At 45.5% G+C, this 144,179-nt stretch overlaps 2 protein-coding genes across 5 annotated transcripts in view; both read left to right on the forward strand.

Annotated features, from left to right (window-relative positions):
- Nucleotides 1–16,352: 16,352 nt before the first annotated feature.
- tent4b (terminal nucleotidyltransferase 4B) lies at nt 16,353–97,419 on the forward strand. 2 transcript variants are annotated; one of them, XR_005461801.1, is made up of 13 exons: nt 16,353–16,981; nt 37,508–37,631; nt 38,067–38,113; nt 50,320–50,440; nt 56,563–56,670; nt 65,627–65,755; nt 70,119–70,332; nt 80,852–80,978; nt 81,075–81,178; nt 84,536–84,726; nt 84,828–84,847; nt 90,000–90,167; nt 93,665–97,419. XR_005461801.1 is itself a non-coding variant. In XM_038806686.1 (12 exons), exons 1-12 carry the CDS (start codon nt 16,518–16,520, stop codon nt 93,842–93,844), a joined length of 1,977 nt encoding a protein of 658 aa, XP_038662614.1. In that variant the 5' UTR covers nt 16,357–16,517; the 3' UTR covers nt 93,845–97,419. The 2 variants fall into 2 exon arrangements, 1 of the variants encoding a protein (XP_038662614.1); XM_038806686.1 differs by lacking the exon at nt 84,828–84,847 and having other exon boundaries at nt 16,357–16,981.
- Nucleotides 97,420–111,211: 13,792 nt separating this feature from the next.
- adcy7 (adenylate cyclase 7) overlaps nt 111,212–144,179 on the forward strand; it is a 211,139-nt gene continuing 178,171 nt past the window's right edge. For 2 of the 3 annotated variants that reach the window (XM_038806687.1, XM_038806690.1), the window contains exon 1: nt 111,212–111,382. The gene's annotated coding sequence lies outside the window, so the exon portion shown is untranslated. Of the gene's footprint in view, nt 111,383–131,517; nt 131,536–144,179 lie in introns of those variants that run through there. The other variant, XM_038806689.1, reaches the window with a different exon arrangement.

Here is a 144,179-nt window from a genome sequence, read left to right on the forward strand (position 1 = left end):
AAAATCCTGAAGTAGAGGATATTTATGATCTCAAAATGATATAGATGGGTTGGTGAATGGGCGATAAAGTGGCAGATGGAATTTAACACTGAGAAGTGTGAGGTCATGCATTCAGGGAGGACAAACAGTTGTAGGGAGTATACAATAAATGGGAATATACTAAGAGGGGTAGATGAAGGAAGAGATCTTGATGTACAAGTAAGCAGGTGCCTAAAGGCAGCTGATCAAGTAGGCAAGGTTGTAGAGAAAGCATATGGAATGCTCTCCTTCATTGGCAGAGGTATAGAATATAAAAGTAAGGATATAATGTTGGAATTGTATAAAACACCGGTAAGGCCACAACTGGAGTATTGTGTTCAGTTCTGGTCATGACATAACAGGAAGGACATAATTGCTCTGGAGAAGAGCAGCATGGTGGCGCAGTGGTTAGCACTGCTGCCTCACAGCACCGAGGACCCACGTTCGAATCCCGGCCCTGGGTCACTGTCCATGTGGAGTTTGCACATTCTCCCCCTATCTGCGTGGATCTCACCTCCACAAATCCAAAGATGTGCAGGGTAGGTAGATTGGCCACACTAAAAATTGCCCCTGAATTGGAAAAAAATTGGGGACTGTAAATGTATTTTTAAAAAAGTAATTGCTCTGGAGAGAGTGTAGAAGAGGTTTACGAGAATATTGCCAGGACTAAAAAAATGTAGCCACAAGGAGATAAATTGGGATTATTTTCCTGGAACAAAGAAGGCTGAGAGGTGACTTAAGTAAGGTGCACAAAATTATGAGGGGAAGAGATAGAGTGGACAGTGTCGTGTTATACACTCTGGGATAACACAGGCTGCAAAGATACTCCAGACCTTGAAGTTAGTTCAAGCTCATTTATTGAACCAGTAGCACAGTTAGCACAGTTCTCTATGAGTTCGACTCTCTGCTAACCTAAGTATGGTTACTCTGTCTGACTGAACCAGACTAGCTCTTAGCCATGTGCTGGAGGTGTGATACTGTATATACATCCTGATTCACTTTGTAGATGTTCATCAGTGGAAAGAGGCGGAGTGTGAGTGCCTGGTGCCTTTTATAGTGAGATACTACTCCTGAGTGTCCTGCCTGCTCATTGGTCATGTCCTGTTCTCTGTGTTCATTAGCTGCCTGTCTGTGCCTGTCTGTATGTCATTACCTGCATGTCTGCATATCATGACATCTCCCCTTTTTTCTTTATGTTTTGTTGGTATATGGGAACGTACTTACATGTGGTGGCATATATTAACATATTTACAAGTGGTGGCATATGTGAACGTATTTACATGCAAAGACAGCTGTCTAATGTGAAAAAACAGAACATAGCAAACAAAACAAATATTCATAAGTCCAGTCCCTGGGGCTTGCGTCCGATCCTTGTACACCGCCGGAGGGGTGGTGGTGGGGACGGTGGCGCCTTGACAGGCGGGATGGAAGCCTGACTGGTGACCTCGTAGTTCGAGCTGTCAGGAGGTGGAAAAACAACGGACAGAAACGGAGAAGAAAGCAGTTGCGGGCAGGCAACTTTGTGCAGTGCCCGTCTGTTTGGTCGCACAACAGAACCATCAGCCATACGTACAACATACGAGCGGGGCGCAGCCTGTCGAACAACGACAGCTGGAGCGGACCAGCCACCATCCGGTATCTGGATCCTGACAATGTCTGCGCGAGGTAGATACCAGAAGCAGAATCCGCTGAGCTGTTTCACAATGTGCACCCCTTTTTCAACCTTCCCATTTGACTGCGGATAGTGTGAGCATGTTTGACATGTTTGAAATGGTATGACTTGGCAAACATAGAGCACTCATGGTGAAGTTAGTTCAATCTGATTTATTGAACCAGTAGCACAGTTAGCACAGTTCTCTATGAGTTCGACTTTCTGCTAATCTAAGTGGTTACTCTGTCTGACTGAATCAATCCAGCTCTTAGCCACGTGCTGGAGGTGTGATACTGTAAATACACCCTGACTCACTCTGTAGATGTTCATCAGTGGAAAGAGGTGGGGTGTGAGTGCCTCGTGCCTTTTATAGTAAGATACCACCCCTGAGTGTCCTGCCTGCTCATTGGTCATGTCGTGTTCTCTGTGTTCATTAGCTGCCTGTCTTTGCCTGTCTGTATATCATTATCTGCATGTCTGCATATCATGACAGACAGGATAAAATTGTTTCCACTGGTGTTGAATTCTAGAACCAGGGGACATAGATTAAAGATAAGTGGCAGAAGGTGTAGAAGAGACATGAGTAAGAATTTTTTTTCGCAGAGGGTAGTGGGAGTCTGGAATTCACTGTTCGAGTTGGTGGTAAGGGCAGAGACCCTAAACTCTTTTAAAAGTACCTGGATTTGCACTTTAAGTGCTGCAAGCTACAGGGCTACGGACTGGGTGCAGGAAGGTGGGATTAGAAAGGACACCTGAGTGTCCTCAGGCTGGCATGGACAAGATGGGCCGAACAGCCTCCTTCTGTGCTGTAACACGTCTATGGTTCTAATACTCTGAAGCTGGAAGATGGACCTCATGGAAGACTCTGAGCTGGAAATTCCATTTGGTGGATGCTCCTCCCATCGACTGCTGCACTTTCCAAGGTCCACGGTAGCTCAAGATCTACATCCTGATCTCTGCAGGCTGTCCCACACCTTCTTCCGGTAAGTGTCAACATGTAAATGCCACGTTGGTCCAGGTGTATTCTGGACTGGTGAGAATTCCCGCTGGTGGCATGGATGATCATGTGTGGTAGGGGTTGGGGAAATGTGTGGGGTCGGGGGTATTCCAGTTAGGTCTTCATCTGCATCCAATTAGCTGGAGTGTCCAGTGTCCCGGGTTCGATTCCCGACTTGGGTCACTGACTGTGCGGAGTCTACACGTTCTCCCCGTGTCTGCGTGCGTTTCCTCCGGGTGTTCCGGTTTCCTTCCACGACCCCGGAAAGATGTGCTTGTTAGCTGAATTGGACATTCTGAATTCTCCCTCATTGTACCTGAACAGGTGGCGTAGTGTGGCGACTAGGGGATTTTCACAGTAACTTCATTGCAGTGTTAATGTAAGCCTGCTTGTGACACTAATAAAGATTATTATTATTAATGATTAATCTATAGGTGCTATGGGCTAATGTCTTTCTGAGGATTGGGGGTGTTTTGCTACTTAGGGTGAAAAGAGGGGACAAGACTTCTCTAGCAGGCACTGGCCTGGGATGGCATTTTGGTGCCGGGGGCGCCTTCGAATTGAAAATGCTGGCCAGCCCCTAACAGCTGTTCGGCCATTCAGAGCTACAGCTCAGCAGATTCAGCAGCACGATGGCTGGTAGTGGCCAGTGCTGAGGCTGCATTACATGGGAAAGGGTGCCGCAATGCCAAGCGCAACGAACAAGCGTAAGCATGTTTGGGAAAGCTCGGGCCAAACTGCCAGGCTCCAGAGATATTTGGGGGAGAGGGATGGATTATCATAGAATTTACAGTGCAGAAGGATGCCATTCGGCCCATCGAGTCTGCACCGGCTCTTGAAAAGAGCACCCTACCCAAGGTCAACAGCTCCACCCTATCCCCAAAACCCAGTAACCCCACCCAACACTAAGGGCAATTTTGGACACTGAGGGCAATTTATCATGGCCAATCCACCTAACCTGCACATCTTTGGACTGTGGGAGGAAACCGGAGTACCCGGAGGAAACCCACGCACACACGGGGAGGATGTGCTGACTGCGCACAGACAGTGACCGAAACCGGAATCGAACCGGGGACCCTGGAGCTGTGAAGCAATTGTGCTATCCACAATGCTACCGTGCTGCCCTGATCACGTCGGCGAGGAGCAGAATGCTTTTTATGATCTTGTGACATGGACATGCAGTCAGCCATAACCACTGCAGGGGGGGGGGGGGGGGGGGGCTCTGTGGGTCACGGAGCATTGTGCTCTCCTCTGCTATTTTGCCAACCCTGCTTGGGAATGGGAATGGGAAATGGGAACATTTTTAAAAAAAAATTATTTTTATTCAGATTTTCACAAAACATCAACAACAGAAAATATCAACAAAAAAAAATATTAACAACTAAGGAAAACAAAAAAGAACAAACCCCCCCTGTTAAACACAAAAAGAAGAAAGAGATTAACACCCGTCATAACCAAAGAACACACGCACACGCCCCCCTCAACCCAACCCACTGGAACGACGCCCCCCCCTCCCCCCTCGGGCTGCTGCTGCTGCCGGCCTTTTTTCCCTACCGTTCTGCCAGGAAATCTAGGAAAGGCTGCCACCGCCTGAAAAACCCCTGTACTGATCCCCTCAGGGCAAATTTCACCCTCTCCAATTTGATGAACCCCGCCAGATCGTTGACCCAGGCCTCCACGCTTGGGGGCCTCGCATCCTTCCACTGAAGAAGAATCCTCCGCCGGGCTACTAGGAACGCAAAGGCCAGAACACCGGCCTCTTTCGCCTCCTGCACTCCCGGCTCCACCGCAACCCCAAATATTGCGAGTCCCCAGCCTGGCTTGACCCTGGATCCTACCACCCTCAACACCGTGCTTGCTACCCCCTTCCAAAATTCCCCCAGCACTGGGCATGCCCAGAACATATGGGCATGGTTCGCTGGGCTCCCCGAGCACCTAGTACACCGGTCTTCACCCCCAAAGAACCTACTCATCCTCGTCCCGGTCATATGAGCCCTATGTAGCGCCTTGAACTGTATGAGGCTAAGCCTCGCACATGAAGAGGAGTTCACTCTTTCCCGAGCATCCGCCCCCGTTCCCTCCTCAATCTCCTCACCCAGCTCCTCCACCGAGGCCTCGTCTACCTCCTGCATCACTTGGTACATGTCCGAAATTCTCCCCCCTCCAACCCACACCCCCGAGAGCACCCTGTCCTGGACCCCACGTGGGGGGCAACAGAGGGAACCCTGCCACCTGCTGACTGGCAAATGCCCTTACCTGCATATACCTAAAAATGTTCCCCGGGGGGGAGCCCGAATTCTCCTCTAACTCACCTAGGCTCGCAAACTTCCCATCTACAAACAGGTCCCTCAATCTCCTAACACCTGCCCTGTGCCAGCTCAGGAACCCGCCATCGATTCTCCCTGGAACAAACCAGTGGTTCCCCCGTATCGGGGACCCCATCGAGACCCCCACCTCCCCCCTGTGCTGTCTCCACTGCCCCCACATTTTGAGGGTAGCCGCCACCACTGGGCTTGTGGTATACCTCGTTGGAGGGAGCGGCAATGACGCCGTTACAAGGGCCTCCAGCCCAATAGTACCCACAGAGGTTGGGCAGCGCCAGCCCCCCCCCCCATCCCTGCCCCACTCCAAAAACACCCTTCTCACCCTCGGGGTCCCGTAATACTCCTGTTGACCCTCCTAAAAAAGGCCTTCGGGATAAGGATGAGGAGGCACTGGAACAGGAACGAAAACCTCTGGAGCACCGTCATCTTGACTGACTGCACCCTGCCCGCCAGCAACAGCGGCAACATGTCCCACCTTTTAAACTCCTCCTCCATTTGCTCCACCAGCCTTGTAAGGTTAGGTTTGTGTAGGGCCCCGCAGCTCCTGACCACCTGGACTCCCAGGTACCTACAGCTCCTCTCCGCCCTTTTTAGTGGGAGCCGACCAATCCCCTCCTCCTGGTCCCCTGGGTGCACGACGAACAGCTCGCTCTTACCCAGGTTGAGCTTATACCCTGAAAAGTCCCCAAATTCCCTGAGAATCTTCATCACCTCCGGCATTCCCCCCACTGGGTGCGCCACATATAGCAATAAGTCATCCGCATAAAGCGACACTCGGTGCTCCTCCCCACCCCGCACCAGTCCCCTCCAGTTCCTCGACTCCCTCAACGCCATGGCCAGGGATTCAATCGCCAACGCAAAGAGCAAGGGGGACAAGGGACACCCCTGTCTCGTCCCTCCGTATAACCGAAAGTACTCCGATCTCCTCCTATTCATGGCCACGCTCGCCATCGGGGCCTCATATAACAACCTCACCCATCTGGCAAACCCCTCCCCAAACCCAAACCTTTCCAGCACCTCCCACAAGTACCCCCACTCAACCCTATCAAAGGCCTTCTCTGTGTCTAGCGACACCACTATCTCCGCTTCCCCCGCTACCGCCAGCATCATTATAACATTCAAGAGCCTACGAATGTTGGTGTTCAGCAGCCTTCCCTTCACGAACCCCGTCTGGTCCTCGTGGATGACCCACGGCACACAGTCCTCTATCCTTGTGGCCAAGATCTTCGCCGACAGCTTGGCGTCTCCATTTAACAGCGAGATCGGCCTGTATGATCCACACTGCAGGGGGTCCTTGTCCCGCTTGAGGATCAAGGAAATCAACGCCCGGGACATAGTCGGGGGCAAAGCCCCCCCCCCCCCCCCCCTCCCTTTGCCTCGTTAAAGGTCCTAACCAACAGGGGCCCAGCAGTTCTGCATACATTTTATAGAATTCGACCGGGAACCCATCCGGCCCCGGCGCCTTCCCTGACTGCATGCTCCCTATCCCTTTGACCAGCTCCTCCAGCTCAATCGGCACCCCCAGTCCCTCCACCTGCCCCTCCTCCACCATCAGGAATCTCAGCCGGTCCAAGAAGCGCCCCATTCCCCCCCCTCCGCTGGGGGTTCAGACCGATACAATTCCCCGTAAAAGTCCCTGAAGACCCCATTGATGTTTGCCCCCCTTCGCACCACATTCCCTCCCCTATCCTTAACTTCACCAATCTCCCTGGCCGCATCCCACTTACGGAGCTGATGCGCCAGTATCCTACTCGCCTTCTCCCCATATTCATAAACCGCTCCCTGTGCCTTCCTCCACTGAGCTTCCGCCTTTCTGGTGGTCAGTAAGTCAAACTTGGCCTGAAGACTACGCCGCTCCCCCAGCAATCCCTCCTCCGGAGCCTCCGCGTATCTCCTATCCATCCTCACCAACTCCCCCACCAGCCTCTCCCTCTCTCTCTGCTCTCTCCTCTCCCTATGGGCTCGGATGGAGATCAACTCCCCTCTAATCACCGCCTTCAATGCCTCCCAGACCGTCCCCACTTGAACCTCCCCATTATCATTGGCCTCCAGGTACCTCTTTTTTTTTTAATAAACAATTTTATTGAGGTAGTTTTTGGCTTTGTAAACAGTTACAGACATCAACAGAAAGAAAGCAAAAAAGGCAAAAATGTGCAAACATCCACGTACTTTCAATACTTCAATCGTAACATACTGCACAAGCCCCCTCTCCAGGTACCTCTTGATACATCCTCGAACCCGCCCGCCCACCTCCTCATCTGAGCAGCCCCACCTCCAAGCGTCAGAGTGGGCGCTGGTCTCTCTCCTCCCCTAGGGTCCAACTGGTCCAACCAGTGCGGGGCATGATCCGAAATGACTATCGGCAAATATTCGGCATCCTCCACCCTCGAAACCAGCCTGCCCATAATTTAAAAATCGATCTGGGAATAGGCCTTATGCACATGGGAGAAGAATGAAAACTCCCTGGCCCTCGGCCTCACAAACCTCCAATGATCCACCCCTCCCATCTGGTCCATAAACCCCCTCAACACCTTAGCCGCCGCTGGTCTCCTACCCGTCCTGGACCTGGATCGATCCAATGGGGGATCCAGCACTGTATTGAAGTCCCCACCCATTATCAGGCCCCCCGTCTCCAGATCTGGAATGCGGCCCAACATGCGCCGCATAAAACCCGCATTGTCCCAGTTCGGGGCGTATACGTTCACCAGCACCACCCGCTCCCCCTGCAGCTTGCCGCTCACCATCACATACCTCCCACCGCTGTCCGCCACCACACTGGATGCCTCAAACGACACCCTCTTTCCCACCAGGATCGCTACCCCCCGATTTGTTGCATCCAGCCCCAAATGAAACACTTGGCCTATCCATCCCTTCCTCAGTCTAACCTGGTCTGCCACCGCTATCTTGCTTGCCCCACTCCTGGTCCAGGCCAAATACCGATGGGAAACTGCTGCTGACTCCTTCCCACGTCGGGAATCATCGAATAAGTACCGGTGGGGGCCCTAAAAAGAGCCCAAAAGTACGTTCCTGGTGGGAGCTGCCGAACGTGCGGCTTAGCTCCGCATAGCCGCAACCGGAAGTCTGGATTGGGAACATTGAGCCCTATGATCCACTTTTGCTTGAGTCCATCGGAAGTCTATGTCATCTATCCAAGCCGTCATGCACCTCAATGTGGTGGGTTTTCGATTAGCAAAACCTATTCACACCTTCCACTGGAAGTGCCTTGCACTGGGAACTGTAGGTGCAGAAGGATGGAATCAGGTAAGCAGTTGTAATTCTGTTCTGGACGGTCAGCTCAGGGCTGACTGCTGTTGTAGAAAAGCAGTCAAGTGGCTTGAAGATTTGATAAGTTTCTGAAGAGGAACGTTTGCACCTATTCACCACTTACCTTGTCTCCAACAGACTCTCTGATCTGAAGCTCTAACAGGCCCAAGGTAAAATATCAGCTTCAGGTGATACCGGTGGAAGTGAACATCCTTTGTTCATCCTGAGAGAAATTGAGCTTATTTGATTCAGAATACCGAGCCTGTAACATTTTGAAAATCCAAACCATGCTGTTCTCATTTGGGAACAGTAAGAAGTCTTACAACACCAGGTTAAAGTCCAACAGGTTTGTTTCAAACACGAGCTTTCGGAGCACGGCTCCTTCTTCAGGTCTGAAGAAGGAGCCGTGCTCCGAAAGCTCGTGTTTGAAACAAACCTGTTGGACTTTAACCTGGTGTTGTAAGACTTCTTACTGTGCTCACCCCAGTCCAACGCCGGCATCTCCACATCATGGCTCATTTGGGAAATCATCAGCGGTCCCAGGGCAACATAAAGCAGGCAGAGATCTGGCATAATGCTTCCCTTGTGTCCGGGAGCATTCACAAACTGACTGATGTTACTACAAGCTGAATTTAAAGGATTTGGGTGCCAGGGTGAATCATACACAGAGCTGGTAGCACAGTGGGTAGCACTGTTGCTTCACAGCACCAGGGTCCCGAGTTCGGGTCACTGTCTGTGCACGTTCTCCCTGTGTCTGCCTGGGTTTCCTCTGGGTGCTTCGGTTTCCTCTCAAGTCCCGAAAGACGTGCTGTTAGGTAATTTGGACATTCTGAATTCTCCCTCCGTGTACCCGAACAGGCGCCGGAATGTGGCGACTAGGGCCTTTTCGACCAAGGATCATGTTTTGCCACTTACTATTAAAGTCACCACCGCCTTCAACCTTTCTGCCAGATGCTCCTTCTCACCTGCTATTATATTCAAGCTAGTTGAGCAATTAATCACTTAGTCTGCAGTGCCAAGCTGCACAAGACCTTGATAAGTAAAACTAATTTATTAACTTTGCAACGGATGCCAAGATCCAGAAGGCGAAAGCTCTAGGATTTTCAGCCGTGGCCAGTTTCTCTTGAGTATGTTGTAGGAATCCGCTCACGTAGCTATCAGGATACCGGAAAAAACACCCCACATTATGTAAACTGGTCAGCTTCAGCTCCATGAATTTTGACCTGGTGTGTGATTCCCCTCAGAAAGATAAGCAAGCTTGAGCCAATTTCAATGGCAGCTGCCATAACACCTTCATTCCGTGATATATGCATGGCCTCACTTTTCCACCCATCCAGGAATACGCAAAGATGTCTGTTCGGGTACAAAGAATAACCCCTTCACACATGGCTGATGCCACCCGTCCAGAATCCTCACACATCTGAATAATGGAGGTAGCATGAGAGCAATAGGACCACCAAGGACATAAAGCTTAGCATTTAAGCAGACCTCATCAACTCAGGTGATAGGGCAGCACGGTGGCCTAGTGGTTAGCACAACTGCCTCACGGCGCAGAGGTCCCAGGTTCGATCCCGGCTCTGGGTCACTGTCCGTGTGAAGTTTGCACATTCTCCCTGTGTCTGCGTGGGTTTTGCCCCCACAGCCCAAAAATGTGCAGAGTAGGTGGATTGGCCACACTAAATTGCCCCTTAATTGGAAAAAATAATTGGATAATCTAATCAACTCAGGTGATCTCTTCAATCCCTTCAGCTGAAACCTTAGAGAAAGCCCTTTAGCCATCTAAAGTTGTTTCATTAAGAATCACTTGATTCTGTATTAAAGCACATTGAAACATTCAGTAAACCTGACAATGACAAAGAACAAAGAAAAGTACAGCACAGGAACAGGCCCTTCGGCCCGCCAAGCCTGTGCCAACCATACTGCCCGAGAAACCTAAAATCTTCTACACTTCCGGGGTCTGTATCACTCTATTCCCATCCTATTTATGTATTTGTCAAGATGGCCCGTAAACGTCACAATCGTACCTGCTTCCACCACCACCTCCGGCAGCGGGTTCCAGGCACCCACTACCCTCGGCGTAAAAATCTTGCCTCGCATATCTCCTCTAACCTTTGCCCCTCACACCTTAAACCTATGCCCCCTAGTTATTGACTCTTGCACCCTGGGAAAAGGCTTCTTACTATCCACTCTGTCCATGCCACTCATATTTTGTAGACTTCTATCAACCTCCGTCGTTCCAGTGAGAACAAACCAAGTTTATCCAACCTCTCCTCATAGCTAATGCCCTCCATGCCAGGCAACATCCTGGTAAACCTCTGCTGTACACTTTTCAAAGCCTCCACATCCTTCTGGTGTTGTGGAGACCAGAATTGGACGCTATAATTCAAGTGTGGCCTAACTAAGGTTCTATACAGCTGCAGTAAGACATGCCAATTTCTATACTCTTCTGAAGTGTAGAATAAAAAGCTGGATTGAGGTCTGAAATGTAATAAAGCTGATGATTTTAATTGCAGACACAACTGATGTGACCATCAATTTACTCGAGACACGATAGGAAGTAAACAGTGGTTTTAATAGACTTACAACTGAGCCTACCTGCGACCAGAAGAACTGAGGGCAGACTCACAAGGCTGCAGCACTTTATACTTCCAGTAGTGGGAGGGGCCATGGGTGGAGCCATGGGCGGAGCCGAGGGTGGAGCCCTGTACAAGCTCCTCATCTCCCCCTGTGGGCAGAGCCGCGCAACGGCTCACAGACAGAGCCCACAAGGACACAATGCTATACAGTGTGAACGGAATACTATACAGTGTGAATTACATGATGTACATTCACCACAACAACATTGCAGCAAATTATTTTGTTGTCCAAGTGTGCAACCCATAGTATTTTTCCAAAAGGTTTACGAACACCACTACTTCTACAAAATGCTCACACAATGGCTTCAACAAACCTACTGGATAGCTGCTGTTGCTCATTTGGAGAACCAGGAGATGCTTGTGGTAGGTGATTTCTGAGATCCTGCCTTTCTGAGAAACCAAGTGTAGTACATTGGCTGGTCAGCCAGTGTTTAAAGCTGTAGTGCACTAGAAAAGTGAGGTATCAAGTGGGCGCATTTGTGATTTGTTGGTTAGATGCCCACCCATCAGATTCCAATGAATCCTAGGGTATTGTGCAGGGTAGGTGGATTGGCCACTCTAAATTGCACCTTAATTGGGAAAAAAATGAATTGAGTACTCTAAATTTTTTTTTTTTTTAAAGAATCCGAGGGTGTTAAAAATGTCTCAAACCTGTTTTCTGGGGTGGTGGTTAAGTTTAAAACTATCACTGCCGTTTACCTGCCCAGTTAAATAGGAGACTGCTATGGAGGAGGGGTTCTGGTGTGAGATGCCCCGGAGAGTGAATGCCTCCACCTTGTGCGCGAGGTTAGGGCTGATACAGCTGAAGGTGGTATACAGAGCACACCTCACGAGGGCGAGGATGAGCCGGCTCTTTGAGGGGGTAGAAGGTGTGTGTGTGAACGTTGTGGGGTTGGGGGAGGAAGAGTGCGCAAACCACGTTCATATGTTTTGGTCCTGTCCAAAGCTGGAGGATTACTGGAAGGAGGTTTTTAGGGTAATCTCTAAAATGGTGCACGTGAAACTGGACCCGGGCCCTCAGGAGGCCATATTCGGGGTGTAGGACCAGCCGGGATTAGAAACTGGCGCGGAGGCAGATGTTGTAGCCTTCACCTCGTTGATTGCCTGAAGGCGGATCCTGATGGGATGGAGAGCAACCTCTCCATCCTGTGGCCTGGCGTGGCGGGGAGACCTGTTGGAATTCTTGACTCTTGAAAAGGTCAAATTTGAACTGAGGGGAACGATGGAGGGGCTCTACAATTCATGGCTGTTAGTCATTATGCACTTTCGAGAATTGGATTACATTGAATATTAGGGGGGGGGGGGGTGGGAGGGTTGGGGTGAGTTGGGACTGTATGTGTTAATGGTGACTATGGGTGATTCCTGATTCCTTTTTGTCATTTGTTTATGTTAACATGCGGGCTGCTGTCTGGGGGTTTGGTGGGAGGATGGGATTGTTGTTGATATGGGGATTGACATTACATTCAGTACTAATTATTGTTCATTGTTGGTGGGTGTAAATTTGGGAGAAAATGTGAAAAAGGAGGAGAATGAAAATATTTATATATAAAAAAATAGGAGACCGCACTGTACCTCCATGTTCCACTCTGGCCGGAGAACTCCGCAGCATGCATCCATGTGTCAAGAACCAGTTACACAACTGGTGTTCGAACACAATGGTGACTATATTTCAAAACTATTTCAGTGGCTGTGAAGCGCTTTGGGATGTTCTGAGATGGTGAAAGACGCTCTGTAAATGCAAGTCATTCATTTAAAAGTCACACGAGAAACAATCCACTATTCAAACAGTGAGCCAGAGCTGGATAACTATCAAAGCTCGCTTTTTACAAATTTCAGTTACAGATACAGCCTAACTTCTCAATTTACTGAATTCAATTTGGGTAACTTTATACCAACTATTTGGCACAGTTTACACTGATGTGGTATTGCGGGCAGCAGCTGAGGTTTATGGTGTTTGATTGACCAGCGGAAAACACATCCTGCTGTAATATTTAGGGTCTCAGCTTCAGTCCTGTGTTGGGGATGGGGAAGGAGGGGCTGGGGGGAGAAGGTGGTATGGGGACTAGAGGTGGGAGAAGTAGAGTGGGGGTGGGTAGGGGAGGATGCGGGGAGGATGGTGGGATAGGGGCTAGTGGGTAAGGGAGGGGGCGAAGGTGAGAGGGTGAGGAAAAGGTAGGGAGGGAAAGAGCAGGGAGGTGGTTGGGATAGAGTGGAGCAGCGGCGGGTGAAAGGGTAAGGGAAGGGTTTAAGGGAGGGAGGGTAAGTGTCGGAGAGGGTGATGGAAGGGGAGATGAGTGGCCGAGTTGAGGATGGTGAGAGGGTGGTTGACAAAGGGGATGGTCTGGGGGAAGGGAGTGGAGGATTGTGGTGCAGGTGAGGGAGGTTTGGGAAAGGGAGTGGTTTGGGGAGGCACTGCAGGGTTGTAAAGGGGGTGGTGTGGGGGAAGGGATGGAAAATACAGTGTGGGGTGCAGGAGTGTGTTGGGATGGGGAATGTGAGGGTGAGAGGCTGTGGTTGGGGAGGTGAGGGGGTCGGGGGAGACTGCAGGTTGGAGGAAGGTGAGGAAGCGGTGATGTGAGAGGTATGGTTGGAGTGAGGGGTATGGGGAAGGGTATTGGGAAGAGATGGGGGGAGGTGTATGAGGGAGGGGTGTGAGGAAGGAAGGGGATGGGGTGGGGGTGAGATGTATGGGGAAGGGGTGGGCGAAATTGATATAGGGTATATGAGGAAGGGATGGGCATGAGTGGTATGGGGTGGGGAGGAAGGGGATGGTGGTGAGGGTGAAGAGAATGGGGGCAAAGGTATGGGGAAAGGGGGTGAGGTTATGGGGAGGAGGGTGTGTCTGGGGAAGGAGTGGAGGGGATGACGTGGGGTGAAGGGGATTGAGGTGAGTTGAAGAGGCAATAAGATAGGGAAAGGGGCTGAGGAGGAAAAGATGAAGAATGGGATTGGGCATGAAGGAGAAAGTGGGTGGTGAGGGGAAATGAGGCCAGGGAGATGGTATGAAAGTTAGTGGGAAAGGGTGAGAGGAAATGGGTGGGGTGATAGTTGGGTAAAGAGTGGGGGTGAGGGGGCATAGGGTGACAGGGAATGGGGTGAGGGAGTGGTGGTTCAGGGAAAAGGTGGGGAAAAGGACGTGTGGGCGAGGGGTATGGTGGATGGAATGAGGGGGATTGGGAAAGTGTGAGGGGAATGGGTTGGTGATGGGTGGGTGAGAAGTGTGTGAAGGGGGATAGGGTGGGATGAGGGGTGAAGGGGCCAGGGCATGTGGAGAAATGGGGTGGGTGGAGAAATGGGATGGGTAGGGGCTTGGGTGAATAAGGTAGAGAGGGAGAATGGGGTAGGGATGAAGCGGATAGAGAGGGGATGGGGGGTTGAGGGTGAAGCAAGTAGGGGATGGGGTGATGTGGAGTTGCTAATTGGGTGATGTGGGGTTGAAATGATGTGGGATGGAGGAGGGGGAAGGGGTGGGGTGAGGAAGGAGGTGATTTGGTGTTGGGATGATGTGAGGGTGAGGGGGGATGGGGTGAGTTTGAGGAGGGGGATGGTGTGAGGATGGAGGTGATGTGAGGTTGAGAAGGGGAGGATCGGGTGGGTGAGGGTGGAGGTGATTTGGTGTTGGGGATGTGGGGTTGAGGAGGCGGGTGGGTGAGGAGGGAGGTGATTTGGTGGGTGAAGATGGAGTTGATGACAGGTTGGGGTGAGGATAGAGGTGCTGTGGGGGCAAGAAGGGGGCTGGGGTGTGGATGGAGGTTGGGGATGGGGCCAGGATAGAGGTGCTGTGGGGGCAAGGAGGGGGGTGGGTGAGGATGAGGTGATGCGAGGTTGGGGTGATGTGGGTTGAGGAGGGTGATGGGGTGATGTTGGGGTGGGTGAGGAGGGAGGTGATTTGGTGGGTGAAGATGGAGTTGATGACAAGTTGGAGTGATGTGGGGTTGAGGAAGGGATGGGGTGAGGATAGAGGTGCTGTGGGGGCAAGGAGGGGGATGGGTGAGGATGAGGTGATGCGAGGTTGGGGTGATGTGGGTTGAGGAGGGTGATGGGGTGATGTTGGGGTGGGTAAGGAGAGAGGTGATTTTGTGTTGGGGTGATGTGGGGTTGAGGGGGGATTGGGTGGGTGAGGAGGGGGTGAGGATGGAGTTTATGCGAGGTTGGGGTGATGTGGGGTTGAGGAGTGGGGAATGTGTGGCTGAGGGGGGATAGGGTGGGTGAGGATGGAGGTGATGTGAGGTTGAAGAAGGTGATGAGGTGAGGAGGGAGGTGTTTTGGTGTTGGGGTGATGTGGGGTTGAGGGGGGATTGGGTGGGTGAGGTGGATGGTGTGAGAATGGAGGTGATGAGGTTGGGGTGATGGGGGTTGAGGAGGGGATGGGGTGAGGATGGAGTTGATGTGGGGTTGGAGTGATGTGGAGTTGAGGGTGGATGGGTTGGGTGAAGAGGGGGTGGGGATGGAGTTAATGTGAGGTTGGGGTGATGCGGGGTTGAGGGGGATGGGCTGGGTGAGGAGGGGGTGAGGATGGAGTTGAAAAATGAAAATCGCTTATTGTCACGAGTAGGCTTCAATGAAGGTACTGTGAAAATCCCCTAGTCGCCACATTCCGGCGCCTGTCCGGGGAGGCTGGTACGGGAATCGAACCGTGCTGCTGGCCTGCTTTAAAGCCAGTGATTTAGCTGAGTGAGCTAAACCAGTTGATGTGAGGTTGGGGTGATGTGGGGTTGAGGAGGGGGATGGGGTGAGGATGGAGTTGATGTGAGGTTGGAGTGATGTGGAGTTGAGGGTGGATGGGCTGGGTGAGGAGGGGGTGAGGATGGAGTTAATGTGAGGTTGGGGTGATGCGGGGTTGAGGGGGATGGGCTGGGTGAGGGGGTGAGGATGGAGTTGATGTGAGGTTGGGGTGATGTGGGTTTGAGGGGGGAGGTGATTTAGTGTTGGGGTGATGTGGGGTTGAGGGGGGAGGTGATTTGGTGTTGGGGTGATGTGGGGTTGAGGGGGGAGGTGATTTGGTGTTGGGGTGATGTGGGGTTGAGGGGAGAGGTGATATGGTGCTGGGGTGATGTGGGGTTGAGGGGGGGAAGTGATTTGGTGCTGGGGTGATGTGGGGTTGAGGTGGGGAAGTGATTTGGTGCTGGGGTGATGTGGGGTTGAGGGGGGAGGTGATTTGGTGCTGGGGTGATGTGGGGTTGAGGGGGGGGGGAAGTGATTTGGTGCTGGGGTGATGTGGGGTTGAGGGGGAGGTGATTTGGTGTTGGGGCGATGTGGGGGGTGGGGCCGAGCGTAACTGGGACGTTCGAATATCAACCGAAAAAGGAAGGAACGCGCGAGCCACTCTCATTATCGCGTCAGATTCCCATCGCTCTGACGTCACAATGGAGGCCAATTGTTGCACGCCGTGCCGTTCGCAGATTCCAGCCCGCGAGCCGGACGCCAGCCGGGGCACGCAGCGCGCCTGCGCAGACCAGCGCCTGGCGCCATTGCTGTTGGGTCTGTCCTCGTTCCGGCCCAGTGACAGGCTGCCGGGGTATCCGACACGCAGAGGGCGGGGGAGGGCAGAGAGTGAGCGGTGGGCCGGCAGGGGGAAAACGAGCAGACGCTCCGTTTTCAGGTGGTGGAAACGCCGTCTCCGTTTGATGGATCCGAGAGTAGCCTGGTTTCAGCCAGAGCAGCTCGGACCCGCCAACATTTTGTGGATGCAAATTTGGGAAACGACGCAAGGGCTGAGGAATCTGTTCTTTAATAATAACTGTGCGGCGGCAGCGACAACGACGACAACGGCGGCGGCAGCAACGAATGTGGGCAGCGAGAGAATGTCGAGGGAGAGAAGCAGCCAGGGAGGTGGGGATTTCGGAAGACAGAAGGACTTTCTCCCACTCGAGCCCAGCGCCAACGACAGTAACTTCCCAGCCGGCCCAGGTGAAGGCGGCTGCAGGAAGAGCAGCCCGGACGACAGCAACACCAACAGCGGCTCGGGCAACAAAAGGAAAAGGGACAACAAGGCGAGCACTTTCGGGCTAAACTACAGCCTGATGTCTGGAAGCGGCCGTTACAACGGAACTCCCTGGAAAAGCCGGAACTACAGAGAGGGAGTCCTGGGGTAAGGTTTCTTACACGCGCTGCTTTTTTGTGTGGCAGAGGTGGCCTAAGGTTTCAGGAGCGCCTCTTTGCCCTTTGGATGGCCGGACAGAACTAATTTGGGTGTTCGGCACATCTTGGAGGAGATCACAAATCCTGTTTTAAAGACGGCCCTATCAATGCCCTCATTTATAATGCAGCCAATTCCGTGGATGTCAGAGATTGCCCACGTGTTAAAGTGGCACTATCTAATAAAAATGTGACTGGCAAACTTTATTTTTGTGGTGGCTAGGGAGGGGAAGGAGTCGTGCATCTTTCTTGTCACGTCCTGCCTGACATAAATGATGTATTTGGTGCATTTTGTTATTCAGCAAGAAGTTTTCCAATTTGGAAGACTGTCCCCGTTTAAGATTATTAACTCTGTCCATCGGCTGTTGTTATGTAATGCACGAAGAGTCCATTTTGTTTAACTACAAAAACTGTGGTACGTGAAATGTCTATATCAAACTCCTTATCCGTTCTTAACTAGCAATTGGCATGGATGATATTGTAAAATGTATAACTTGCTCTTGCAGTAAGTTCACGTTACACTGGTGTGTTATGTAAGGTTTTGGGGTCCCAATAACACCCATGAAATTGTATAACATTTGCATCGAATTTTCGTGTTTCATTTAATATATACAAGATTATTTATTTTATTTTAGTTTCATGTGGCACCATTAAATCTTTTAAATGGTTCAGAACTTTAAAAAAACCCTGCTGCTTTTGCTTCTGTATTTCAGGGTGTCTACTTTTGTATTGTTGAAACATTGCTGTAAGTGGCATAAATTTTTGAAATGTGGGAGATGGATACGACGTGGTGCTTATTTAAAAAGAAAACCTCATAAATATTGAAAATAGACAGTTCTAGTGAATTTCCATCTCCCTACGTTGCAGCACCTCTTGAAGGTCAAAAATCCCCCTCAAAAATTGGAAGTAGACACGCATAGTGAATTTCAGTCTCTCCACGTGGTTGCAGCACCTCTTCTTGAAGGTCAGAATGAGTAAATCTGATATCTTTGAAGTGACACATAATTGAATGTGCAGATTTTTGGAGTAAGTTGGGGTAATGAGGGGCTTCGAAAGACCTTCCACAAGTGGAGTTAGCATTTCAAAGCAGCTGCTGTAACAGAACACTAATGTCCATTAGGCCTTCTGTCTGCCATGTTAAAGGCACTGATTTCTGTCATTACCTGTCTCATGATTAAGAGTAATTTGCTTTAAAACTGCAAATTTCTGTATCTTGAACTTGTCATGTGCACAACAATCACTGTACTCTGCAAGACCATCCATAGTTGATGGTGTGACTCTGAAAATAATGAGGATATGTCACACGGGTTTCTTGTTTCAGTGGGTAAATATGCCACTGACTATATCATAAAGCTTGGAATATTTCTGATCTTTGTGATGAGAGCACTGAACTGAACCAGAGCAGCAGTAAGGATACTGTAGTTGGGCGTGTGTGTCATGGAATGCTAGAATGGTTATAGTACAGGAGGTCTGTTGTGTGTGCGCTGGTGCTCTGCAAGAGCAACCCGCCTAGACCCACTTCCCTATCTTTTCCCTGTAGTGCTGCACTTTCCCCTTCTCAGATAATTACCAAATACACTTTTGAATGCCATGATTAAATCTGCCTCCACCACATTCTCCGGTAGTGCATTTCAAACCTTAATGTCTTGCTAAGTAAAAACGCTTTTCCTTGTGTTGTCTTTGATTCCTTTGCCACTCACCTTAAATTGGTGTTCTTTGGTTCTTGAGTCTTGCAAACGGGACCAGTTTCTCTTTATCAACCATGTCCGCACTCATTTTGAACACTTTTATCAAATCTCCTGTAAACCTTCTCTTTGGATAAATTGGGGCTGTTCCCTTTAATTTATCCACATACCTGAAGTCCCTCATCCCAGCAACCAGTGAATCCTTTCTGCATCTTTTCCACACATACGCAGAATTAGACACAATGTACATTGTTTATGGCAAGTTCACCATAACTTCTTTTGTACCCTATGCCTATAGTTAGTAAACCTAGAGTCCTATAAACCCTGCCAACTGCTTTCACAACCTATCCTACCCCCTCCAGTGGTGTGAGAATGGAAGAAGAAGCATACTGCCCTGAAGAGGTGCATGATCAAATGCACATGAGCACAGGGACCAGCCACTGGACTGATTTTGAGAAGCATGTTTGGAAATGGGTTCTCAATCGTCAGAATAGCTGCATTGTCACCGGAAATGCAATGTGTATATGTGCTCTAAAGTGGGCCAAATCAAACCTGGAGTCCAAAGAATTTTGAGTAACAGTTATTGGTGGAACCTACTTATGGAGCAAAAATGCCTAGCGTTGGGGCAGAAGACCAAGTTTGCTCAGAGCCGACCAAAAAATCTTGATTCAAAAATTACCAGTTTCCAATGGCTCTTCAGACAGCATGGGTGCCCATTATATCATATCAGCAACATGGACAAACCACCCATGACTTTCAATATGCACAGCAACTGAATTGTGGAGCGGAAAGGTCTTAAAAGGGTTCTAGTGAAAACCACAAGACATGGCAAGACTAGATTCACCATGGTACTAGCCTGCATGGCTGATGGAATAAAATTAAAAGTCTGATAATTTTCATAAATAAAATCAAGCTTGCAGAAGTTTTTGTGCATGTCCATGACAATGTTTGGATGGATAAATCTGAAATTAAGTTATAGATTGATACTATGTGGAATAAGTGCCCCAGTGGCCTACATATAGATTGCAGCTTATTTGTGTGGAACATGTTCAGATCCCATATGACTGATGCAGTCAAGAGATGCCTGTGAAGAAATAATGCCAAACACCAACATTGCAGTTATACCAGGCAGGTCTCGTATCCACAGTTCAACCTTTTGACGTGTGCCTCAACAAGCAATTCGTGTTTGTGCCAAATTGAATAGGTGGATGTTTGATTGGGGGGGTGGGGGGAAACGTTCACAAATGAGTGGAAATACGCTTGTTGCCCACCAGAGATTATTATTTTTGTCATCCAGTTGTGGGGTGCCATCAGCGCACAAAATGTTAAAACAATCATTCGAAAAATGCTGAATATCCAATTTTTAATGAATGGAGTGGAGGGTGATTCTAAAGTTGAAGTGCTACGTCTTGGGTACTCTAAATTAAAAAAAAAATCAATAAACTTTGCCACATAAATATTAGTTATTTTTTCCCGCATTTTAAAATTGCGACATCTACACCTACATTTTATACCTTGCATATAAACAGACCCCTGTCTTTAATGATTTCAACGGTCAATTGAAAAGACAACATCTGTGGTAAATTTAATATGCTGCGTGTCCACCCATTCTGTCAGCCTATGTCCTCTTGAATATCGTCACTACCCCAATATTCCTAAGATTCTTTTGTCATTTGCCAATTTTGAAATTGTTCCCAGTGCACCCAATTCTAGATCATTAATATAGATTTTAAAAAGCATTGGTCTTAATACTGATCCCTAGGGAACTCTGCTCTTTTTCCAGTCTGAATAACGTTATTCATCACAAATCAGCCAACTTTGTATCCATTCTGCCACTGACCCTTTTATTCCATGGGGCTTTAACTTTGTAACCAACTGAGCCAAGTTGACACACAAGAATCTTTGATCAAAAGGTTATGAGCTCCAGCCTTGTACCAATAATCTGATGTTGCTGTAACCTTATGACTATGGGACTATTCAATTACACTACTGTTGCGCCTATAACATTGAGGCCAGAGTTACAAAAGGCAAAAGCTTTGACTGACCGTCCTCAACCTCTCCAATGCCTTCATCATACTTGACCAGTCCATTCTGCTTAAATTGTTCTCCTTTTACAATTCACCTGTATGGTATTCTCTCATGTTTCCAGTCTGATCCTGCAATATGAATGTGACCGATTCAGCACCACCCTTGCCCCTGTGGGCTCAGACTCTGTTTTTCTATCTTAGCGTGTTATCAGCTTCCACATGTACACTGACGAACCTCTCTGCTTCCATAATCGTTGGCATTATTTTCATTAGCCTGTCCAACATTTAAGACCTGAATGAGCCTCCTTCCTGCAGCTAAATATTGAAACGAGTTTTATTTGGCTGCAGAAAATATCAACATACCCGGTCTTGACTCCATCACATTTCCTATTTACATCTCCAGCTAAGTGCAGAAATGCAGAACCTTGGCATACTGTTTAATCATGAGCTCTGATTACTTTTCCATGTTCAGTCCATTACTAAGAATGCTGCCTTCTGCATGGTGGTGCAGTGGTTAGCACTGTTGTTTCACGGCACCGAGGTCCCAGGTTCGATCCCAGCTCTGGGTCACTGTCCATGGGGAGTTTGCACATTCTCCCCATGTTTGCATGGGTTTCATCCCCACAACCCAAAAGATATACAGACTAAGTAGGTTGGCCATGCTAAATTGTCCCTTAATAGGAAAAATGAATTGGGCACTCTAAATTTGTTACAAAAAAGAATGCTGCCTTCCACTCCCAGACATCAGCAGCCTCGGAGACCTACTTTTCCCCCCACCCCAGGTTTGTTTGTTTTATACCACTTAATTGAAAAATACTTTGGCCTTCCTTTTAATTTACTATATTGTGTTGATTCTTCATAGCTATTGATCTCATCCAGCTGTAACGCCTTTCCCCACGTTAATATTGCGCTATCTTTTTAGTCCAGGAAAATTACGACAACAGGTTAACCCCCAACCCTCATCAGGTAGTGTTATGGGTTTATTTTCACTTTGCACCACTCGAAAAGACCAGTTTGGTGCTTTCTTTAACATTGTATTCAAAAGATAGCATCTTGAGTAGTGCAACACTACTTCAGTACTTTGCTGGAGTGACAGCTCAAGTCCTGCTATAGGATTTGAAACTATAATCTGATTAACAAGTGAACATGCTATCGACTGAGCAGTGCCCAGACTTCAGTTGTTAGGTGTAGCTCAACAAGTGGGAATTGAGTTTTGAGGTCATGCTCCTTTAATCTGTATGCTAGCTGTGCATTCTTTTTTGTTTTCTGTCTTATTCTTTTGGACTGGCAGAAAAAAAATTAAACTAGAGCATGTTTTACAGGCTTTGCTGATGCTGTCTACTTTGTGTGACTTTCAAAACTTTCCAAGGTTAAGAAAGTGAGTCTGTGATGCATGAGCTGTTGTATTGGTCAACTGGCAGCTGATTTTCTGTTCCAAGTATACCCAATAAAAGCCCAGAAAGTCAGTTAGTTACCTGTAAAAGCATTGGTCTACAGAAGAGTGGAAACATTTGAAATGTGTGTCTCACAAATACTCATAGCCAGTGAATAGGTTGTTGGTCAGCCTGGAACAAAAATGAAGCTGCAAGGGTCAGCAACTTAGAAAATGTTGAGCATCACAGTTCTTGCTAATATTTACATTATTGGTTGGAAAGATTGAAGAGGAACACAAGTGCGCATTGTATGGAGTCAAAGTCCCCAATCAGTTTAAGGTTCATGGAGTGTTCTCTGTTAAGGCTGTTAGCCTGCAGATTAGAGACAACACCTGAAAATAATTCTACACCATCCTTTATGAAGTATGCTCTGCCAGATGATCTGTTGTGATTGCTATTTGGCATCTAGGGGTAGTTTGAGAATCATAAGTATTTTAACTGAATTGAGTGGTTAGATGGCTAATTACGGCACTCACCATGTGACCATAATCACTTGTTGCTTGTATCATGAATTTAGCCGATTACTAACAAAATACAGCTTATCTTGCTGCTGGTCAATTTTTAACTTTTGAGCATTTGCGGGGGCCCAGTACTGAAGATACAAGTGCCTGACTGGAGCATGTTGACAGGTTCCACTGAAGTGTCAGTGTTCACTGTACTCTAAACCTGCTATCACATTTTAAAAACTTTTAAAGTTGATTTTTGATCTGCGACTCTGTTCTCTTCCTGAATGGAATCCATACTGTATCGTGATTTTTTTTTTTTAGAACAGTACAGCACAGAACAGGCCCTTCGGCCCTCGATGTTGTGCCGAGCAATGATCACCCTACTTAAACCCACGTAACCCGTATACCCGTAACCCAACAATCCCCCCATTAACCTTACACTACGGGCAATTTAGCATGGCCAATCCACCTAACCCGCACATCTTTGGACTGTGGGAGGAAACCGGAGCACCCGGAGGAAACCCACGCACACACGGGGAGGACGTGCAGACTCCACACAGACAGTGACCCAGCCGGGAATCGAACCTGGGACCCTGGAGCTGTGAAGCATTGATGCTAACCACCATGCTACCGTGAGGCCCAGATCTTTCATCAGGAGTAGGTTAAACTATTTTGTGGCAGTGTGACTGAGCAGTCTTAAGGCATTGGAATAAGGCTGCAGTCTTGGGGGTGGCGGTGGTTTCAAATCCCACCATGGCCAGCGATAGTTTTAGCTTGGGGATGGCACAGCAGTTAGCACTGCTTCACAGCGTCAGGGACAAGGGTCTATTCTGGCTTTGGGTGACAGTGTGGAGTTTGCACTTTCTCCCAGTGTCTGCGTGGGTTTCCTCTGGTTTCCTCCCACCGTCCAAAGATGTACAGGTTAGATGGATTAGCCATGTTAAATTGCCCCTTGGTGTCCACACAGTTAGGTGGGATGGTGGGGAGTGGGCCTGGGTAGGTTGCTCTTTCAGAGCGTTGGTGTAGACTCGATGGGCCGAATACCTCTGAACTATTCTATGTATTTCTTGCTCCTATGAACAAATAATATTTTGCATAATCTGAGAGCAGCAACAGTGGTTGTGGAAATGGCACGATGTAGCTATCTCAGCTTTTTGACTCCGAATATGTTTCAGGATGAAAACTCTCACTGGGAAACAGAAATTAAAAATAAATCTTTGTTTATTAAGTAATAATTGAAGGAAAACTTTGCCCTCTCCAGTCATCAGTGTACTGATAAGTTTATATAAACAACAACTGTACTCTGGTTTGTCTCTATGCGAGTTGTAGTCCTCTCCCTTCTTTGACTAATGTTAAAGTAATGATTAGAATTTGGTATAACATCTCATCACTTGTATGTTAATTTGCTATATGCTTTGTATTATGGTTTGTACAGTCCACTGTTAATTAAATGTAACCTTACTGAAAAAAAGTTAAATGATGTAATTTTAATCAATTAGCGCAGATAAATACCACAGGAACACAAGTCATCACAAAATTCCAAAGCAATTATTGAAGTATATGCGATAAAAATGTGGGTTCTTTAAAGGCAGTTCAAAACAAAATTGTCAACAACAGTTTTATTTATGGCACTTTTCATATAGTAGAATGTCTCGAGGGGCTTCACGGGAGCATTATCAAACAAATTTGACACTGTACCATAAGGCAATGTTAGGGCAGAGACCAAAAGTTTGGTCAAAGCGGTAGAGTAAGGAGTGCCTTTCAAGAGGGAAAGAGCGGTTTGGGGAGAGAACTCCAGGGCTTTGGGCTGTGGCAGCTGAAGGTCTTGGCAATGTTTGGCAAATTGAAAGGATTAAAATTAAGAGACCACAATTGTAAAAAAAGTGCAGATATTTTGAGGGTTGAAGGAGATTAGAGATGGGGATGAGGTCATGAAGAAATTTGGAAGGTATTGTGGGTTATTTGAATTCTCAGTAACTTTCCAAAATGCTCAGGGATTTGCTTCCTATTGACAGCAAGTTCGTCCACAAAATAGTCGAGAAATTCCTTGGGGAAATCTGTTTTCGTTTTCGGATACTTCCTCAGTCATTCACACAATAGCTCAAGGTTCTGGTGGGGACAGTTTGAACTGTCTGTTTGGGCCTCTTCCTTACATTTACTCCCTTGTGCTTGTAAGCAATTTCCATGTCAGTTAGCATTCCAGATATCCAGCCTCCTTTATAAGCACTGAAAAACTAGTTTTTGGTTCTGCAAATAGAGCGCAGCTCCCTCCAATGGTAAGGAGAACTTAAGACAATAATATTGTTCCATGACTCTCGCAGAATCAGTAAGGCTGATCCGAACAGGGGTCTAAAATATCAAGCAAAATTTAGAATATGGCTGGAGTATGAACACCAAAAGATTCAAGTAATTGTGGTTAGAAGGAATACTTTGGAAGAAACTGGAACGCAGGTTTGAAGTGGATGGGTCACAATGCAACAAATAGATAAGTCTATTTTGGACGAATGATAACAAAAGGTGGCAAATGTGAGTGGAGACATCAGAAGAAGGACAGTCAAATACAGAAGTTAGAATGATAGAGACAGCCAGAAGTAATTTTGTTTAATTATAATTTTAGCAAGGAACAATCTCGTAAGATGCTACATTCTGTCCACTTTCCCGTGCCTCAGAAACCTGGAGAGCAAATAAAGATCTGTGGAAGAAAATAGAAGCCGTTGAAATATGAATGCTAATATACAGACCATAATACAAATGAAGAGATACTCAAAATTGCAAGAGTAAAGTTTAGAGATCTTATAGAGGGCAGAATGGAGGCCAGCAGAATGAGGAATCGCCCTAGACATATCACAGTGTGGTTGCAGATGAACTGCAGTGGATGTGTGAGGACGGGAAAAGACAGACGAGTATAGTATGCCATGACAGCTGATCTCCTGGTGGTAATAGTGGCTACATGCAGCAGCAATGATGAATAGATGACCTGTAGAGCCCCTGGTATGAATGTCATGGTAGTATTTTGCATAATCACTTGTTGCCAACACTTACTTTCATAGCATTAAATGGCTAATCACGTTTGGTAAAAATATTAGTTCTGTTGCACTTGCACTCAGGCATTGCTCAGGTCTGATAGCTGTCAACTGACAAGATGACCGCCTTACCATACAAGTAAAAGTAGCCCAGCCATTGTTCAATAAGGGTCACCAGTGATACTTGTCTATTTTCTATTCCTGTAGGGTACAGAAATAATAACAACATGAGGGAGCATTGGGGATTGTTGCAAATCTCTCACCTATTTTTCTTCAGTCATGCTAATAAAATCCATGATAATTTGCTTGAGCGCATTTATTTAAATAAATAAAGGCCAGTTCCATCAGTTTGAATGATGGCTTTGTAATGAAAGAAATTTCAAAAATATTTGCATATAATACCCAATTGTTGATGCATTGCATGGCAATTCAGCTTGCCTTCTCGCGTGGACCTGGACTCAATCACAGGATGGTTTTTGAAGCCATTTATCTGTGATACAGAAAGCTTCCTGAATCCATTCGCTTTTCTTATAAGATGAGAGCAGCTGGTCCGGGTTTATAAACTGCTCCAGTACATTTCAACCAGCCCAGTAGAGCTGATTTCAACACTGGGAAAAGGTCAGGAAAATTCTACTCTTAGTAAGCAGTGGTTCTCCTTTTGCTTTTTTAGTAGGTGCTGAAGGTTGTGAGAGGAGTATCAAATTTCTCCACTTATTTGACCATAAGACATAGGTTCTTGTTTTTCCTACTAGCGGAAATATCCTCTCTACGTCCACTCTATCTAGGCCTCTCAGTATCCTGTAAGTTTCATTAAGATTCCCTCCTCATCTTTCTGAACTCAATGAGTACAAACCCAGAGTCCTCAACCGCTCCTCATTTGACAAGGTCTTAATTCCAGGGATCATTCTTGTGAAACTCCCCTGGACCCTTTTCAAGGTCAGCACATCCTTCCAACAAGCCCAAAACTGCTCACAATGCTCCAAATGGGGTCTGACCAGAGCTTTGTATAGCCTCAGAAGTATATCCCTGCTATTGTATTCTAGCCCTCTCGACATGAATGCTCTAACCCTCTCAACATGAATTGCATTTGCCTTCCTAACTGCCGACTGAACCTGCACGTTAACCTTAAGAGAATCGTGAACAAGGACTCCCAAGTCCCTTTTTGCTTCTGATTTTCTAAGCATTTCCCCATTTAGAAAATAGCCTTTGCCTCCATTCTTCCTATCAAAGTGCATAACCTTTCACTTTTGCACATTGTATTCCATCTGTCACTTTTTTGCCCACTGTCCTAGTCTGTCCAGGTCCTTCTGCAGCCTCCCTTCTTCCTGAACACTACCTGTCCCGCAACAGATCTTTGTATCATCTGCAATATCTTTGTGTCATCTGCGGGGTTCAGAGTTCACATAATTTGAAACCAGAGATTGTGTTTCATAATAGAATGTCTCAAGGGACTTCAGGGTAGCATTAACAAACAGATTTGACATTGAACCATATAAGGAAATATTAGGGCAGAGACCAAAAGCTTGGTCAGAGAGGTAGGGCCAAGCAATGTCTTAAAGAAGGAAGGCAAGGCTGGCTAGAACCTTTTCCTCCAGTTATGCCTTCTGTACTGCATGGACCGATTCTTTCTGGAGCAAATTTCCAAATCTAATGACAGCCCTTATTTTCTTCCATTTCCAGTCTGGCAGCCAACCAGATTGATGGTGTAGGGTTGAGGGGCAAGATGCTGACTTATTTCCCTTCACCCCACCAAGACTGCTGTTTTTCTGCTCCCAATCACAACTTAATGCTGAATTCTAGACTTTTCTTGTCTACGTGAGTTATTGCTGTCAGGCAAGCTTAATTTAGAAGTGTTGTTCAATCAAAACTGCTGTCATGGTGACATCGCTTAAGTGGTGTCACATGACTGACTATTAGTAGGAAACACCTTTACCTATATTGTGCAGGTTAATGTATATCAGGTGTATACTTAATAAACACGTGCCACCTTTAGTAACCCAGTATGGGGCGTATTTTCTATGATCAAAATACAATCGCATTCTGCTTTCCATCTTGCCATTTTACCAACAATTGGACAGAAGGGTCAAAGTACACCAACATGAACAATATGAAATGAGTATTGAGAGTACATGCCTAAAGGCAATGCTTATTAATTTTTTATTCTACAAATCAAATGTGATTAGTTATATAGCTAATGTATTGGACAACACCGGTATTCGAGCACAAAACTGGCTAATAATCCTCGAAAGTGGAACATTAGTTGCCTAAGTAACTGTCAATAATTATAATGACCTTTTATAACAAGCATCTATAATGAGATAGCCGTGTGCCTGTTTGCATTACATACTCTGTAATACCAGAGCCGTGTTAATTAGGCAAAGGTGTCTGAAATTATGGAATGAATTGGTTTACGATTATTTGAACCTCAAAGTTTTTTCTTTCAATATGATACATGCATAATGTGTACTTCCCTCCCAATCCTCAAACTAGGCTTGTGAATGATTGTGTAATAATTGGAACATGGGATGTTTTCTACCTGTGCTCATTATTGCATGTTTAAGTTTCAAATTCCATGGGTTTCCATACTGCCCCCTACAGGCTGTTAGAGGAACAGTGTGTTTTTACCAGGACTCCTTGCTCCTCTAGTTGTTGGGAAACTGGCAAGATGCCAGCAATGGTGGTTGGGCTGATGGGATACTGTTTCCTGCACGGTGGTGCAGTCCCAGTAAATGATGCTGGTTCCACATGGAGTAGGCTGCAATCATTCTTATCTTTGGCCTATATTGGATGGTCTTTCAACTCCTCCTTCTGCATGTGACTTGGCCATCTTCAAAATACAATGATGAATTCAATTGAGTTGGTACATCCATTCCCAAGAGAGCTTCTCCCACTGAGCCCACCCAGATAGATATGGTCAGTTTATGTGGGGCAAGTCCAATGAGCATGGGTTGAGCTCTTCTGATGACTTAAAACTACCATATCCCGGTCTAACTGGTTACACTGATCGACCAATGCTGCAACGGTTATTTCTCTGGTCTCCCATCTAGGCAGAGTAATCTTCAGCATTTTTGCAATTTTGGTCTTAAACCAGTAAGGAAAGTAACTTTCATAGGACCGAAAGTGCTATCATCCATTTTAGCGGGCATTCGTGCATTCCCGCATGTTCCGACCAGACAAATCGGAATCGCTCGTCGTACTCACACTTCCTCCGTCCCATTTTGCTGGCAAGCTGCAATCTTTCCCCAGTCCGTTTTTCCTGGTGCCGACAGCAGCAACCAGTGCTGGATCACAGTCCAGCCTGCCTGTAATTGCTGATCATCGTCCCCAAGTGCGATTCAAACCTCTTTACACAATCTCTTCCCGGCTTGAAGGGCCTTGTCCTGTGCTGTATTGTTCTTCGTTCTTCAGGGTTTTGGTCAAGGATCGTATCATGACCGGTACAGGCTTGGAGAGCCAAAGGGCCTGTTCCTGTGCTGTATTGTTCTTTTGTTCTATTACTGTTTGGATCTGTACTCCATCCAATGGGTGGAGATTGTGAATGCTTTTTAAATGTTTTAACTGTTCCCAAATTATCCTTCCCACTTTCTTGGGATTTGTCAGCTCTTTAGACCATTTATCAATTTTTCGGGGTGCGCAGGGACATGCTGAAAATACTGGCCGTGTTTAACTCTAGTTGTTTTCGTGCCCATAGGGTTGATGGTTTCTTCTGTCTTGGTCTTTTTATCCAATAAATTTAAGAGTACACAATTCATTTTTTCCAATTAAGGGGCAATTTAATGTGGCTAATCCACCGACCCTGCACATCTTTGCGTTGTGGGGGCGAAACCCACGCAAACACGGGGAGAATGTGCAAACTCCACACGGACAATGACCCAGAGCCGAACCTGGTACCTCAGCCCGGTGAGGCAGCAGTGCTACCACTGTACCACCGTGCTGCCCACTCTTCTGCCTTGATCTTAACCCATTTTTTCCCCAGAGGATTAAGACACACCGAGGAGGATGCCTCCTTCGGATGACTTTCTCCACTGGAGTTGCTAGAGGTCTCCAATTCGATTTCTATACCAGCTTCACGTAACTGCACTTTTCTTTGTTGCACTTCTAATCTTCTAGGCAAGACTACAAATTGGATTTGAGGGGTGTATTTGGCTTTTCCGGTGGTGGGACTTCTAGTTCGTCGCAAAACTGTCTTGCTGTTTGATATAAGTTTTTTAACTTCTGACTTAACATCTTTTACTTCGGCTTCTAACTTTTCCGATTAAGTTTTTCCCTTTTTAACTGTTTGCTTACTGCCTTCAAATGTTCTTTCGCAGCGGTCAGTGCACGATCATGTTGGGATTAACTTGTTATTTTGTTTCGCTGCCGAACCTGACCCATAATGACTAGGGACCATTTGGTTCGGTCTTTTTTTTTCCATCCGGGTAGTTTCCCCCCCAGATTCTTTTAATATCTTCCAAGGACCATAGTCCTTTGGAGGTACTGTACCGTTCCTCAATCTCTGTACAGGTTTTGGATAAGTTAAACAGGTGCTCTATATACCCCTTTAATTGGTGAAGGATCTCATCTATGGAAACGTCCGGGATTGTCTGCCCTTGACGATGGTCGGTAACTGTTTGTTCTATTCCTCTGCGATAGTATCTCTGAATAGACTCCAGCCGTGTGGCTTCTTTTGGCCAGACAGCACGGTAGCACAGTTGCTTCACAGCTCCAGGGCCCAGATTCGATTCGTGGCTTGGGTCACGGTCTGCACATGCGGAGTCTGCACGTTCTCTCCGTGTCTGCGTGGGTTTCCTCCGGGTGCTCCGGTTTCCTCCCACAGTCCAAAGATGTGCAGGTTAGGTGGATTGGCCATGATAAATAGCCCTCCGTGTCCAAAAAAGTGAGTTGGGGTTACTGGGTTACGAGGATAGGGTGGAGGCGTGAGCTTAAGTAGGGTGCTCTTATGGGCAGCACGGTGGCGCAGTGGGTTAGCCCTGTTGCCTCACGATGCTGAGGTCCCAGGTTCGATCCCGGCTCTGGGTCACTGTCCGTGTGGAGTTTGCACATTCTCCCCGTGTTTCCATGGGTTTCTCCCCCCACAACCCAAAAGATGTGCAGAGTAGGTGAATTGGCCACGCTAAATTGCCCCTTAATTGGAAAAAATTAATTGGGTACTCTAAATTTAAACAAAAAAGTAGGGTGCTCTTTCTAAGAGCTGATGCAGACTCGATGGGCCGAATGGCCTCCTGCACTGTAAATTCTATGAAAATCCAGACGTCTGCTTAGGGGCTTGAGCCGACTACCATATTGGAGAAGCTCGGCGTCACGTAAGAGGATTACTGAGTCTCACAATGGCCAGGAACTCTTTTTATTTTAGTAGAGAGGTTTCCTTGCCTCCAGGAATAGACCTGTCCAGATCTTCGGTTCCTTGTCTCTCTTAGCGACCCTGCTCGCAGCGCCAAATTGTAGGATCTGTTATTTTTCAAATAAGAGATGAGGGTTCGGGGCTAGTGCGAGATTGAGTTTTATTGCAAACATCAAGCTGGTACACTTCAAAAACTATAAAACAAAAGCTCAGCGGGGCATAAGGAAGAAAACAATGGAAGGAAACCAAGGCGAGAAGGCAAAACGTGCGTCAGTGACTTTATATCTGTTTGGTTTGATAATTGTCACATCCACAGAATGTATTCTGTAAATCTGATGTATTCCCACAGACACAATATTTTGAAAATTTAGAGTTGAACTATTTCCCTATACTTGGAAAGAAATAAAAGTTAGTATCTCAAAATACGTAGTTCCAGAATTACTCCATGTCGTACATGGTATTGAATACAGAAATATAGGAATAGTGCAGACGAAGGTATAACTGGAGAGATAGTGCAGGAGTGAGGGTTTTGGGATTCCTGCTGCATTGGACTAAATCTGGGAGAGATGGTACCTGTCCAAGTTGGAAGGTGTGTGTTTCACAGAGCCACAACCAATATCCTGATGGGAGGTTTGGTATTGCTGTTGAAGAGGGTTTTTAAACTAGCTTGGCAGGAGGTGGAAACCCCGGTGATAATGAAGAGAAGCAAATCTGGAAATTTGCTTTCTGGCAGAATATTAATAAGTGAGCTTGGAAGACTGGGAAAACACAGGCTGGAAAATAGACAACTTCTTCACTGATTAGTCATACGTAGTTCATTACAAAGAGTCTTTCTGAGTAAGGCAGATGAGCTGGGAACGCAGCTAGCTACTTGGAAATATCAATCGTAGCTGTTACTGAGACATAGCTTAAAGAATGGTAGGAATGGCAGTTCATCATTCCTGGTTAGACAGTGGGTAGGAGGAAAAATGGGGTGGCAATATTTGTTAAATAAATGATCATAGCAGTAAGGAAGAATAAATATACCAGCAGCATCAAATGAGGCCATGTGTTGAACAACAAAGAAAATCGGTAATCACACTGCTTAGAATATAATGTGATAAAGATCCCAGTCAGAGGGAGTTAGAGCAAATATTTAGGCAAATTGCTGAGAAACAATAGGGCAGTAATAAGAGGGAATTTTAACCACCTTAATATTAAGGCATAAAACCAGTGTGAAAAGTTCAGAGGGTGCAGAATTTTTAAAATGTATTTAGGAGAACTACTTTTTTAGCTAGTATATAGCTAGAACTTGATGTTTTTGTTCATTCATCTCCCATACTCCGTTTTCATTTTGATAATTATTTGACACAAGGTTATTTATTGCGATTGATTCTCATGTCTGCAGTCCCTTTAAAAATTAATTGCAAACAGTTGGTTCACTCCAACATTGTTTTGTTTTGTTCCACCAATTTCAGTTTCGTTTACTGAGCTGAAAGTATTTTGGCAAAAGTGGACCAGAAACCGATACTTGAAAGTAAATCAGTGCCAGAGTAATAGGAGGGATTCAAGGAGTAGATAGCGTGGGTTCAGAACAATATTTACCCATAAAGAACAAGGGCTGGAACTCTCAAAACTAAACACTCCTGGATGTCAACAAGCATATGCAGTGGGTCAAGGTAGAAAAGGAAAGCTCAGTTGAGGTGCTGAGAGCTCAATACTGAAAAAAACACAAGTTTGCAAAGTGCAGGGTGAAATTAAAAAGAAAGCGGACATGATTCTTAATGAATACTGTGTTCAAAAAAGAGAGGGTTGGTACAGACATCGTAGTGGAGGAAGAGAGTTCTCGGAGTTTGGCTCAGTGATAGTTCCAAGTCGGAATGGTGGGTCACTTGTAGGGGAACTTGCAGGTGATAGTATATCTATTACTGTGCTTCATGGTGGTAGAAGTCGTAGGTTTGGAAGGTGCTGTCAACGGAAACTTGGCTGATTATTGAGTCTTGTGGATGGTACACATTTGCTGTCACAGTGCTCCAGTAGTAAAGGAAGTGAATGTTTAAGGTGATGAATGGGTGCTGATCAACTAGGCTGCTTGACTTCGATGATGTTGAGATTCTCGAATGTTATTGAACAGGTTGTTGCTGAGTAAGTACCACTTGATAGCACTGTCACCAATATTAGATACTTTATTAGCTGAGGCGCAGAATATAGGAGCAGGAAGGCTGGAATACTAGTTATTATATCAGGAATTGCGGACACTTCTGATGAGCACGCTAGGGCGGTATAAAATAAATCTATTGGGATGTTGCCAGAATTAGGAGCAGGGGTTGGTGTTGAGATATCTTTTGAAAAATAATCTTTATTGTCACAAGTAGGTTTACATTAACGCTGCAATGACGTTATTGTGAAAATCCCCTAGTCGCCAAACTCGGTACACGGAGGGAGAATTCAGAATGCCGATTCACCTGACAGCACGTCTTTCGGGACTTGTGGGAGGAAACCGGAGCACCCGGAGGAAACCCACGCAAACTGGGTGAACGTGCAGACTCCACACAGACCCAAGCCAGGAATCTAACCTGGGACCCTGGCGCTGTGCTAACCACTGTTACTGTGCTGCCCATCTCAAAATTTATTTAGAATTGTTATTTCACTGAGTGGTTAAGCAGCCTCTCGTCAATGGGAACTTGCTGGTGTGTCAGCAGGTGGGACGACTGAATGAATCCTTTCCCACATTGGGGGCAGATGAATGGCCTCAGTGTGACTGTGTCGATGCTTTTCAAGCAAGGATGGATAATTGAATCCCTTCCCACAGTCCTCACACTTCCACGGTTTATCCATGGTGCTGGAATTGTTGTGTCTCTCCAGGTTGGATGATAAGTTGAAGTCTGATCCAGTAGCTCATATTGGTGACTCTTCATGGAGACCCTAGAAGCCCTTCTTTGGTAAAGTCAATGCATTGTGTGGCAGGTTTCTGGGAGAGACTAAAAGGGAATCATTAATGTTCCGTAATGAGTCTGTCTGCCACTCTTCCCAGCACACACCTGTCCAAACATTTGGCTGAATATGTTAACACAGGAAAACTGGCCTCGTTCATATTCCTATTTTCACATTTCATCTGGATCCTTTGATTTTACCAACTTTAATCAATCCTTATAGATCTGACAGGAATTAGTGATAAAGCAAAAAATTGTTCTGAATTCATTCAGTATATACTTTTTTTTGCATTGTCATTGAGTTAAAAGTAACTTAAGTGATTGTATTTTTTTAATACACTGTAATGATAAATTAAGTGCAGGATTCCATACATTCATTTGAGACATACAGAACGTAGTACTTTTATAAGACATAAATTATAATTTACAACAGTAAGGAAACTAATAAATTAAGAAAAATAAATTAAAAAGAGTTTAGAATGACGATAAACATTGGGAACATTTTTTTCTCCCTCTGTAAATGCATTTTAAAAATCTGCATTCACATAGTTGGGCATGCTTCTTGGCAAAGGTGAAAATGTGCTATAGTGGATCAGGCCACCAAACGAATTTTAACCGCTATTCTCCCGGGAACTGGGAAATTAAAATGTAAGCTTTGTTGAAGTTCTGTTTTCAATTTTAATAGGGCAAATACTATTTAACTGTATGATTGTGGTGAATGGTTTGTTGTCTTGTATTTTAATTGAGAATAAAATAAAATTAATACCGTAAAAGTGCAGATGCTGATGTGACTTGGCCAACATTATACATCATAAAATAGTTGGTGTTGGTTTACTTGCTGAGTTCCCAGTTCTGATTTGGCTGTTCTTAGAACTTGCAATATCTTTGCCAGCTTTGCCTGTCTTTCAATACTTAATTTTAAATTGTTACTTAAGGTTTTGCCTTTCATTTTCCATTTCCTTGTTAAAAAGACGTATAGTTCACCCAGTGTCAGATGTCTACAAACAAGTTAGTTGGGTATTTGAAGGTGTCCTGAAGCTAGCTGTGTGATTGGATTTGTAAACTATCTGTGATGTAGCCCCTAATGTGCTGTGTAAAATAGATTCTTCCTATTTATGTAATGGAACCTTTACAAAAATAAATAGTTTAGATTACAAATAGCATGTTTTGATGCTTTACCAAGCTTATCGCGTTAGTGGTATTCAGATATTCAAAATTTATCGTTCTTCATGCACGTGTTTGTTGTTATCTATGTGAAAAGAAGTGATTTCACTTAAAAACAGATCTTACAAGAGTACCACCAATATGCCATATGACCAGAGTAAAATGCTTTGCTGGGGATGGTGTTTTGCTGGAAATTTGTGTTAAGTACTTAAGTCCTTTTTAAGTATGCATTTACCGGAGCTGTTTTAGCACAGGGCTAAAGAGCTGACTTTTGAAGCAGAGCAAGGCAGGCCGGCAGCATGGTTCAATTCCTGTACCAGCCTCCCCAAACAGGTGCCGGAATGTGGTGACTAGGGGCTTTTCACAGTAACTTCATTTGAAGCCTACTTGTGACAATAAGTGATTTTCATTTCATTTTCCTTTCAAATTTTATTTCATTTCAGGATGTGGGTGTTGCTACCTAGGCCAGCACTTATTGCCCATCCCAAATTGCCTTTGAAGGTGCCAGAGTACTGCTTCCTTGATTGAACTGCTGTAGTCCCTGTGGTGCAGAAACACCCAAGTGCTGTTGGGGAAGGAGATCCAGGATTTTGACCCAGTGACAGTGAAGGATGATGAATGACCTGCAGGGGAACTCCCAGATGGTGGTGTTCCCATGTGTCTGTTGTTGTTCTGGTGGTAGCAGCGGTGGCTTTGGAAGATGCTGTCTAGGGAGTCTTGATGAGTTCCTGCACTATCTTGTAGATGGTGTACACAGGTGCCCCTGATCATTGGTGGTGGAGGAAGTGAATATTTGTGGAATGGATGCCAATCAAGTGGGCTGGTTTGTCCTGGATAGTGTTGAGCTTCTTGTGTTGTTGGAGCTGCACTCATTCAGGCAAGTGAAGAGTATCACATTCCTGACTTTTGCCTTCGAGATGGAGGACCAGCTTTGGCGAGTCAGGAGATGGGTTACTGGCCACAGGATTCCTGGCCTCTGACATGTTCTTGTAGCCACTGTATTTATATGGCTAGTCTAATTTGGTTTCTGTTCAATGGTAACCCCCAGGGTGTTGATAGTGGTGGATTCAGCAATGGTAATTCCATTGAATATCAAGGGGCGATGGTTAGGTTCTCTGGTTGGAGATGATCATTGCCTTGCACTTGTGTGGCACAGATGTTACTTGAAATGTAATATTAGTATAGTAAGGTTTGATAGTAATAAGTTGGTATTCAGATAACATCATGTGCAAGCTCTGCCCTTCCCATAGTCCAGGGGTTCTCATTGTTTTTGCTGCTGAGGCTCTTGTACTGTTAATATTAATTGGATATTTAATTGTATACAGCAGATTACACTTTGGTTGAGTTTGGAACTGCATGTTTGTAGAAGTCTGTTGTTGAAAATAGAAAGCTAAGTTTGTAAAGACTGGGCTCTAGTTCTATCCTTCAGTCTTTTTATTTTGAATGTTGCAGCTACGTGTCACCATTTTATAAACATTCCATGGACCTCTGTGATGTAAATATTTTTACTGTACAATTAAAGTTTTTTATTTGCTTGGAGTAAATTGTTGGTATGGAATAGTAGTTCTGTCACAAGTGGAAGTATCTTCGATAAGCACGCATGCTTGTTATAGCCAGTGTTCATTCCAGTTTGATACTTGTTTATGGCATTGATGAAAGTCCAACTCCACTGAAGCAGATTATGCTAGATGTTTCCAACACTTGGGACGGGATTCTCCGACCACGCGCCGGGTCGGAGAATCCCCGGGGGGTGGCGTGAGTCCCTGTCCGATGCCGGCTGCCATATTCTCCGACGTCGGTTTTTGGGCGGGGCTAACGCCACACCGGTTGGGAGCAATTCTCCGTGGCCCGATGGGTCGAGTGCCCGCCGGTTTCAGGCCAGTCCCGCCGGCGTGGATTGGACATGGTCCCACATGGCGGGACCTGGCAGGTAAATTTGCTGGTGCGGGGGGGGGGGGGGGGAGCATGGAAGAAGTGCCCCCACGGAACAGGTCCGGCCGTAGATTGGCCCCTGTAGGGCTCTGCCATGGCCGGCGCAGAGAAGACCCCCCCCCCCCCCCCGCACCAGCAAACTTTCCCAAGTAAGGGGCAATTTAGAGTGGCCAAACCACCTACCCTGCACATCTTTGGGTTGTGACGGTGAGACCCACGCAAGACACAGGGAGAATGTGCAAACTCCACACAGTGACCCAGGGTCAGGATCAAACCCAGGTCGTTCCGTCAATAGATTCCATGAATGATTGAAGGGATGACGAGATGACAACAGGAACAAGGCAAGGATAAGTACTAAATCTGCCTTGAAGAAGTTAGGCGCTCTCTTTTGTGCCAAACACACACAGTTCTTGGCTTCTAAAAATATTTATGAATGTTTTCTAAAAATATTTATGAATGTCATTAGATTGTATTGTTGGAGCAACTCTATATTAAAAAATGTTTTAAACATTTCAGACTTCATCAAGAAATTATTGACTTCTACAACTACATTTCACCTCGACATGAAGAGGAAACCATGAGAATGGAGGTAGTTGAAAGGATAGAAAAAGTCATCAAAGAACTCTGGCCCAGTGCTGATGTAAGTACTGAAGGGTGGCATTATTTATCAAAGACATCAGAAATCTGGTACAAATAGAGGAGTGAATACTGATATTTCTGTCTCCTTGGTTCATTTAATTGTGTTAGAAATATAACAATGTTACTCGTGGAAAGTCTCAACAGGCATATATATATGTTTTGTTCTTTTCTGTCAGTGAGTCGATGGTGTATTTTGTACTTTCGTAGTTGCAGAAATCAGCACTAGAAAATGTCTCCATGATCTTAAGACATATTTTTTCTCTGTCAAATTTGTTTTGCAATCCTATAAAATAGTTCAAAATTCCATTGTATCCACTAGTGGGCAGTAAATGTTAACAAATCATGTAGTTAGCTGCAAATGGTGTTACTGTGATTCTAATTGAAATGTGTTCCTGATGTGTACCATTTAACTGATGCTAAATAAATTATATTTCAGGTGCAGATATTTGGAAGTTTTAGTACTGGTTTATACTTGCCAACAAGGTAATATTTGGAAATTACACATAGCAATATAATGTATTTGCATTAATTTGTGATAAGTTGTTCATAGACCTCTACCAGGCCGTTGTCTGAACTTTTTATGAAACATACCGTTTTGGTTCAGATTTGAGAAACTACTAGTTTCCACCATTTCTAACTTTATTTTGACTCATTAACATTTTATTGACTTACTTCAGATGTTATATCATTTGTCATTCCCTTTCAAATGGCCAATTAATAACATGTAAAACCTGTTTCAATATCAGATGTAACTTAAAATTTTTTAATAAATAAACTTGTGCAAGTTAGACACTTTTTTGGACTCTGAATCACTCGGTTGCAATAACATAACTTATCTCTATGGTATTCCTAATATTGATAGTCAAGTAAATGTATTGTGTGTATATCTTCGATTGCAGTGAGAATCCTTTTTTAAAGTTACTTTTTCATCTTTCCCTACTTCTTTGTTTCCCAATACCTTTTCCTTCCCAGTTCTCACCAGGATAGAATTCTACTGATTGGGGGCCGGTTTAGCTCAGTTGGCTGGACAACTGGTTCGTGGTGCAGTGTAAGGCCAACAGCGCGGGTTCAATTCACGTACCTGTTGAGGTTATTCAACCCTGCCCCTCGCCTGAGTTGTGGTGATCCTCCCGTTAATCCACCACCAGTCAGCTCTCCCCCTCCGCAGGGGAAAGCAGCCTATGGTCATCTGGTCTATGGTGACTTTACGTTGCTTACTTTATAATTCTACAAGTGATCACCACATTCAGTATCAAGTCCAAATGACCAATATTTTGAAATACTTCTGACAGGAGTAGTAGAGCGATACATTTCGAAAATCTTAATACAAACCGAATTGGCATGGTTTTGTGAAAGGGAAATTATGTTTGGGAGATTTACGAGGGTTCATTGCAAGTAAAGGGGAACAAGTAGATGTAGTTCATTTGGATTTTCCAATATGCATTCAGTAGGTGCCACACAAAATAAGAGCTCGTGGTATTGGGAATAGAGCATTGGCTAACAGAAAACAGAATCTGGAAAGAAGGGTCATTTTCATATTGGCAAACGTAATTTGTGGGGTGTAACAGGAATCAGTACTGGGGCCTCAACTATATACATTCTACATGATTGCCAAATCGCTGAAGATACAAAGAAAGTTAGGAAAGCATGTTGTACGGTGAACACTAAGTTTGCAAATGGATATAGATAGTTTTGAAAGTGTGTAAATTTTTTGCAGATGGAATAAAATGTGCGGATGTCCACTTAGAATGATAGGAAAGCAAAATATTATTTAAATGGAGAGACACTACAGAATACTGCAGTATGGAGGGACCTGGGTGTCCCCATACATGAAGCACTAAATGTTAGCATGCAGGTACAGCAAGTAATCAGGAAGGCAACTGGAATGTTGACCTTTGTTGCAAGGCAGATGGAGTATGGAAGTAAGGGGTAGGTCTTGTCTCAACTGTACAGGCTTTTGTGAGACCACACCTAAAGCACTCTACAAGTTTTGTTCATTATTTAAAGGGATATATTTGCATTGAAGACAGTTCAGATAAAGTTAATTAAGCAGGTTGGGCTGATTGGTGTTTTAGAAAAATGAGAGATGAACGCATGTAAATATAAATGTTTCTGAACGAGCTTGACAGCACTGATACCGAGAGGATGTTTCCCCTTGTGGGCGAATTGAGAACCAGGGGTCATAGCATCAGAATAAAAGTTTGTTAATTAATACTGGGATGATGTGGACTTCTCTCCAGCCTCGGAGAGGACTGGCAGCTGGGTCGTTGAATATATTCAAGGCAGATTTGAACAGATTTTTGATCACCAAGCATGTCTAAGGTTATGGGATGAAGAGATAGAAAAGTGGAATTGAGGCCATGACCAGACCGGCCATGTTCTTACTGAATGGCAGAGCAGGCCAAATGGTCTACTATTTCCTTTGTTGTCAGACTTGATGGTCTGTCACTTTACTCTAGAATGTGAAGGGATGTTGGCACATTATGGTTAATTTTAAGCTTGTCACTACTGTCAGCAGCGATAGCTGGGTAGGAATCACGAGTAGTATCCTGCCCATTGAAATTTATTAATGCCACTTCATAAACCGACTCCAGCAGTTACCCTGGCTGAGATCCGCTAAATCAGCACATGCACGCTATTTCAACCTGAGAATCTGTAAAATAATTATCTTGAATCCGCGGTAAGCAGGATGCAGTGAAAATGGGTAGAAATTAACGAACGACGTTTGTTAGGATACAAATCCAAACTCCTCCGTTCCCCTAAAGGTCTCCTTCCCCAAACTGCACCCAGGCTGGGGTTTTTGAGAGTTGGGGGTGAAGCTCCACCCCCTTAAAGTTCATTTTCCGGGGAGGTCAAACTGTCTGGACCTCCATTGGGGTTATAACAAATTACTTATTGGATAGACTCACTGATTGTTGGGGTGCTTATTGCTCATTTGAGTTTGTTTTATTCCAAACATAGGTAAAAAGAAACAGTAACATATACAACAACACACTCCACACGTCACAGTACACAATTTGTGCAATTTTTCCTCCTCCACAGTCACCACGATGGACATCGTCATATACACCGTGTCCCAAAGCCCTCCGCCGAACCCCTCCACTCAAATTTAATCTTTTCCAATTAGAGCACGTCATACAGGTCCAACAGCCTGGCCACCAGCCCCAGTGGCGCATCCTTCTTCCAATTCCGCAAGATCCTTCATCGGGCAATTGGAGAGGAGAAGGCCGCGACATTGGCCATCCTCTCGTCCAGCACTTCCGATACTCCAAAGAGCACCACCATTGGGTCCGGCCTAACCTCCATTCGTACAATTTTAGATAACATCCCAAACATCGCTTCCCAGTATCTCTCCAGCTTCTTGCAAACCCAAAACATGTGTGCATGATTCGCCAGCCCTCGTCCACACTTCTTGCACTCATCGGCCACCCCTTAAAATAATCCATTCGTCCTCGCCCGGGTCATATGTACTCTGTGTAAGGGGTGGCGGAGTGGTTTACACTGCCGGCTCACGGTGCTGAGGACTCTGATTCGATCCTGGGTCACTTTCCGTGTACCCAGTTTGCACATTCTCCCTGTGTTTGTGTGGGTCTCACCCCCAGAACCCAAATCTCCACATTTGCTGGCCAATAGTAGTGCAGCACGTTCAGGAGTGCCAACTTTCGTTCTCTCTTTTCCCCCCCCCCCCTTTTTTTTTTTTTGCCACTGCCTCCATAACAGGCCCCACCCTACAGGAACTTTGTCAAGAAACATTCATTTTCACACCTACACCCTCCCTGTCAGTGTCGGGTGCAATGTATCCCTACTCTTAAAATCCCCCCATGTCTCCTCAACCAACGTTGTCAGATTCCACCTGTGCATCGTATCTCATTCCCTTGTCACCTAAATCCCCAAATACCTGAACCTTTCCCGAGCTACCTTAAATGACAACATCCCCAAGCTGGCCTCCAACCCCGTCGCATTCATTGGAAACTTCTCGCTCTTCCCGACATTTAACTTATGCGCGAGAAGGCGCTAAACCTCCAATATTCCCATAATCCTATCCGTACACTTCACCGGGTCCGACACGAACAACACCAGGTCGTCTGCGTACAACGATGCCTGGTGCTCCCTTACCACAAACACAGACACACACACAAAATCCCCTGCCACTCCACAGACCCGCTAAGGGCCATTGCCAAGCGCGAAAAACAATGCTGACAGCGGACACCCCTGTCTCGTGCTTCTATGCAACCCAAAACTCCATGAACTCATCGCTTTTGTACATACATTTGCCAGCAGAGATACATATAGCAAACGCACCCACCTTGGGCCAAACCTACCCAAAATCACAAATAAATACCTCCAATCCATCCGATCAAACGCCTTCTTTGCATCCAGGGAGACAATGACCTCCGGCACCCACCCCACTGACCGAGCCATAACCACATTTATCAGCCTCTTGATGTCACTGGAGAGCGGCCTGGCTTTTACGAAACCCGTTTGATCCTCAGCGATGATCTCTGGCACACATCCCTCCATCCTCAACTTCGCCTGCACTTTTACATCAGTATTCAACAGCGAAATGGGCCTATCCGACGCATGCTCCAATGGATCCTTCCTCTTCTTTGGGATTAGCGTAATCAAAGCCTGTGACAGCGTCTCTGGCAGCTCCCCCTTCTCCAATGCCTCACTAAACATTCCCAATAAATGCGGTGCCAACTCCGTTGCGCACGCCTTATAAAATTCCCCCGGAATGGAGCCTTCCCTGACTTCATCCTCCTGAGACTGCCATTCACCTACCTCAGCCCCAACGCTCCTCCACTTGGCTCCGCCCCGTGCAGCTTCTTGTAGTACACCTTAAACATCTCATTTACCCTCCCCGGCTCTGACGCCACACACACACACACACACACACACACACACACACCCCAATCTCTGTTTGCACTATTAAGATTTTGCGGGATGCTGCCTTCCTCTGCAGCTGGTGGGCCAGCATGCGGCTTGCCTTCTCCCCGTATTCTTATTCTTGCCCTCCGTGGCTGCACCACTGCCCTTCCCGTCGTCAACTTTTCAATCTGCCTCTGCAACTTCTTTCTCTCTGCCAACAACTCTTTAGAAGGGGCCCCCATGTATCTTCTATCCACCTCGACTATCTTTGAGTTTGTCTTAAAGACGGCTTGTGTTATTGAAACACATAGAGCAGTGTTCCAAGATGCATCATGGAATCATTAGAAAATATATGCCATACCAAGGGAGGGTAGATTCTGGGAGGTGACTAAAATGTTGGTGATAGAAATGAATTTTGTGCTGGTTTTTGAAAAACAGATGAGCAGATGAATCATAGAAAACAAAGGTTCGTATTGTCATGCTGAAGTGACTGCCTGAAAATGGAAAGGATGATGACATGGGAGAAATTTAACTACAAGAATACGAATTTTTACTTTGAAACTTTTGGAGACCAATGTAGGGGAATAGGAGCAGAAGTGATCAGCAGAACTTGGTCCAATATACGATATGGAAATCAGAATTGTGGATGAGATAAAATTTACAGAAGTAGAGTGTGGAGGTGAGAAAGCAAGCGAGGTTTTCAGAGGCAGGTGGGTTGAGGTCAGCAGAGTCTGGTGACATTGGAGAGATGGGAATGGGGGATCTTTGTGATTGAATGCACACAAGGGAACCTTATTTGGGGTAGAATATTTATTGTTCTCTGATATACACTGCTCACAATCTGAGTGGAAAATAAAATATATTAGCCGGTGCCCTGTAAGGTTCCTCGCTTTGAATCGATGATGCATTGTTTTATTTTTATTGTTACCCAATCAATTTTTTTTTTTCCAATTAAGGGGCAATTTCGCATGGCCAATCCACCTACCCTGCATATTGGCGGCACGTTAGCACAGTGGTTAGCACTTGCTTTACAGTGCCAGGTTCGATTCCCGCTTGGGTCCTCTCTGTGCGGAGTCTGCACGTTCTCCCTGTGTCTTGGTGGGTTTCCTCCGGGTGCTCCGCTTTCCTCCCACAAGTCTTGAAAGACGTGCTTGTTAGGTGAATTGGACATTCTGAATTCTCCCTCTGTGTACCCGAACAGGTGCCGGAGTGTGGCGACAAGGGGATTTTCACAGTAACTTCATTGCAGTGTTAATGTAAGCCTACTTTTTTTTTATAAATTTAGATTACCCAATTATTTTTTCCAATTAAGGGGCAATTTAGCGTGGCCAATCCACCTACTCTGCACATTTTTGGGTTGTGGGGGCGAAACCCACGCAGACACGGGGAGAATGTGCAAACTCCACACAGACAGTGACCCAGAGCCGGGATCGAACCTGGGACCTCAGCGCCGTGAGGCGGTTAATGTAAGCCTACTTGTGACAGTAATAAAGATTACTATTACTATTTTTGGGTTATGGGGGTGAAACCCACGCAGACACTGGGAAAATGTGCGATGCACTGTTTTATAACTGGTGCAAAGCAATGTAGTGTATAATCAAAGCCATTAGTTTATGGTGCCCAGGTCAGATTCTGTTCTGCCAGGTCAACAAGAAAATTATTTGTGATACAGGAAGTAAGTGCATGCTCAATGCAGGACTTTTAATATATTTGCAAATTCCTTAACAATTGGCACAGCTGTACCAAATCTTTTTTTATACTTCAAGCCTCTTACAGTAAAGACCAACGTTCATTTGCATTCCTAATTACTTGCTGTACCTGCATATTTATAGCTAATTGGGGTGAATATTTTAATTTTGCATCAACAGTGTGGGTGACTATTTCAAAAGGAAACTTATGGAAAGCAGGTAGTAGAGAAATTGGTTTCAGTTACTTTTATCTGCCCAGCAAACTGAAAATGGGCCCCTCTGGAAGACCTAGGGGAAATTGTCATTGATATTTTGCACTACCACAAGTAAAATATATTGTGGCGAGCGAAACAGAGTTAATGTTTCAAGTCCAATATGATTCTTGCGTGCTCATCTGAATACTTCTTAAATGTCGTGAGGGGCCTGCCTCTACCACATTTTCAGGCAGAGTGTTCCAGATTTCTAACACTCCCTCAGTGAAACAGTTTTTCCTCTCGTATGCTATAAGCCTCCTGCTCATTACCTTAAATCTATGCCCCCTGGGTTTTGACTGCTGAGGGAAAAACTTTCTTCCTATCTACCCGATCGATGACCCTCATAATTTTATGCACCAATTTTTTTTGTCATCTGCAAATTTACTGATCCTACCTCCTACATTTGTCCAGATCATTAATGTACATTAAAAACAGCGAAGGATGCGGCACAGATCCCTGCAGAACATAACTGGACACAGGCTTCCAGTCACGAAAACAACCTTTGACCATCACCCTCTTGTCTCCTTCCACTAAGCCAATTTTGGATCCAATTTGCCTAACTACCCTGGATCCCATGGGCTCTTACCTCATTGTCCAGTCTCCCATGGGCTCTTTCCTCCGTGTCCAGTCTCCCATGCGAGACCTTGTCAAAAGCCTGACTGAAGTCCATGTAAACGACATCAAGTTCACTGCCCTCATCTACACACCTAGTCACCACCTCGAAACATTGAATCAAATTTGTACGACATGATCGCCCTTTGACAAAGCCATGCTGACTATTCTTGATTAATCCTTACCCCTCCGAAGTGGAGATTAATTCTGTCCTTCAGATTTTTTCCTGATGATTTCCCTACCACTGAAGTTAGACCCGCGGGCCTGTAATTTCCTGGTTTACTCCGGTACCACATTAGTTGTCCTCCAGTCCTGCCACCTTTCCTGTGGCCAGACAAGATTTGAAAATTATTGTCAGAGCCTGTACAATCTGCTTCTTTGCCTCTCATAGTAGTCCGGGATGTATCTCGTCTAGGCCTGGGGATTTATCTACTTTTAAGCCCGCTAAAACCGTTCATACCTCCCCCCATCAATGTTCATTATTGAATTTTCCCATCACTGTTTTTATTTCAGTTCTCCAGCATCCTCTGTACTTTGCTTTTATTAAAATATATTTATATGTTTGGCAGCATTGCTGAGATGCAAATTTAGAAGGGTAGTGGCACCATTTACTGTTCAGGAGATTTAAAGATAAGTATAATGTTATATTTTTAGCCTCTGGCTAAATGGTTCAGACAAGACCAACAGTGACACAGGAATCCCATACTGTTGTAAGTCTTGATGTTGTGGTCATGTGGTCCGAAGATTTGTGGTTGTATAACAACATAGACGTTTATGCTGAGACAAAATCTATTTTTATTAAATAGTATCCTGAGATATTTTACTGGTGCTGTGGGGATTTAATTCCACAACCCTGCCCATTATTGTGAAAACTAAGTCCGTGGGCTTGAATATTTTATTTATATATATTCCATTACTTATGCAGATCTTATCCTACAACATTTTAAATAAAAATACTTAGCCAGATGTTATGTAAGTGTTAGATATAGATGTCAGAGTGAGAATAGGGTTTATTCTTGGACTGTTGTGTTTTGGTAAAATCTGGAGATGGTCTTGGGGTTTTGTACAATTGGGTTGGAGATTGTGGCAATTACCAGAATGGAAAGGAGCAGCTGGGAGTGTCCTGTGATTCGGGGTCTCAGTGGTTTGGGGGGGGGGGGGGGGGAAGCTTAGGTTTGGCAGTATGACGGAAGATGAACTTGAGCACTGAATCTTGAATGAAGTCAGTGACTAAATATAATCATGTTATTGTGAAATATGTAATCTTTCTATCTTTAGTTTTGGTTAAACCTTTATTTTAAAATTGTAGTTATCAAGAAAAAGTGATTACTGAAAAAATGTTCAAAGCATTTTGAGAGATTTCTAAGAACAAAGTGACTAGGTTATGCATTTTGTCCAGGGGGTGGGGGTGTGGAGAGGAAGGATAGAAGGGAAATATACTCACAATAAAATTGCAGCTATTGTGTTACGCAGCATGATACTTTTAACATTAAAAATATTTATCACAGTGTCACCTGCAGAAATAACATATTGCTTATATTTCCAACGACTTGCAACGAGTTTCCAATCTGGCTCATGCCTCGGACTGAATTTGATATATAACTACCTTATTGCTATGCCATTGCACACATGAAGTGAAGACCAAGTAATGGATTTGGTGCTTCCTCACCAGTGGGTCTGAAGGCTGGGGGAACGTATTGAATCCAACAGGTTGCCTGTCTGCTGTCGACTTGCCCACCTCTGCACCCACCTCAGGTTAAACCCAGTAGGAAGGTGTGGGGTGGAAAAATGAAGGCAGTGGTGACAGTTAGATTGTTTAGAGAGGATTGTAGATTGTACAGAGAGAAAACCAAAGTTATGCTCTGATGTCCCTCCCCTGCTGCAGGAACAAGGAATACATTCAGCGGTGATGCATTCTTTCATGTGTCTATGTCTCTAAAGCATTGAGAGAAACCTTGCCAGAAGTGGTCCAAACGTTTTGTCCAAATTTCTGGCAGGTATAACAACGTATGACTATGCTGGAGACATAATTGGGAACATACAACTGCCCTTTCAAGACTTAAATGGTTCTCATGATGGTCACTTTAGTGGAGCTGTACAAGTTGTAGTGCTTAGCTGCTGTTTAGGCAACTCTGTGACCATGATCCATGGGAGCACCTTGTCTCCTACAAGCCATTGAGTTACTGATCATGTTCCTTGAGCTTGGGAAGCATCTCACTTTGAAGGATGAATGCATGATGACAACGCTTTGACTGTTTTAAATGAAATCTTACATTGCATGTTGTCATACAGCTGTACATTTAGGGAGTGGAAATCCTTTAGGACAAGAAAATAAAAACTTAGATTGATGTAACATCTTTCACAACCGTGGTATATTGCAAAGTGCTTCGCATCCAATGAGATACTTCTGAAGTGTCGTCACTGTTGTGATGTGAGAAAATTACAGCTAATATGTAGGCAAAATACTGTAAGCAGCAGTGACTGAAATGACCAATTTGTTTGGGGGGTTTTCATGTTAAATGTTGGTTAGTAAGCCCTTGCTGCTCTTCGAATGGTGTAATACGATCTTTTGCATCCTAAATGTCGAAGGTTATTTGACTTATTGGAAAGATAGGAAGCTAGGGAAAGGTGGAGGGGTAGCTCTGTTAATTAAGAATGGCATTAGCTTAGAATGGCATTAGCTTAGTCTAAGAGATAATCTTGTCTTGATAGATAAAGTTTATAAAAAAAAAAAAAATTTTAGAGCGCACAATTCTTTTTTTCCCAATTAAGTGGCAATTTAGTGTGGCCAATCCACCTAACCTGCACAACTTTTGGGTTGTGGGGGTGAGACTCAAGCTTGATAGATAAAGATGTAAAATCAGTTTGGATTGAGATAAGAAATAGTAATTGTAAGAGGTCACATTTGGGAGTAGTTTATAGACCCACTAACAGTAGTTACACTATAGGACAGTGCACAGGAAGCATTAATTGAGGCATGTAAAAAGGTGCCACAATAATCATGGGTGACTTTTGGCCTTCATGTAAATTGGGAGAATCAGTTTGACAAAGGTAGTCTGGAAAATGAATTCAGTGTTTTGGGGACAACTTATTCGAGCAATACAATCTAAAACCAACCAGGGAGCAGGCTATCCAAGACCTGGTAATGTGCATTGCGTCATAATTAAACTCATGGGAGGGGCAGCATGGTAGCACTGTGGCTTCACAGCTCCAGGGTCCCGGGTTCGATTCCCTGCTGGGTCACTGTCTGTGCAGAATCTGCACGTTCTCCCTGTCTCTGCGTGGGTTTCTTCCGGGTGCACCGGTTTCCTCCCACAGACGGGCAGGTTAGGTGGATTGGCCATGCTAAATTGCTTAGTGTCCAAAATTGCCCTTGGGGTTGGTTGAGTGGGGTAACTGGGTTATGGGGATAGGGTGGTGTGGGCCTCGGTAGGGTGCTCTTTCCAAGAGCCAGTGCAGACTTGATGGGCCGAATGGCATCCTTCTGCACTGTAAGTTCAATGATCTATGATTCTAGAAACAAAAGATATTGAGGGGACTGGATCGCGTGGATACAACGAAGATGGTTCTTCCTATGGGGCGAGACATGGTTTAAGAATACGAGGTCTCTCTTTTAAGACTGAGATCGGGAGTAATTTTCTCTGTGAGTCATGGATTGTGAAATTGTCTTCCCCAGAAGGTAGTAGAGACTGGGGGCGCGAATGTCCGCTCCCCACGCCGGGTGGGAGAATCGCGGGCGGGCCAGGCGACTCACGACACACCGCCCTGGCACCCCCCCCCCCGCTCGGAGAATCGACGCTCGCCGTTTTTCACGGCGACCGGCGATTCTCTGGCCCGGATGGGCTGAGCGGCCTGCCATTCCTGACCTGTTCACGCCAGTGGCAACCACACCTGGTCGCTGCCGTCGTGAACATGGTGCCAAAGGTTCGTTTGTGGCTTGTGGGGGGCGGAGAGGCGAGTGAGCACCACGGCCGTGCTCGGGAGAGGACTGGCCCGCGATCGGTGCCCACCGATCGTCGGGCCGCGTCTCCAAGAGGCGCACCCTTTCCCCTCCGCCGCCCCGCAAGATCAAGCCGCCACGTCTTGCAGGGCAGCGGAGGGGATGACTGCAACCGCGCATGTGCGGGTTGGAGCCGGCCAACCTGCGCATGCACGTCTGACGTCACTTAGGTGCCGCCGTCGCGGCATTCTTGGCGCGCCGCCTTGACGCAAGCGTCAAGGCCCGGCGGCCAAGATTTACAGAGCGCCGCTCCTAGCCCCCTGGGGGGGGGGGAGGGGTGAATAGGGTGCGAGGAGCGGCCTCCGAGGCCATCGTGAAACTCGGCCGAGTTCTCGACGGCCTTCCCGATGCCGTGCGGGAGCGGAGAATTCCGTCCTGGGTCTTTAAATTTATTCTAGGCTGAGTTGGATCATTTTTTGTTTGGCAAGGGTTGTGGAGTGCACACAGAAAAGTGGAGCTGAGACCACAACCAGATTAGCGATGATATTGAATGGTGGAGTAGGGTCCGAAGGGCCAAGAGGCCTACTTTTGCCCCCAAGTCCAATGATCCCATTTAAGAGGGCAGATGGAACCTCAGTATAAAGGCTCAACCAAAAGAAGACATTTTTGATGGTGCACCATTCCGAGCTTTGCAACTAAAAGTTTGTGCTGGCATCTCTAATGTAACCATGACGTACTGACTCGGGCATTGTTGCCATCACTAAACCAAGACTGAGAATGTTGAATGGGAAGACTGAGAGCTGTCAGAATAATGTGGGTGTGACCGTTGTACACTTGGATGTTGTGAAAACCAGCAATCCACGAACTTAGTTCAGTGGTAATGCTCTTGCCTCTTGAGTCAAAAGGTTGGGGATTCAAGTTCTACCAGGAGGGAGGCAATGGCACCAAGAGTCTGTCCTTGTATATCACATTGTTTGGCTTGGCTTTTGCTGCACCAAGAAAAGAAAGCTGACTGTGTAGAGTGCTGTTTTCCAGCACTGAGTCATCTAGTCAAAGACTAATGTTAAACATGCCACATTACTTTGGAGAATTGGTCATTACAACCAGCTTGATGTGTGTTTGCTTTTAAATGTTTTTGTAAGAACCCTTTTTCCTTAAGTTTAAATTTGTCAGCGATTTTAGCAATTACATGACCTGCCTTCACTTGTTTTTTCTTCTGTTTCTAAATCATATTGAAATTTGTGAAGTACAAATCTCCATTAGTGTTAAGTTTTTGATTTGAGCAATAAAATGATTTACTATTGCTTTACGTTTTCTGCTATTCAGTGATATTGACTTAGTGGTGTTTGGGAAATGGGAGACTCTACCGCTTTGGACTTTAGAGGAAGCACTTAGGAAACACAGTGTGGCTGATCAGAGCTCTGTAAAAGTCTTGGACAAAGCAACTGTAAGTACCGGGAAGATTATTTTTTGTATATTAATCCTTTTGTGTCTGTCTTGAAAAGTGTGGCAAGTACAAAAAAATGGGTTTGCAGTATTTGTTGTGAGCAAAGGGCTTGTCTAGTGCTACAGAAATATGGGTCGTGATTTTAGCAGAGATCGGGATTGGAGGCAGATTGTGCACCCCAGTTTTATCATTGGAGTGGTCTGGCTTACCGTGTTAACAGCAGGCCTCCTGGACACCTTCCTCACACAGTTGTTGTGTGGCAGTCTTGAGACGTGTGCTTAAAGGAAGAATGTACCTCGTAAAGGAAAGTTGCATTTGCTGAATTTGAACCCGGTTTTCATTTATGATTGTTTCTTCATATTGGAGGTGACTTGAATGAGAGGGGAAGGGTGCTTCTAAGTTTGCAGATGTCTCCTTGGAGGAGCTGTTGGCAAATATAAAGACGAAGAGCCTTTCCCACAATGGTGGAAGGTTTGGCCAAACAGTTCTCTTAAGAAAGCTTGAAAAGAGGTATCAGATGAAATGTTGCAGGAGCATCGCCGCAAGGATGTCAATGAGAAACAAGAAGAGATCCAACTACCTCATAAGATCCACAAAAGGTGAGTCTAATTCCTTGTTTCTCCTTCCGTTGTGTTGCAAGTGGTAACAGTCTCATCGCTTTCTCCACGCTATATCACATCTTTCACACCCTTTCTCGCATGCATCCTATACCATGTTTCAATCTCTGTTTCAATCGACATCCATATGCTGGTTGTTACATTCGTTGCTTCCACAAGCTGCATTCTTGTCTCACCTGGCGACACTTCCAGAATCCCTTCCTCTACCCATAACACTTTCCTCACTTTGCAATCAAACTACTTACTTTGGAATTAATACCTCTTCATTCTCCTCATGTCCTACTCCTTCTGAACAGTTTATTCGCTACATGCAGAAGACCCATACATGTGCATTTGTATTCTCACTAGTCGCTCGTGGCTGTCTCCTTTCTGTTCAAAATATATCAAAATAGATTATAAACATTTCTACAGTTATGTAAATAGGAAGAGATGAGTAAAAATCAGTATGGACCGATTAGAGGCCGAAACGGTTGGAAGTTATAATAGGGAATAAAGAAATGGCAGCAACATTAAATACATTCTTTATACAGAAAACGCAAAACAAATTCTGGAAATAAGGAACCAAGGGCCTAGTGAGAATGGAGGAACTTGGTGATCAGTATATAGAAAAAGTACTGGATAAATTAATGGTCAGATAGTTTTAAAAGAGGTAGCTGCAGAGATGATGGATGCATTAGTTTTAATCTTCCAAACTTCCTTAGATTCTAGAACAATTCCTAAGAATTCCACGGTAGTAAACATAACCCTGTTAGTTTAAAAAATGAAGGAACCGCTTAACCGAACATCAGTTTTCTTTCTTTCCTGGGATATGTGTGTTGCTGGCAAAGCGGCCATTTATTGCCTTCATTGATGAGATGGTAAGCCAGTAGTATGCAAAATGCTGTAATCTATTATTGAAGGTGTGGTGACAGGGCTTGTAGAAAATTACATGGTTAAGTTGAGGCTGATGGATTTATGAAAGGAAAATTGTGATGGGCAAATCTATTCGGGATTTTCTTTTGAGGGTGTAACTAGTAGAATGGATATGGCAAACCAGTGGATGTAGTTTATTTGGATATTCAAATAACATTTGATAAGGTGCTAAGGTTATTACACAAAACTATATCTTATGGGAAAGGGTTCAAGGTAATACATTAGCATGGATTGATGATTGTCTGTTGGGCAGAAAACAGAATAGGGATAAATGGGGCATTTTTGGGTTGGCAGGCTGTAACAAGCAGGGTACTTCAAGGATCAGTACTTTTAGTCCTCAGCTGTTAAATGACTTGGATGTGACTTAGTCTCATTTATCCAAATTTGCTGACAATACAAAGTTACAGGGAAATACAAAACAGTGAGGAGTATGCAAAGAAGTTACAACCGATGATGGTGGACCTAAACATAGCCCTCATTGAGGTGATACAGGATGCACTGCAGATCAGTGGGACAGCATGAGGAAACTGCATTGACTATGACTGGATCCTAGCTTCTCGGAGGAGGGTGAATGCTTTTCAATTGTACTTCATGGGCAGCACGGTAGCACACGTGGCTAGCACTATGGCTTCACTGCGCCAGGGTCCCAGGTTCAATTCTTTGCTGGGTCATTGTCTATGCGGAGTCTGCACATTCTTCCCATGTCTGCGTGCGTGGGTTTCCTCCGGGTGCTCTGGTTTCCTCCAAAAGTCCAGAGACGTGCAGGTTAGGTGGATTGGCCATGCTAAATTGTCTTTAGTGTCCAAAAAGGTTAGGAGGGTTTATTGGGTTACGGGGATAGGGTGGAAATGCATACTCGATGGGCCGAATGGCCTCCTTCTGCACTGTATGTTCTATGTACCACATCATGTGTCTGCCTTCCACTGACTTCAAAATCTTGAAGTGTATGCTGAAGCTTTGCGTGTGAAGTCACTCAGTGTCATGCTAACTCTTGTCTCTTTTCTTTTCCAGCAGCAAAGATCTACTTGAAGCTCAAAAAAATGACTCCCTTGAGAATATCAAACCTCCTGAGGAGGCAGTCAGGTGTTCAGCCCTGCCAAGCACCAACAAGGATTCACACCACAGGTGGGGTAGATAATAATGTGGGGCTGCACCTGCTGAAAAACAAACTACACAACACGAGAGCAGAAGTAAATGCTGGTGGCAGAGGCAGCCCAGGAGATTACTCATTCTCTCCTCACTCTGCTAATCGATGTGTCCTCCTGGGATGAGCCATGAAAAGAAAAGTGCTGAGGGACACCAGTGATTATATTAGGTATTGGAAGGCCAGTCAAATAATGTGAACATGCCAGATTATGGAAGAGTCTACATGTGTGACATTCTGTTTCATCGCGTTTCACCTCTGGAATCTAACTTAAAGCATGTGACCACTTATAATAATAATCTTTATTTCACAAGTAGGCTGACATTAACACTGCAATGAAGTTACTGTGAAAAGCCCCTCGTCGCCACATTCCGGCGCCTGTTCGGGTACACTGAGGGAGAATTCAGAATGTCCGAATTACCTAACAAGCACATCTTTTGGGACTTGCGGGAGGAAACCGGAACACCCGGAGGAAACCCACGCAGACACGAGGAGAACATAGACTCCACACAGACAGTGACCCAAGCCAGGAATTGAACCTGGGACCCAGGAGCCGTGAAGCAACAGTGCTACCCATTGTGCCACCCAACTGCACGGATAGTGCAAATGGCTCCTCATAACAAAAGTCTACGTTAACCAGCTTTTAGAGCTTTTATGGAGCAATTTCCTCTCTCATCCGTAGATTGATGAGAGCTGTCACACAATGGTGATGCAGAAGGGCAGGAGTTCTTTTGCCAGCTGCCTCTTTCAGTTGAAAACATCTACGATGTTGTGCAGGATGTGGCAAATCACAATAGGGCAGGAGACTCTTTGGAGTGTACAACAGAAGCCCTTGGTTTCAGGAGCTAGCTAGTGAGATGAGCGATCCTTGCTGCTCACTGGTGTGATGTTGCAAAGGAGTGGAATAGCTCTTGTCCACAAATAGGCACCTTGCTATTCCTCGCAGGTTGGGAAAGTGGAAGAGTATTTATTTGACTACTGCAAGATTAATGAATCATGATGGCTTCCTGGGAATTTGGCACAGATGTGAATGATCTGACTGATACAGCCAAGTTTCATATTACGACGACCTGCTTATATTAACTCTTGATTTTTAATTCATTGGCTAGAAACAGGAATTGGATTTCTTAAAGGACTTGCTTTTGAAGCCGACTAAAATGATTACAACCAACATTAAAACAGCAGACACCATGGCACGTCTGTAAAACTCAAAGACCTTGCCCTCCTGTACCCGGAGGGTGGGGTGGAGAGAGAGTGGCGAGGAAAAAACAGCTCAACGGAAAAAATGAAAAATAATCGACAGAAATAAAATGAGGTGGAGGAGAGAGTTCACATTCTGAAGTTGTTGAACACCATGATGATACCAGAAAGCTGTAACATGCCTAATCGGAAGATGAGGTGCTGTTCCTCCAGTTTGCACTGTGCTTCACTGGAACATTTCAGTAGGCCAAGGACGAACATGTGGACGTGAGAGCAGGACGGTGCGTTGAAATGGCAAGTGACACAGCAGTCTGGGTCTTGCAGGTGGACCGAAGGTGTTCTGCAAAGCGGTCACTCAATCTGTGTTTAGTCTCTCCAATGTAGAGTAGACTGCATTAGGAGCAGCACTCTTTGTATGCTGGAACCTCGTTCGTCATTGGTGAGTGGAAATTCACAACTCTTGTGATAATTTGTGCCCATGACGCTGCTCCCACTGACTGCTAATAAGGGCACAAATTCTGCAGTTGAGAGATGCTGAAGAACTAGATTCTGCAGCTGTGTCTTCATGAGAACAACCAAATACAGCACCGTAGTTTTTAGATCAGGAGCATCAAGACCATCAAATGCAGCCAGTGGAGACTTCAAGCTATGAACTGAGAACTTTTTTTTTCTTGCTCTATAAAATCTATCCTCTCCTATTCTGTAATCTGCGTGAGTGTCTGTGTATATAAAAATTGGTTGTCTTTTAATATAAATCTAAATATAATAAAACTTTAACTCACTACTTTATTAAACTCGCGAAAACCTGTTTGATTGGTTATTTTATGATCACAATGTGTAAAGTTAAACACTGACTGATTTGGCATGGTAACTTTGTTTAAACAGAAATATCTGTTGCGATAAACTGAGGAGAGGGAAAAGAGGTGAGCCATTCGATTTTCCTCACCTGTTCATAACTATGAATTGAGTGAAACCCTTGTAGTTAATGAATGCTCCTAGCTAGGTTAAGGATACGTGATGGCAGCATAAAGCAGTTGGCAACACTGCTGCCTCAGGAATGCAACTATTGCTGTGAATCCTTAAGACGGGTCTCATTTTCATTATTGTTATCAATTTGAAAACAAATGTACCAGCAAATATTGCATTGGTCAGCTCTTCGATGTGAATCACCAACTCTTATGTTCAGATCTCTCCAGTAGCATGCTGGAGTGATCCTGAGGCAAGGAACTTTGGGTGAATGGCCACTTTTACAACCACTGGCATCCCTATTGTAGCAGGCAGTTAGTTGTCTTCCAGGAGGCTGCCAAAATCAGCAACTTTCTTCTTAGAGAGGCACGGTCTCCTCGTGCTACCCATCTGGCATATCTTAACTTCACCCTTTGCCTATAGGCTCTGTTGGATGGATAAGGATTTCAAGACCCTATCATCTCTCTTCCAAGAGGTGTATATGCTGCCCTTCATGGATCTTGATGACCCAGCTGCTGCTGTTGTCACTGCTGCACTTCTACCACCTTCCTCTGAGCAACACAGTCACCCATAATAAAATGGCATTGCTTATAATGGACCAGTAAGTAAAAGGAAGTATCATTTTAAAAATAAAAGCAAAATGTAAAGAAATTGCTCTAACTGCAAATCAGCTTACCCACAAACAGATGCTGATGATATAGGTGTGTAGAGTTCAGTGCTTGCTGGGGTCAGGAACCAGTCAAGTTGGGATCTTAATTGCATCTTAAGACCCCAATTTGCATGCATCTGGCAGAGTGCCGAACTGACTAGGGAATGCATTGTCAGAATGTCACTGGGTATGAAATAAGCAAAATGGATCAGTACACAGTTGGATTTTTATACTGTACTGTTGGTGCCCATTTGCCCAGGATGTTCAAACCACTGAGTAAGAATTGTTGCACAAATTAAGCTACCTAAATGTTAGCTGGATTTTGTGGAGTGGATTTCCATGTTCAAAGATCTTAAACAGTCAGTGAGCTCTAATTTGGATGCCCTGGCCTTAAATGTCTTTTCTGAGAATGGAGGGAGATTATGCAGATGTTACTTGTAATATTTCTTTTGCGCATACTTCTGTAATATCACTGCATTTAGTTTAAGCTCCGACTGACTAACAGTATTTCATGATTTTTTTTGAAGAGGAAGAAACTGTGTTCTGCTGAAATTAGATCATCTCCTCGTTTGTGCAAATTTCATTTTAAATGCAACTTTTGGTATAACCTTTTTGTTTCTTTTTGATGAATCAGGTGCCTATTATCAAACTAACAGACTCTTACACGGAGGTAAAAGTTGACATCAGCTTCAATGTACAAAATGGAGTAAAAGCTGCTCTGCTTATCCATGAATTTATCAAGGTTAGAAGATTCTGCATTATAATATGTATTAGATGTTGTGTTGGTTGAGGGATAATTGTTGGCCAGGACAGCAAAGAGAACTCCCTTGTTCTTCAAGTTAGTGCCATCCTACCTTTTCCTGAATAGAACACGGCATACATAGTTTATATTTGGTCACCTACTCTGAAATTGGTAATGGAGCCTTGGTATTTTTAGCTTTTGTCAAGCATTCACATAAAGGTCACTTCAGTTCTAGATTGTGTGGAAGTTTACTGCCTAGACAGTAAAACAATCCATAGAATCCCAACAGTGCAGAAGGAGGCCATTTGGCCCATTGAGTTGAACTGACCCTCTGAAAGAGCACCGTACCTAGGCTCACTCCCCTGCCCTATCCCCGCAACTCCACCGAACCTGCTTGTCTTTGGACAGTGGGAGGAAACCGGAGCACGCACAGGAAATCCATGCGGACACTGGGAGAACATGCAAACTCCACACAGTCACACAAGGCCAGAATTGAACCCGGGGCCCTGGCGTTGTGAGGCAGCAGTGCTTCCCACTGTGGTGAACACACTATTTCAAATGCACTATTTTTCTTTATGCTAATTTCTCATGATGTGACTGAAAAGGATCTCAGGAAAATTGATGAAAAAGGCCTCATTTGGATGTTCTAATATATTTCTATATTCCCTGTCTATCTGATTGTTTAAACATTTATTGCTCACAATTTAAATTTGCCTTCTGGTCTTGTATTTCTTGCATAAATGAAAAAGATATTTCAGGGTGAACTTGGTTGTATCATTTGATACTTTGTATACTGCATCATTTTGTAGATTGCAGACATTTCCTTACAGCACAGATCTTTACACACAGCTTCCCAAACTAGGAGTTGTGACCTGCAATGGGGGCACAAGACAAGATTCTGGGGTTGCAAACTATATAGCAGCAATAGCTGTCGTGGAGCTCTGACCAAATGTTAAAAGCTGGTAGACGTCCCTTTAAATACTCACTTTTCAAAAAAATGGCACGGCTGAAATGACCAATGCTGGAGATCTGATTCCTGCTCCAAAAATCCCGCTGAGAAGGTATATTTTTAAAAATCTGTGAAGATTAAAAACTTTGCCCCGCTGGTCTCTCCACGTCCTCCTCCCTCTCTCAGTTCCCACTGAGGGAGCCACCTTACCTGAAGATCAGAGGCTGAATGCCCTTGACTGCTGAAGTGTTCTCCGACTGGAAGGGAACATTCCTGCCTGGTGATTGTCGCGCGATGTCCGTTCATCCGTTGACACAGCATCTGCATGGCCTCGCCAGTGTACCACGACTCGGGACATCCTTTCCTGCAGCTTATGAGGTAGACAACTTTGGCCGAGTTGCACGAGTATGTACCGCGTACCTGGTGGGCGGTGTTCTCGTGTGTGATGACGGTACCCATGTTGATGATCTGGCACGTCTTGCAGAGGTTGCCATGGCAGGGTTATGTGGTATCATAGTAGCGGTTCTCCTGAAGGCTGGGTAGTTTACTGCAAACAATGGTCTGTTTGAGGTTGCGCGGTTGTTAGTGGGGGTGTGGGCTTGACCTTGGCCAGATGTCTGTCTTCATCGATGACGTGTTGAAGGCTGCGAAGAAGAGTTTCTCCGCTACAGGGAAGTACTTGACGACGAAGGGTACTCTGTCGGTTGTGTCCCGTATTTGTCTTCTGAGGAGGTTGGTGAGGTTTTTTGTTGTGGCGGATTGGAACAGTCGATCGATGAGTCGAGCGCCATATCCTGTTCGTGTGAGAGCATCTTTCAGCATCTGTAGATGTCTGTTACGTTCCTCCTCGACTGAGCAGATCCTGTGTATATGGAGGGCTTGTCCATGGGGGATGGCTTATTTAATGTTTTTAAGCAGGAAGCTGGAGAAGTGGAGCATCGTGAAGTTATCTATGGCAGTGTTCTTCAAACTTTTTTTTTCCGGGGACCCATTTTTACCAACCGGCCAAAGTCCGTGACCCAACGCGGCCGACCTGAGTGACCCACGCCGGCTGACCTGAACGACCTCTTCTTCTCCCCCCCCCCCCCCCCCCCCCCCCCCCCGACCTTGAAACAAAAAGCTGCGACCGTTTAAAAATAATAGCGGCAGCACTGCGCATGCGCACCTGATGCGCGCTGATGATCGTGCATGCATGCGCAATGTGGCCAAATTTTGTTTACATGTCCGCGGCCATTTTAAAGGCCGCTTGCTGCCGGCGTTATTAAAAGCCGGCTGCTGCGCGGGAATTTGCGCGATCGGGAGCGCCGTGAAGGATGGCGCCGTGAAGGACGGCTCCGTGACCCACCCGCGGGTCACGCCCCCCACCTGCGGGTCACGCCCCCTGAGTTTGAAGAACACTGATCTATGGGCTTGCGGTAAAGCGAAGTGCTGAGGTGACAGTCCTTGAGGGGATGGAGATGAGTATGTCCAAGAATGCAACCGATTCTGGAGCATAGTCCATGGTGAGTCTGATGGTGGGTGGAACTTATTGATGTGTAGTTGTTTCAGTGATTCTTCACCATGGTTCCAAAGGAAAAAAAATTTCATTGATGTATCTGGTCAATAACATCGGTTGAAGGTTCTGTGCGGTGAGGAGGTCTTGTTCAAACATATGCATGAAAATGTTGGCGTACGGAGGTGCGAATTTGGTCCCCATGGCTGTTGCGTGTGTCTGAATGAAGAACTTGTTGTCAAAGGTGAAGACTTGTGATTATCCCTCTCTCCAGTTGCTCTGTCTGGACCTGCAAAGACTCCCATTCAAAGTAGCGTCTTGCATCATTGACTTTGTCTATATATTTGTTTCTGAAACCCACCTCTTCATTCACCTGAGGAAGGACAGCGCTCTGAAAGCTAGTGATTTGAAACAAGCCTGTTGGATTTTAACCTGGTGTAAGACTTCTCAAAATGGGGTCACAGTGGGAAAAGGTTTCGACACCACTGCATTTATATTTGGGATCAGTCTCTGCTTACTCTTTTTAAAATAAAAAATCATGCACGTATATTTTTATGGTGTAGTAAATAGAGTTGAACACATGCTTCCAAATTAATCAGGAATTTCTATTAGCTTTTTGGCTTGACTGTATTGCTCTGGTTAACTGTCGTTCCCAGGTCTCTTCACAAGTGTACCAGTTCATCTGGGGAGACTGGGGAGGTAGATATACATTTGGGTGCCGGAGAAACAATTACAGTGGGCAATACGCGAATGGGTTTGGTGTTGGTGTTTTCACTTGCTTTTCCCGGACGGATCTTGCTGCCGTTGTCGTCTTGCGCTCACCTCCGCTTCAGCAGTTCCTCCTGTCTTTCGCCTGTAATTTTCTTGTTCTCTGTTCCTGTAGATGCCAAGTTTGTTATCGTATCCCATGCCCTCCTTCCGGTTGTTACTTCCAAGAGGTCCGATGGCCAGTCTGCAGCTTTGGGTGGTGCTGCTGACCGCCAGCCGAACAGGATTCTACGGCGGGCGATCAGGGAGGCAAAGGCAAGGGCGTCCGCCATCCTCCCCAGGAATAGATCTGGCTGGTCCGAAACACTGAAGACCGCCACTTTCGGCTATGGCTCCACCCTCATCCCCACCACTTTGGACATTGCCTCAAAGAAGGCTGTCCAGTACCCCGCAAGTCTGGGGCAAGACCAGAACATGTGGGTGTGGTTGGCCGGGCCTCCTTGGCACCGTTCACATTTATCCTCCACCTCCGGGAAGCACCTACTCATACGGGTTCTTGTTAAGCAGGCTCTATGTACCACTTTTAGCTGCGTCAGGCTGAGCCATGCGCACGTGGAGGTGGTGTTGACCATGTGCAGTGCTTTGCTCCAGAGCCCCCACCCTATTTCAATCCCTAGGTTGTCCTCCCATTTCTTTCTTGTTGCGTCCAGTATGGTGTTGGCCCTTTCTACCAGTCGGTCATGCATGTCGCTACAGTTTCCTTTATCTAGTATGCTTGCGTCCAGTAACTCTTCCAGTAATGTCTGTCATGGCGGTTGTGGGTACGTCCTTCTCTCCTTTCGTAGGAAGTTTTTGAGTTGTAGATACCTTAGCTCGTTCCCCCTGGCTAGCTGGAATTTCTCTGTCAGTTCGTCCAGTGTTGCAATCCTGCCGGCCGTGTATAGGTCCCTGACTGTCAGTGTCCCTCCGTCCTGTCCCCATCTTTTGAAGTCAGCGCTGGTGTGAACCTGGGGTTATTGCAGATGGGAGCTTTTCCGACATGTTGGTCAGGCCAAATTGCTGCCGTAGTTGGTTCGAGGATTGGAGGGTGGCTATCGCCATCGGGCCGCTGGCGTGTTTTTTGGGTGGGGATGGGAGTGCTGCCGTGGCAAGGCAGAGGACACAATCTCAGACTAAACGGGCGATCCTTTGGTACAGAGATGAGGAGGAATTTTTTCAGTCAGAGGGTGGTGAATCTGTGGAACACTTTTTGCCGCAAAAAGCTGTGGAGTCCAAATGTTTTTAAGACAGCGATAGATAGGTTCTTGATTGATGAGGGGTTCAGGGGCTATGGGGAGAAAGCAGGAGAATGGGGATGAGAAAAATATCAGCCATGATTGAATGGCGGAGCAGACTCGATGGGCCAAGTGGCCTAATTTTGCTTCTATGCCTTATGGTCTTTTCTCACACTTTTTATCAACAGCTGCTTTTCTATTACTATTCCTACTTTAAAGTTATCATATTCTGCAAGCTTCTGATTCGTTTCGAATAGCATCTGTATTCCCTGCTGCTTGTTTTATTACTGATGTCTGATCAATTCCAGTTATATTTATTTAGTTTTAAAAGTACAGGCATTATGACCCAGAAAAAGTTTACTTCTGATGGATCTATAATGTTTTGGTTTACCCCTTCCTACTTACAAAATCATAGAATTGTTATGGTACAGGAGGAGGGCATTTGGCTCATCGTGTCTGCACCAGCTCTCCAAATGAGCATCATTACCTAATGCCTTTTCCCCATACCCCAGCACATTGTTTCTATTCAAGTAATAAATGTCCTCTTCAATGTCTCGAATGAACTTGCCTCCTCCACGCTTCCAGTGAGTGCATTCTAGACCTGAACCACTTGTAATGTGAAAAAGTATTTTCTCACATTTCACTTGTTGCACAAAAAAAAGGCAAATCTACATGGTTTAAATTTCAGTTGCCAACCTTAATTTTTGTATTCCTGCTAAATATGTGAAAAAATATCTGATAACATAGCATGAAAGAATCAGCACATATTTCAAAAGTGAGGGTCATGTTTGACTAGCCTTACTTAACATTACTTCAAGTAAAAGAATAGACCAGGGTAATTCAGTTATTGTTTTATTTATCTATGGATATTTAAAAGACTTTTGCCTTTTAAAGGTACTGCAAAGTAGACCCACAGAGGGCAAGTAGCAAGCTTGATACAAAAGAAAGTGACATTAGAGTTATGCGTGGTTATTTCAGACTATCAAGAGTTGGAATGTAGCTTTCCACAAGGATTGATGGTGGGATCATTGTTCATTACAGACAAAATTGATTTGGACTCTATCTCAACATTTGATGATGACACCAAGTTGGGTTTACAGTTGATACTGAAGTCGACCACAGGGGAAAAATACAAGACAACAAATTGCAAAATAGATGTGTAATTGGCAAAGTAATTTCCAGAGGTGGTAGGAAGAATGACAATACCCTTTGGAAAAATAAGTGTCTAAATGGAGAGGAGATGGAATGGAGAAGCATGGGATCGTGGGGCACAGATACAGAAATCACTAAAAGTAGTAACACCAGTTAACGAGGCCATTTAAAAAAAACAAAGCTAACCATACTGGGCTTCATTCCTAAAGGGGACAGAATTGAAAACCAGAGAAGTAACGTTATACTTCATAGATCTTTGGTTAGATCACTCTTGAAGTACTTTGAATAGTTCTGGCCATCATATATAAAAGGTATGGAGGTACTGGAGCAGTTGCAATTAAAGGTTTATAAGGATGATTCCTTTTAATAAATAAATTTAGAGTGCCCAATTAAATTTTTCCAATTCAGGGGCAATTTAGCATGACCAATTCACTGACCTTGTACATCTTTTTTGGTTGTGGGGGTGAGACCCACCAAGACACTGGGAGAATGTGTAATCTCCATCTGGACAGTGACCCGGGGCTGGGATCGAACCCGGGTCCTCGGCACTAACCACCATGCTGCCCTATAAGGATCATTCCTGAATTGGGAAGTTATCGAAAAACATTGAACAGGCTGGAGAAAACACCAGAAAAGAAGCCGATCCCACATGTTCACGTTTCTGTGTCTCCGAGGGGTGACCTCAGAGAGATCTTTAAAATTATGAAACTGTTTGAGTGAGTAGGTGTGGAGACCAAAGCTAGGGACTATAAATATGGCACAGTCAACAAATCCAATTGGGAGTTCAGCAGAAATGTATTTATTCAAAGAACAGTGCGACTATTGAATATAATACCACACGGAATTATTGAGATAAGTAGGTGAGATAAATCATATAGATGTTTTTAAGAGGAAGTGTTAGGAAAATAAAGGTATTTTTTTAAGGAATGTTTATTTGTATTGGTAAACATGAGAAATAAGGTATAGTTTTAAGTGGGATTAATTTAATGTCTGTGTCGGGAAGGATGACCTACAGTTAGATTCCTGTGGACAAAGGTGTTTGTATGTGTGGGGGTTAGTTAAGTTCCAGCTGTTTTTTTGTGTTTAGAGAGGGCTATGGTGTGAAGAATAAGTATTAATAGAAGGGGCGTTGCTTAACAACAGGGCCCATTTCCCAGAGGGAAAGGCTTTCCTTTGTTCTTAGTTTTAACTTGAAACCAGGTCACAGAGAAGTGTACAGCACTTGACTCTACCTGGAGAAACTGGGATAGGACAAGGGAGTTGCACAGATGTGGATTTCCTAAGGAACAAGTTATAATCTAGAAGAACATTTAAGACACCGGAAGTTGAGAACCGAGACTAAGGTATTGTTCATGAAAGAATAAACAAAGGGTTCTGATTCAAAGAGAAAATCGCAGTAACTAGATTTAAAGTGGAACAGCAGACTTGAGGTAGTTGATGTCATTTTAATGCCGTCTGGGAATCGAAAGTTAAAACAATTATGAGCAGTTTGTACAGCAGCTAAGACAAAGAAATCCTAAAAGAGTTGGCGTGACATTCTAGACTGGATTCATTGTTAAAAGTGGAATGGAAGCTTTGTTTGAAAGTGTCATTTGTAAAACCTGGACTGCGTTTTGGAATGCAAACTGCCAAGGAAAAGCATCATCATTTGAGAAGATTTAAAGTGTATTTTTGGGAGTGGAGTTTGGAAAATCGTGTGACAATCATCTGGGGGGATTCTGAGGAGAAATCCAGAGGCGCTAACTTAGGTTCAGAGTGGAGTGCGTATTTGACGACTGGCATCTTGTGTGCTTAAAAGGGATTTTTGTGTTAGAGATGATCTTAAGATGTACTCTGTGATCCATTTTAATCATTAAATCTGTGTGTATTTGTTAAGATCAGGGTAATGCATTGTAATCCAATTTTTCCATATTGGGTATTTTCATTTTCGTTGAAAGTAATTTGCGATCCTGTGACTCTGTTCCTCCACGCTTTTTTAAAAGCAAGTAAAAGTTACTGTCTTCAAGTCAGGGCTCCATGCTGGAATCTTGCTATTGAGTTGTAACATCAATAATGGCAAACCCAGCCCTTTCGACCCTGCAAGGTGCTTCCTACTGACATCTCGAGAGCCAAGCTAGATAAAGGCATCAGGGAGAAAGAAATAGAAAGTTATCATATAATTGGATGAAATAGTTTGGGAGGCAGTTCACATAGAGCATGAGTACTAGCACTAAACGGTTGGGCTGAATGGGTTGTTTCTCTGCTGTATATTTTATGTAGGTGAGGTGAGAGTGATTTTCCTTGACATCATGGCAGCATTTAACAGTGTGGCATCAAGGAGTCCGAGCAAAATTCAAGTCAAATGATTGTGGTTGTTGGAGGCCAATCATATCAGTCTCAGAGCATCACTGCCGAAGGTCCTCAATTGTGTCCTAGACCCAGCCATTTTCAGCTGCTTCACCAATGCCCTTCCCTTTGTCACAAGATCAGAAATGGGGATATTTGTTGATGATTGCACAGTTTTCACAACTGCTAAGAAACTGAGGCAGTCTGTCTAGTTTGGCCTGATAGGTAGCAAGTAACATTCATGCCACACCACCTCCATATTCCTTTGGCATGCAACGGCATTTTCTCACTGAATCCCCCACCCTGAGCATTGCCATTGACCAGAAACTGAACTGGACAAGCTACATAAATATTATGGCTACAGCAGTGAATCAAAAATGGAAAATTCTGCCATAGCTAACTCACTTTTTGACTCCCCAAAATCTGTCCGACGTCTACAAGGCACAAGTCGGAAGTGGGCTGGAAGTGACTCCAACAACATTTGAAGCTCAACACTACAAGCCAGAGCAGCCTGCTTGATTGGCATCCCTTCACCACTGTAAACATTCATTCCCTGTGCCACCACCACCACACTGGCAGTAGTCTGTGCCATCTACTGGATATGCTACAGCAATTTGGCAAGCCTCGTTTGACAGCACCTTCCAAATCCTCTGCCACCTAGAGTTGAAGGGCAGCCGATGCATGTGTAGACCACCACCTGTAAGTTCCCCTCAAAGCCACAAGGCCTCTTGACTTGGAAATATACTGCTGTTTGTTCATTCTGGCAGAGTCAAAACCTAGAATTTCCTCCCTTCACCACCAACTTCCCATGGGCAGTTGGGGAAGGGCAATACATACTGGCCTTGCCAGTGATGCACACATCCCATGAAAAAACTATTTAAAAAATGTACAGTAGAAATTTGCAAAGTTGCTATTAATATCTGCACTAGTAAACTTTTTCTTCTTAGTCCCTCGTTTGTTTTATTTGATTTCGTAAAGTACAATATAAGGATTAACATTATTTTGACAAGATGGCAATCTCCTGGTTACAGCTAACAAGCTTTTACTTTTTTGCAGAAGTTTCCAGTGCTTCCGTACCTGGTTCTAGTGCTGAAACAGTTCTTGTTGCAGAGGGACCTAAATGAAGTATTCACAGGCGGGATTGGCTCCTACAGTCTATTCCTAATGGCTGTTAGCTTTCTACAGGTGAAAAGTTTTTGTCTTTTACTTTGTCTTTCATGCTCTTCTTTGCTTATTATCTCTTTGCTGGCTTGCTGTTTTTTCCTCACTTGTTTTTTTTTTCCTCTTCTACTTTCATCACTCATTTCCCCTCTCTACTCTTTGAGGATGATGAATTGTCTCGAGCTTGTAAAATTCTGTTGGTCCTTTCAGCAACAGCCACGAAAGTGAACATTTTGTCCTTTCTATAACACGTTGTTTATTCCGTAATTAGCAATACTTATCAGAAAGATTGCCACTATTGATTTGATTTTTGCCTGATTTTTGTCTATGTTCCCACTATATTCCTAAGAATATTGAAACACGAGTGACGGCGCTCAGCCCATCTTCTGCTGTTCAATCATTTAATCATCTGACCATGTTTAAGCTGTACTCTACTCTAGTTACTTACTGTTGATCATTTCCTCATAAAAAGCTTGATCTCAAGCTTGAAAACTTTGACGCTGCACCCATTCTCTTGGGTAGAGAATTCAAGATTTCCATTACCCTTGTTGGAAAACTGTTTTCTGATTGACCTATCTAATTTTAAAATTTGTGCCTCCTTTTCCTCCTTTCTTAATATTTCCCCACCAAAGGGAACATCTTCTCTAAATTAAAACCGTTTAGTATTTTGAACACCGTAATTACATCACCCCCTTCTAAACGCAAAGGAATACAACCCAGGTTTATGCAACCTTTTCTCATATTGGAAACTGTGCAGGATATTTTGGATGGTGGGCTGGGAAAGTCAGTGAGGAATGCATTCCTGGCAATTACAGCAGCCTCACAACCATTTAACACACCGAAGATGACCCTTACATAGATGAAAGTCCTGCTTCAGAGAGCTGTTAGCCAAAATCATTGGCTGGCAACTCTGTAGTCCCTGTATGCCAGTGACAGCAGTGGCCAAGACTATGTCGACAAGCAATCCTCAAATTCTAAGTCCCAGGGGCCAAGATTAGGCAAGAGCATGTGGCCTCACGGTAGGGAGGGGAGGTGAGACCTGGGGAGGGGTTGGGGGGGAAAAGGGTGATGTGATGGGGCCTTGATTGGAGAGGCCTGGGGGCAGAAGCACCTTCAGGGGACAGCCTGTGGAAAGGGGGCACTGTTGGGAGTTAATCTTTTGTCATTAACAAAATATTGCAGTTTTTTTTGGAATCCATAAGTAGATAATCTCATACTTGGCTACATTGCACTCCCATCTGCCACAGTTTTGTCAACTTAATGTTTTTAAAATTTCTGTTGGAATTTTTAATGCAACCTATTGTGTCTCCTGACAAAGTCATATGCAATGCTGAATAAACCAGGGAATTACAGACTGGTGAGTCTCATATCAGTGGTGGGAAAGTGTTTGAGAAAATTCTGAAGGAGACTTAATTTCCACTTGGAAAGGCATGGGTTGATTAGGGATAGCCAGCATGGCTTTATCAGAGGGAGGTCATGCCGAACAAATTTGATAGAATTTTTAGATAAACTGACCGAGTATGTGGATGAAAGAAGTGCAGCTTATATAGTTTGTATGGACTTTAGCAAAGCCTTTGTAAAGGTCCCACATGGATACTGATTGAGAAGGTTGACGTACATGGAATTCAAAGAAACTTGTCAAGATGGATCCGATCAGTGCTGGGTCTCTCTCTGTCTCTGTCTCTTTCTCTGTCTCTTTCTCTCTCTCTCTTTTTCTCTCCCTCTCTGTCTCCCTCTCTGTCTGCCTCTCTGTCTGCCTCTCTGTCTGCCTCTCTGTCTGCCTCTCTGTCTGCCTCTCTGTCTGCCTCTCTGTCTGCCTCTCTGTCTGCCTCTCTGTCTGCCTCTCTGTCTGCCTCTCTGTCTGCCTCTCTGTCTGCCTCTCTGTCTGCCTCTCTGTCTGCCTCTCTCTCTCTGCCTCTCTCTCTCTGCCTCTCTCTCTCTGCCTCTCTCTCTCTGCCTCTCTCTCTCTGCCTCTCTCTCTCTGCCTCTCTCTCTCTGCCTCTCTCTCTCTGCCTCTCTCTCTCTGCCTCTCTCTCTCTGCCTCTCTCTCTCTGCCTCTCTCTCTCTGCCTCTCTCTCTCTCTGCCTCTCTCTCTCTCTGCCTCTCTCTCTCTCTGCCTCTCTCTCTCTCTGCCTCTCTCTCTCTCTGCCTCTCTCTCTCTCTGCCTCTCTCTCTCTCTGCCTCTCTCTCTCTGCCTCTCTCTCTCTCTGCCTCTCTCTCTCTCTGCCTCTCTCTCTCTCTGCCTCTCTCTCTCTCTGCCTCTCTCTCTCTCTGCCTCTCTCTCTCTGTGCCTCTCTTTCTGTCTCTCTTTCTGTCTCTCTTTCTGTCTCTCTGCCTGTTTCTCTTTCTCTCTCTCTGCCTGTCTCCACCTATCCATCTCATATATTACAGAAAGATATAGATCAGTTGGTCAGATGGGCAGAGCAGCGGCAGATGGTATTTAACCTTGAGAAGTGTAAGATAATGCATTTAAGAGGAAACAGGACAAGGGAGTATGTAATGAATGGCAGGGCACTAGGAAGCTCAGAAGAACAAATGGATCTTGGGGTACTTGTTAGATTGCCGAAGGCAGCAGAGCAGGTGAAAAGTGTAGTACGACTCTGACTTTAATATACAACTCCATCTCTGCATCCAAGCTATTAGCATATAGTGAATAGCTGAGTATCTGATACAAATCCCAGGGGCAACTGTCTTCCCATCCTGCCAATCAGAGAATGAACCGTTTATCCCAATCCAGTGTTTCCTGCCACCCAACCAATTACAAACCCATGCCTCAAAGTTACTAATTCTGTGCATTCTCATTTTTGCTCTTACCTGTAGTTTCTCTGCAGAATTTTAAATTCCTTGTAGAAATTCATACTGACGTTTCCTATCTTTAAAAAAAATCAACTTGGTTACTCGGAGACGTAATGTACCCTTCAAAATCCTTGGTGGCTTGGTTAGTTCATATTTTGTAAGGTGGTCTCTGCTGGCTGAATCCAGTACCCATGCTGATATTAACTTGACTAATCTGTACTTTTGTTGTATGGTTTCTGGTTATCTCCTGCTCCAACCAATGGGCCAATGTTTGCCATTTTCACTCCAAAGGCATGCTTTTAAAATTTAGAGAGCTTTGGGTAATTATGCTTAATGCACCCACAATTTCCCTAGCATTTTGTTTTAATACCCTAGAATGAAAACCATCAAATCCTGGAGATATGTCTGTCTTAAGTCACTTTACCATTTCTTGCACTTGATTTTAAATCCAATCAGTTCCTCCTCTTAATTTTAGGTTCACCTTTGTTACTGGTATTTTGATGTCTTTCTGTACTGTGAAAAAAAATTGAGCAATCATTTAACAAGTGCACCATCTTCATGTTGTCCTTCATGATATCACTTGGATTCATTTTCCCTCATCACACTTTCTGAAAATATTCCATTATGCCAGATTATTGATTAATGCTTCTTTCTCATTTCTATAATTTGTTGAGTCTAAAGCATATTGTTGCAGAAAACTGAGCCAAATAGATTCGAGGAAATTGTAACCTTGTTTTTTTTTCTCTCTCACCGTCCAACATCATCTACGCAAAATATTACCTCAATAGAATTATTTCTTCCCATAAATCTGCTTTCTTGCCCTTCCTACAGTAAAACTCATTGCACTCTGCTCTGAATCATAGAATCCCCCCAGTGCAGAAGGAGGCCATTTGGCCTATCGAGACTGCATCACCCCTCCGAAAGAGCACTCTACCGAGGTCCGCTCCCCCATCCTATTCCTGTAACCAAACCTGCACTTCCTGGACACTAATGGGGCAATTTAGCATGGCCAATCCACCTATCCTGCACATCTTTGGAAGGAAACCAGAGCACCCAGAGGGAGACTGTGCAAATTCCAAGGCTGGATCAAACCCAGGTTTCTGGTGCTGTGAAGCAGCAGTGCTTGCTATTGTGCCACTGTACTGTGGTTTGATGAATAAGCGTCAATGATCTGCCTTCAGCCATGGAACTCTTAAGATACCCATAAAATAAACGAGGTTATAAAATGTTGGCTGTGTAGTATCATGTGTCTTATGAAAAAGGTTTTTTTTTAGTGTGATTATATCCAGTGATTTACTGCTAGCCAGAGGTTGCAGTTGAGTTCCATATTTGCTGTCAGGAAAGCGTCTCCTTTCTCACCAGTGATGCCTTTCCATTAGATACATTCTGAAGAATGAAAAAATTAAAACCCCACTACAAACCTTTCTGTTCAGTTGATGCACCCAGTCACAAGATTTATGGATAAGTCCATAGCCCAGCTGTTCTATCCATCTTACTTGAAGGCACCTTTGTGGTTATTGTTACGGAAAGAATAGTGTAATTCACAAAATCCAAGTATCTATCTTAATCCATAATGTTGCTTTGCTTGTAGTTACATCCTCGAGAAGATGTCTGCAGCAGTGATGCTAATCTTGGAGTGCTTCTCATTGAATTCTTTGAATTGTATGGACGGCATTTTAATTACCTTAAGACTGGTATTCGGATAAGTGATGGGGGCTCATATGTTGCAAAGGATGAGTTGCAAAAACTTATGCCTGACGGATACAGGCCATCGATGCTGTATATCGAGGATCCACTGCAGCAAGGTAACACTGTATAGTGCATTTAAATAGAACTAAAACCACCGAGTGATCCTTAAGATTATTAGATCATATATGGAAAATGCATAGTTAGAAATAAAGCACTTCTATTTTGCAATGCCAGACTTGCACATTCTTCCATTTCATGCTGAAAGTTACTGATACATGGAAGTAATTATCAAGTAGTGTTCTCTCCGGGGTGTTGTCATACTTCTGAAAGTTGTTGAAGTAAAAGCCATGAAATTATTTCCATGTTTTGAATATGTTTATGCACTTCAATGTTTCTGAACAGTGTTACTTTTTGTATTACCTCTGACATTAGCTGTGCTCTCCAAGTAGTAAACGTAATTGATATGATTAGCAAAACATCTGTGTTTTTATGTTTTTATTAGATACTTGTGAAAACAGTTTGTGAATTTTGACAATTATTTAGCTGCAAAAATGTTTTCATTTGATATTATGCATGATGCGCAGTAATGTGTTAAATAAGGTTATTACAACACTTGGTGAAAAACTATAGTATCACAAACTATTGTATAATTGAGAATTTCATTCATGTGTTTAATTGAGAATTTTATTCATGTGTTTAATTATGAGTTTACATAAATTGTGCCTTGGACATTTGTGCTAATTAACCCATTTGGAACAATACAAAACGTGCTCCACTGGAGGCCAACGGGGCTACAGGATCACTTAAAATACAGATGCAGGGTGAGAAGGTAAAATCAAACACTAGTGTTTATGCTTAAACAAAGGAGATTACAATGGGATGAGAGAAGAGCTAGCCAAGGTAGACTGAGAGCAAAGACTTTATGATGAAACAGTTGAGGAATAGTGGAGAACCTTCCAAGCGATTTTTCAGTGTTCAGCAAAAGTTTATACCAATTAAAAGGAAGGACGGTAGAAAGAGGTAAAATCGACCGTGGATATTTAAGGAAATAAGGGAGTGAAGTAAAAAGCATACAAAGTGGCAAAGATTAGTGGGAGACTAGAGGACTGGGAATTTTTTAGGAGGCAACACAAAGTTACTAAAAGAGCTATAAAGAAGAGTAAGATAGATTACGAGAGTAAACTTGCTCAGAAGATAAAAACGGATAGTAAAAGTTTCTACAAATATATGAAACAAAAAAGAGTGGCTCAGGTAAATAGAAGGGAGATTTAATAATGGGAGGTGAGGAAATGGCTGAAGAACTGAACAGATTTTTTGGGTTGGTCTTCACAGTGGAAGACACAAATAATATGCCAGTGACTGATGGAAATGAGGCTGTGACAGGTGAGGACTTTGTGATGATTGTTATCACTAAGGAGGGAGTGATGGGCAAGCTAATGGGGCTAAAGGTAGACAAGTCTCCTGGCCCTGATGGAATGCATCCCAGAGTGCTAAAAGAGACGGCTAGGGAAATTGCAAATGCACTAGTGATAATTTACCAAAATTCACTAGACTCTGGGGAAATTAGCAAACGTGACACCAGTGTTTAAAAAAGGAGGTAGGCAGAAAGTGGGTAATTATAGGCCAGTTAGCTTAACTTTGGTAGTAGGGAAGATACTGGAATCTATCATCAAGGAAGAACTAGCGAGGCATCTGGATGGAAATTGTCCCATTGGGCAGACGCAGCATGGGTTCATAAAGGGCAGGTCACACCTAACTAATTTAGTGGAATTTTTGAGGACATTACCAGTGAGTTAGATAACAGGGAGCCAATGGATGTGGTATATCTGGATTTCCAGAAAGCTTTTGACAAGGTGCCATACAAAAGGTTGCTGCATAAGATAAAGATGCATGACATTAAGGGTAGAGGATTGGTTCATTAATAGAAAGCAAAGAGTGGGGATTAATGGGTGTGTTTCTCTGGTTGGCAATCAGTAGCTAGTGGTGTCCCTCGGGGATCAGTGTTGGGCCCACAATTGTTCACAATTTACATAAATGATTTGGAGTTGGGGACCAAGGGCAATGTGTCCAAGTTTGCAGACCACACTAAGATGAATGGTAAAGCGAAAAGTGCAGAGGATACTGGAAGTCTGCAGAGGGATTTGGATAGGTTAAGTGAATGGGCTAGGATCTGGCAGATGGAATACAATGTTGACAAATGTGAGGTTATCCATTTTGGTAGGAATAAGAGCAGAAGGGATTATTATTTAAATGTAAAACTATGAAAACATGCTGCAGAGATCTGGGTGTGCTAGTGCATGAGCCGCAAAAAGTTGGTTTGCAGGTGCAACAGTAGATTAAGAAGGCAAATGGAGTTTTGTCCTTCATTGCTAGAGGGATGGAGTTTAAGACTAGGGAGGTTATGCTGCAATTGTATACGGTGTTAGTGAGGCAACACCTGGAATATTGTGTTCAGCTTTTGTCTCCTTACCTGAGAAAGGACGTACTGGCACTGGGGGGTGTGCAGAGGAGATTCACTGGGTTAATCCCAGAGCTGAAGGGGTTGGATTACGACGAGAGGTTGAGTAGACTAGGACAGTACTCGTTGGAATTTAGAAGGATGCGGGAGATCTTATAGAAACATATATAAAATTATGAAGGGAATAGATCGGATAGATGCAGGCAGGTTGTTTCCACTGGCAAGTGAAAGCAGAACTCTTTCACGGGCCTCACGGTAGCATGGTGGTTAGCATCAATGCTTCACAGCTCCAGGGTCCCAGGTTCGATTCCCGGCTGGGTCACTGTCTGTGTGGAGTCTGCACGTTCTCCCCGTGTGTGCGTGGGTTTCCTCCGGGTGCTCCGGTTTCCTCCCACAGTCCAAAGATGTGCAGGTTAGGTGGATTGGCCATGCTAAATTGCCCGTAGTGTAAGGTTAATGGGGGGATTGTTGGGTTACGGGTTACGTGGGTTTAAGTAGGGTGATCATTGCTCGGCACAACATCGAGGGCCGAAGGGCCTGTTCTGTGCTGTACTGTTCTATGTCTATAACTCGGGGGCAAAGCCTCAAAATAAGGGGAAGTAGATTTAGGACTGAGTTTAGGAGGAACTTCTTCACCCAAAGGGTTGTGAATCTATGGAATTCCTTGCCCAGTGAAGCAGTTGAGGCTCCTTCATTAAATGTTTTTAAGATAAAGATAGATTTTTTATTTTTTTTTTTGAAGAATAAAGGGATTAAGGGTTATGGTGTTTGTGCCGGAAAATGGAGCCGAGTCCACAAAAGATCAGCCATGATCTCATTGAATGGCGGAGCAGGCTCGAGGGGCCAGATGGCCTACTCCTGCTTCTTGTTCTTGTGTTCTTATGTTCTAACACATTGGGACGGAATTCTCCAACCTGCTTCGGGTGTGTGTGGTGAATCTGGCCAAAAAGTCAGAAACCCACTGGTGTAAAATCCCATTGCAATTCTCCCAATGGCAGCTTAATGGTGGGTTGCTCTCCCCGCTGGCAGGTGGTGTAAATTGCATTTGCATACATTTGCACCTCATGAATATTCATTAACACAGCTGCCTGCGAGAATCCTGTCCGTCTTGCATCATGCCAGCAGGAAATCACGACAGCATTGATAAAAGCTGGTATGCACAAGACAGCCCTCAGTTCGCCAGAGACTTTGAGGGGAGTGCCACATGCAAAGCCTACCTGCCATAGTGCTGCACACTTATGCACTGTACACCAGCTTGCAGGGGGCAGAGCGTTCCTGCCCAACATCTCCATGCCAAGCTGGCCTTCATAGACAGCACCATTCTGCTGGACCCATGGATCGTCCTGTATCACTAATTCATATCAGTACTGTACCCGGGGGGGGGGGGGGGGGGGGGGGGGGGGAGAGGAGGAAGAATAAAAGAGTGCAGTGGTCGCCTTCCAGATCATGTATCTGGACAGCACAGTGCTGCAGGACTCGGGCAGCCACCCTGGCAAAAGACCGAAGTTTGACCAGGGGTGGGTTATGAGGTTGGGGGGCTGGATTGACGAAGCCAAGGGGAGCAATGTGGAAGGGGGCTGTGGATGGAGTGGGGTGGGGTAAGACCATAAGGGGGCTCTGTGGAAGGAGCGCTGTGCAAGGAGTGGGGTGGGCTGGTAGGGTTGGAGAAAGGCAAGAGCTTACGATGACAGGTAGAAGTGCAAGAACGCAGATAATGAGAACAAACAATGGAAAGCAGTGCATCGCCCTCTGACCCGAGCCAAGGAAAGGTACAATGCTGCTCACGCAGCCACGCGGTCCTTCACAGACCAGATGCGATTCGGGTGTCTGGACCACTCGGGTGGTCCACAGTTGGAAGGTTTTAAGAGGCGTTTCCTACGCCATGTAAGAATGAAAATACAGCCGCAAAAGAAGTGCGTACCAACATAGAGCTCTCATCCTAAAGTACATGTCATGGTTTGGGACGCTATCAATTTAACCCAGATGCGCAGAGAGTCACCTACCTGATGAACCCTCCTCAGCCATTGCTATCCTTGTGGACTAATGATTGAGAACTCGCCCACCATGCATTCTGAATAAAGAGTGAGACACGCTTCCCTGATAACACACAAGGGAATGGTACCAAGTAACACTGGGGTTGACATCACAGGTCAACATTAATCTTAAAAGGTCACGTTGACTGAGAAATGTTGAACTTCAAAATAAGAGGATTACAGAGTTCTAAACAAAAATGCTTTCATCTAACCATCACATTCACAACCCCATGGAATGGTTTTCAAAAAGTTCAATTTATTCAGTGTGCTCGAACACCCGTGATCCTTGGGTGTGATCAAAACTTTTTTGCTTTCCTAGCTGGGATGGGGAGCTCGAACCTTGGGTAGGGGGACTCTGTGTCAGAATCACTCTTGGTGGCTTGCTCGGCTGGAGTTGGCGCAGACACAGGCAGAGCGACATCTGAGCGGCTACTCATTCTTGGATATACTGTGGGGAGGCCCCGTGGGGTCTGGCTGACGGTCATCCTCCCTGTGGGTGCCAGGGAACCCCAGCATGACTCCTGGAAGATATGGGGCACCTGGAGAGGGAGTTCAACGTGCCTGGTCCCCATGTGGCCTCCTGATGGCAGAGTGTGGCCATGGAGTGCATGGCCGAACGCAAATCCGGTAGGACTTGCTGGACCAAGGTTTCCATAGTGCTTGCCAACCTTCCAGTGGTGGCCTCAAGGCCTGTTGGAACTATGACCTTAGACAACATGGAGGGGCCCCATTGTAGGCTCTACTCCAATGAGTGACTGTCGAAGATCTGCTTAATATTCTGCTGCCTCCTGTTGCATCTCCACCAGTGAGTTAGCAACATGTCTCTAGCAGTCCTTCTGGATGCTGGAGGCCTGGGCCGTCCCTGCCTCTCACTGCTCTGGGGATGTGTCTGTGATGTGTTCTCTAAGTGACTCTGAGTTTAAACTTGAACTATGCCCCACCGAGGGTGCGGGTGAGCGCTGTGACTGTTCTTCTGGTGCCCTCTCATCCTCTGATGTGGTTTGGGGGCTCAGAACTGGGCTGGTTAGCTGTCTGCTGGTATCTGTAAAAGTCAAAAGAATTGTTTTAATGGATGAGCTGAAGCTAACTCAAGAGTATACTGCACTTCTTTGAATTGCAGGATTGGGTGAAGTGATTTAGCTGAGATTCGTACTAGGTTCTTGCAAGAGCCAAGCATTGCATCACCGGAGGTGTGCTTCTCATCGACGATGGTGAGCTCTGCAGCAACCTCATCGAACTCGACGAGGCCGATTATCTCTGCCGTTGTTTGCCCAGTCTGGGCTTGCTCATGCTTGTGCGCAAGTATGGAGACAAAAGAAAGAGATGTGATGGAGCAGAGGTTGGGTGAAATGCATGTACCCTGTGTGCGATCATAGAACTTGCAGTGCAGCAGGAGGCCATTCAGCCTATAGAGTCTGCACCGGCCCTGGGAAAGAGCACCCTACTTAAGCCATACCCAGTGGTGTGCCATACCCAGAAGGGACACCTATTGGAGGTGGAGCAACAAGACAGATGGGATGGTGGTGTTGTGAAAATCTTGTTGAGAGAATGTTGATCTGTGTCCTTTGCTAACAGATGAGTGAGGTCTATGAAGAGTAGCCGTTTTGAGTACATGATGTCATGCTGGGAATTTAATAGTGGAGGGAGCTGTCCTGACTGAGTGGATAAGATCATTCATCCACTCCTGCACTGGATGGTGCTTCGCAGGTGGGTGGCAGCTGCAGTGACCTCCTGGGTAATGACTTCCCAGGCTGGAGAGGAGAGGTTGGTTAGCTTCTTTGAGCCGTCCCTTGGCTAGGGGAAATGCTTAGAGGGCTTGCATTCCCCAAATAAGGGTCTCGAGGGCCCCGGTGCTGAAAGCTGGTGCTTCTGCAGCCTTGAGGCTGCTAGCCTTTTTCCCCTGGGATCTGTACACGTTAGAAGGTCTGGTGAAGACGGGGGACTGGAGAGAGTGATGCAAGTGTCCTGGACTGATACTTGCATATGGTGCCAGGACCAGCTGAGTGTGGTGGATGATGTCGTTGTTGGCCCAACAGGAGTAGTAGGAGGGGAACCCGCCTCGAATAATTAATGCACTTCCAAGCGGGATCCTGCTAGTTTGGTGGCAGGACAGGCACTGCTGAGCCATCCACCACCGACTTAGTCTCAAAATGGGAGCATTCTACCCTATATTTCTTATCAGTTTCTTACAAAAATGCATCAAAGATTGATCTGATCACATACCAATCTCCCAAGTTTGACTTGTCAATTAACTGGAATATATAACGTAAATCTAAATCAATACAAATGCATTTTTAATGAAATTGCTCATTCCACCACAACTACACAACAGAATGTACGTAGAATAGGAAAGTAAGTGAAAGATTTTGAAGTTCGGATTGAAAAAATTAGGATAAATCAGGTACAAAGAGGTAGTGTCAAGATAACATTTTGAAATATGCTAATATAGGGCAATCAGTGCATTAAATATTATATTAGATTCTTTCTGCTATCAGACAGATAGATTACCTTGTATTATAGAAGTTTGAAAAAATATTTTGTTTAGGTTATACAATCTTGAGTTCTTTTTTTCTAAATAAACCAATTAGAAAGTGCTAAAATGACCTGGTCAGTGCAGGAGACTAATTGGATGAATGATCAAAATGTTCTCTTTTTTTTGCCATTGAATGTGCACAGAAGGAAGCTTTTCAGACCTTTGCACCTGTGCCAGCTCTTCAAAACAGCTTTCCAATTAGTTTCCGTCCCCATGCCTCTATCAATACGTTCCCCTCAAGTATTTATACAATTTTCTTGTCCAACTACTATTGAATCAACTTTCACTATCTTTTCAGGCAGTGCATTCCTGATCGTCATAACTCACTGTTTTAAAAAAAAAAGTGCTCTTGACACCTCTAGTCTTTTTGTTTATCTCATCTAAATCTCTGCCATAGCACGCTTGTCTAGATTTCCCTTAAATGATTCTAGAATCATAGAACTTACAGTGCAGAAGGAGGCCATTCGGCCCATTGAGTCTGCACTGGCTCTTGGAAAGAGCACCCTGCCGGGGCCCACACCACCCTATCCCCATAACCCAGTTACCCCACTCAACCAACCCCAAGGGCAATTTTGGACACTAAGGGCAATTTAGCATGGCCAATCCACCTAACCTGCACGTCTTTGGACTGTGGGAGGAAACTGGAGCTCCCGGAAGACGCCCATGCAGAGACTGAGAACGTGCAGATTCCGCACAGACAGTGACCCAGCAGGGAATCGAACCTGGGACCCTGGCGCTGTGAAGCCACAGTGCTAGCCACTTGTGCTACCGTGCTGCCCCTCCCATTAGTTTAATTATGACGCAATGCACATTACCAGGTCTAGGATAAATTAAATTGCTTGGACAACCATTGAGAAGGCATGGGCAAGAACCGAATGTGAACACAATTCTCAATATGCTACATAGCGGATAGGAAATCCAGACTCAACCTGGTCCTTTAAAAACCGCAGAATTGCTTTTAAAAGCAGAGGCTAGTAAATGCTGGTATGCAGGGGGACTTTGGGGTTCTTGATTCTATACAATTTGTTTCAACCACTCCCTATGGTAGTGAATTCTTTTTTTTAATGTTTTTATTCTCCATTTTCACATTTTCCTCCAAACATTACACCCCACCCACAAACAGCAACCGGTAACAAATACAAAATCAATCCCCTTAACAATAACAACTATCCCATCCTCCCACCACCCAAACAACAGCCCACCTGTCAATGTATGCATCCAATAAAACAAACCCTCCCACGGTGGAACCAAAAAACAAAAGAGAAAAAGAAAAAGCAGTCCAGGACCGCCCATGGTCACCATAGAATCTCTCCTCCCTCTCCTCTTCTCTCCCCCCCCCCCCCCCCCCCCCCCCCACACACACACACACACACACGCACACACTCAACGCCGTCCAACCTCTGAAAGAGTACCGTACGTGATACCCAAGAGTTGTAAACCCCCCTCCCCTCCCCTCCAACTCTTCCCGCCCACTGCCTCTTGTAAAACTCCTCCCCCCAACCTCGGTTCCTTCCCCCCAACTTTCCACCCCGGCTAGACCACTCGGACCCTGTTCTGCCAGGCTCCGATGGCCGCAGCCCCTCCCCCCACCTCACTCCCGTTCACTGGCCGGTTTAAAACGGCCAGCGCGGAGGCCCCCGCCCGGGTCCCTTTCTCCCTTGCCCGGCCCTAGGAAAGCCCAGAAATCCCCTTTTAGCGCACACACACCCCGCATATCCACCTACACCCCAAAGAACCCTCACTTCGAGTGCAAGCCCATCACTTCCCTCCAAATATATACAACATTGGCTCCTTTAGCCCATACACCCGCATGCAGTGAAACAAAAAAGAAGAAAATACAGTCCTGAGGTTACATCGGCACATGGCCATTTCTCAATTCTGCCACAGTCCTTCTGCCTTCGCAAACTCCTCCGCTGCTTCCGCACTTCCAAAATAAAAGTCCTTGAGCTTATCAGTCACCCTCAGCTTCGCTGGATATACAATGCCACACTGCACCTTGCTAATGTACAGTGCCCTCTTCACCCGGTTGAAAGCAGCCCGCTTCCTCGCCAGCTTCACCGTAAAGTCCTGGTATACACATATACCAGCTCCAGCCCACTGCACCACCCGCTTCTGCTTGGCCCAGCACAGGACCTTCTCCTTCACACTGTACCTGCGGAAGCACAGAGTCACTATCCTTGGCGGCTCACTCGCCTTTGGTACAGGCCTCCACGACCGATGAGCCCGATCCAGTTCATATCGGGAGGGATCCTCCCCCTCCCCCAATAGTTCCGCCAGCATAGTGGCAAAATACTTCGTTGGCCTCGGCACTTCAACTCCTTCGGGCAGCCCCACAATCCTCAAATTCTGTCGCCTGGATTTGTTTTCCAGGTCTTCCATTTTTCCTCGCAGATCCTTGTTTACCTCCATCACCTTCCGAATCTCCTTCCCCCATCGAGGTAAGTTGATCACCGTGCTGCAACACAGTCTCCTCCACTTCCTTCAGCGCCTCCCCTTGCTCCCGCACCTCCGCCACTGCACCTGCCACCGCCGTCGTCACTGGGGAAAACTCCTCCTCCACCAGCACACTCAAAACCTCCCTCATCTCCTTCCTCGTCGCCTCCAAGTGTTTTGTAAACTGCCTTTCGAATTCTGCAGCCATCACCTTGGTTATTTCTTCAGCCGTAAGCAACGCGGCCTCCCCTGGTGCTCCAGCCTCCTTTTTCCTTAGTGACCCCGTGGTGTCCTCTCCACTCCCAGATGGGCCCTCAGCTGCTTTTTTAACAGCCGTTTTCTTGCTGATCCTGGACATCATCTTCTGCTGTGCCTCCTGTGCGCCTTCTCCGTGCCTTCCCCCTGCCTTTGACGCCTCCGTGGACCCTGGGACCGGGCTTAAAGCCCCGAAAATGCCGTTCCCAAACGGGAGCCCTCGGTTGCACGGTTGCCTCCCGCCCGCCGTCACCGGAAGTGATGGTAGTGAATTCTTACCACTCTTTGGGTGAAGACGTTTCTTCAATTTTTTTATTGGATTTCTTGGTGACCGTGTCCTATTGATGGCCTCTAGTTAGGCTCTGCCCAGCAAGAGGAAATGCTCCCTCTGTATCCACTCTGAACCAATACCTTTGATTTTAAAAACTTCTTTCTGGCCAACATTCTTTTAGAAGAGGAAAGAGACCCAACCAATCGATCCTTTCCTGATGTAGACCCATGCATCTCTGATTTCACCCGTGTTAATTAATCTTTTCTGCACCCTGTCCAGTGCCCCTATAGCCTTTAACAATGTTGCAACCAAAATTGCAGAGTACACCATGTGTGGTCTAACTAAACATTTGATGCACCTTTAGCATAACTAGTGAATAATTAGCCTGGGTTCACACTATTAAAGAGACTCTGTACAAACAATGATGAGAAATGCAGCCGGTGGAAGAGCAGGATATTACTGACAGCAGCTTCCAGATTTCAGCTTTTAACTGAGCATGTGTTGCCGCCCATTTAATCCTGAAATAACAGGATCATATTAACAGAACAGCACATACATTTTGATATGATAAAATTTTTGATTGTTTCATTTTCCAGAATTCCAGACAACGGCATTATGTGTTAAGTGATTTTGTTTCTTTTTTTTTCTAAAGGAAATGATGTTGGTAGGAGTTCATATGGTGCCATGCAGGTAAAGCAAGCCTTTGATTATGCCTATGTTGTTCTAAGTCATGCTGTGTCTCCAATTGCAAAGTATTACCCAAACAGAGAATGTGAAAGGTAAGAGGAAATTTTAAAGCAATTTAATATCAGTTGTATGACATATAACTCATTTTGCTAGAGCCTAGCTATTCAACATTCTATATATTTGAACAGTATATTGGGTCGAATAATCAGAGTAACTCAGGAAGTTGCTGACTACAGGACCTGGATACAAGGGCGTTGGGGACCTTCAAGCAGTCGTGATTCTGCATTTAATGGTAGGTGTGTTTTGACTGAAAGAAATTTGACATTTTGAATTCATTACTAATTTACATGGTGTTATATATTGAGAAATTGGAGTGCTATTAGTTTTACCTGAAGAATTTGGTCTGATTTTGAATTGGCTATATATGGAGCCGCAACCACTGGCGCCCCAGCATTGGATTAGGTTGGTTCCCCAAAGATGCATAGGGAAATCCCTCCCAGAACGTCACAGGTAAGCATTTGCACGACAATTGCCGCGACGCCAGAAGTGCATATTTCCTCTAGGCAGTTGCCCTGCACCGTGAATCAGCTGGATCTCTCCCAATCCAAAAGATGTCAGGGAAGATAGGCATGGAGTGGCAATCCAATACTGGTTGCCACTTGGAGGAAGTTACGACCTATTATCTGTTCGTAAAGAATATATTTATGCAAGGGTAGTGAGTTCCTTAACACAATGGAAAATCTCTCATTTTAATATTGGGTAGGGTACTTTTTGTACAGGGATATGGTATATTTAAAAGATAATTTTACCAACTGCTTTTAGGAGCCACAAACTAGTATTGAGCACAGATCTGTGAAGAACCTGGAGCGGGATTCTCCCGTACCCGACAGGGCGGGGGGTCCCAACGGGATGGAGTGGCATGAACCACTCCAGCGTCGGGCTGCCCCAAAGGCATGGAATCCTCCGCACCTTCAAGGGCTAGGCCGGCACCGGAGTGGTTTGCGCCCCGCCAGCCGGTGTGGAAGGCCTTTGGCGCCGGGGCCGAAGGGACTCCGCCGGCCGGCATGGGTCCGCGCCTGCGCGGGAGCGTCAGCGGCTGCTGACGTCATCCCCGCGCATGCGTGGGGAGGTGGGGGTTCATCTTTGTGCCGGCCATTGCAGAGTCCTACATGGCCGGCACATAGTAAAAGAGTGCCCCCACGGCACAGTCCCGCCTGCGTATCGGTGGGCCCCGATCGCAGGCCAGGCCACCGTGGGGGCAACCCCCAGAGCCAGATTGCCCCGCGTCCCCCCCCCAGGACCCCGGAGCTCGCCCGCGTCCATGTTTCAGATACTCCCGGGGGGGGGAAGAATCTTAATGATCATGAAACCATTGCAGATTGTGGTTTTAAAAAAACCCATCTCGTTCACTAATGTCCTTCCGGTTGTCTCTTAACTGTGCCCTCCCTCCACTTGCTAAAATAGCCTAGCAAGCCACTCAGGCAATTAGGGATGGGCAATAAATACTGGTCCAGCCAGCAATGCTTGTATCCCAAGAACAAAATAAAAGAAAAAATACTTCCATTCCAGGCTGAAGAGCTCAAATTTCTGAATTTATTCCCCATAATTAGCATTAAGATATCATTCTGTTAATGCCAACGTTCTTCATGTAATCTGCCCAGTGCCCACTTTTCAACTATAATAACATTAATTTTATTTTTGTGAAGCTTTTACATTTTATATACTGCACATTCAGCAAGGGTATATGTGTCAGTTACATTATACAAATTATTTCCCTCTATCAATTCACCCTCACCCCATCCGCCTTAAGCCTCCCCCGTTTCCTCCGTTTGTTGCTTTACTTATTATACAATGGGAAGTTATTTTCTATTAACGTGTGTACGGTGCTCTCCCCTCCCCCACTTTTATCGATATGGCCTTGCCCCCCCCCCACCACTACCACCCGCTCTATTTTCGCCGTTTCTCTGGGATTCTGTTTCCTGTGACCTTGTTCTAGGTTCCCTGATATCTATATTGGCCCATTTCAGCCTCCACCTACACCGCCTCTCTCTCTCTCTCTATCTCTGGGCGCGCACCCCCCCCCCCCCCCCAAACCCCTGTCTGTTCCCTGCAGTCTTATTGGCTCCGGTGTGTCCCTCCCCTCGCTGTATTGGCTGTTGGCCTCAAACAGGTCCTGGAACAAGTTGGTGATTGGCCTGCACGCTTTGTGGAAGCCATCCGTTGACCCTCGGATAGCGAATTTGATCTTCTCTAAGTGACGAAATTCCGACATCTGCCAGCCAGCTTTGGGTGGTGCTGCTTATCGCCAGCCAAGCAGGATTCTCCAGCGGGCAATTAGGGAATCAAAGGCAAGGGCGGTGGCCCCATTCCCCATGAATAGTTTCTGGCTGGTCCAATACCCCAAAGGCTGCCACTCTTGGGAAGGCTCCACTATCATCCCCACAACTTTTGGCATTGCCTTGAAGACGGCAGTCCAATAACAGACCAGTCTGGGGCAGGCCCAGACCATGTGGGCGTGGTTGGCTGGGTCTCTCTGGCACCGTTCATAGTTGTCTAACACCTCCGGAAGAACCTGCTCATTCAGGTTCTGTTCGGGTGCGCTCACCTCGGGGGTGTTTTATACAGGAGTTTCACCCATGAGGTGAACTCTGTCCCTGACTCAAACCACCGTAGTAGCTCAATGAGGTATTTCTAGTCGACTCTAGTCCGAAGACCTTTTCTGTGTCGGGGACATGATCATCTCTGGTGTTCTCCCTGCGGGTGGGGTCAATATCGCGTTCAGCAGTCATCTGATGTTTGTAGTTAGCTGTCTACGCTTAACAAAGCTCGTCTGGTCCTCTACGGCCACCTCTGGTACCCAGTTCTCTAGTCTCTTGGCCAGGACTTTTGAGAGTTCTTTTGCGTCTACGTTGAAATGGGTCTGTATGATCCACATTCCGCTGGATTTTTATCCTTTTGGGTATCAGTGGTATGGTGGCCTGTGTTTGTGTTGGAGTCAGGGGGCCCCTCCTAGCGAGTCGATGGACATCTCGTGCAGGGCCAGTCCTGTCGCAAATTGTTTTGTTGATGTCCGCTGGGAACCCGTTGGGTCCTGGTGCCTTACCTGCCTGCATGGAGTTGATGCTCTCCATGACCTCTTCCAGTCCTAGTGATGCTTTCAGCCCCCTCCGCTATCATTCGTCACGACCGGTGTATCCAGTCCATCGAGGAACTGTTTCATCCCCAAGTCCTCATTGGGGGACTCGGAGGTAGAAGGCCTCGAACATTTTGTTGACCTTTTGTGGTTCGGCTGCTAGCCTCTCCTTCACCTGGGCTATTTCCCTCGTGACTGCCTACTTTTTCAGCTGGTGAGCCACCTGATGTGCGACTACTCAACCCATCCCTGTCACCAGAAGACACTTATGATATTAACAATGTTACCAGACTAGAGAAGTATCAAATATTCATGGCCATTGGCAGACTTCTATCTCATGCAATATCTGGTAAGCTCAGACGACACTGAATAGTGATTTCTTGGATGCTAATAAGATGAGAACTTTGCTGCTACATTATGCATTGAATATTAATCAGTAAATAACTGTTGAAGAAATGGTCATTAAGAGAAAATAAGTTTGTGCAATGAGTAAAGTTTTTCTTCCTCCTTCCTCAGGGAATGCTGTAACTTTGCTAGTTGGCCCATCGCAGCTGGATAAATGTAACAACAATATTTCAGAGGAGTGGGTAGTCATTGGCCAGACCGGAAGTAGGACCTCTGAAACATGCCTTAGCAAACATTCTTCTAACTCATCGTCTGGTCCATTGTCCTCTGCATCTTCTACTTTATCCAGTTCAAGTGATGTTGTAAGTAACCAAACTGTTGATTGTATGTTTAGGTATCCTTTTGGGGGAATAAATATTCTACGCCTCTGTTTAAAAATGTAAATGTTTCTTTTTAAATGTAGCTTGCAGGACAAGTAGGATTGTAAGTAAGAAGGAAATATAGTTTATTGTTAATATGTAAAAACAGTAGAAAATGTACAAATAATGGGCCCACGTGGATATCTCTCGACAACTTGATGATCATTCCTGTACTTTGGAGGGGGCGATGATGGCGTAGTGGTAAAGTTAGTAATCCAGAGGGCCAACCTAATGCTCACGGATTCAAATCCCACCATGGCAGCTGGTGGAATTTAAATTCAATTAATAAATCTGGAATTAACCGTTAGTCTCAGTAAGGTGACCATGCAACCATTGATGATTCTTGTAAAAACTCATCTGGTTCATTAATGCCTTGTAAGGAACCCGCTGTCCTTACCTGGTCTGGCTGACATGACTCCAAACCCACAGCAGTGTGGTGACTCTTAAATGCCTTCTGAAATAGCCTAGCAAACTGCTTGATTGATGGGCAATTGGGGACAAGAAAGTGGGTCTTGACAGTCCACTTCCCGTGAAAGAATTTTTTAAAAGTACCACCGCTGACTGAATTGGCTGAGACCTGAATGACATAATGATACGAGAATCAACACTAGGGGAAAAATATTTTTGGCCTCATTGGCACCAATCCAATTGACATAGATAGATTTGCCCATGTATTGTTCAGTGTGACTACCGCACAGCTCTTGTGAAATCTAGTCTTCACCACCTCCATCATATTTGCCATGTGTGCTAAATGGAATTGGTTCAGAAGCAATCTAGCAGTTAAACCCTGAATCTTCTACTGGCGGCATGGTGGTGCAGTCGTTAGCACTCCTGTTTCACGGTGCTGAGGACCCGAGTTCGATCCCCGGTCTGCGTGGATCTCACTCCAAAAATCCAAAGATAAGAACATAAGAACTAGGAGCAGGAGTAGGCCATCTGGCCCCTCGAGCCTGCTCCGCCATTCAATTAGATCATGGCTGATCTTTTGTGGACTCAGCTCCACTTTCCGGCCCGAACACCATAACCCTTAATCCCTTTATTCTTCAAAAAACTATCTATCTTTACCTTAAAAACATGTAATGAAGGAGCCTCAACTGCTTCACTGGGCAAGGAATTCCATAGATTCACAACCCTTTGGGTGAAGAAGTTCCTCCTAAACTCAGTCCTAAATCTACTTCCCCTTATTTTGAGGCTATGCCCCCTAGTTCTGCTGTCACCCGCCAGTGGAAACAACCTGCCCGCATCTATCCTATCTATTCCCTTCATAATTTTAAATGTTTCTATAAGATCCCCCCTCATCCTTCTAAATTCCAACGAGTACAGTCCCAGTCTACTCAACCTCTCCTCATAATCCAACCCCTTCAGCTCTGGGATTAACCTAGTGAATCTCCTCTGCACACCCTCCAGCGCCAGTACGTCCTTTCTCAAGTAAGGAGACCAAAACTGAACACAATACTCCAGGTGTGGCCGCACTAACACCTTATACAATTGCAACATAACCTCCCTAGTCTTAAACTCCATCCCTCTAGCAACGAAGGACAAAATTCCATTTGCCTTCTTAATCACCTGTTGCACTTGTAAACCAACCTTCTGTGACTCATGCACTAGCACACCCAAGTCTCTCTGAACAGCGGCATGCTTTAATATTTTATCGTTTAAATAATAATCCCGTTTGCTGTTGTTCCTACCAAAATGGATAACCTCACATTTGTCAACATTGTATTCCATCTGCCAGACCCGAGCCCATTCACTTAACCTATCCAAATCCCTCTGCTGACTTCCAGTATCCTCTGCACTTTTCGCTTTACCACTCATCTTAGTATCATCTGCAAACTTGGACACATTGCCCTTGGTCCCCAACTCCAAATCATCTATGTAAATTGTGAACAAATGATTGCCAACCAGAGAAACACCCATTTATCCCAACTCTTTGCTTTCTATTAATTAACCAATCCTCTATCCATGCTACTACTTTACCCCTAATGCCATGCATCTTTATCTTATGCAGCAACCTTTTGTGTGGCACCTTGTCAAAGGCTTTCTGGAAATCCAGATATACCACATCCATCGGCTCCCCGTTATCTACTGCACTGGTAATGTCCTCAAAAAATCCACTAAATTAGTTAGGCATGACCTGCCTTTTACAAACCCATGCTGCGTCTGCCCAATGGGACAATTTCTATCCACATGCCTCGCAATTTCTTCCTTGATGATAGATTCCAGCATCTTCCCTACTACCGAAGTTAAGCTCACTGGCCTATAATTTCCTGCTTTCTGCCTACCTCCTTTTTTAAACAGTGGCGTCACGTTTGCTAATTTCCAATCCATCGGGACCACCCCAGAGTCTAGTGAATTTCGGTAAATTATCACTAGTGCATCTGCAATTTCCCTAGCCATCTCTTTTAGCACTCTGGGATGCATTCCATCAGGGCCAGGAGACTTGTCTACCTTTAGCCCCATTAGCTTGCCCATCACTCCCTCCTTAGTGACAACAATCCTCTCAAGGTCCTCACCTGTCATAGCCTCATTTCTATCAGTCGCTGGCATGTTATTTGTGTCTTCTACTGTGAAGACCGACCCAAAAAACCTGTTCAGTTCCTCAGCCATTTCCTCATCTCCCATTATTAAAACTCCCTTCTCATCCTCTAAAGGACCAATATTTACCTTAGCCACTCTTTTTTGTCTTGTATATTTGTAAAAACTTTTACTGTCTGTTTTTATATTCTGAGCAAGTTTACACTCATACTCTATCTTACTCTTCTTTATAGCTTTTTTAGTAGCTTTCTGTTGCCCCCTAAAGATTTCCCAGTCCTCTAATCTCCCAGCAATCTTTGCCACTTTATATGCTTTATATGCAGGGTAGGTGAGCAAATTGCCCCTTAATTGGAAAAAAATGAATTGGTTACACTAAATATTTTAAATAATAAAAAAAACTGAGTCTTCTACCGAAATCTCTAGCCTTGTGGCCTGGTATATCCCAGATATGGACTGCAGTGGTTCAAGAAGGCAGCTCACCACCACCTTCTCGAGGGCAATTTGGGATGGACAGTAAATACTGGCCTAACTAATAACATCCACATCCTTTGAATGAGTAACAAAAAACTTCCCCTTTACCATCAATCTAGGGAACTAACCTTGGTTCATTGAGGGATGTACTTGGACATGTTGGGAACAGAGTCAGTTGTATGTAAAAAAAAAATATTAAGTGCCAACCTGAAGGTACAACATTGAACTACATGCATACTAAAAGGCGAAAAGGAGATGCTATAGACTGTTTAGTGATCTCACACCTATAGTTCGGATCAGATTGAAGTTCTGCAGTCCTGTCATATCCAGTTGTGAATAGTGGTGGACAATAACTAACTGGAGGAAGAAGCTCCATGAGCATCCCCATCCTCAAATTGATGGTGGAGCCAAAGAAGTGAGTACAGAAGACAAAGCTGAAGTGCTCACAGTCATTTTCAGGCAGAAGCGTTGAGTGAGTGATGCATCTTGGCCTACAAATTAGGTGTTACTGTCACCAAACTCAGTCTTCTACTAACTTGATTCAATCCATGGGACACCATGAAACTATTGGAAAACAACATCCTAGCTGCAGTGCTGAAGACATGTGCACCACGGAGTTAAGGGCATATCTAGCTAAACTATTCGAGTACAACTATGAAATGAATCTTCCTGACAAAATAGAAAACAGGCTAGCATGCCCCCACAAAAAGCAGAACAAATCCAATATGACCTATTGCCATCCCATCAGCCTATTCTCCATCTTCAAGTGATGGAAGGAGGTGTTGATAGTGTTAGCAAACCACACTTGCGGACCTTGTCATAGCCTCGATTTGAATTCTGGCACATTACTCAGCTCTAATCCTTATTACAGCCTTGATCCAAACAAAAGGGCTAAATCCTAGAGGTGAGGTGACCATGATTGTCCATGATATCAAAGCAGCATTTGACTGAGTGGTGCATCAAGGAATCTAGAAAAGTTGAATTAATTTGGATTTAGGGGTAAAAACCCTCCACTGGCTAGAGTCATAGACAAGCATAAATAAATTGCTGTGGTGTTGGGAGACCAATCATCTCAACCCCAAGACATTTCTGTTAGGGTTCCTGAAGGTTATGTCCTAGGCCGAGCCATTTCCTGCTGTTTCATCAATTACCTTCCCTCCATTGTAAGGTCAGAAGTGGGAATGTTCACTGCTAATTGCACATTGCCGTTTTTAATCACAACTCCGAGTAATTAAGCAGTTTGTGCCTGCATGCATTTGAACCTGAACAACATTAAGGCTTGGACTGATCAATGAAAGTAATATTCATGCCGAGATACAAGTGCTGGGTGATTATCTCCAACAAGAGAGTTGCACCACCACGCTTTGACATTCAATGGTATTATCATAGTCAGATCCATCAGCATCCTGGGAGTTTACCATTGACCAGAGACTTGTTGGACCAGTCACATAGTACCGTGATTACAAGTGCAGGTCAGAGGCTGGGTATTCTGTGGCAACTGACTCATCTCCTGACTGTCCAAAGCATTTCACCATCTGCAGAGCACAAATCGAGTGGGATGGAATTCAAGAATATTCAAGAAGCTGGACACCATCCAAGACAATGCTCATTCGATTGGCTCCACATCTACCACTGGTGCACTGTGACCTCATTGTCTACCATCAGATGCACTGTTGCAACTCGCGAAGGCTTCTTTACTAACACCTTCCAAATCCACTAATTCTTCACCCAGAGGACAAAAGCAGCAGGTGCATGGGGACACCAAATTCTTCTCCAGGTCTCACACTATCCTGACTTGGTGATATATCACCATTTGTTTGTCATTGCTGGAACTCCCTAATAGCACTGTGGGAGTACCTTCACCATAAGATGTACAGTGCTTCAAAGAGGCAGCTCACTCCCTGTTCCTCAAGGACAGTGGGGATTGGCTGTAAATGCTGTCTTTTTATTAGCAATGTCCACATCCTTGAAATGAGCTAAAAATATTGGTTATAAATATGGCTTTGCAGTAAATTTCAGATTAAGGTTTTGAAAGCAAGTTGTTTTTATTTTGGCTTGTGCGATCTATAAAATCTCAAAAAAGAGATGCCAACATTTCCACAGAATGCAAGTCCCAGGATTGTCTAGATGAGCGGTGTTATAAGTTGGGAATTCTTTTGTTTGTGGTGTTTGTGCATAATTCTAAATGTAATTCATGTTTTTACATCTAGGATTCTGATGGGACACCTTGCAAAACCTCCAAACAATCTGGCAGTCGCCAGTCCAATGCTAGTAAATCAGTGCCACAAGAGTCAGCAGCAGAATCATCTCCACTGCCAAGTTTGAACACGCAGCATAGTACATCAAACACTTCAACAAGTAACAATACTAAAGCTCAGGTTTGGAATTATTCATTTTGTAATCTCTAGGTGGTGTGAGATTTGACTTCCATGTCAATTCCACTTTTAAGGACTCATTCTGCGCCAATTCATGCTTTAGGCAGTGTTTGAGGAAACTTGCTTCATGATAAGAATCTATTTGCTCACTTCCCCTCCTCTTAACTTCCTTTGTCAGCTCCAAAAGTTAGAAAATGGATTCTGTAAAATGTACTTACAATCATATTTCATGAAATAGTGCTAGAAATAGATGCTCTTTCTGTTATCCTTCATACACAGCAAATTGACGATTGATACTTGTTTCCCTTGACATTTCTAACATTGTCCATGTTGTTCCTCCCTTTAGGAGTTGTCACATTAGTTACTTCTTAGCTGCTTACACTCATTTACTTAGTATCTTATCACTTGCATGTTTTCTTGAGGTCAGGTAACTCCAGGTCACCTCGGGCAGTTTGAAATCAAGGCACCCATTATAATGAGTGGCATTCTGAAGTGTTGGTGGTTTCTTGCGTCATTGAAATTAATTGTGATGAATGGAAAGATCTGAAGTAACAAATTTCCGTCCAGATCAGATTTTTCCTGTATTTCAAAAATAATATTTTTCATACATAAATATTGAGGTGGACATGAATGTAAAAAAAAATCTGCATTTTAATTTATAACTCTGCTAAAGTCAATGGACATTTCAAAGTTGAAATATATAGAAGTGTGGAAACAGGGAAACATGGCACTTAGCCCAACTAGTATGTTCTGATCTTTGTGTTTTTATATCTATTCAAGACTTTCAACTCCAGGAATTAGGCAGTTAAAAGTTTATTTCACTGTTGGTTTTATGGAGGAAAGCTTTAGTTGGCAATCAAGACGAAAGCTTCTGGCCCTCTTGACAGTTTTTCCAAATTATTGTTTATGGTGGAGTCATAAAGTGAAAGCCCTATTCCATGTGAAACGGATGGTTGAATGTGTTTTTTATTGTTACCAAGATTTCTATGCCCCCCGCACCATTTCTTTGGCCCTTCCGGGGAGCTTTTTTTAAAAAAATGTATTTTATTACAAAAGTGTATCAAAACAAGTTACAGTGAACAAACACCTTGGGAAACATGCTTCCCAACAATCAACTATACAGTCTGTACAGATTTTTCCTCTTTCACCCTCCCCCACGACAAACAGCCCCTCAAACATGGTCAAAAACATCCCCCACATTTCCTCAAACCCCCCCGAAGAGCCCGTTAATGCATACTTTATCAAGCCACTACCTCTGGTGACGATGGCGACCGTCACTCCAGCAAAATTCTCCACCGTGCAATCAGAGAGGCGAAGACCAAAACATCGGCCTTTATTCCCTCCATGAACTCCGGCTTCTCTGAGACCCCAAATATCGTCACCAAAGGGTCCGGGTCCACCTCCTCTTCCATTATCCTGGCTAAGACTGTGAACACTCCTGCCCAGAATCGTCCCAATTTTTCACAACCCTAAAACATGAGTGCGTGATTCGTTGGCTCCCACCCACACCCCTCACACTCATCTGCTACACCCTGTCATATGCACCCTGTGCACCACCTTAAACTGTATCAGGCTCATCCTTGCACATGAGGAGGTCCTGTTTACCCTACACAGTGCCTCAGTCCATGCTCCCCAATTGATTTCCCCTCCCAACTCCACTTCCCATTTCTCCTTGATCTTCACCACTCGCTTGCCTCCCTGCTCTCCCAGCCACTTGTATATATTCCCAATTCTTCCCTCCCCTTCCACATCCGGGAGCAGCAGTTGCTCCAGCAGGGTGTATCCCGGCAAGTTAGGGAACCCCCTCCAGACCTTTCGCGCAAAGTCCCTAACCTGCAGATACCTGAACTCGCTCCCCCTCCGCAGCTCCATGCTCTCCCGGTAGCTCCTCCAGACTGGCGAACCCTTCCTCCAAACACATCCCTCACCTTGACCAGACCCACATCCCTCCACCTCCCGTATACACTATCCATCCCCCCCCCCCCAAAAAGCTCAAACTCATGATTCTCGCATAGCGGCGTTTTCCGGGGAGCTTTTAAGAACTGTTAGCTAGGCGTCTGGATTTTAAAAAATGCCCTGTGCCTATTTTTCAGACAGAAATAGGCACCAGCAGTTCAAATTCTATTTAATATAGAATCAGTTCCCTACAGTATATGGTGGGTGCTGAAATGAAGACTTAAACATAAATTGCTTACCTCTTTATTTTCTGAAGGAAAGCATTGTCTATATATTAATCACAATTTCCTTTTAATGTTGCAACATTCAAGGGAATTCTCTATGCAGATATGCCATTATAATAGTGCAGGTCTCCCAAGACATTCTGGGGTAGTATCTTTTCCATAGTAGAACATAGAGGGCCGTGTCAATTTTGAGGCAAACTTGTATGATTAGACAGAGAACTGGGAAATTGACTGAAAGTACTGTTGAAAATTTGGAAGGAGAACTTTAAAGTAGGGTATAGATACAGAAAGCTCAAGGATGTCAGGAGGGAATCCCCAGAGTATAAAATCAAAGCGACTGAAGGTGTTCCACTAATAACGGAATAAAGGAAATAGGGCAACTTTCAGTAGATCAGTGTTTTAAAGTTGAAGATATGGGCAGAGATGTAGATACATGGGTGTGGAGGCCAGTAATAGGAACACTAAAGTCGGGTATTAATGGTCTGATTTTAAAGAGTTGGGAGCGGTCATAGAAGACCGGAATAGAGGAAGTCGAGGTAGCAGGTAACCATAATTTTAGATGCTCATTCAGAAATTTCTCTCATCAGGTGTCAGATATGAGGATGTTGGGGACAGGGGAGTAAGTTTGTATAATGAAGCAATGGAGGTGAGTTTGGGAACTTTGACTTTCAAGTCTAATCTTTGGACACTAAGGAGCAATTTAGCATGGCCAATCCACCTAACCTGCATCTTTGGACTGGGAGGAAACCAGATCACCCTGAGGAACCCCACGCAGACATGGAGTGTGTGCAACCTCCACACTGTCACCCAAGATCGGAATTGAACTCGGGTCCCTGGTGCTGAGGCAACAGTGCTAACCACTGTGCTACCCTGCCACATAAAAGGAAATTTGTGTTTTTCTTGGAAGAATATTTTTTCTGTATTTTCTCTCACTGGATCTGAAATAACTGGAAAGTAACTCTAGTCATAAGAAGATTGATATCAGGAAGAGGGAGATGAGTGTAAAAATGTGTACCTGTAAACAAAAATAACAGACTAATAAGAAAGAACTTGCTTTTATCTCACACCTTTCATAAACTTGACATGTCCAAAGAACTTCACAGCCAGTTAAACAATTCTGAATTGTGGTCACTGTAGTACTGGCAAAATATACTTAATTGTTTAGCATGATGTATGGAATTATTTTCAAGGTGAGCTAAACAATATAATTTGAGTCTCATGAACCATGCTTTCTGTTTCACCATTTTGTATTACTGATGCATGTTATTTTCTTCTAAAGGAATAATATTTTGTTGACTTTAAGATATTGTTTTATTCTAGCATGGTGCAGCAAGACTATTTCGTTCATCGATCAAAGACTTCCAAGGACAAGAGAACTCCAGCCATGTTGGAATTGTATCAAACAAACAGAATCCAGGCAACAAACCACATCAACAGCACTGTCCTAGCAAAAAGAGAAAGCACAAAGGAGATGCTGCCTCAGCAGACTTGTGTCGGTAGTCTGTTTTTGACTTGGTTAAAGAAAATTCCTGCAGTGATCCCATGAGCTACGGAAGACTGGTAGCGCTAGATGGGATCTTCTCAGACTTTCCCAGGAGTATGGATTTTGATTTTTTTCCAGATTGCCATAAAATGATCATGGGTTACAGTGGTTGTCACAAACATTGCTTCCCTTTTTAGATGGGCCATAAGCTGCAGTGGAGCAGACTTTGAAGATGGAATCGATGCACAAAAATACCCCTCCCCCGGGTTTAAGATGTAATGGAAGTTGATCGGAAATGTGTGTTAGAGGATCTTAAAATTATTGAAAAGCGAAATTTCCATTGCTTCCTTTGCAAGGGAAATTTTAAATGTTACAGCAAAATGTATACTTGGTGCACGATTTTAAAATTATTTTTGCATATACTGACATTTTTATTGTGTATATACAGAAGATTGTATCAGTACGGTATTTGCATTGGTAACCTTTGTGTTTTCAGTTAACGGTTTTTACATGTCAATTTACATTTAAAATTGAAATTTTCTGCGTTAATTTAATTGATCCCAAGGATGTTATCTGACACTGCTTATATAATGGAAAGAAGGCTATATGGTAAGCTTAAAAGTGCTCTACTAATACTTATCCATGTAGCAACTTCCAGATTCATTTATTGGTTTTTGAAATAGAAGATATTGCTCCAGCAGCTGTTGAAGTTAAAGGCTTTAAGTAGAACATGGCATCTGGAAAAGTGAAACGCAACATTTTTAATACTGTTTAATTCTGTATGCAGCATGTAGAAATTTGTACAACTGTTAAAGATGCTGTATGAACAGAATTGTTCCTATCAAATATTTTGAAGGAAGTTTTAATATTTCCTTGTCTCAGGTGTAATAGTAAATATTCATATTGTATTTTACCAAATGGAGTGATCACAACATTTCCTTCTCAATACATCCTTATAGATCTGGCAGCATAAGTATGTGTTGGTCCCAATTTCTGGCTTTTCTATGTTGCGAAAGTACAAATTTTAAGTTGAAGTCTAAGAACAAGTGGTATCACACTTAATTTCTCCAGGCGGTAATTTCCCATCATTCTACACTGCTAGTTACTTATTTTGTTCCTCGAACTTTTATGCATGCATATCTGTTGAGCCCTTCAATCCTGGTATAATTCTGACTGGAATTCTTCATACGTAAAATCATGACCAAATATCATTCATCCAACTAAGACCCAGTAAATGTTGACTAGTGATATCTGTGTTTACACAACTTGTAAACTGAAACACTACGAGAAAGGCTCACAGTATAATTTTCTTTTTAACTGTGGATGAATTTGGTGCTTTAAAATCAAATACCAGAAACATCAAGCTTCCTGTGGTGATGATGGGGACTGTACCTGGAAAGACATGGACTGAATAAAGCCAATTGGAGTGGTGAGGAAAAATCAAATGTTCTCTTTTTTTTTTGTTTGAGTTATTTCTTCAAAAACTTTGCAATTGGTTTCCACAAGATTTTAAAAAAAGTACAGAAAATGGACATTTGATTGGTAAAGCTACAGTGAAAACTACCAATATTGCTCAGTTATACAGGCATTTTAATCCATATGTAGGATAACAACACTCTTTTAAACATTGTTTGGGATGAGACAGGATCCCTTCAGAGGTCCTTGATCATTAAGCCCCTGTCAAAATGCCTCAAAGTACTGTCCTTCAGTAATGAGATTTTACAACAAACTTTACAATCTGTCTAAACCACAAACAAGTGACTCTTTCAATTGTCTTCATCAGCAGCACATTACAAGTATCTAAATGGCCAAACTGGTGGGTGGCCTACTTAAGCCTGTGGCAAAGTATGCAGCTAAAAGTGAAGATACTGAAAATACAGCTTGTTGCTTCCACATAAACTTACCATTTACACTTACAATTGCTTCAGATTTCCTGTGAAGACACCAAATGGTGCAGAACTTGAACTGTAAATATCCCCACGATGAATCACTACCAGAGATGGAAACAAAATCTTAACTAAGACTATTAGTTGTAGGTATTGATCTCAAAGCTGCCGCAAATATCTTTAGATTTAAATTGCTATGGACTTTTGTGTTAGCAAATATACATCAGCAGTACAAGAAAACTACGATCCAATAACTTGAATTTAGTAGATCTTATTACTTAGGTGGCGGTCATGCCAAGTTGATATTCCAAGTTCACCTTTATTTTACTAATATTGCATTGAAGAATTACCTTTTTTAGCCTTGGTTACTACGTGTAGGAAATTAATAAGTTATCTTGCTTCGGTATATGCTGCTAATTTATTTTTATCAGTACTGTATAATAGATGATAAACAAGAAAATAATTTAGGAATGGATGGAAATTTTGCTTCAGCTGCAGTTAAAATCATTTTTGTCATAGGAAATAGTTTTTCACAATTTTTGATAAAATGCTTGACATTTTGGGCATTCTGCAGCGATTTGTATGTTCACAATTTGTAACCTGACATATAAAAGGGAGCTTAAAATAGCTGCATACCAAATAACAGAAACAACTATGGTGAATTGCCATGATAGATGGAGCAGTCATTGAAAAATGATATTGATTCCATTGGGAATCTTTTCCAGCATTTTGGAAGTTTTGTGAGTTACATTAAATTTGTTAAGTAATGAATTAACCTGCACATCCTTGAAGCAACGTATGCATACTTTTGAAAATGAAAAATCAAGCAGGTTTATATAGTTTGCCTTAAACTTTTTTATAGTCATACTAAAGTAGAAAACTTGCCAACTTTAAAACATCAATGACTCAAGAACAGTTGACCTGTTCTCACTACTTGGGCAATTTGTGGTTACTTATCTGTATCTTGTATTAGGTTTGCTTGGCCACTTCATCTTACAAGTATATAAATTTTACACTGTTTGTTTGTTTTACAAGGTTTGCGTCCCTGATAAAATTTGTGATTATGGCAAAGCGAGCTTAACTTATGTGCTGTAATATAGAATGTACAACATTTTTGTAATATGAACTGTACTGCTTCTGCAGAAAATGCAGGGAATACATAGAAAATCTCATTCTATAAAGAGAAAAGATGAGTTGATGTTGCTAATGTAAACCCTTCATCAGACTGGCTAATTAAAGTTCGAAACAAAAACGTTGAACCATCTTTTCCATTTGTAGATGTTGATCAATTGGCTGTGTATTTCCTGAATTTGCGGTTTGTTTTATTTATGGAAGTGTCTATAACTGCTAACTCTGCACATCACATGGCATTTTTCTTTAAACAGTTGTTTTAAGTTTCCTTTCCTCTTCTGGTGACTTACACTGTTCAGCTGGTTGACAACGGTACTCTTGTTTCCACCAACCCCCCACCCAGATTTCTTTGTACTGATTGCTCTGCTGGTTCCACTTTCATTTGTATTTTTATTTCTGTCCAACTGACGGTCACAACTTCTAGCTTAGAATAACCAAACTTAATATATTGCATATGTCCTGCCTCAACGGCTGGACCTCAACTCCCAGTAACGTTTAAATCGCGGATCTGACTTTTGTTGTCCTTTCCATTGTTTCATTTTTAGGTTTCCATCAATAAATGTCTCTCCTAGCAAGCATTTGTCAGATTTTTTTTTTTTTTGAATGATTTGCCGTCTTGTAATTGGTCTCCCAGGAAATCTCCTTTAACTCAGGAGTTTACATGTAATTGCTAATAAAATAAATTGTCTTCCCAAGTCCATGACGTGCTGTCTTAAGTTTGTTTTAAACTAACTGCATGTGGACTTTGTGTCAGGTTTTTCAGATACACGATTAACTCATTTCCAGACCATGTCTGTGCAGCTTCCGTCCATATATCCATCTCTGTAACTTTACCCGACTCTGCCATTGTCTCAGCTCATCTGCTGAATGCCTTGTCCATGTCTTTGTTACCTCTGGACGGGATTATTTTAATGCACTCTTGGCTGGCCTCCCACATTCTACCTTCTGTAAATTTGAGGTTATGTTAAACTCTGCTGCACAAGTCTGAACTCGCGCCAAATCCCGTTCATCTGGTGCTTGCTGAGCTACACTAGCTCCTGGTTAAGCAACACCTGGATTTTAAAAAGTTAATTCTTGTTGTCCAATCCCTCTTTGGCTTTCCTCCTTCCTATCTCTGTAATCTCATCCGGCCCCACAACCTTCTGCGATACTTGCACTCCTATAATTCTACCCTTTTGAACACCTCTGATTTTAATTGTTCCACCACTGCTGACTGTGTCTTCAGTTGCCCTCCATCCATATCTCTCAAAATACCTACATGTCTTTACCCTGCTTTCCTCCTTTAAGACACTCTTTAAAACCTCCCAGTTTGAGCAAATCTTTGGTCATCTGCCCTAATATTTCATTATGTTGCATGGTGTCATACTTTGTTTTAGAATTCCCTTAAGTGCTTTGGGATGTTTTATACACTAATTGTGCTACATAATTACAAGTTGCAGCTGTTGAGTGGAGAGAATTGGTAGATCTGGCTTTTTAATTCTGCAAGTTCTCATTGTCCACAATCACTGAGAAAATAATTACTGTGGTAACTGCGGAACAAAAATATAGAATCTACACAGGTGCACGGTCTTAAAAAAGTTCACACTAGATTTCTAAACTTCAGTGAAAGACTACAAAAGTTTGCATTGCGTTATGGGAAATGTTTTTGAAGTAAATGTACAGGTGGTGCATTAACCTATATTTTCTAAGGCATTTTCGACTGAAACTTGTGCATGTGGCATGCACAATGTCAACAGCACGCCTGTGATTTGTCAACAAAGTCTATTAATCAACAAAGCCTACTGGCCAACACTTCGACATACACTTCATTAAAGATACTACCAGTAGGAAAAGACGATTGATGATGACCGGAACATTCTTTTGGCAATATTCCATTTCTTTTTCCCCCTGCTTTGGAGCACAGCTATATATATATATATATATATATACGTTACTGAATAACATTATTGTTATTCAGCAATAATGCTGAAATAACAGGTTCTTTTCAGGAAATTCAAATTGGATGCTCTTGGGGTTTAAACCTTGGACAACATCTTTTATTTTCTAGCCCAGGATAGTGATTCTCAATATCTAGTCAATGCATTTAAGTACAGTGTTGGATTTTTTTTTCAAACGAACACTGAAATATTTACTATGTTTTGGTGAACGTAATGTTTTCCACAAGAAACCCAGCCGTAGCATCACGCATGAGATCTTTTAAATTTCAAAAAGACCAGGGGGGTTTCACCTTTGTCGTTGATGATGTGGAGATGTGCCTGGCACTGGAGTGGGTGCAGTACGAAATCTCAATACCAGGTTAAAGTCCAACAGGTTTATTTTAAAGCTTATGATTTCAAATAAGTTGGTTGGACTTATAACCGGGTGTTGTGAGACTTCTTACTTTGTTCTTGATCTACGCAACCCCCCCCCCCCATAAAAAACATTTTTTTTTTTGAATGGTACTTGTAAAAGGTAAAATGAAAGCAGAAGATGCAGATCAGCCAGCAATGTTCCAGTTGATGACCTTTTTTTCAGAACTTGGAAAAGCTAGAATTGTAACCAACTCTTGTCATTTAATCTCAACTGCCTTCCCACCCAATCACAGATCTTCCCTTTGTTCTTTTTTCTCCTTCCCCCATCACTTGTTTAAAACCTTTCATATCAAACTTTTCATAGTACTGATGAAAGTTGACTTGAAACGTTAACTCTGTTTCTCTGCAGATGCTGTCTGACTGTTTTCAGCATTTTCTGTTTTTATTTTAGATTTTCAGTGTCTATAGTATTTTATTGTAAAAGGTGAATTGATCTGTTCAGGTGAACAGTTAACCACTGAATAAAACTAACTAGAGAATGATAAATGGGTGATGGTTTATAGTTGTTGCATCCTGGTGGAAGAATGTGCTTGTTCCAGAATTAAAGTGAAGATTGGCTACCAAAGTCGAGACTATTTCCACTGGAGTAATGGGTGTAAAAGACATTAAGGTGTCCAGTCAACCGTGATCGCATTAAATGGTGGAACAGGCTTGATGGGCTGAATAGCATCCTGTTCCTATATCAACACCAGGTGTGTTCAGTAAGTACCTGTCTATAGCCCCAGCTCAGTTGTTACTTCCAACAGTTACCCACCTCCCTTACAAGGATAATGGATTCAGAAGAAATTCCATGTTTCCTTCTACAAAACTGACCCAAGATTGTTAACTCAATTTCTTGAAAAGTAGAGAACCGGATCAAACTGCACCTCAAGCTTGACTGTGCAGCATGGCTGTTTTGCTAAATGTTCTTCAAAAATCCCTGCCTTGAAGAAAATCCAAACCTGTTGGAGGTGATGGTAATTCAGTCACAGTTGCACTGTCACAGACATCTTCAGACACACTGATCAAGTTTTGCTGGATTGAAAATTTGTCCAGTACAACTTGACACATGTCGCTACTTTTTTTTCAACCCATTGCCAAATTATGGCAAAAAATATACTAGGCAGGTCACGCAAAATAATATTTGATGGATAGCTGGGATACAACCTGGAAATGGACGATCAGGAGTTTGGTAGCATCCATAATAATTAATTTCTAATAGTGATCATGGCTACGCTGGGGGGAAAAAATGACAAAAGTGACTAAAGGCTGCATTCATGCATTGGTAAAATAATTGCTGTTACTTTCTGTGCCATTAACACCTAGAATCATAGAATAAAGAGGCCACTTGGCCTCTATGGTCCTTACCAGCTAGCTCAGTTTCCTAGTCCTTTACCAGTAGCCCTGCAATTGTTTTCTTCAGCTAATTATCAAACTCCTTTTTGAAAACCTTAATTTAAACTGTCTCCACCACATGCTCAGGCAGTGCATTCTAAATCCCTTATGTCACCTTCGGTTCTTTTGCCACTTTAAATTGGTATCTTGTACTTGACCCTTTCACCCTAGCTGTTTGTCTAGAGGCACAAGGGCAGCTGATGCATGGGAACACCATCACCTGCAATTTCCCCTCCAAGCCACACACCTTAACTTGGAACTGTATCACGATTCCTACAATGTTGCTCAGTTACCCAAAATTCCTGGATTTTGACCTTTTGTTGTTTCTGTATTTAATTTTTTTTTTAAAGTATTGCTTTTTCATTTTCATTCATACATAGCACGGTTGTATAGTGACACATATATTACATAGTGATTGATAAATCCTAGTATACTGCATGTATTTACAAACTTTCTATCAGGGGAGGTGTGTTGTTGTTGTATGTCCTTATTTTCTCTTTCTCTCTCTCCCCCCCCCCCCCCCCCCCCCACACAGACACACACACACACGCATTGGTGCTTGTGGTCTCTGTATGTGCACCCCCCAATGCTTATTAGTTGTTGGGTACAAACCAGTCCTGGAACTGGTTGGTGAATGGCCTCCGCTACTTGTGGAAGCCCTCTTCCGACCCCCGGACAGCGAATTTGATTTTCTTCAGTTGGAGAAATTCTGACAGGTCGCCGTCAGCCAGCTTTGGGTGATGCTGCTGATCGGCAGCCAGGCAGCATTCCTTGGTGGGCAATAAGGGAGGCAAAGACTAGGGCATCAGACCCCCTCCCCCTGAAACATTCTAGCTGATCTCACACCCCGAGGACTACCACTTCGGGGCACGGCTCACACCCACAACCTTAGACATTGCCTCAAAGAAGGGTGTCCATGTGGATGCGGTAGCCCGGGCCAGAAGACATAGGAGCAGAATTAGGCCGCCCGGCCCATCGAGTCTGTTCCACCATTCAATCATGGCTGATACTTTCTCATCATTCTCCTGCCTTCACCCCATAACCCCTGATCCCCTTATTAATCAAGCACCTATCTATCTCCGTCTTAAAGACCCTCAGTGATTTGGCCTCCACAGCCGCCTGCGGCATAGACTTCCACAGATTCACCACCCTCTGGCTAAGAAATTCCTCCATCTCTGTTTTAAAGGATCATCCCTTTGGTCTGAGATGGTGTCCTCTGGTTCTACGTTTTCCTACAAATGGCAGCATCCTCTCTACGTCCACTTTATTCAGGCCTCGTAGTATCCTGTAAGTTTCAATAAGATCCCCCCCTCATCCTTCTAAACTCCAGCGAGTACAGACGCTAATAGAAACCACAATTTGGAGTACCTAATTCATTTTTTCCAATTAAGGGACAATTTAGTGTGGCCAGTCCACTTACCCTGCACATCTTTTGGGCTGTGGGGGCCAAACCTATGCAAACACGGGGCAAATGCAAACACCACACGGACAGTGACCCAGGGCTGGAATCGAACCTGGGACCTCGGTGCAGTAAGGCAGCAGTGCTAACCATTGTGCCACTGAGCTGCCTTTGGTTTCTTTATTGAAGGAGGGATATATTAGAATTGGAAACCGTTCAGAGAAGATTCAGTAGATTTACTCCTGCAATTAATGGATGCCTTATGAGGAATGAGTGAGCAATTTGGGCCTGTACTCATTGGAGTTTAGAATGAGGTGATTTTATTGAGACACAATGCTGAGGGGCTTTGACAGGGCAGATGCTGAGTGGATATGTCCCCTTTTGTGGGAATCTTGGACTAGGGGTCATGGTTTCAGAATAAACATGTTACAATCCCTGTTGGGACCAATAAGTTTTAAAAAAGATTTTAATTCTAACTAGGATTACATGACGCGACTTCACATTTTAAGACTTTCATTGTAACATACTGAAATCAGTATCAACTAAATATAATTTAGTAGAATCATAACCGTAGAATTTATAGTGCAGAAGGAGGCCATTCGGCCCATTTGAGTCTGCACGGGCGCTTGGAAAGAGCACCTTACCTAATCCCACACCTCTGCACCATCCCCGTAACCTAGTAACCCCACCTAACCTTTTTTGGACACTAACGGCCATTTAGCATGGTCAATCCACGTAACCTGCGCATCTTTGGACTGGGAGGAAACCGGAGCACCCAGAGGAAACCCATGCACACACGGGGAGAATGCAGATTCCGCACAGACAGCAACCCAAATGGGAATCGAACCTGGGACCCTGGAGCTGTGAAGCAACATTGCTAACCACTGTGCTTCAATAATACACTAAACCATAGAAAGCATATTCCTCTTTAACTTCCTAACATGACTGAACAGTCCAATCCACATTTGTATGTAAAACCACCACCCCTCAGCAGACTTGTAGTGTTTACATGAACCAGTCTAAAGTCACTTCTAGTGCTTCTCCCATTTTGCTGAATTGTAATGTCCAATGTCTATTGAAAGTTGTTTCTCGCAGTGTTCTGAGAATCCTTGAACTGTACTAAAACACCCCAAGTTGTGAAATGGCAGAAATTTTCATTGTAGTTATGTATCAGTGCAAGTAGCATAAAAAGAGAAAAATAGAAATGTCTTTACTCCTTTCTGAAAATGTTACAGACATTTCTCCTCCTTTTCCATTTCTTAAAAACTTATACATTAAATGGGCTCATTGAAAAGAGAAAGTTTTATTTACAAAAACAGTTTTGAATTTCACATTTTGCATGACCAAGATCTGGCTTTGCGGCAAATGAAAAGCGACGTACAAAGTAGGGCTTGTAACAGTAATAAATAGCCTGGAATGTATTGATAGGTATAAAGAGCATTGTCTTTAATTGGGAGAATGACGAGAATCAATAATCCAACCTCCACAGCAAACTCTGTGAATTATTGTATTCAAATGAGCATTATAAACATAAGCAGATGAACCAGAATGGGCCATTTGCACAATGAAAGCATCAAACTAAATTGGGAGATTGATAAATCGGCAACTGCATGTTGTCATGAAATTGTGAATACTACAAAGCACTTTAATTTTTCAAAAATATATCATTCTTATGTATCAAGATTTCTGGTTTACTGCTATTTAAATTGGTTGTTTCAGAGCTTGCAGAGCATCGTTTCAAAAATTAGGCTTAATTTCAATCAGATGATTAGAACAAGTTACGTGCTTTCTAACACAGAAGAAACAAAACTAATTCTGGTGGTGAGTAAGCCATCATCTTCCGACATCTAGTTACTAATTGCACAATACCGTACGTTTTTACAAAGAACGGGAAAGAGGTTGCTTTCTGCCCTTGCTTATTCTTGATGTATAATCTTGAGTTTAATAATATTTATTATTGTCACAAGTAGGCTTACATTAACACTGCACTGAAGTTACTGTGAAAAGCCCCTAGTTGCCACACTGGCACCTGTTTGGGTAGACAAAGGGAGAATTCAGAATATCCAATTCACCTAACAGCGCGTCTTCCAGGACTCGTGGGAGGAAACTGGAGCACCCGGAGGAAATCCACAGATTCACAGGGAGAACGTGCAGACTCCACACAGACAGTGGCACAAGCCGGGAATTGAACCTGGGTCCCTGGCGCTGTGAAACAACAATACTAACCACTGTGCTCCCGTGCTCCAAGTACATGGCCACTATAAGTGCTGTGGTGAAATAATGCAGTTAGTTTTCTATCAAAGTGCAATTGAAAATAACCTTTAAATTTATACAAATATAGGGGTTTTCTTGCATTCAGAAACTGGATAGATAAGCTGTAGTACATATCTTAACTCCCCTTGCAGAAAAAGAAGATACTCCCAATTTTGTGAAAATTATTTTTATTTTCCAAGTGAGACAAGGATATTTTAACTGTCTATCATCCTTGTGGCAAACTTTGAGTATCACTTAAAGCTTTGAATGTAAAGAGAGGTGAAGGGATTCAGGGAGACAATACCAGAGTGCGCGGCCTAGATAGCTAAAGGTACACGTCAAGCAGCGATGCACAAGAAGCAAGAGTCAGAGGAATGGCGAGTTCAGTGTTGGGGGAGGGGAGGGGGAGTTCAGATGTAGGGTGGAGGAGATTATACATCTAGGAAAGGACAACGACCGTATAGAATCAAACAAAGGTCCCATCTCTTCAACCAGAAGATGAGCTTCCACCAGCTGACTGAAGAGAACATTATTTTTTTGGAGCTGTTCATTGCAGCTGCTGCTTTCCTAAGTCTCTCCCTTTCCCTCTATTACACTATCTCTGCCCAGGGTCAGCAGCCTCACCTTCTTAAAAGGGTTGTGCACTTAAGTCAAAATTGAGAAGGAATTTCTTCTCTGAGGTTTGCGAATCTTTGAAATATACTAACCCAATGAGCGGAAGAAGTTGGGTCGTTGAATTAATTCAAGGTTGAGTTGGAAAGATTTGTGATTGACAAAGGAGTCAGGGGTTATGGAGACAGACAGGAATATGGAGTTAAGGCCATAGTCTTACTGAATGGCGGAGCAGGCTTGATGGGTGGAATACTCCTATTTCTTATGTTGGGCCCTGAAGCTTGGGAGGGGAAATCTACTGCATGCACCTTTAAAACTCTCCAGGTATTTGTGGGTAAATGAACCCACAGATGTGAGATGAATTGAGTGTGTAAAAGCATAAAATGTTGTAAGGTTAACTTCCATCACTCTCTCAATGGTGGGATCTGGGTGTACACTTCCCAATGTATTAAGAACCCAATAGCTTAATGATCTTTGAGGATAGATCAGAATTTCAAAAAGCTTGCTCTATGTCAATACACACTAATGGACAGTTGGGAAAAGTATTACTGTCAGAGCGTCAGGCCCAAGATGATCTCGTTTAGGACAGGAAGAGCATAGGAAGGAATATTTAATAATTTGTAAAAATAAGAGCTACCACTTCATTCATTAACTCACCAGATAATTTGAGCAGAGTTGGCTTTTTGACATTCCCACATGGATACATTTGGACAACAGATCGTGGGTTTGGTACATTCTTTGGTAGGGTTCCTGCTCACACTTTTAAAAGGCTGCCTGGAAGTGTATTGCAAAAACAAGACACCACCGGTGCTGGAATCAAACAGAAAATGTTGGAATTACCTAGAAGTTCAGGCAGCATCTGCAGAGAGAAACAGAGTTGAACTTTCAGGCTAAAAAGGATGCTGGCTCTTGATAATTCCAGCGATTTCTGTTTTAATACGGAAGAGGATTTTTTTTACATAGAATTTACAGTGCAGATGAATTGAGTGTGTAAAAGAAGGAGGCCATTCAGCCCATTGAGTCAGCACCGGCTCTTGGAAAGAGCACCCTACCCCCTACCCAAGGTCAACACCTCCACCCTATCCTCATAACTCGGTATCCCCACCCAACACTAAGGGCAATTTTGGACACTAAGGGCAATTTATCATGGCCAATCCACCTAACCTGCACATCTTTGGACTGTGAGAGGAAACCGGAGCACCCGGAGGAAACCCGCGCACACACGGGGAGGATGTGCAGATTCCGCACAGACAGTGACCCAAGCCGGAATCGAACCTGGAACCCTGGAGCTGTGAAGCGATTGTGCTATCCACAATGCTACCGTGCTGCCCCTTAATTGGATTGTCTTGGTACAAGTCATCAGCCAAGTACAAATGAGAAATAAAGGTCATGTACGGTCTCGGGGTCAGGTGGGAACTGAAATCCTACTTCGACATATAGTTCAATTTACATGTTTGTTAAATGCCCTCTTTGACCTCCACCAATCCAACAAAACAGGCATCACCAAGCCTTTGGAAAGGCAAAGAATGGGTAATAAACACTGTTAACTATAATTGTTAAACCTAAAACAAACGGTGTGAGACAACTGCACGTGTAATGTTTATTTTCCCATGTGATTCACACACACACACAGCGATCCTGTCAGTATTGCAGAGTTTGCAGCCAGGTTTCCTTGGAGCCCTCACCTGCTCAATTCTACATTATTGCAATTTTAATCTCCATCACCACATCACTCCCTAACATATTCTGCAAATTCGGTGTGGGCAAGCTTCAATTGCTCCGTTTAGTTCAGTCAAATGGTTTTGAAGGAGCAGCAACGACAGAAAATAAGCCAGTTTGACATGTGAAAGGGTGCATGTTAAATACACAGGGAGGCAGTCTGTTATGTGAAGTGGTGCATGTTAAATACACGGGACAGTCTGTCATGTGAAAGGGTGCATGTTACGTAAACAGGGCAGTCTGTCATGTGAATGTGTGCATGTTAAATACGTGGGCTGGTCTGTCATGTGAAAGGTTGCATATTAAATACATGTGTCGGTCTTTCATGTGAAAGGTTGCATGTTAAATACTCTAGAACAGTCAGTCATGTGAAAGGGTGCATGTTAATACATGGGAGCAGCCTGTCATGTGAAAGATTGCATGTTAAATACATGGGACAGTTTGTCATGTGAAAGGCTGCATGTTAAATACAGGGGACAGTCTGTCATGTGAAAGGTTGCATGTTAAATACATGGGGCAGTCTGTCATGTGAAAGGTTGCATGTTAAATACATGGGGCAGTCTGTCATGTGAAAGGTTGCCTGTTAAATACATGGGGATGTCTGTCATGTGAAAGGGTGCATGTTAAATACACGGAACAGTCTGTCATGTGAAAGGGTGCATGCTAAGTAAACAGGGCAGTGTGTCATGTGAATGGGTGCATGTTAAATACTAGAGTCGGTCTGTCATGTGAAAGGTTGCATGTTAAATACTCTAGGACAGTCTGTCATGTGAAAGGGTGCATGTTAAATACTCTAGGACAGTAGTCTGTCATGTGAAAGGGTGTTTGTTAAATACACAGGAGGCAGTCTATCATGTGAAAGGTTGCATGTTAAGTACATAGGACAGTCTGTCATGTAAAAGGTTGCATGTTAAATACATGGGACAGTCTGTCATGTGAAAGGGTGCATATTACCGGAATGTGGCGGCTCAGAGCTTGTCACAGTAACTTCATTGCAGTGTTAATGTAAGGCTATTCGTTTTTTAAAATAATTTTTATTGGCATTTTCAAAATTTATAAACAGTTATATACATTGTTGGCCGTGTTTATTTACTGTATCCTACAGAAAGGTTTGTCTTGTCCTTCCCTTAATTTACCCATTTGCATTCTGCCACCCTCTGGCTCGCCTTGTGGTCCCTCCCGCACCCCCCCCCCACCCCGCCCCTCCCTGCCCCCCTCCCTTGTGTCCCCCCCAATCTCTCCCCTTCCACCTCCCCTTTCTTTTCTTCCCCCGTTACCTTCAGCTGTGATTCTCCTATGATTGTGGGGGGGGGGTGGGGGGGGGGGAGGCGGGTTGCTCCCACTCTCGCATGTTGTTCCCTTTTGTGTCTTTCCAGCCTCCGACCCACGGTTGGCGTCCTTAATATTCTCCATGTGGAGAAATTCCGAGAGGTCAGCGAGCCAGTCTGCAGCTTTGGGCGGTTCTGCTGATCGTCAGCCGAGCAGGATTTTCCAGAGCGTGATTAGGGAAGCGAAAGCGAGGGTATCAGCCCTCTTCCTCATGTGTAGTTGTGGCTGCTCCGATACCCCAAAGATTGCCACAATTGGGAATGGCTTCACCCTCATCCTCACAACCTTGGACATTGCCTCGGAGAAGGCTGTCCAGAACCCAGCAAGTTTGGGGCAAGCTTAGAACATGTGGGTGTGGTTGGCCGGGCCACATTTGTGTGGCACCGCTCACATTTGTCCTCCACCTCCGTGAAGAACCTGCTCATTCGGGTTCTGGTTAGGTGTCCTCTGTGCACCATTTTGAGCTGCATGCCTTGCGCAGGAGGAGGTGGAGTCGGCCCTGCTCAGTGCTTCGCTCCAGAGTCCCCACCCCACTTCTGTTCCCAGTTCATCCTCCTATTTCTGTCTGGTCTCGTCCAGCAGCTGTCCATATATTTTCCCATATAGTCCCTCTTCTTTACTGTCTGTGCCTATCAGGTCCTTTAATAGTGTCGTTTACGGGGTCCCCGGGTCCCCTACTGTCTCTTTGCGGAGGAAGTATTTTATTTGCAGGTGTCTCATTTCCTGCCCTGGCGACAGTTCCCACTCCTCCGTCAGTTGGTCCAGTGTTGCTAGTCTGTGCTCTACATAAAATCCCTAACTGTCAGTGTGATCCCGTCCCTTCTCCATTTCCTGAAGGTGGTGTCTAGCTTAGCTGGGGGCCATGGGGGACATCTTAGTTAGTCCAAAGTGCTGTCTCAATTGGGCCCACGTTTTCAGTGTGGCTGCTACAACTGGACTTGATGTGTATTTTGCCAAGGGGGAAGGGAGTGCAGCTGCAGCCAAGGCCCAGGGGGTCATTCTCTTGCAGGAGGCCTCCTCCATCTGCACCCACTCTTGTTTACCCATCCCCTCACTCTTTTTGCTGTTGCTGCCCAGTGCTAGTACTGCAGGTTTGGTAATGCCAAGCCACCTTTGATTTTCCTCCTTTGCAGTGTCAGTTTGGGAATTCTCAGGTTCTTACCTCGCACACAAATGCCAGGATTAAACTGTCTCCGTTTTGGAAAAAGGCCTCCGGGATGAAGATCAGCATGGATCTAAACAGGAAGAGGAACCATGGCAGTACGTTCATCTAGATCGTCTACTGGCAGGGAGAGTGGGATTGCGCCCCACCTCTGTAGGTCCTTTTTTACATCCTCCACCAGGCTGGTCAGGTCCTACTTCTGGATCTGTGTCCAGTCCCTGGCTGTTTGGATCCCCAGGTATCGGAATCTGTTCTGGGAGCCCCTCCAGCTCAACCCCTCCCCCATTTGGGTTCAGTGGGAATGCCTCACTTTTCCCCAGGTTAGGTTTGTAGCCCAAGAAGGTTCCAAACTTTCAGGATCACCAGTATTGCCTTCAGTCCCTCCTGTGGTTTCGAGACATATAGAAGCAGGTCATCCACATAGAGTGAGACTCTGTGCTGTCTGACTCCTCTCTGGATGCCCTTCCAGCTTTTCGCGTCCAGCAAGGCTATCGCTAGGGATTCGATCGCTAGTGTGAACAAGAGCGGGGACAACGAGCGTCCTTGTCTTGTGCCTCTTTTCTAGCTGGAAGTATTCAGAGCTGGTGGTGTTGGTTCAAATGCTCACCTTGGGAGCGTTCTACAGGGGTCTCACCCAGGCGGTGAATGCCACTCCCAGCCCAAATCATTCTAGTACCTCGAGGAGGTACTTCCATTCAACTCTGGTGAAGGCCTTTTCTGCGTCCAGGGAGACGATCACTTCTGGTGTTCTCTCCCGGGGGCTCATTATTACATTCAGCAAATGTAAGCCTACTGGTGACAATAAAAATAATTTTTTTTAAAATACACAGGGGACGGTCTGTCATGTGAAAGGCTGCATGTTAAATACATGGGGCAGTCTGTCATATGCAAGGGTGCATGTTAAATACACAAGGGACAGTCTGTCATTTGAAAGATTGCATGTTAAATACATGGGACAATCTGTCATGTGAAAGGCTGTGCCGTAAATACATGGGGCAGTCTGTCACATGAAAGGGTGCATGTTAAATACACAGGACAGTCTGCCATGCGCAAGAGAGCATGTTAAATACATGGGAGCAGCCTGTCATGTGAAAGGTTGAATGTTAAATACATGGAGGACAGAATGCCATGTGAAATGGTGCATGTTAAATACAGAGGAGGCAGTCTGCCATGTGGATCGATGAATGTTAAATACATGGGGCAGTCTGCCATGTGAAAGGGATCATGTTAAGTACACGGGGGACAGTACGCCATGTGAAATGGTGCATGTTAAATACAGAGGAGGCAGTCTGCCATGTGGATCGATGAATGTTAAATACATGGGGCAGTCTGCCATGTGAAAGGGATCATGTTAAGTACACGGGGGACAGTACGCCATGTGAAATGGTGCATGTTAAATACAGAGGAGGCAGTCTGCCATGTGGATCGATGAATGTTAAATACATGGGGCAGTCTGTCATGTGAAAGGGATCATGTTAAGTACACGGGGGACAGTACGCCATGTGAAATGGTGCATGTTAAATACAGAGGAGGCAGTCTGCCATGTGGATCGATGAATGTTAAATACATGGGGCAGTCTGCCATGTGAAATGGTGCATGTTAAAGCTGAAAAGAGCCCCGAAAGCTGCAACAAGCTCCAATGGTGAAGGGAAGGCTGCTGCCGCCCAGTGCAGCTGAGCGATCCCCTCCCTCCTGCAGGTACAGAGCAGCGCCTTCAGCTGCCTCTCCACGACATTGCAAACCAACCCCGAGACAGCAAGAACATGCTTTAAAAGCTTTAGGCGACACATTAATTCTGCATCAATTAGAGTGAGGTAGGTGGTGAGGGGCGGGGGGGGGGGGGGGGGGGGGCGGAGAGCAAGAATTCTTTGGCAACATTGTGGGTTAAGAGCCCTCCAAAAGGATCAGCTCTGCAGGGCTGAAGCCCAGATCCTGCCGCCTCTACTCCCCTCCTGCTGATGGACAATGTTCACAGACACACCAAAGTTTATTGCCTCAACACCAAGAATCATTTCCGCATTTCAAAACCCAGCTGAAAATGCACGTTTCCTGTTGGGTAACGCACAGGCAGTTGTGAGACGGAAGTGAAAAAAGATTTGTGTGTGTGTGTGTGTGTGTGGGGGGGGGGGGGGGGGGGGGGGGGAGAGAGAGGTTTAACTTTAAAAAAAATCAACCCCTGCGCCCAGACGTCAGGTCCACACCGGGAGAAGCTGCTCCGATTTGTGCATCTGGCTTTAAACATCCCTGTTGAATGGAATGGGATTGGGAAGCACTCTCTTTAATCTGATCACTGTCAGCGGCAAATAGTCAAAACAAAAAGTCAGACTTCTGAAAGCCAGGTAAGTTTAAATCATTTCATGTCCACAAACCCTCTATCTCGAGTCTTCTCTGAATTTGGTAGCAGTGGATGTAAATTTGGAAAGATATCCGCTGATCAAACCCATGTAAAAACATGAATATAAGGTCAAAAAAAAGTGATATCCTATATTGTGTTGAAAGACTGCATGGAGAAGCTTGGGCAATATGTAAAAAAAAACTCACTTTAAATTTATGATGACTTGGTGTCGACTTGTAAGAACTCCTTCCTACGCAAGTACGAAGGGAAGTTACAATTTTGGAACTGTTTGAGATCGCAACCAGAGTGACTCTAGAGGCATCAATTATACCGGGGCGATCAAACCTAAAAAATTGGTAATGGGACTTTAATCAGCATCTGCAAAAAAAAAGTCCACCCGTAAATTAAGTAATTTTTAAAAGAAAATTGGTCATTTTGCAAGCCTTCATGTGCTCGAGAACACATTCTCACCTTTGAACAGGAATTCTAATCCAGTCACTTGAGCACACAATTCAGGCTGATACTTCAGCGCTCTACTGGTTTGGGACTGGACATTAAATCAAGGCTCCACGTACCCACCCACCGTACTATTGGCTCTGGGTCAAGTGCTGGGAAGTGAGAATAGTGTAGATTTAGCGTAATGTTTTTGTCAGTGCAGGCTTGATGGGCCGAAGGGCTTTTTCTGCACTATGATCTATGATTCTACTTAAATGGCGTCCCTCACCCTGCCCAACATCACTCCACCACCAACACCGCTTAAAGCAGATTTTCTCATCGTTTATCTCATTGCCATTGGTGGGATCTTACTGTGTATAATTTCACTCCCTTGATTCCCCATATTACATAGAATTTACATAGAATTTCCAGTGCAGAAGGAGGCCATTCGGCCCATCAAGTCTGCACCGGCTCTTGGAAAGAGCATCCTACCCAAGGTCAACACCTCCACCCTATCCCCAAAACCCAATAACCCTACCCAACACTAAGGGCAATTTTGGACACTAAAGGCAATTTAACATGGCCAATCCACCTAACCTGCACATCTTTGGATTGTGGGAGGAAACTGGAGTACCCGGAGGAAACCCACGCACACACGGGGAGGATGTGCAGACTCCGCACAGACAGTGACCCAAGCCGGAATCGAACCTGGGACCCTGGAGCTGTGAAGTGATTGTGCTATCCACAGTGCTACCATGCTGCCCTTATTGGAATGTGGATACACTTCAGCAATCTTTAATTAGTTGGAAACCACTTTTTAATGTCCTCAGCTTGTGCAATTTATTCTCTTTCTTGTGGACAAAGCCAGGGAGGCTGGTGTTTGTTTAATATTAGCTTTATAGAGGCACATATTAAATAGAATGTTGACTTATCCACCTTAATATGTTGTATATTATTTGTTTGCACTATGGTTAGAAACATGCACTGTACAAATCTAAGTCCCTAGACATACTAGGTACTGGGCTAGTTAAAAATATTTTTTTAATGTTTGAATAACTGGTATGCCTAGTTAAATCAATTTCACTGACAGGTGCTGCCGTTAGTCCAAAAAAACATTCTGTCTACCGCATGAAGCATGGTCGTCTATAAATTTTAAAGCCAGTGCCATGCCAAATACATCGGCCACACCCATTGATTGGCTGATTGAATAAAACAGCTTGTTCCTTTGTTTGTAATAGGCAGAATACAGGCTGTACTCAACCAGTCCACACTTGCAAATCCCAAAACAAAAGGTCTGCTGTTAGATATAGTTCTGTGATTGGGAAGTGCTTGCTGAACAATCCTGAGTGTGCCAAGAGCTACAATAATAACAAATTTAAGATAATCAGTCACACTTATAATGTGGCTCATTTACGCTCACCAGATGCAACATACATCCATAGGCAGGGACCCGTTCTCTGCAAACAAAAGGAATATGTTCAAGCTTTGTGCCTCTTTTGAATTATCCAGGAGTTTGGAGAGCGTATAGTTTCCTGTTGCTTTCTCCATGGCAACGCCTTGCCAATCTGAGTCGACCTGCCAACTTTTCTCCTGGAGTGTAAATTGTTGTGATCATCAAAATTTGCCATTCCTGTGTTTGCCCTGATGAGTGCAGAATGAAAAGTTTCAACAACATGTCTCTCTTTTCAGTGATATTCAAGTTCTATACCACCAAATTACTGTTAAATCAATTTCCATAGAATCTCTACAGTGCAGAAGGAGGCCATTCAGCCAATCGAGTCTGCACCGGCCCTCTGAAAGAGCACTCCACCCAAACCCCCTCTCCCATCCTATCCTAATAACCCCTTAACCTATACTACACTCCTTTGGACATTAAGGGACATTTATCATGGGCAATCCATCTAACTTGCACATCTTTGGACTGTGGGAGGAAAGTGGAGCACCCAGAGGAAACCCACGCAGACACGGGGAGAAAGTGCAAACTCCACACAGTCACCCAAGGTTGGAATCAAACCCGGGTCCCTTTGAGGCGGTGAAGCAGAAGTGCTAACCACTGTGCCACAGATAGTCTGGCAAAATATTGGGTAAACTTGAGTGCATACTGGCCTTGCAAGGTGAAATATATAGGGTCCTGCCCAATGCGGGAATCGCTGGGGACGGGACAGAAAATTTGGCAGACCATTTAAAGGTCCATTGACCTGAGGTGGGAATTTCCGGTCTCGCAGCGGCATCGACCGGAAAATCCCACCCGTTTCTTTCTTGATTCACACATCTGAGCTGATGTCGTTTAAAACCTGACTGTTAAGCAAATAATCTGTAGAGACAAGCAAAACAAAAGGTCCTCTCCCATGGTTTGGATTGGTTCTGAAAAGTTAATCATTGAGTTCATTTCTGTAGTCTTGTCACTTGCATGACTCCTCTCTTGATGCAGGTATTTCTCTTCTCTGGGAAACATTGTGAACTGTGAAGAGGACAGTGATAGTGATGGTCTTAAAGGAAACTTAGGCAGGCTGATGGAATGAGTAGGTATGCGGAATATTATATTTATTTGCAGAGAAGTGATAAGTGTTACATTTTGGTAGAAAGAATGAGGAGAAGCCATTTAAATAATAAAGGGCAGGATTTTCCGGTCCTTCCTGCCGCAGGACTAGAAATTCCCACCCGAGGTCAACAGACCTTTTGCTTGCATGTCGAATTCTCCATCCTGCCCGTGACGATTCCCGCTGTGGGTGGGGCCAGATGATTTAGGGCAAAGGGCACAATTCTCAAACCTGTACAGAAGCAAATAGACCTGGGGTATATGTGCACAAACATTGAAAATTGAAGTATTTGTTACAGGATACTGGGCTTTATAAGTAGAGGCAAAAGTCCAAAAGCAACCAAGTTATGGTGACCTTTTATTGAACACTGTTTCGACCGCAACTGGAGTATTGTGTCTAATTCTGGGCACCACATTCCAGGGAGGATGTGAAGGTATTAGAGAGGGTGCAGAAAATATTTGTGAGAATACTTCGAGGGTTGAGAGACTTTAGTTATTTGAATGGATTGAAGAAACTGGGGTTATTCTCCTTGAAGAAGAGAAGATTGAGTAGAGGTTTGATATGGATGTGCAAAATTGTGAGAGGTCAGGGAGAAACTTCTCCCATTGGTGGAAGGATTGAATCAAAGAACCAAAGGCGATATGAGGAAAAATGTTTTTACACAGTGCTCTGCTTGAACGCGTAGTGGAGGCACATTCAATTGTGCTTTTTCTGAAGGGAATGTTTTTGCAAGGTGACAGGAAAAAGTGGGGAGTGGGAGTAGCTGAGTTGCTCTTGCAGTGAACTGGCAATGGACAAGGCAGAACAAATGGCTTCCTTGCTGTAACCGTTCTATGATTCTATGTATCACGACAGCTAATGTTGACTTAAGACATATTTGTGTATCTCCTTGGTAACTCTGATAAGCTCTGCTCATTCTATTTGAATGAAAGTAAAAATGCCAACTGCAAAGTACTCTTATAACCCTGAAGAGCCGATCTTTTCTTTTCTTTTCTGAGGTATCAAAAATGAAATTCATGAAGCAAAATCTTTCCCCTTCAGTTGATTCTGAAACAGTGACCCTCCTGGTTTCTGAAGCAGGAAGAGAAAATTGTAAAAAGTGGATCCACAATCCACTTTCTACCTTCTTTGTGCAGCTTCTGGTCAGAGAGATGGTTTTGGTCGTCTCGTCTTGGGAAAGTGCTTTTACTTGGTTGTTGTACAGTTCTCAGAATGACAACATGAGGACATGTGTTTGACCACAATTGTGATGTTGCATCATCCTACCTGTCATATGTTAAGAAGCATTGAAGTACCATTGGTGAGCCATTGATGAAGTGTCTCACACTGTGAAGGTCTCAGAAACCATCTGAAATCAATATCTCTAGTTACTTGCAGAGGATGTTACACGGGAATGTTTTCGGTAACGGTATATCTATCTTTTAGAGAAAAGCTCAGCCTTTGATGAGCTTGCAATCCACTGCAATACAAATTTAGAAGAATGTGTGGTTGTTTTGTGTTATACAATTATGCGATTTAAAAAAAAATGCAATTCCTTGTTCCCAGATGGAATTAAATATAAAATGTATCTTGCCTTTGTTTCCGTTTGTGAAAGCTGCCACTGATCTGTTAGAGCCTTGTGTTGCATTGGTGAGGAGCTTATGAATAAAGAATGTAGATGTTACCCATCACTCCTATCACAATACGGTGATTGTCTAATACTGTCCTGAGTGCAAAGTTATGCAAAAATAACTACATTGTTGATATGGCAAGTGCAGGTGGCAGAAGACATAACTGTTAGAATGCAAATGAAAAGAGTATCATACATGTATCATAGAATAGAAGGCAATGTACAAGGCTGTCAAATCAAGGTATATGGGTTGTCATAAACCATAGATAAGAGATCTGAAATTGCATCATGTTACTAATTTCATGTTAGTTTTCTGTTGACATTGTTTGACACTGCTGTCCATGCCTTGATTTATGATAGCATTCACACAAAAGCTTTAAATTGTGGTGATTGAAATCTGCATTGTGACTACAAAGAAATGCAATGCCCTGTTTTGTTTATTGTGGAACCTTATCTCTCTCAACCTTTCCGCACCCTGATGGTGCATTGGTCAGACTTTCATCTGTTTCTGTAGCTAATTATTCTTGGAGCAGGTCACTCGTCTGTTGGCAGAGGCTTCTTGCTTGAGGGGCATTACACCACATCAATCATAGCCATACTCACATACACAGACACACTCACACTGACATACACACACACACACAAACTAAGGGGCAATTTAGCACAATCCACCTAACCTGCACATCTTTGGACTGTAAGCACCCGGAGGAAACCCACACAGAGAAGGGGAAACATGTAAACTAGACCCCATGTCAGAATCAAACTCTAATCCCTGGCACTGTGAGGCAGCAGTGCTAACTACTGTGCCATCGTGCTGCTCTGTCAAAACTATACAGTACATATACTTTTGAATAAATAGATTTTTAAAATCCCATCCTTAAAGTTACAATGCCACTGTGCAGAGTGGACAGGACAAACCTTTAATCATCCCATTGATTGCTCCAAAAAAGCAATGCAAATTCATATTGAAGCCATTCATGGTCTCCACAAGGGAAACATACAAGATCCAAGCTGGTAAGAAAAGGCATTGGGAGGGATTCTCCGTTTCTGAGACTGAGTGTTGACGCCAATGCAGAATTCGTGGAGTTCCACACCAGCAAAACTGGTGCCACACCTGGACCGATTCAGCTATTGTTTAGGGGCTAGCACTGGCGCCACATGGAACACAATCGATTCTAACGAGAAATGGTCCTGGATTCGCTGGTTTCGCGATTGACACTCAGGAGGCTGACAAGCTGCAGCCGCATATACACACTTCACTTCCCACACACACCATCCCAGCCAACAAGATGGCAGCAAGGAGAGCAGCTCCACATTTCACCGATGTCGAGCTGGAGATCCTCCTGGATGCCGCGGAGCAGAGGAGGGTGGCCCTGTACCCTGGCCCGGGAAGGAGGCTGCCAGCTGCTGCCTTTCGTTGTGCCTGGGCGCAGATGGCAGAGGCGGTCAGCGCCACAAGCAACACCGTCCGTTCCGACCAGCAGTGCCAGATGAAACTGCGCGGCCTCCTCAGGGCGGCATCGGTGAGCTGGCAACATTGTGCCTCGGCCTCGGCACCAACCCAAGTCACACCTGTTCATAAGTCGGACCCCCCCCCCCCCACCCAACCCGGAGGGCGGCCGAACCCCCACCCTGCACCACATGCGGGGTGCTGTGGGCACAGAGGCCACAAGCTGCCCACCCTGTGGCTGAGTAGAAGGCCCTGGACATTTTTGGTGGCCCGGAAGAAAGGGAGGTAATGGAGGTGGCCGAGGAAGTGGGACTCCACTTAGTTGCAGTTCCCCATGATGTGTACGCCACCCTCCATACCCCCCGAACACTACCCTCACCCCCACACCACTCTTCCCCCCCCCCCCCCCCCCCAGTCCGCAATCTAATAATTTGTCTTGCCTTGTGTCTTATAGGACCAGCTGGAGATGGGGCTGGTCCATCTGGCACACCCTGCCCCCAGCCAGTGCCATGCCACAGCCCCCCCCCCCCTCCCCCCCGGTGAGCCGAGCAGTAACGCAGAAAGCAGCTCGGACACCAGCCCTCCACCCGAGACTCAGGACATCCCGGAGCTCAATTCTGATGTAGACACAGATTTCCCGTTACAGCCGTCTCCAACACCCTCCCCCATCCCAGAGACACTCACCTCGGTTGGGCACTTTAGTGAAGAAGCTCCTGGGGCACCCTCTGGTGCTCACCACACAGCTGCTCCGGTACAGCAGGTGGAGGTAGGCACTGCCAAGGGGGCGGACGCTCGGAGGGCAGGCCAACCCGAGGAACGAGCTGTCATCCAGACGGGTCTCGAGCTTCTGGAACACACAACACCGTCCCATCCATAGTGGCGATGCAGTCGCAGAGCCAGGGTCTACATGAGGGGTTGTCGGCGAGCATCCAGCACCTGCAAGTGCAGTTGGAGGAGTCCAACCACGTGCAGCAGCAGGAAGTGGTGCTGACAATGAGTGCCACCCAGGCCAACACCGCACGGGTGGCGTCCGGGGTGGAGGCATTGGGGAAGACGGTTTGAGCTGGCTGGCGCGGAACCTATTCTCTGCCCATTCGCGTTTCACGATTTTGTCGTCGACAAACAAAGAATTCTGCCCATTGTACCTCATCTTGGGCTTGATCTCATGCTTGATCTTAACCAAAAGGCCAAGAAGTGATAACTATATAATATATATAATCAAGAAATAAAGCGCTGACCGCTTCCTGAACAATGTCAATTAAAAGGGAAAAATAATTATCTATTTTGAAACACCAATTGTTATTGTATTTTTTTGTGGATTTATTGCTTTTTATTTTTAATTTTTATCAAAATCAGAATTTCAGCATTGAAAAAACAGATTTAGAGAAGTATTGATTTTAAAGAGGGCTGGAAATGAGTGAGTTGTAATGTTTGTGCGAATCAATAGACATGATAAATGATAGAAAATCTTCCATGAAATATAATTGCCTTATAATTGCTATCAATCTAATATCACAAATATTACACGCCGTATATTTGGAAGAAATCTTTCCATGGCTTCCGTGTTATTAAATCTTGCTGAGGTGTTGTTCAACAATTGGTGAAGGTTAGCTGGCAACTCTCTAAGGAGCTGATGTTTGTGTGTCAGTTTTGACAGTGAGTATTGGCTTTCTATTTGACCATGGATGGACATGCTCCCGCCTTCATCTAACAAATACATGTATATGTTTCAAAAGACACATATTGTGGAAAGGAGCTGTTAAGGAAGTTTGGTTCCTTCCCCGGGTACAGGTTGAATGTAAGTAAGAGCGACGCCTTCCCGGTGAAGGGAAGGAAATAGATTTGCAGTGGCTGCCGTTTAGGCTGGCCAAGATGAGGTTTAGGTATTTAGGGATTCAGATGGCTTATGTCTGGACCTTGCTACATGTTGTGTTATGCTGCTTCGGATAACACTGGCTGCTATTTAATGCAGTCTTAATTAAAGGATGCTCCAAACTCTGAAATGAGTTCAATGTGTTTATTGAACTATTAACACAGTTCTCAAATGAGTTCGACTCTCTGCTAATCTAACTGTAGTAACTGTACCAGCTTGCTCTAAGCCATGTGCTGGGGTGTGATGCTGCTGATCAACCTTGTCTAACTCTCTACATGTCTGTGGAAAGAGGCAGGGTGTGAGGGCCTCATCCCTTTTATAGTGTTTATGTCATGCCCCCTTGTGATGCCACCTCTGAGTGTCCTGACTGCCCATTGGTTGTGTCCTATTCTGAGTGTTCATTGGTTGCACGTTTGCATATCATGACACTACACAGAGTGAACCTGGCCAGTCTGGTGGAGGAGGTGAAGGGGGACCTGAAGAGGTGGGATGCCCTTCCGTTGCCCCCGACAGGGAGAGTGCTGACGGTTAAAAATCAACATTCTACCGAGGTTCTTATTTGTGCTCCAGTGTCTCCTGATCCTCCTCCCTGAACCCTTTTAAGTTAAGGGTGGCATGTTAATCTCGGCCCTTGTTCGGACGGGTATGACTCACAGGATTGGGCTAGCTTTCCTGCAGAGGGGTAGTCAATCGGAAGGACTGGCGCTGCTGAATTTGATGTTCTATTACTGGTTGGCGAACATCAAAACAATGCGGAGGTGCATGGAGGAGCTGGGGCTGAGGTGGGGGCGGATGGAGGAGAATTCCTGTGTAGGTTTGTGTCTAATGGCTTTAGTTATGGCCCCTCTTCGTTCTTTCTGGCCAGGTTCTCTATGAGCCTGGAGGTGGTTGTGTCTCTAAGGATTTGGAACCAATTTAGGCAGTATTTTAAATTGGGAGCAATGTCATTACTGTCACCAGTTGAAAATGAAAATGAAATTGCTTATTGTCACGAGTAGGCTTCAATGAAGTTACTGTGAAAAGCTCCTAGTTGCCACATTCCGGCGCCGATCCGGGGAGGCTGGTACGGGAATCGAACCGTGCTGTTGGCCTGCTTGGTCTGCTTTAAAAGCCAGCGATTTAGCTGAGTGAGCTAAACCAGCCCCTAGTTTGTGACTACATACTAGGTCACTCAGTTTGTGAGAACCATATATTTCTGCCGTCCGGGATGGATGCAATGCATAAGATTTGGAAGTGTGAAGTAGCCGAGAGGTTCAGGGATTTGTTTGTGGAAGGTAGGTGTTTGGGACTGGAGAAGATAGTGGGGAAATGTCAACTCTCAAGGGGGAGTTCGTTCAGATATCTGCAGGTGCGAAACTTTGTTCGTAAGGAACTGCCTTAATTCCCTCGGTTACCGGGACCTGCACTTGACAGGATGCTGTCTCAAGATGAGATAGGGGAAGGGAAGATATCTGATAAATATGAAGGGTTGTTGTAGACAGGGAGAGCACCGTCAGAGGAAGTAAAGGGGAAGTGGGAGGAGGAGCTGGGCCTGCGGCTGGGTGGAAGGGTGTGGAGCAAGATTTTGCACAGGGTAAATTCCACCTCGTCGTGTGCCAGGCTGTGTCTCATATAGTTTAATAGTTCACAGAGTCTGATAGGTCACAGAACACACTTTTAAAAACATTTTCAATTTAGAGTACCCAATTCTTTTTTTTCCAATTAAGGGGCAATTTAGCGTGGCCATTCCACCTACCCTACACATCTTTGGATTTTGGGCGTGAGGCCCACGCAGACAAGGGTGGAAAATGCAAATTTCACACAGACAGTGACCCGGGGCTAGAATCAAACCCGGGTCCTCGGTGCTGTGAGATAACAGTGCTAACCACTATACCACCATGCTGCCCAAACACAGAGCGCACCTGACTACAGCGTGTATGACTGGGTTTTTCCTCGGAAGAGAGGACTGGGTTGTCTGAGGGGGCCGGTGAACCATTCACACATGTTGTGGTCCTGCCCTAAGTTGTTTGAGTTCTGGGTCTCCTGTTTTGACATTATATCGGAGATTGTGAGGGTCAGGCTGTGGCCGTGCCCATTGGTGGCGATCTGGCCCATGCTCCTGGGGGGGAGGAAGGTGGATGGCCTGACCTTCGCCTCTCTGATAGCCCGGAGGTATCTTCTACTTGGTTGGAGATTATCGGCGATGCCTAAGGCCTCGGTGCGGTTGGGGAATGTGTCAGCATTTCTGAGACTGGAAAATATTAAGTTTACCATCAGAGGGTCGGAGGAGGGTTCTATTCCAGGTGGAAGCCATTCATCATCTTCTTTATGGCCAGCATCTCGGAGGTGGGGGAGATTGGGGGGCAGGTTGGGGAAGGATGGGGTGGTAAATGGTTATAGTTATTATTTCATTAAAAATAACAAATTATTTGTATTCTATTGGATTGCTTTGTAATTTAAAAACAATGTCATTGTTGATTTTTATATTTTTATGATACATAGTCCAGTAATCTCAATAATCTCAGAAGGTTAATGCTTGCATATTTACGGAGCTCTCTTGGAGAAATGAGCAGAGACACACAAAACAGAAAGAGAAAATATAACTATTCAAACAACGAATCTAATGACTATTTACATAGCCCTCCCCTCCCACCCTGTGTCTGCAGACTCTATATGGCAGTCCTACCCTGGTTAGGTTTCTGATATTGGCCGTGCGTGTATCTGCTAACATGCTGGTGTTCTCACTGTTTTTCCCTCTTGTCCTCGGGCCTGTCCTCCGCAGCTATGCCGCCTGTATCCCATGCCCCCCCCCGTGGGCTTTTGCCTCCCCCTCCCTCCCCTCCCCTTTCCTTTGCGTTTTGTGGCTCGCCTGCCCCCCCCCCCCCCCCCCACCCCGCCCTGTTGGTTGCTAGCTATGAACAGGTTTTGGAACAAGTTGATGAATGGTTTCCACGTCTTGTGGAAGCCCTCTTCTGACCCGCGAATAGTGAATTTTCTTTTCTTTAGCTGTAGGCATTCCGACAGGTCGGACAGCCAGTCTACAGCTGTGGGCGGTGCTGCCAATTGGCAGCCGAGCAGGATTTTCTGGCGGGCGATTAGGGAGGCAAAGGCTAGGATGTCGGCACCCCTCCTCATGAAGAGTTCTGGCTGTTGTAAGACCGGCCTCACCCCTATAGCCTTGGACATTGCCTTGGAGAAGGCTGTCCAGAACCCGACAATCATGGGCAGGCCCAGAACATGTGGGTATGGTTGGCCAGGCCACCCTGGCACCGTTCACATTTGCCCTCCACCTCCGGGAAGTACCTGTTCATTCGGGCCTGGTTAGGTGTGCTCTGTGTACCACCTTCGGGCTGCATTCGGCTCAGCCCTGCACATGTAGAAGTGGCGTTCACCCTGTTTAGGGCAGAATTTGTTTTGGGATTGTTTGAACGGTAATCCCTCCAGCTCTGTCCCTCTCCCTTGTGGGTTCACCGGGAAGATTTTGCTCAAGTTGTAGCCCGAGAATGCTCCAAACTCCTTCACAAACTTCATGATCACTTCCATACTGGCTTGGGGGGTCCAAGATGTATGGAGCAGGACATCTGTATTGAGAGACTCTATGCTCGCTGCCTCCTGTCTGGATACCTTTCCAGCCTTTTGCCGTTCTGAGCGGCTCGATTGGCAGGACAAACGGCAGCGGGGACAGCGGGCATCTCTGTCTTGTGCGTCTGTGCAGCTGGAAGAATTTAGAGCTGGTAGTGTTTGTCTTAACGCTCGCCATGTAGGTGCTGTACAGAAGCTTCACCCAGGCGGTGAACCCTGACCCAAGCCCAAACCGCTCCAGTACCTTTATGAAGTACTTTCACTCGACTCTGTCAAAGGCCTTTTCTGCGTCGAGGGAGATGATCACTTCTGGTGTTCTCCCCCCAGATGGAGTCATTATCACGTTCAGCAGGCGCCTGATGTTTGATGTTAGCTGCCTGCCCTTGACAAAGCCTCGTCTGGTTCTCTGCAACCACCTTTGTTATGCAGCTCTCCAGCCGTCTAGCCAGCATTTTAGCTAGAATTTTTGGGTCTACATTGAGCAGCGAGATGGGTCTGTGGGACCCGCACTTGGATAGGTCTTTGTCTTTCTTGCGTATCAGAGATATTGAGGCTTGTGCCAGTGTTGGAGGCAGGGAGCCCCTTACCAGCGAGTCTGTGAACATCTCCCACAAGTGAGGGGATAACGCTGGCACAAATTGTTTGTAGGAGTCCGTCAGGAATCTATCCGGCCCCAACACCTTTCCCGCCTGCATGGAGTTAAGCTTCTCCATGACTTCCCCCAGTTCTAATGTTGCTTCCATGCCCTGTCTACTATCTTCCCTCGCGACCAGCATGTCAAGTTCCTTCGAGGAACTACTCCATCTTCGTGTCCCCCTCGGGCGGCTCCGAGGTGTACCGTGCCTGGTAGAAGGCCTTGAATGCTTCATTGACCTTTTCCGGTTTGGCTACCATCCTGCTGTTGTTGTCCCTAACCTGCGCAATTTCCCTTGTGGCTGTCTACTTCCTCAGCTGGTGAGCCAGCAGACAGCTGGCTCTGTCTCCGTGTTCATAGAAGGTCCCCCATGTCTGGCGGAGTTGTTGCACTGCTTTCCTTGTGGACAGCAGGTCAAAGCCCATTTGTAGCCTTTTCCTCTCCGCCAGAAGCTCTACAGTCGGGACCGCGGATTATCACCGGTCTATCTCCAGTATGGAGTTGACCAGTTGTTCCCTAGCTGCCCTCTCTTCCCTGTCTCTGGCGCATTGGAAGCAATAATTTTGCCCCTGATCACAGCCTTCAGCGCCTCCCAGAACGTGGAGGGTGAGACCTTCCCATGCTGGCTATTGGTAATGTACCTGTCTACGGCCTGTGATATTGTTTTTCCTTGTCTAACCAGCATGTGGCTGCAGAAAAATACTTTTCATTTTACTTCGGTACACGTGACAATCAATCAATTAATGTGGGGCATTGGGCCATGCCCATCTCCAACCTCACATCCATGTAGTGTGGAGCGTGGTGGGTGGTCGGAGATTACAATTGTGGAGTATTCCATTCCTACTACCCCTGGGAGCACCAATTTCCCAACTACAAAGAATTTGATCCTGGTATATACTCTGTGTACCTGGGAGAAGAAGAACTCATTCTCCCCTGGAAGTGTGAACCTCCATTGGTCCACAGCTCCCATCTGTTCCATGAAGGTGTTTAATTCCTTCGCCATGTTTGAATATTGCCCCAATTTGGGGTTTGATCTGTCTATCCCTGGGTCTTGTGCATAGTTAAAGTCTCCCCCCATAATAGGTCAGTGTGTGTTTGTGCAGCGCCGGCCCTAGGGTTGCTGGCGCCCCGGGCAAGCTGAACTCAGCGCCCTTCGGGGGGGGGGGGGCCCGAGGCGGGGGGGGGGGGGGCCGAGGTGGGGGGGGCCGCGGCGGGGGGGCGGGGCCGAGGCGGGGGGGGGGGCGGGGGGGGGCGAGGCCGGGGGGGGGGGCCGAGGCCGGGGGGGGCGGGGCCGGGGGGCGGGGGCGGGGCCGTGGGGGCGGACGGAGGGGCGGACGGAGGAGGGGCGGCCGGAGGGGGGGGGGGGGCGCCCTGGGGGAGGGCGGCCACCGCGCATGCGCTGGTTGGCACCGGCCCAACTGCGCATGCGCGGGACCCGAGTCTCTGGCGCCCCCTAGCACATGGCGCCCCGGGCGACTGCCCGAGTTGCCGGTACCTTGGGCCGGCCTTGTGTTTGTGTCAGGTTTGTCCACCATGGATTTCTTTATGTGTCGTCCTGGTTGGTAGAGTACACGTTAACAAGGACTACCGGTGCCCCTTCCAGGACCCCACTAACCACGACGTACTGTCCTCCTTGTCTGTAACCACTCTCGTCGCTGCAAACAGTGAACTCTAATTGGGCAGCATGGCCAACCCCACCTAGCTCTCGTCCCTGAGCATGATGTCAGGTCTGGCCCACTCAGCCCTTTCTTACCTGCAATGCTCCTTCTCCCTCAGGTGTGTTTCTTGGAGGAAGACTATGTCGGCCTTCATATTTTTCAGGTGGGCGAAGACTCAGGATCTTTTCACTGGGCCGTTTCGCCCTCTGACGTTCTAGGTGATTATTTTGGTGGGGGGCTTCTATCCCCCCCAGGATCAACCATACTTACCATGTGAAATGAAATGAAATGAAAATTGCTTATTGTCATAAATAGGCTTCAAATGAAGTTACTGTGAAAAGCCCCTAGTCGCCACATTCCGGCGCCTGTTCGGGAGGCTGGTACGGGAATTGAACCGTGTTGCTGGCCTGCATGGTCTGCTTTCAAAGCCAGTGATTTAGCCCTGTGCCCCTGCACTCCGGGGTTTCCCTTTGTTAGGGGGTCATGCAAAATGGTTGCAGTCACTGTACACACCATGAGGCCGGGCCCCTGTGCACCCCTTGTCCAGAGGCCACCCAAAATGGCTGCCATTTGTGTGTAGACCATGTGGGTGTGCCCCTGCACTCTGGGGTTTCCCTTTGTTTTGGGACCCACCAAAGTGGCTGTTGGCAGTGCCTTTGTGTTCCTTGCTGCCATGTGCGATCCATCATAGCCAGTCTAGAGCCCTTCACCCCTCTTGTCCCTTTGCTTTCCCTTTTTGATTTGTTTCTCCCCCTCCTTCCCTCCTCCTCTTGCCCCTATTGTTGTCCTCCTCCCCTGTTCCCCCCACCCATTCACCCCCCTTACTATCCCCCCGTTGGTTGTGTTCACATCCCCTGTCGCCAGGTGCCCTCTCCCCGCCCGGTGCTTGACCAGGTTCATCCCAATGTCCTGATAAATCCTGATTGGATGCCCCTCATAGTTGCAGCACGTTATTTGCTTGGCCCAGTTCAGGTTTCTTTCCTGGTCTAGGTACCGGTGCAATTTTGCACTTATGGCCCTTGGCTGTTCTCTGGCCCTGAGCTTTGGCCGGAGAGACCTGTGGGCTCTGTTTATTTCTGGTGACTTGCGGAAGCTGTCTCTCTCCACCAGGTTGCCCGTCATCTGGGCCATAAATTCCATGGGGTTCCTGCCCTCGGTTCCCTCCGGTAGGCCCACAATGCGTAGGTTCCGGCACCGTAATCGGTTCTCCTGATCTTCTATTCTTTAGCGTCCTTTCAGTAGGCATCAACCTTGCCACCTCCATTTCCAGTGCAGCGATCCAGTCGCTCAGGTGCTTTGAGGCCTTTTCCAGCTCTCTTATGGTTGCCGCCTGAATCTGCAGCTGCCTCTTCGCCTTTCCAGAGATGCCTCCATGGTGATCAGCACTTCCTCCACCGCCATCTTGACTGTTGCCCTCATATCGACTTTAATGGTACCCTGGAGTTCCTTGATAAGGAATTCCCTCCATCCGCTCACCGGGGAGGAGGGGCTCGGTGTGCGGCCTGGTGGTCCCTCTCGGTCGGGTGTGGCCAGGGTTTCGTCGCCCCGTGGCTTTGCTGTCTCCTCGGTTCGCCTCTCCAGGCTTTTGTTGCTTTTTCCTTCTTATTGTCCCCTGGAGCAGCTGTTGGTCGGCGTGACTAGTCTTGATGTTGTTGGAAGAGAGTGAGGAGTATTTGTTCCTGATTCTAGCCGGCGATTTCGAGTTGAAAGTCCCTAAATACAAATTTTCAGGAGGAGAACCACCTTTCGTGCATCCGCTCAGCAAATCCACGTCACCCAGAAGAAAATTTTTTGCAATAAAAATATTTTTAAAAAATGCATATTGTGATCCAGTGTAACATGGAATATACCCACCTTCCCAAAACTCTCATAATTAGCTGGGACACGTGCCTTAGCTGTCCATGGGAGATCAGAACACTCAGTATGACCTTCTTGGTCTTTGTTTACATTACAAATTTAATTTGTTTATTTGGTCCATGGAAATATATCAAATTAGAATGAGGAAAAGCATTGTCTGCCTTTCTATTCATGGTTTCCCCCTCACAGCTGTTAAAAATTAGCAGTTACCTTGGCTGCCAATAAAACACAGATTAATAATTAATTGGTTTGAAAATAGAGGTAACTGCCATTTTCTTCTTGCCTGTTAGTGCACTTTTTGAAATTTATGGAACTTATCTGAAGCAGAAAAAGCTATTATGCACATGCCTTTGAGACCACGGAATTCCCTTCTCGTGTTAGTAACTGACGTTACAATGTCAACATTCTAGATTAGATTGGATAGGTAGTTAAAGGAAAATGGACTAAACGGTTATCGAAATAGGGTGGGTAAATCTGATTAAATTTACTGTTTGCGTGGAGGGTAAATGTTGACTTGGGATGAATAGCACTTTTTTGTGTTCCAACTTACGTATTTCTATGTAAAAACTGCTGTCGCTGAGTTATCAGAGCGCACTTGCTTTTTCTCACTCTCTGACACATACAACCGTTCTTATAAGAAACACCCATTATGAAATTCACTTCGGTATCATTTAACCTCTTACCTCTTGTTTTTAAAAATTATTTGAATAAAGGTTGTGAAGTAGAAAGCACTGGAAGCTGAAGGAATAATATTCCATTGGTAAAACTGATTGGTATTGATGCATTCTGGGAAATTAGTTATACTGCATATCCTCCACACAGTGAAATTCAGCTCAGTTACAGCTCTGGTCTATAGTATTAAGCCAGTTCAATGCCACCAAGGACTTTACTCAAAGCATGTTTGTTTGGTACATCATTTTCATTGCACCACAAGCGCTAATTGTTACTTCTATGATGGTGAATACTTCTCAGGAAAAACAATAATCACAGCCTAGCAGGTGGCAACTAGAACATGAGGTCATGGGGCGGGATTCTCCGGCCCCCGCCGTGTCGGAGAATCGTCCCGCCCCGCCATCCGCCGAATTCTCCGGCACCGGAGAATCAGCGGGGACGGGAATCGCGCCGCACCGGTTGGTGGCCCCCCCTGCGATTCTCCGGCCTGCGATGGGCCGAAGTCCCGCTGGTTCTTTGCCAGTTCCGCCGGTGTAGATTAGACTAGGTCCCTTACTGGCGGGACCTGGCGGAGCGAACGGGCTCCGGGGTCCTGGGGGGGGGGGGCACGGGGCGATCTGGCCCCGAGGGGTGCCCCCACAGTGGCCTGGCCCGTGATGGGGGCCCACCGACGCCTAGGTGAACCCCCCTGCGCATGCGCGGGGATGCCGTCAGCAGCCGCTGACACTCCCGCACATTTGCGGACACGCGCCGGCCGGCGGAGTCCCTTCCGTGCCAGCCGGCGAGGCGTAAACCACTCCGGCGTCGGCCTAGGCCCTGAAGGTGCGGAGGTGAAGGCGGGCCAATGCCGGAGTGGTTCACACCACTCCATCCCGCCGGGCCCCCCCCCCCCCCGCCCCGCCGGGTCCGGGAGAATCCCACCCATGGTCCCTGCTGTTTCATCAATGAAAGTTAATGATTGGGTCTTTACTTCTTAATGCATCTATAGTAATAATTTGCAGGCAATGGGTATCTTTATCACATAAATTTTGCTTTTTTTTCTCTCTCTCTTCGTGCAGGTCTAAATCATGCAGTTTTCCTCTGTCAAGCAGACAGACAGTTTTGATATAATCTGCATTGGTCAAATGGGGCACAGCGATTCTACCCCTACCATTGCACCTGATGCACCTCCCACTATTCCTGGAGAATAGTGGGAGGGCATCGAAACGGGTTCACGGTGGGTGCCGAATGGAATGCGATGCTCCCGACCCGTGGCACCCGGCGTAATCTGGATTGCGCCCTCGCTGTGTGTGAACCAGACTCACATATTTAAATGTGTCTTTGAACTCATTTTAATATGCTCAGCCCGTTCTAAGCCGGAGTCTCCCGGTTCCTGGGAATTTCCGCCCCGACTGGTGCAGTGTGAGGCTGGCAGGAATCACTGCTGGTTTCCGAAAAGGAAATCCAATTTTGATGACACTCCGGTGGGCTCAGAGGCCAGTGGAGCCCCCAGGTGGTTGGGGACAGAGCCCAACACCATGGCAGGGTCAGGGTTTGGCACCGAGAGGGTGTCGGGGGCAGGATGTCGGGTTAGTGCTAGGATGCCACGGGGTGAGTCCTGAGGGGTCATGGCCATGAAAGGGAGGAATTGAGGGTCGGGCTGAAGGGGACGCATGAAAGGTTGGGGGATATTGCTCACTTGGGGCTGTGACTGATGGCACAGTGCTGGTGAGGATGAATGATGGCGGGGGATGGGGGGTCCCCCCTCTTGCCTGCTTGTTGTGGGGGTGGGTGACCTGGACATTTCGTATTATGGGGGAAGGTTCCTCCTCCAGGGTCAAGGGTTAGGGGTGTTGCCCATGTCTGCAGAGAATCGTGGTGTCCATGGTGGAGGGCTGGGGAGGAGGACTTTCAACTTCACTTTAAGGTTGGGGAGCCTTTTTAAAAGGGCCCTCCGATCTCGAAGGAGCGAGTCTTGCCAGCGTCATTAGGTCCCCACTCCAAAAACATTTCTATGTGTAGAAGAGTTTGAGAAGAATCCCCCCCCACCTCCAAATAAATGACTACGGATGGGATTCTGTGGTCTCCCGGCGGTGGGAGCCAATGTGCCATTCGCTTGTGGTGGGATTTCTCTGTTCCTGCCACTGTCATTGGGAATTCCAATTGAAGTTACCCCATGACTCCGGGAAACCCGTTGGTGGGTGGATGGCAATGGGAATTGCGCCAAAACAGATGGCGAGCTTCTGACCTGTTTTCTTGCCCGGAATGATACTGGGGGATGGATTCTCCAATGCCCGCCGCTGGTAGCAGGTTTCCCTCTTTGGTGGAGAATTGACTATCGGATAAAAATGGGATTTGTGCCAGGTGCCAATCCTGTTCCAATGCTCCAGTTTCCTGCCGGTGCTGGCATGCCCTGCTCTGGCGGTACATGCCCCGCTCTGGCGTTATACGTCCTGCTCTGGTCGTACATGCCCTGCTCTGGCGGTACATGCCCTGCTCTGGCGGTACCATGCAAAACCGCGATTTGCATGGATTTAAATCTCATTAGTGGGCTGGAAGCCCACCCCTTTGCGATGCCCCACCTCTTTGCAATGCCCCACCCCTTAGCGATGCCTCACCCCAGCGCAATGCTCCAGCCCTTTGCGATGTCCCACCTCTTTGCGATGCCTCACCCCTTCGCAGTGCTCTACCCCTCTCAGGGAGTCGGGAGTCACATGGGCATGAATTTATGCAAGTATTTACGAGAGCAACCCAGGTTCTATGGGGGGAGCAAGGAGGTAAGAAAACGTTTCAGACCTCTGGGGTTTGCTTGGGGGGTTTGCCTTGAACTCAGGGGATAGGGGGGAATGACTTGGTGGCAGGTGTGTGGACAAGGGTGGCCTCGCAGCGCACTCCGCAGAAGTGCAGCCCCACAGCAGAGGAAATAGGGGATTGGCAGAGTTCACCCAAAACAAAGAACACCAGCACCATTGCTGCTGGAACCCTCCCTGGCACACTGCCCTTCTCAGATTGGACGCCTCACTAGTGACACCCCTGAGGATCACAAGATGTTTCCAAGCTTTGCCTGTCCACCGTGCCCCTGATCCAGCACGGGCTCCATCACTTCCTCCTCCCTCGGGGTGCTTGCTGGCCCCCGGGCTGCACTATGGGATAGACGGGAAGCTGGATGATCTCTAGAGGTGCCACTATCATCTGGCGCTGCCAGACCTGGAGGCCCACCCTCGTCTGAACCATGGTTTTGATGCTCTCAGCAATGGTGTGCTGAGACTGCGTCATTTCCTTTGGTGAGTGAGCCATGTCCCTCTGTGGCTGGCTAAGGTCAGTCAGCGCCCAGCCAATGCTCTCGATGTCCGCAACATTTGTGACTGGGCCAAGCTCTGGAGCGCTGCAGCGATGTCCATGTGGACCCGGGACATGGTCTGCCTGTGACTTTTCCAGAAGTGCAACACCTGTCTGGGCTGTTCCCTGGGATCGGGCAGCCCTCCAACTGTCCGCTCCCTCAGGAGTCCCTGACTCCCCCTGATGTCTTGCAGCAGTATGTGGTGTTCACCAGAGGTTTACCCAGGAGCCTGATCACTAATATTGCCCACCGTGGTGACAATCTCTGTGATGTTGGATGGTGCAGCTGATTGTAGGAGAATCACCCCCAGTGTTTCAGTCTGACCATCACTTAGTGACTATGAGACAGTAATAACAGGAACTTGCAATGCGTTCAATCATGAGCATAGACCAACATACTTCCGCTCTGTATCACAGTCGATGGAGTTCCAACATGCTGCTGCAAAGCACAATTTAAGATAACAGATGAATTTTGTGTTGGTATGCACGTCTATTGTGGGTTAACTTGGAGATGACTCAGGGATGACACAAACCTGAATGGAATTTGCAGGTATTTCTTTTCAATTTTTTAAAGAAACATGTAGAAGCACATTTTGTTGTCAAGTTTAACTTTTGGTTCAAATGAGAGGCATGATCATATGAGAATCTCATCTCTGATAATATACTATATTTCGATCTTACAAAAACTACATGGCGTCTAAATATTAGTGGTTGCTAATACTTGATATGCATCTATTTCAAATAGAAATGTTCACTAAAATTTGATCAGATTGCTTTCAAAAAAGAAAAAAAAAACAGTGGTCTTGCACTGGAAAATATGTGCAGCAATTTGAGTACAATTTTGTGAGCATTGCAGTCTTAAGGTTGGGGTTAAATTGTCAAAACTTGCAAAACGGTATGTTCAAAGCTTAAGACATGACAGTGTGCAGATTTGAAGAACCTGCTCTTTCTGGCTGCTTCAAACAAAACCTGTTTGCTGCGAGGCTGTGTGCTTCCTAACTGACTGGGCTAAACAAGTTGCATCTAATTGCGGTTCTGACATTTCTGCATGTAGGCTGAGGCCGCTTGAGCTTTAGCTGCAGTCACTGTGCAGTTCTCGATGGGAAGTTTGTTTAACCCTTTGGGTATTACAGTATAGTGCATTCAAATTTCAGTGGACAAAACTTCACACAAATATGACTTCTTTTTAAAAGTAATAATTTACAGCATTTTCCCAGCTAAATTATATTCATGCCTGGTGCAAGATGAATTTTAAAATTCAGATTTTGCTATAGACTGAGGAAAAAAAATTAAGAAGCAGCTATGTCAGATCAGCATTCGGCACTACCTGACTTTGTACCATTGCAGTGTCAAATAGCTGATTAGGGGATTTTAGTTAGACTGACAATGGTGAGAGCATTTTTTTCCAGCAAACTCAATCAGGACCCAGCAGCCTGTACTCAGTTAATTAAAAACTCAAGTGAGCTTTATCCTGTTAATTCTTGATCCCTTCAACTTTATTATTGTCACTAAGCACAGCAGAGACTGTTGAATGAATGCATCACCCTGATTATAAAGCAAAGGTGGCTGACTGTAGGAATATCGAATACATAATGGTCTTGGTGGTTTACTGAAAAATCAGCCACTGAGTGACTCATGGCTTTGTGTTTTACAGGTCAATTCTCTTGGTTTACTTTACAGTAACCAACAAGGTGCCGGTTTATGTCTTATTTATGAGAAGGTTGGGTTTTATTTTAATTCAGGTTGAGTACAGTTTGCTCATTGTGTGAATTTGCAGGTAATGTTTTACTTCATTCTGGACAGTGTTGGATGTGGTTGTTTTGAAGCTGTCTCTTTTGGTCAACCGGGTCAAGAGAGTCTTGGTTAGGGCAGCACGGTGGCCTAGTAGTTAGCACAACCGCCTCACGGCGCTGAGGTCCCAGGTTCGATCCCGGCTCTGGGTCACTGTCCGTGTGGAGTTTGCACGTTCTCCCCGTGTCTGCGTGGGTTTCGCCCCCACAACCCAAAAAAAAAATGTGCAGAGTAGGTGGATTGACCACGCTAAATTGCCCCTTAATTGGAAAAAATAATTGGCTAATCTAAATTTAAAAAAATAAAATAAAAAGAGAGTCTTGGTTGGGAAGTACCTGAGAGTACGTGGCCCATGAGGAAGGCAATCACTCTTGCTACCTGAGGGCCTGAGCAGACTGAATTGCCCCTCCGCCCCCCAATCCCCTGATACCTGACCTTCAACCAGCCTAAAAATTGCAGCCATCAGGAAGTATCCAATCACACTGAAGTGTTCTCATAAACAGTGAACCAGGAATAAAAAACCATTGAATTCCTTCATTTAAAATTTTTTTACACAGAGAGCAAAATTGCAGCCATCAATAAGTAATTAATTGGTCACTAAAGGGCCTCAATTGGGGTGAGGTGAGGTGCCACCCCAGACCACAGCTGTCCCCATAAATTCACGGCCAGCTCAGAGGTGGATGGGTAGGTGCAGGAAGGATTTTAGTGGTCCAGCCACCTGCAAATCTACTTGTGGGAGACTATAAAATTCAGCCCACCTTTGTGACCCGGTCATTTATTTTGCTCTCTGTGTAAAATTTTAAAAACGAAGGAATTCAATCGCTTTTTATTCCTGGTTTACTGTCTATGAGAATATTCCAGTGTGATTGGATGCTTACTATGTTTGTTGGCAGCACTCTTGCTGGACATCTGCTGATCCCTGTGACTTAGCACACAGATTTAAATGTGATGTATAGAAGGCAACATCGATGCTACAGAGATTGCTTTATCTTTAAGAACAGCTTTCTTCAAAGTCAGCAGTAAGCACTGTTATTTCGCTGCTGACCAGAAAATCCAGGCTATTGAGTCTTCCTGAGACCAGATCGCACGGATTGAATTTTCGCTAAGATGGCTCACAAGCCCTTTACAAATAGTGGGCAGGACACAATTCCATGATTCCCACCTCCATTTCCATGTTGTGCAATTTCTGCTGGCATGGGTAATGTGCCTACATGCATGCACACAACATTATCATCCATGTCAGCTGCATTGTGGAGGGAGGGGATGCAGTTTAACCCACCTTTCAATTTTAGTGGAGCTGTGGGCCCCTTCAGTACATAGACGTAGGTCAAAATCTCTCTGAGGAGGCCTGAACTACAGTGGAAGCTTAGTCCCACATGGGGAACCAGAGTTCTTTCCAAATAAAATATACTTCAGCAGCTGACAATGAAAAATCCCACCTGCCACCAGACGGCTTTAATTGACAGGCCATCTGGGGTAGCTTAAAAACAACTTTGCCATCTGTTTTTGCAATTGTAATTGTGGTGAATGTGATTCATACTGGATTATAATCTGTATATACATGTGTCTATATTGTAAGTGCAGTTGCACCACCTGACCACCAGGGGGAGTAGCTCTGGGAATGCTCGAGAATTGTACTGGGCTTCTCCCTTGGCTCCACCCAGGACTCCTCCCCCTGGAGCTGCTGTATAAAGATCAGTGCCACATGGTCAGCCGGCCAGTTCGCCGAAAGTTCAATGGCTAACTGGCTGGCTCTGTTGTGAGTATATTAAAACCGCTATTCTAATCCTACAACCATGTGTCCATAGAATTGTTGACTCCAACAATAATAGGCTCCATTTTCTTGAGCTTAAATGTTTTTTTATGACAGCTCTGGTCATTATGAATATGTGGCTGAGTTTCAAAATGTCCAGAACACTTAATTCAAAAATGGATTGTACAGATATTTTTATTGACAGTTTTACAAAGTTTTAAAATTATTATCTGCCTTTGATGTGGTTAGTGAAACAGATGCTTGTTTTTATAACAGATTGACCAATTGAGGGGATTTAATGGCTTTTTTTTTTGAAGGAGAGCTTTTTTCAGCATGGTGTGCTTGAATGGGGTTAGATTGTCAGAAATTTGTTTTTAATGTCCATTTCAAAGATATCCTGAGATCTGCCTATTATGGATGAGTGGCTGTGGAGGATACATGGGGAATATGGAGGGTGAAGGGGATTATGAGGGAGCATGGGACATATAGGAGAGCATGAAAGGGCATGGGAGAGGTGTGTGGGGATGCTGGGTGACGGATAGAGAGCCTGACATCCATCACTACAACTGGGCTGATGTCCCAGTAAACAGAGGAGGGAATTCTGGCCAGCCTGACTGGTCACACCTCACCCTGCCTCCATTGTCACCTCGTGCGTGCCTCCGGAAGCTGCGGTCCGACTCCATCCTGCTCCACCTCCCAAAAAGGTGAATGTGGCAGGCGGGGACCCTTTTAAAGGAGAGTGGTCTGCTGGGTTGTGAAGTTTCCCCAACTCGACCTTCCTGCTCCCTGCATGAAAATCCAACTGTTATTAATTGTTGTTTTGCTATACCATGTAAAATATTTATGCATTGTTCTTGGCAGCTAATGTCTGTCATAATATACACAGAGGTATAGGATGGTGTGCAAACAGGCAGTGATTGACACACAGGATGACCAGTGAACACACAGAACACAGCAGCCAATCACCAGACAGGACACAACCACTATAAAGCCAGAGGGCACTAGTTTTCCCGCTCTCTCGGGGATCCAGCCTCTGAGGCAGTCAGAGCCTGTGAGCAGCAACTAGAACATCCACCATGTGGTCGTAAGATAGTCTGGTCAGGTTAGCCTCAGGTCTCCAGTCAAGTCAGCATAGTGTCAACCCACAGTTAAAGTATGTATGATAGTTAAGAGTTCAATAAAATCGAGTTGCATTTCTTCAAGTGTTGGAAGCCTGTCTCTCTCACTACTGCAGTAAACGCAGTCCTCGCAGACCCAGCTTACCCAACACATCAATGTCCAATGTTGGGGATTCACAATCAACTTTGATTCTACTGTCACTGAACGGGCAGCAGAGGTTGCTTAAACTTTTCTTACCCCACCCGCAGCCTCGATTGAACTCAACTGTAGTACCCCAGCTGTAGTCGAAAAATTCACCTTAAACCAGGGTTTGGTGCATTGTCCAGCGGGGAACTATTTACAAAAAATGCATTTAGCGGTATTGACAAAAAACAAGGAACAAGATTTCATCAGAATGCTTGTTGTAAAGAGCGAGTAAAAGTGCATGCTGGTTGACCCAAGATAAAGCAGTGCATTCTACATCAATACCATTGTTTTGAAATAATGATGTGGAGATGGTGACGTTGGACTGGGGTGAAATACAAAGCATCCTCTGTTCTTTTGGAAGCTGCTGCCTCCTCTAAAGAAGGCAAACTTTTCTCCCAGTTCCAAAATGAATTTGTTTCTCAAACAGATTGTGTCTAGCACTGGAAACAGGTACAAACTCCAGATAAACTCGATGGCTGAGCATTTACACAGAAAAAAGGCTGTTTTAAAGGTCTAAAAGCTTGAAGTTGGAAAGATCTTTTTCGTGTCAGAATGAACTTAATGCCAATGCCGTAAATCTTTATCCAATGCTCCTCTGATATATCACACTTAAATTGTTTTAATTAATTTTTTTCCACAAAACATAATGGTTAATTTTAATTGTGCGAATCTCTTTTTCTTTTAAAACCCAAGATAGTAAACAAACACTGAGGTTGAAGTTTGTTAAAATATTAATAAGCTTAGCTGTCTTGAAGACTGAACCAAGTGATAATTTGTTTGCTGTGTTATGTTAATTGTTAAATGGCTCACAACAACTGTACTGGGAAATATCACGTCCCAGACACTTAGCTGAAATGTTGCAGGAAGCTGTAATCACAGAGACACGTTTGTCAGATCCATCAAAGGCTTCAAACTCACTCACGTTTTTAAACTGAAGTGGCAAGGCCAAATTCTGGCCTGTCTCAGAGGATATTACAGGAGGGTTGTTGATGAGTTATCTTGTTTAAGTCAATTGTGAGAGTTCACTGAAGTTGGAAATCACAGTGTTTGTTCTGCCATATTATTACACACTAATACATTACTGATATGAGTCTGACTGGAATTGTTGTTCTATGCACTTGCTGTGAAATTAAGGAGATAATGATTCACATCTGACCACTTCTCGCCAGGTGTTTTCTAAGTCTGTCAATAAAAAGATCAGAGATGTGTTCGGGGTTATCAATGGAAAAATAGGAATATCACAAGTATTGTTACTACACTCCTGGGTAATGAAGATGCAAAAACAATGGACTTGATAAGACCAACTGATCCAAAACGCAAAATGTCATGATGCAGGTTATGCACAATGTGGAACGCATTTTGGTTCCCGAGGGGTGTAGCTCGAGGTGGGGAACTTCTTGACGTGCTGGACCACCCCCTTGGTAAAAAGATCCCCAAAATGCACAATTTTCATCCCTGTGGTGCAATCGTGATAGATTAAGGCCTGCCAGTTCTGTCGGTGGCCAAAGGGTAGGTGAGTGCTGATACAGACTGGTTACAAAGCTCAGCTTGGTTTTCTGGGACTTTGTCCCTATTGTTTTAGAAGTTGTTAGGCCCTCAGGCCTTCACACCGGTCACCTCTCCACCCACCCTTGGTGGCTCCCTCATATCCTCCATGCCAACGCAATGGCAACCCATGCCACCTACACACACATAGTTACTTATATTCTCTAGAGTCTATGCCAACTCAATGCTAAATCATGATCTCCACCAAAGACCCATAGTCCCTCATACCCTCCATAGTAACACAATGATAACTCATGTCCCCCACCCAACTCCCTATGGTCCTTCATACCCTTCATGCCGCCTCCATAACCACTAACCCAATACCACTATGTGTAGGCCTCAGGAGCCAAGTGGATATGATAAAAAATAACCTCACAATATAATACTGCTCTCACTCTGACATACTTGATAATGAAAAAATTGCATTCATAAAATTCATTCAAAATGTTTGAATCTCAAGTGGTTAATCTCTTATAAAAACAAAACAGACTTCTACTCAGCAGTCATATCATAGACAGCTATTCCTTTTATAGCCTCTTTAGGCTGTTAAGAAAACTGTGAACTCAGCCAACTGAGCTAACTGTAGCTTTTGAACCTCAGCCAAGTGTGCATAATGATAGAATGACAGCCCTTGGGAAAATGGCAGCAAAGAGATTTATTAAAACCGCTCGACCAGATGTTACTTGTTTTCCTAACCGGCGCTGTCAATCAAAGCAGTCCTGCAGAGGGTTTTTTAAACTCTCACTGACTACAGCCTGTTTTATAAAATTTAAAGAGCCGGGCATTTTAAAATGATCAGATTGTGACAATTATACAAATCTTATCCACCCTTCAAAAGCGTTTACATCTACTCCATCAATCTGTGTCTCGCTTGTTGCGATTTAAGGCTAAAATGGGATGTTGAACTCAGCATTGAGCTTGTTAATATCAATCAGGACAATGCTGAGGTCTGCCAATTTGGCTCCAGCATCCTTTGAATTCAAGAGAAAAGGCAGACACAGGTTTCAGTCATGATCTTTATCTAATAATCTTTGATGGAAGGTGTACCGCTATAGTGGACATTTGGGTCAGATTTGGGATCCCCCCACGGTCCACAAACTTTTAACAACCACTAAATAGGCTCATAGTTGAAGGAGTGAGGTATAAGAGGACTTCGGGCACTGTTGGACCCTTTCCCCATGCAAGGAGCTGCCTTCTAGAGAAAAGGGGTAAAAGTTGGCAATGGTGAAACAGGTTCCCAGGTTGCGTTTAACTTACCTGTGTGAGATGATGAACTTCATTCTTTGACAGTGGATCTACTGTACCTTTATTTGGCATTCGGAACTTGGGTCATCCACAGAATGCACGTGTCTCTGGCAAGACCAGCATTTATTACCAACCCTAGTTGTCCTACTGTCGGAGGTGGCTGGGTGTGAGCACTGTGCGAGGTGCCTGGGTGTGAGAATCGTGCGAGTGGCTGGGTATGAGCACTATGAGAGGTGGCTGGGTGTGAGAATCGTGCGAGTGGCTGGGTATGAGCACTATGAGAGGTGGCTGGGTGTGAGCACTGTGTGGGTGGCTGGGTGTGAGCATTATGCAAGGTGGCTGGGTGTGAGCACCGTGCGGGTGGCAGGGTGTGAGTACTGTGTGAGATGGCTGTGTGTGAGCACCGTGCAAGGTGGCTGGGTGTGAGCACTGTGTGAGATGGCTGGGTGTGAGCACCGTGCGGGTGGCAGGGTGTGAGCACTGTGTGGGTGGCTGGGTGTGAGCATTATGCAAGGTGGCTGGGTGTGAGCACCGTGCGGGTGGCAGGGTGTGAGTACTGTGTGAGATGGCTGGGTATGAGCACTGTGCAAGGTGGCTGGGTGTGAGCACTGTGTGAGATGGCTGGGTGTGAGCACCGTGCGGGTGGCAGGGTGTGAGCACTGTGTGGGTGGCTGGGTGTGAGCATTATGCAAGGTGCCTGGGTATGAGCACCGTGCGGGTGGCAGGGTGTGAGCACTGTGTGAGGTGGCTGGGTGTGAGCATTATGCAAGGTGCCTGGGTGTGAGCACTGTGTGGGTGGCTGGGTGTGAGCATTATGCAAGGTGGCTGGGTGTGAGCACCGTGCGGGTGGCAGGGTGTGAGTACTGTGTGAGATGGCTGGGTATGAGCACTGTGCAAGGTGGCTGGGTGTGAGCACTGTGTGAGATGGCTGGGTGTGAGCACCGTGCGGGTGGCAGGGTGTGAGCACTGTGTGGGTGGCTGGGTGTGAGCATTATGCAAGGTGCCTGGGTGTGAGCACTGTGCGGGTGGCAGGGTGTGAGCACTGTGTGAGGTGGCTGGGTGTGAGCATTATGCAAGGTGCCTGGGTGTGAGCACTGTGCGGGTGGCAGGGTGTGAGCACTGTGTGAGGTGGCTGGGTGTGAGCATTATGCAAGGTGCCTGGGTGTGAGCACTGTGCGGGTGGCAGGGTGTGAGCACTGTGTGAGGTGGCTGGGTGTGAGCATTATGCAAGGTGCCTGGGTGTGAGCACCGTGCGGGTGGCAGGGTGTGAGCACTGTGCGAGGTGGCTGGATGTGAGCATTGTGAGAGGTGGCTGGGTGTGAGCACTGTGCAAGGTGGCTGGGTGTGAGCACTGTGTGAGATGGCTGGGTGTGAGCACTGTGCAAGGTGGCTGGGTGTGAGCACTGTGTGAGATGGTTGGGTGTGAGCACTGTGCGAGGTGGCTGGGTGTGAGCATTGTGAGAGGTGGCTGGGTGTGAGCACTGTGCAAGGTGGCTGGGTGTGAGCACTGTGTGAGGTGACTGTCATGTTTGTGTGTGTGTGTGTGTGTAGAGGGAGGGATTGAGATAACCAGAGGTTGGGGGTAGGGTTAGGATTAGTTAATAGGTAACCTGTTGTATTTGCTGCATATAATAATAATAATCTTTATTAGTGTCACAAGTAGGCTTACATTAACACTGAAATGAGTTACTGTGAAAATCCCCTCGTCGCCACATTCCGGCGCCTGTTCGGATACACAGACGGAGAATTCAGAATGTCCAATTCACTGAACAGTACGTCTTTCAGGAGAGGAAACTGGAGCACCCAGAGGAAACCCACACAGACACGGAGAGAACGTGCAGACTCCACACACGCAGTGACCCAAGCCAGGAATGAAACCCAGGTCCCTGCTGCTGTGAAGCAACAGTGCTAACCACTGTGCTAAATATATTTTATTATCGTTATTGCTATTGATAAAATTAATTATGTTTAGCTTTACAAACCTGGTGGCTGTAGTCATTGAGCAGCTAAGGGCCAAAGACTTTGGGTGTTTTCTAAGAATTATTAATTTCAACTATGTTGCAACACCGGGTCAAGTGGGGCTGGAATTGACCGTGCACTAGCCCAGGGGTCATAACAACACTCACCTGGGCTATACAGCTGCTGACTCAGACACAGGAAGAAGGATCTGTCAATTCCTGGAAAGAGAAAATTAGTCAGCTGTGTTCAAACCCCTTCAATCTTTGATCTGCAAATCATTCATTCATTTCTCTTGGATATTGATTTAACTAGGTTGTGATTGACAGCTTCAACACCCCAGCTGTCGGCATTGCTTCATTCATCTTCCTTCATGGTTGAGTAACTCTGAAGGGCTCTAACCAATGTTTATAATCATCAAACTTTGATTGACAGCTGCTGGACCACTTCAAACAGAGTTAAGTGCTGTCAATTTCTAGCTGCTGGAGCATCGGAAACAGGCCGGCCCTGTTTTCTTGACACGCTGGATTTACTGCCTCATTGCTGACTCTGCTACCAGTGGCGCGAGGTGGAGAATTTTGCCTATTATCTCTGCATCAGAAATATGCAAGGGATCATTCCATTAAAAACATGTTCCTCAAGGAAAGCAACAAGAATGTTCACGAGAGCTGGGCCGTGAGGATGTCGGTCACAAGGAGGCGATATTCTGGCCATGATTAGATAAAGCTGAATAGAACCAGATGAGCACAGTGCCACCCAGCTGGACAACAATGGAGAGGTGTTGGAGGAGGATGGTGTCATCAATCGTGTCAAAGGCTGCAGACAAGTCAAGAACAGAGGAGGGATGGTTTACCATTGTCACAATCATAGTGGATTGTCATTTGTGATTTTGATGTGCAAGATCCTTTTCCATAATCCATTAATGTGTAAATATTCAACTCTACAATAACAATTGCCTGAGACCATCAGAACTTCACATAGTTTGTAGTTTAGTAATCCTATCGGCGTTGTTTCTAGGTTTCAAGCTAAACGGTACATGACCCATCAAATGTCAGACCACAAATATGAGTGTACTGACACAAATGTTCAATTGTTTGTATTGTAAATTGTTCTGTAGAGTAAGCAGACTATAGTCCCGAGACACACCAAAATATTGGCCAAAATCGTCCAGTTTCCAGATGGTCCTTGATTGGAGGTAGCCAAAAGATAGACTGGAAGTAGGGGCAGCACGGTGGTGCAGTGGTTAGCACTGCTGCCTCACGGCGCTGAGGTCCCAGGTTCGATCCTGGCCCTGGGTCACTGTCTGTGTGGAGTTTGCACATTCACCCCGTGTTTACGTGGGTTTCGCCCCCACAACCCAAAGATGTGCCGGGTAGGTGGATTGGCCACGCAAATGACCAGTTAATTGGAAAAAATGAATTGGGTACTCTAAATTTAAAAAAAAGATAGGCTGGAAGTCCCAGGGTAAGCACATCACGGATACTTATGTGGGAAGTTTAAACATGCGATTCCCGGTTTTACAGTGCTCACACCCAACCACCTCGCACAGTGCTCACACCCAACCACATCTCACAGTGCTCACACCCAGCCACCTCTCAGTGCTCACACCCTGCCACCTCGCACAGTGCTCACACCCAGCCACCTCGCACAGTGCTCACACCCAGCCACCTCGCACAGTGCTCACACCCAGCCACCTCGCACAGTGGTCACACCCAGCCACCTCGCACAGTGCTCACACCCAACCACCTCTCACAGTGCTCACACCCAGCCACCTCGCACAGTGCTCACACCCAACCACCTCGCACAGTGCTCACACCCAACCACATCTCACAGTGCTCACACCCAGCCACCTCTCAGTGCTCACACCCTGCCACCTCGCACAGTGCTCACACCCAGCCACCTCGCACAGTGCTCACACCCAGCCACCTCGCACAGTGCTCACACCCAGCCACCTCGCACAGTGGTCACACCCAGCCACCTCGCACAGTGCTCACACCCAACCACCTCTCACAGTGCTCACACCCAGCCACCTCGCACAGTGCTCACACCCAACCACCTCTCACAGTGCTCTCACCCAGCCACCTCGCACAGTGCTCACACCCAACCACCTCTCACAGTGCTCACACCCAGCCACCTCGCACACTCACACCCAGCCACCTTGCACAGTGCTCACACCCAGCCACCTCTCTCAGTACTCACACCCAGCCACCTCTCAGTGCTCACACCCAGCCACCTCGCACAGTGCTCACACCCAACCACCTCGCACAGTGCTCACACCCAACCACATCTCACAGTGCTCACACCCAGCCACCTCTCAGTGCTCACACCCTGCCACCTCGCACAGTGCTCACACCCAGCCACCTCGCACAGTGCTCACACCCAGCCACCTCGCACAGTGCTCACACCCAGCCACCTCGCACAGTGGTCACACCCAGCCACCTCGCACAGTGCTCACACCCAGCCACCTCGCACAGTGCTCACACCCAGCCACCTCGCACAGTGGTCACACCCAGCCACCTCGCACAGTGCTCACACCCAACCACCTCTCACAGTGCTCACACCCAGCCACCTCGCACAGTGCTCACACCCAGCCACCTCGCACAGTGGTCACACCCAGCCACCTCGCACAGTGCTCACACCCAACCACCTCTCACAGTGCTCTCACCCAGCCACCTCGCACAGTGCTCACACCCAACCACCTCTCACAGTGCTCACACCCAGCCACCTCGCACAGTGCTCACACCCAGCCACCTTGCACAGTGCTCACACCCAGCCACCTCTCTCAGTACTCACACCCAGCCACCTCTCTCAGTACTCACACCCAGCCACCTTGCACAGTGCTCACACCCAGCCACCTCTCTCAGTACTCACACCCAGCCACCTTGCACAGTGCTCACACCCAGCCACCTCTATCAGTACTCACACCCAGCCACCTTGCACAGTGCTCACACCCAGCCACCTCTCTCAGTACTCACACCCAGCCACCTCTCTCAGTACTCACACCCAGCCACCTTGCACAGTGCTCACACCCAGCCACCTCTCACAGTGCTCACACCCAGCCACCTCTCACAGTGCTCACACCCAGTCACCTCTCACAGTGCTCACACCCAGCCACCTCTCACAGTGCTCATACCCAGCCACCTCGCACAGTGCTCACACCCAGTCACCTCTCACAGTGCTCACACCCAGCCACCTCTCACAGTGCTCACACCCAGCCACCTCTCTCAGTACTCACACCCAGCCACCTCTCACAGTGCTCACACCCAGCCACCTCTCACAGTGCTCACACCCAGCCACCTCTCACAGTGCTCACACCCAGCCACCTCTCACAGTGCTCACACCCAGCCACCTCTCACAGTGCTCACACCCAGCCACCTCTCACAGTGCTCACACCCAGCCACCTCTCACAGTGCTCACACCCAGCCACCTCGCACAGTGCTCACACCCAGCCACCTCGCACAGTGCTCACACCCAGCCACCTCGCACAGTGCTCACACCCAGCCGCCTCACACAGTGCTCACACCCAGCTACCTCGTACAGTGCTCACACCCAGCCACCTCTCTCAGTACTCACATCTAGCCACCTCTCTCAGTGCTCAC

Source organism: Scyliorhinus canicula, chromosome 9 (assembly GCF_902713615.1).
Source record: "Scyliorhinus canicula chromosome 9, sScyCan1.1, whole genome shotgun sequence".
In the NCBI taxonomy this organism is placed as follows: Eukaryota; Metazoa; Chordata; class Chondrichthyes; order Carcharhiniformes; family Scyliorhinidae; genus Scyliorhinus; species Scyliorhinus canicula.

Bases quoted from the DNA above. Each gene is read 5' to 3' on its own strand.
- tent4b (XM_038806686.1), top strand. From the start codon at position 16,518: ATGGATCCGAGAGTAGCCTGGTTTCAGCCAGAGCAGCTCGGACCCGCC. The intron at 37,632-38,066 runs GTAAGTACTGAA...ATTATATTTCAG, and splicing joins AACTCTGGCCCAGTGCTGAT to GTGCAGATATTTGGAAGTTT. The intron at 90,168-93,664 runs GTTTGGAATTAT...GTTTTATTCTAG, and splicing joins GTAACAATACTAAAGCTCAG to CATGGTGCAGCAAGACTATT.